This window comes from Myxocyprinus asiaticus, chromosome 7 (genome assembly GCF_019703515.2).
Source record: "Myxocyprinus asiaticus isolate MX2 ecotype Aquarium Trade chromosome 7, UBuf_Myxa_2, whole genome shotgun sequence".
NCBI lineage: Eukaryota > Metazoa > Chordata > Actinopteri > Cypriniformes > Catostomidae > Myxocyprinus > Myxocyprinus asiaticus.
In genome coordinates, this window is record NC_059350.1 from 25,412,685 (window position 1) to 25,556,863 (window position 144,179).

Genomic DNA, 144,179 nt, shown 5'->3' on the forward strand with positions numbered 1-144,179 from the left:
AAAAAAATAGAACAAAAAGAAACATCATGGTCATCTTTGTTTAGTAAATACATTAAAATGAGTTCCACTTTTCATGAATTGACATTAGATGTCATGTATAGTACAAGCAGCAGCTGTGGAAAAGCAAAATGCATTAACTACACATTTTGTCAAAATTGTGTTAAGTTGAAATAGACTTAAATCGTGTATCTCAGTCTATGATATGGCCTGTGACATTTGGGTTTGTCTCAACTATACTCACATTCATCTTATAAGTGCATTCCCATGTACAACACATTTGGCTGAGCAATGAAAAAACTGAAAAGACAGAAAATTTGCTCAGTTTATGTCTTGCCTTTGTATGGCAGATATACTTCCAGTGTATGATTACTTGTCAAGAATTAGATCCTGGCTGTGGTTTCTTCTCTGTATGACTAATACCAGCATTTCCTTTCAGTAATCTACTGGCTACATCACCACCATCTGTGAAATCGTTACTTCCTGTTTCAGTATCTTATTGCAAATCATGTGGATACAGCTGTTGGATAAGTCAAAATTCTTTCATTCAGAAATAGCAGCTATTTGCTAAAATTTGCAAGAAATTAGGTAAGAGAAACAAAGATGGGAAAAGAGTAAATATACGTTGCATACAGCTTCATGAGTAAAGTGCACTGTCACAGATTTGCTAAGTTTGGTCTTTGATAAAACTAACATGGAACATGGGTGAAGGTGTTGATCAATTCAAGAATAATGTTGTTGATCTGGGATCCATTTTCATATTTCTGACAATTTGCTCAAATAGGTGCCATGAGATCATCATCAAAGGGTAGTTTTTATTACAGACTCATTACATTACACACCCTTGTACTTCAGGCTGGTCATAAAAACTAATTTGACATATGTACTTTATTTTGAGGCATCTTTAATTGGTTTCCCATAATCTCATTACACATTATGACTCATGTCCTGTCAAAATAATACAGTCTTATCATGTTTTCATTTGGATAATGACATGATTAATATTATCATCAAGCAGTGACAAAATTCAGGAGGGTGCACTGATGCATGCAGGAGGAATTGTTTGGTCAGTGGCATTTCTGAACAGGTTATGAAGTGGATATAGGTTATATCAGTTGCATATTTACTCAATTAGGGCTGAGAAAACTTTTGTGTCAGTTACATTTTATTTTAAGGTAACACTTTACAATAAGTCTAGATTTGTAATCATGAGTTAAAGTGATAGTTCACCCAAAAATGAATATTCTCTCATCATGTACTCACCCTCATGCCATCCCAGATGTGTATGACTTTCTCTCTTCTGCAGAACACAAACAAAATTTTTTAGAAGAATATTTCAGCTCTGTAGGTCCTCACAATGCAAGTGAATGGTGACCAGACCTTTAAGCTCCAAAAATCACATAAAGGCAGCATAAAAGTAACCCATAAGACTCCAGTGGTTAAATCCACATCTTCAGAAGTGATATGATATGTGTAGGTGAGAAACAGATCAATATTTAAGTCCTTTTTTTTTTTTAACTGTAAACCTTCTTTCATTCTTAAAGTGAAAGTGGAGATTTATAGTAAAACATTATTGATATATTGACCTGTTTCTCACCCACACCTATTATACCACTTATGAAGACATATACTGTATTTAACCACTTGAGTCATATGGATTACTTTTATGCTGCTTTTATGTTTATGTTTTTGGAGCTTGAAAGTTCTTGTCACCATTCACTTGCATGGTATGGGCCTACAGAGCTGAGATATACTTTTGAAAATCTTTGTTTGTGATCAGTAGAAGAAAGAAAGTCATACACATCTGGGATGGCATAAAAGTGAGTAAATGATGAGAGAATATTCATTTTGGGGTAAACTATCCCTTACACCTCATTTATTAACATGAATTCAGAATGAACAATACTTTCACAGCAAATATTGGTTTATGTCAATTTCAGCATATACTAATACATTTTAATATTAAAAGTGAAAGTACATATCTTCTAATTTATGTTAACAAATAGAATGAATAGACCTTTTGGGGTTTAATAGAACACTTTTTAGCAAAAAAAAAAAAAAAAAAGGGAATAGCTTCCTGGTATATTAGTTTTCTGTCTCTTCCTACTCTTTTTCTCTCCAGATGACAGTACTTTATATAACTAAAACCCTTTAAATGTGCTATATGTAAGATTGACAACAAGCGTTTGAAATGGGTACTGCAGTCTAAATTCAAAATATTGGAGAGTTGTTTGCCCCGCCCCAGACTCGAAGCTCATGCGGGTTGCCAGACTGTTGACACGCAATTAGCCAACTCAGCATCCGTTTTAAAGGATTTCTGTGCTTTAAGCTGTGTCCATCTTCCAAAGGCATCTTCAGTATTTATCCTTGTTTTACTACGCCTCTTGTCATGGTGGTTTTTTTATGTCGGGTGGAATCTGTTATCGCTGATCCAGTTCGTTTGCTGGCTTCCATGGCTGCAGCACGCAGTGTTGTTTGCCTGAAAACTTTATCAAATCTGGCAACACGGCAGTGTCGAAAACCTGTTGGTGAGTGGGCAGTGGGCGGGATCACACAGGCCAAAACATTAACAGAAATTCCGGCCCGGAATGGAAACTTCAATGTAGAATATACTGACTGTAGCAATGTTATCAGAGAAGCCAGTATTTCAACTTAGCATGTTTCCTAATTCTCTAATGACATGTTATGGTCATTTTATGATTTAGTACAGTAAAAATATTACATATAGCACCTTTTAAAAAAATAAAATAAATAAATAAATAAATAAAAAAACCTCAAAGCACTCCAGGAACCTCTATCAAAACTTTGGCAATGATTGGGACAGGCTTTTCACAGAAGCTGGATGTCTTACTTCATCTCTATTAGTCATGACTATTGTGTCCTATATTTCCTGATTATCTATGAAAACCAGCAACTCCCCAAAAGCACTGACTGCATCATCACCGCCATGCTGCACAACACGTCTTAAACACCCAACAGATGGTCATTACACAAACAGGCTAATTTATCTCAAAGTCAGCGGTGGGGAACAAACAAGTATTTTTTTACTTAATGTAGCAATTTGACATTGAATTGCAGGTAAGCTTTTAATCTGGCTCAAATGAAAGACGTCTTGTTTTCATTAATTCTCCAACAGAGAAAGCTGTTGTTTGTGAAATTGAAGTCAGTTAATAGCACCGATCATTTATCAAAAGCTAAACGGCTTATTGTTGGCTTCATTTTTTTATTTTTTTATTTTTTATTTTTTCGTATAAAGAGTATAAAATGGGGAAGTTCCCAAAAACTCAAAAACTAAAAAAAAAAAGAAAGAAAATAAAAGGTTTGAATTCAAGTCCAAGTAGACAAATGTCTGTTTTCAGTAGTTTTTGCTGGTTTGAAACACTCAGTTAAAACCCTGTTAAGTATGAATATTTATATGAATTATCTCCTCCCAACTAAGATTATATATTCTACATTTTATATATATATTTTTGCTATAGCTGTTGGGTAAACAAGTGAACACAGTAAAACAACACTTGCACACATTCAGACAAGAGTCAACTATATTAGGGCAGATTTTAACTGAAAGGTTGATCTGTGTTATTTCAGTATTTTACATACATGAGAAACCCTCAGAAATATTCACAGGAGATTAAAGTGTGACTTCCTTTTTCCTCTCAAGTTATTCTGATTTACATAGGCTATGTTTATGGCCCAATCATCTTTTTTTCTGTGAAAATACTAGTGTATTTACTCTTTTCAAGTTTTCCTGTGAGAATCGACTCTTTTAACTTAAATTATTAATGTATTATTATTTACACTTCAATAATAAACAACGCACGGCTTTGTTGTAGACCGTAAGTGTAACAGACAGTTGTCTGTGCTGCCACCATGCGGCCATAATGTCACAGTGCAGCGCTGTAGAAAAGTCGCCGTGAGTTCCAACAAAATTCTGCAGTGTGGAAGTGTGGAACAAGGGCAAGTTACACTATATGGCCAGAAGTTTGTGGATATCATCTGTTAATTAACATGTTTGGCTAGTTCATTTATTCCAGTGAATAATGCTTATTCTTAATGCTACAGGCAGCATACTGTGGCATCCTAAATAATTGTGTTTCTCACTTTGTGGTAACAGTTTGGGGAGGGAACTTTTTCTGTTCCAGCATGACAATACCCCAGTGCACAAAGCGAGGTCCATAAATAAATAATGTATTGGCCAGTCTGGTCAGAGACTATTTAGCCCCGAGATGGACCACATGTATTAAAAATTAATGGGACAAATTGGAAGGCCCAATATGGCAGATGTAGAAACGGAAGTCCCACCTTACAGGTAAAAGAGCCTATCACCTTTTAGATACAGACATTTCCTTTCAGTTAGCTTGAGAATGCACATGCACATTAGTTGGAACAGCCTGAAAAATATAGCTTTTAGCGTGATCTGAGCTAAAGAAGCACAATTTATGATCCCATTGTTGTCGGATTTTACTGCTGATTTGAAATATGTTCTTTGATTGTAATCTTGACCAACCGTTTTGGAGATTTTGGTCTTTTCCGATTCAAGTAGATAGGAGCTGTACTTTCATGCCGCTTGTCTGCAAAGAAAATAGCTGCCGGGGAGAGTTTCCAAGATGGCTGCCGATTGGACTGGCTTGCCTTGAAAGGGACTTTGGTCTGGTGTGGAAGAGCTTAAATGGCATGCACAAAGTCCAGACCGGAACCCCACTGAACACTTGTGGGATGAATTGGAACACTAACTGCGAGCTAACAACAGTGTGCTGACTGATGCTTTTGTGTCTGAATGGGAGCAAATCCATACAGCTAAATTCCAACATCAAGTGGAAAGCCTTTCCAGAAGAGTGAAAGATTTCAAAGAGTGGGTCCACTAACTTTTGGCCATATAGTGTATTTATAATTTTAGAGGTAAATTATGGTGTTCAATGTTGATACTTGATTGGCAACAATGGGTTCATTTTACTGTTTTCATTGCTAACCAATAGAGCGCATCATTGCCTGCCCACTTTTCAGCAGTCCGGGTTCCGGAAGTATTTTTCCCATTGCTTTTTCCCATAGACTTTTCATAAAATCTTTCATAAAAGAGTTGTAAGCCATGACCCAAACCAACCAGTTCCGTGGTAAATCACAACAGCACAAACTTTGTTTTGAGGCAAAAAAGTCTGACAAAAAGGCCAAGGTACAAGACTGTGTACTTACCATCTTTCATGAGGGCAAGGGCTACAATCCCATGAAGCAGTGTGAATGATGTCATTGAATAAAAAACAATAGAAATATACAAAACTATTGATTTAGATTGTTGATTATAAGTGTAGAAACAATATATTTTAAGTTTACTACAAAATATTCCAATATGTACAAGTAGTTTAAGGGTGAAGAGACACCAAGATTACGTACATCATTCACAGTGAGTGGGCGGTGACTCCAAGGCACGTTTCACATGCTTGGTTGGCCGCAGTTCTCTGATTTGTGGATCTTTCTCTGCTGTACCATGGGTATTGTAGTCAAACACGATTTTTAAACAGTGAAGTTGAAATAATGCAGATGGATGTCTTCAACGGAAGCATATACCATCGATGAACAACCTCAGAGCTCAAGGTAGGTCTGTCTTTAAAGGTTTATAAGTTATCGTTGAAAATCAATTCATCTATGGAAAAAAAATAATAATAATAATAATTTACTTCCGGAACCAGACTATTCTATTAAGATGTCATCTGTGTATTTAGACCACAGATTTCACTGATTCTCAGTTTATTTTTAACATTTTATAGGCCTAGTGGGCTCAGGGATAAATTACTCTTTAAAGTTAATGGAATTTCTGTGCCACTGGCTCCACCAAACAGAAGTGCAAAAATTTGCTTTGTGTTTGAAGCAGCTTTCTGAATATGCACCCCATCTGCCGTTGTTCAAACAAAGAAATAGACCCACCCCCAACTCACGCCTTTGGATGAGTAACATTGTTGGGGCAGGTCTAAGCGGGTCACTCAAAACAAACAGAGCCTTTTTTTATAGCATAACAGAAACACAGTGCTTAGAGATTTTGAGAAAATTAAAATATGAATGGCTTACTTATAGTTGTCTCTGCATATTAAGCTGGCATATGAGAAAGTATTTTAACACAGAAAAAGTTACATACAGCTTTAAGAGAAGCATGGACACTATGAAGAAACATGAACATAAACTTAAAGTTAAATTACTTTTAGTTTCAGTTTATTGTTTTAAAAATAGATAGGAAGCATTTATTAACTGTGGTAGGCTTTAGTAAGACCAGAATCAAAATCAGAATGAGCTTTATTGCCAAGTATGCTTACACATACAAGGAATTTGTCCTGGTGACAGAAGCTTCCAGTGCACAAACAATACAACAGCAAGATAATAAAAATATATGTATGTACAAATACAATTTGTAATATACAGATAGTACAAGGCAATGTAATGTGCAGAAGAAATAGGATATGTTAAATAAATATAATAGACTACGCTGGTTATTGCACATAATTATTGCTCAGTGGGGCAGTTTCATGAGATGGATAGCCTGAGGGAAAAAAGCTGTTCTGGTGCTCAGTGCTCTGTAGCACCGGCCAGAGGGCAACAGTTCAAAAAGTAGTGGGCTAGGTGAGTGGGGTCCAGGGTGATTTTTTCCAGCCCTTTTCCTCACTCATGATGTGTACAGTTCTTGGAGGGTGGGATGGGGAGAACCAATAATCCGCTCAGTAGTCCGAACTGTCCTTTGTAGTCTTCTGATGTCCAATTTCATAGCTGAACCAAACCAGACAGTTATTGAAGTGCAGAGGACAGACTCAGTGACTGCTGAGTAGAACTGATTCAGCAGTGCATGTGGCAGGTTGAACTTCCTCAACTGGTGAAGGAAGTACAATCTCTGCTGGGCCTTTCTCATAATGGAGGCAATGTGGGTCTCTCACTTCAGGTTCTGTGAGATGGTAGAGCCCAGGAACCTGAATAACTCCACTGCTGCCACAGTACTGTTTTAAGCATGTCCTCACATCAACTAGGTCAACTGGGCCTTTCTGTGTGGAGTTTATATGTTCTCCCCGTGTTCGTGTGGGTTTCCTCCGGGTGCTCCGATTTCCCCCACTGTCCAAAAGACATGCAGGTTAAGTTAACTGGAGACCTTAAATTGCCCATAGGTGTGAGTGAGAGTGTCTGTGTGCCTGTGATGATCTGGCCACCTATCCAGAGTGTTTCCCTGTCTTTGGCCTGAGACAGCTTGGATAGGCTCCAGCACTATCTGTGACCCTACATAGAAGTGGCTATAGAAGATGGATGGATGGATTTGTGTTGGGAGAGGCAATTATAGGACAAGGAGAGAAGAAACAATAATCACCCATTTCCATATTGGGCACTCTGGTCTGACCAGTTCACTTTATATAATAGGAAAGCATGTATCAGAAACTGTATACACTGTGATCAGCTGGAAACTGTCAAGCATGTGTTTCTCTCCTGTAAAGCATATGATGAGGAATCTACAGACTTTTTTTGCAATATTCATCTGGTCAGTACATAGTATATGATGCACTGTTGAAATATATAAAAGAAACTGGTTTATAGAACATAATTTAGTCTTCCTCTCTCGATGTTCTACACTCCAGTCCAGTTGGTGGGGGTAATGCACGCCAAACGCCAAACAAAGAAAAAAAGAAGAAAGTTGCGTGCAGGAAGTTTGTCTCTTGCGAGGCACCATCCTCGGTACCCTTTCCCTAATCGCATAGCGAGTTTTTCCCTTTAACTTTGAATGTTTTTACGTTTTAAATTCAGTGCTTTTGTTTCACAATCGTCTTAGTCTTCTTAGTTCTACTCCGTGTGTAAGTGGCACGATGTTCACGTCTACCGGTTCGTGGGGATTGTGTAAGTACAGCTCAAAATCATCATGTCATGAAGACAAGATCAGACCCTGTTGCTGTTATTCATTCAGATTAAACCTCAATTATCTTGACCTTCATCTGATTATTAGCAAACATCTGCATGTTTTACATCATCTTGCTTTGGCTTATGCTTAATGATAGTAAAGTGCTGCTGCCGTTGCAAAGGTTAGGTGTGAATTAAAGCGCTATTTGGTAAATTGTGAAATTGTTGCTGTTTGATTTCACATTCATGACACGGATCGTGTGTTACACACAGTTTACTATATTTAGTATTTGAGTTATTAGAGAGCCTGGACTCTGTCTTAAATCAGATGAACGACACCAGAGAACTTCAGATTACCGCTGACTGAAATTATGTAATGCAACGTATATTAAATGTAATTTAACGTATATTAAAATTACGCATGAACCTTTGCTAAAATTACCATGGTAACCATAGTTTCCGCGAAAAACCCGAGTTACAATTTTTTTTTTTTTTTTAATAATGTAAGTTGGTATTAGCCTCTACGTACATTATTATTATTAGTAGTAGTAGTATTAGTATTATTATTAAAAGTATAGCAACACTTTGAAAGCTCCTTACAGAGATCCTGCATGAACTTACTTTGGTTTTACAGTATTAATTATACACATATTATACCCATTAACTATGGTTACACATGCTAAAGTTTTGTTTGGAAAGGGTGACATAAATTAGTGTGTCTGACTGGTGGTTAACCAAACAAACCAGCAGTTGGTGTACTCGCATTTTCACAAAGTGATGGACCAATGAGTCGTTTAGGTCCACCATTTGACATACCAGCTTTCTTTCCCTGACATGACAAACACATGAAGTCATCACTTCCTTGTTGACACAAATGTTTATTTTTTATTTTTTTACAACTTCTATGCTTTGTCCTACAGATAAAGCACCCCTGTCTAAGAGCTTACTACTGGTTCCTACTGCCCTCACTGTGCTTCTGACTGTAGTTCTGCATCAGTACCAGGACATGTTCATATACAACCTCCAAGCTGTCAAGCAGGGCAAGCAGGTGAGATATTAGACCAATTTAAAGCTGCACTACCTAGGGTGTTTTGGTTAAAAATGACCAAATTGCCATTACTGATTGAGTACATAAACAATCAGTGTTCAAAACAATGTTCTTACCATACCCTGATTCACTACGGTAAGCCTATATAAATGATTTGTGTTTTGAGCTGTCAGGGCGGATTTGGCGCAAAATCACCGGCTTATGCCATTCATCCTTGGGTCATTACATCATATCTGTAAACACAGGAAAGAAATACCGGCCGTCACGTGTTCGGCTGGAGAAATTATGTTCAGTTCTGTCAGTCACACTCACACAGTTCAGGTCAGCATTGCAGCAGTCTGGAAGGATGTACAGGTGCATCTCAATAAATTAGAATGTCGTGGAAATGTTCATTTATTTCAGTAATTCAACTCAAATTGTGAAACTCGTGTATTAAATAAATTCATTGCACACAGACTGAAGTAGTTTAAGTCTTTGGTTCTTTTAATTGTGATGATTTTAGCTCACATTTAACAAAAACCCACCAATTCACTATCTCAAAAAATTAGAATATGGTGACATACCAATCAGCTAATCAACTCAAAACACCTGCAAAGGTTTCCTGAGCCTTCAAAATGGTCTCTCAGTTTGGTTCACTGGGCTACACAATCATGGGGAAGACTGCTGATCTGACAGTTGTCCAGAAGACAATCATTGACACCCTTCACAAGGAGGGTAAGCCACAAACATTCATTGCCAAAGAAGCTGGCTGTTCACAGAGTGCTGTATCCAAGCATGTTAACAGAAAGTTGAGTGGAAGAAAAAGATGCACAACCAACCGAGAGAACCGCAGCCTTATGATTGTCAAGCAAAATCGATTCAAGAATTTGGGTGAACTTCACAAGGAATGGACTGAGGCTGGGGTCAAGGCATCAAGAGCCACCACACACAGACATGTCAAGGAATTTGGCTACAGTTGTCATATTCCTCTTGTTAAGCCACTCCTGAACCACAGACAACGTCAAAGGCGTCTTACCTGGGCTAAGGAGAAGAAGAACTGGACTGTTGCCCAGTGTACCAAAGCCCTCTTTTCAGATGAGAGCAAGTTTTGTATTTCATTTGGAAACCAAGGTCCTAGAGTCTGGAGGGAGGGTGGAGAAGCTCATAGCCCAAGTTGCTTGAAGTCCAGTGTTAAGTTTCCACAGTCTGTGATGATTTGGGGTGCAATGTCATCTGCTGGTGTAGGTCCATTGTGTTTTTTGAAAACCAAAGTCACTGCACCCGTTTACCAAGAAATTTTGGAGCACTTCATGCTTCCTTCTGCTGACCAGCTTTTTAAAGATGCTGATTTCATTTTCCAGCAGGATTTGGCACCTGCCCACACTGCCAAAAGCACCAAAAGTTGGTTAAATGACCATGGTGTTGGTGTGCTTGACTGGCCAGTAAACTCACCAGACCTGAACCCCATAGAAAATCTATGGGGTATTGTCAAGAGGAAAATGAGAAACAAGAGACCAAAAAATGCAGATGAGCTGAAGGCCACTGTCAAAGAAACCTGGGCTTCCATACCACCTCAGCAGTGCCACAAACTGATCACCTCCATGCCACGCCGAATTGAGGCAGTAATTAAAGCAAAAGGAGCCCCTACCAAGTATTGAGTACATATACAGTAAATTAACATACTTTCCAGAAGGCCAACAATTCACTAAAAATGTTTTTTTTATTGGTCTTATGATGTATTCTAATTTTTTGAGATAGTGAATTGGTGGGTTTTTGTTAAATGTGAGCCAAAATCATCACAATTAAAAGAACCAAAGACTTAAACTACTTCAGTCTGTGTGCATTGAATTTATTTAATACACGAATTTCACAATTTGAGTTGAATTACTGAAATAAATGAACTTTTCCACGACATTCTAATTTATTGAGATGCACCTGTATATCTGTTATACGTTTGGCGAATTTGTTTACCTGCTATAATGCAATATGTATTCTGATAGGGTTGTTGAAGCTTATATTGGTTGTCATCAAATCAAATAAATGTACATCAAATACAAATGTACAAATACATCAAGTACAAATGTAGCTGCATATAATACAGATGTAATAAACCCAATGTGCCTAGATTTGATTATGATATCTATATATCAAGTGTTAGATAATGGATCCTTTTCACATATGCGAGTTTGGAAGTAAACGATAGCAGGGTAAACTTATATAGCAGTGAATAGGAGACCACAGCAAACAGGATTAAGAGATTAATTTGGTATATACTTACATATAGAGCATTGTAATGGAGCCAAGTCTCTGTCATTTCAAAATAAGAGTCCCTGTGTGTTTCAGGCTTGTTTATAGTTAAAACTCTTGTAAGTTTTCTGGTTGTTATTGAAAATTTGGTTGTACAATAAACTGCTTTAGGGATTTTATTAATTTTGGGCTCTTGTAGCCTCAGTGTCTGTTCCCTTCAAAGTAAGGAAAGACTTAAAATTGTTTTGATCATTCTATAAATCGATAAAAAAACAAAAACATCAACCAATTAATAGGTTATCTGCTTTTTCCACTACCTTAGTTATCGGTATTGACAAAATCCACTATCGGTCGACCTCTAGTCATGACTGTTTGATAGCTTATGGTGCTGCTGTGCTTGAGTGAACAGTTTAATATTTTTGAATGCAGTGTGTTGGATGTGTGTTACATGTAAACCCTGAAATTTAGTTTTATAATGTTGTTCATTCTCTTCCGATTGAGTTTCAAATATGGCCATATTCGAAGGGGCTGCACAATGTTAGCCAATCATAACAGTGGCCGTTTACGTTTAAGTTTTCAGAAAAAAGGCTGGAGACAGGGTGGAAAATTATCATATATTACTAAATTAAACTTTACTAACATTATCAGTGGACCTCAGGGAAGATTACAAAGCTTTATTAAAAAAAATAGCATCTCATGACCCCTTTAAAAATTGCAAAAATTAAAAAGGTATGCTAGATTTACATTGTTAAATAAGGTGGAAATATGTCATCACAGTCTGTGACAGGGTCGATGGATAAAAAAATAAAGAATCACCACAGGGCATTTTTTATCAACATTTAAAATATCTGAGGCATTTGTGACTCTCAGTGGCATTTTATAACCATCTTTTTAATGGTTATATGTGTGTGTGTGGCTCTCTTGTAGCTCTGGAGGCTGGTGAGTGGACGGCTTATCTGCCTGGACCTAAAAGATGCTTTCTGCAGCAGTTTGCTTATCTACAATTTCCGTGTATTTGAGAGGAGGTTTGGGAGCCAAAAGTTTTCTGTAAGTCTCAGTCTAATAACCTTTACTTCTGAAATTCTGTACATTATGAATTTAACAGATAGAGATTGAAATTAACAAAAATTAGCATTTGAATAGACATAATCACATGAGAATAGATTACAAGGCCAAGGTGTGAATGGTAGTACCTCTTTCTTACTTCCTTTTTTATGTTTTATGTATTTTTATTATGTTGCAATTTTGTAGTATGAGATATTTGTTCTGGGAAGATTATTTTTGGAATGTGGTGCATGCATATTTGAACATGGCAATTTTTTTCATGAGTAAGGTGCATTGGGAAAAATCATGAAACACGAGCAGAACGAGAACACGAATTTTCGCTGTGAATTTTACAATTTTGAATATAAACAATGGATTCCTATAAAGCCAATTCACACCTGGAGCGAACATTCGCACACAACCAAAAACAAGGTTCATTTATTTTTTTACGGTGAGTGTGTCAATGAAATGCCCCGACCAATAAAATATAAGCTTTGGATCACGTGTCAGGAGCCGCTGCAGTTACTAAAACCAGGACAACTGGTGGCGCTAAAGCACAGAAAACTGTTTTTACCACAGACATTAACTAATATGTATAAGATACAATCAGTATTTTTACAATTGATAACATGTTTTAACCATTAATATAATTTTTTACACTCAATTCATTCTAATCACCCCTCAGACTGTGTATACATTATTATACTGTCAGTCAACTTTTCCAGCAGGTGAACTGAAATAGTTTGTGAAAGTGTTTTGAATGTTTCTTTCTTGTTGAGAAAATCAACAGCACACTTGTCATCACTGCTGCATCTTGTAGAGAGATGTGTTTTATTTTTTTATTTTCAGCTTGCTTGTCTTTCTTATTGTGATTCCATGGTTGTTTACTTGTCAAGTTCTTCTTCTCATGCGTCAGCTGACCAGCTGAAAGGTGCTTTGCACCACCTAGGGATGCACCGATACCACTTTTTCTCTTCCGATATCGGAAATCTCAGTATCAGCCGATACCGATCCCAATCCGATACCATTGTTGTTGTTTTTTTGCATAATCGGTTTAGAATATCTTTACATTATTGTGTGGAACTAATTGGGTATGCTCTTTAATATGTAAAGAAACACAAACCTCTAAGTACACATTATTTCAATATAAATGTATAGCTTATTAAGAAACTTTATTGTTAACTAGTATACTGGATAATGTAGCAGCAAAATTAACAGTAATTCCAGTATAAGTCATCAGTAGAAAAGGAGCCTTTTTTTATTTATTTTTTATTTCTTTATTTATTTATTTATTTTTTATTTTTTTGCAAAAAAAATTTCAACTTGTATCTGGACTTTAAAAGATTTAAATCTCTTTTTTGTTCAATTTAGTTGTAAGACATCAGTCCACTTTTCATTCACACAGTTATTTTTTGGAACCTATTCAACTTAAATTTTATAATTTGTAAACAAATGATAATAACAATATTATAATAGTAATATATAGTAATATATCTCAATCGTGCACCTTTAACTTTTAAACCCTCAAGCTTTTATTTTGACATTCTGAACTCTCCAGGAAGTCCTGTATGTGTCTGTTTGTAGGCAAGTTCACAATAGTTTTCGCTTCTTATTCAAATTCTGGTAAAAAAAAAAAAAAAAAAGCACCTCCAGTGCCATTCTAAATTCAAATTATTAGTGAACCGAACTTTTGAGCATCTACATCTGAGAAGTTGTTCGTGAGTAGCACTCAAATATTGCGCACTGCGTGAAGGCTAAAAATAGCCGCGAGTGTGTGTGTAAACAGAGCAGCGCATGCATTTTATATATTTACTTATAAAACACAGCCTTTTGTGATTCACAGAGCTATTGCACATCTTCAAGTGGCTTTGAATAAAAAACACGAGTCATATGAACTACTTTAATTGTGTTTTTATGGTTCCTTTATGTAATTTTTTGAGCTTGACAGTAACAAACATGACTAACACACAGTATTGGATTTGGATCGGGCTCGTCAGTCCGGTACCCAATCCGTCTAAAAGCTTCAGTATCGGAGCCGATACCGATCTGGGTATCCGATCGGTGCATGCCTAGCACCACCTACTGGACCGGGGTAAAGTAGCTTGTCGTTTCGCATTATTGCGTCGTCTCTGGTGTGCCAAGGCCTTTCATGTTAAATCGTATTTAAAACGATTCTTGCATAAGTAGTTGCATTCAATTGTACAGCTGATATAAGAATGGATTTATGAAGGAGTTACACAGAAATGTATTCTGCTTTTGTTTCTTGTATAAAGAGTATTGTCTACAATGCTTATGTCTTTGAAGACATGTCTTATTTACACTTTTCGGTTTACACAGTTTATGGAGTAGCACATTGCTAGCACAATATGCATCTGCGTTGTTGAACCATAGTCAGTGATGATAAAATATACATTTTAAGGTTTGTACACAGGGTACACGCGGGTCCTTAAAAAGTCTTAAATGTACTTTTTAAAATTTAAGACAATAAAAAGTCTGAAATATCTTAAATTACAAGAAGTCTTAAATTTCATTTGCTAAGGACTTACATTTTGGGGCGTGAATAGAGGAGACGCTTGAGTCAAATTAATTTCTCTCTCTCTCTCGTGCGTCCATCATTTAGCAGCTGATGCTTGAGTTTAGTGTGAGCGCACACAGGGAAGCACATTTTTACTGAACTTATGATGTTACACATGTATAAACCTTCATAAACCCATTAATCAGAAATGCAAATGCGTTATTTTGCGTCTCTGTAAGTGAGCGATGCGCTAACACTATCGCTCCTGCTTATAATCGACAAAGCTGTCAACGTTGCAATTTGCAAGCGCGTGAGGTTGGAGTGGTCTTTTAATGCTTTTCAGATCATGGTGCGAATTTTACATTACCTTGGACAATAATTGTAAAGCTAACAGAACTACTCAGCTGCAGAGTTACACCTCTTACATCTCTCATCTCCATCTCTCTAGAGCTCCATCTGACATATACAGGTATTTTCTCTGCCATCTGAATCAGTCAATTTTAAAATTGTTGTAATAATAAACAAAACAATAATAATTATATAAATATTATAATATTAATAATATACATAATATGAAAATATATTATCTATATTTAATATTTAGTATATAATCTGTTTTCAATATACATCATAACTAATTATGCAGCACAGTTCTCTTTCATAATTTAATCTGTTAACATTTTCAATACATATTGTCAACTTTAAATGGCCATTTTTAAGGTAACTGACGAGGTTTGACTTAAGATATTTCACACAAAAATGAAAACTGTCATCACTTACCTTCATGCTGTTGCAAACCTGTATGACTTTCTTATTTCAGTGGATATCAAAAGGAGATATTAGGAAGTTTCAGTCATTATTCACTTTCATTGAATGAAAAAAAGATGCAGTGACAGTGAATGGTGACTGAGACTAAACGTTTTGCTTAACAGACTCAAGGGTGAGCAGTGATGACAGAAAATTCATTTTTAAATGAACTGCCCTTTAACTACCTGTTAAAGTATTTGTTAAAGGTATCTGCCAAGAAAAAAGATCTAAATGTTATTCAGCACATGCTAGACCTTATTCACAGCAGGGCCATATTCAATTTTTGACGAGAATGACAATGAGGCTGTGAGGGATAGATGTATAGTCTCTTCAGTGGGCTGTACTGCAGTTTAAAGTGTTTTTGGATCGTTCCGCAGACAAAATGTTGGAAAAATATCTTTTCAAGGACACTCATTAGACAAAAAACTCCAGACAACATGAGTTGTGGAAAATCAGATGGGATCTTGTAGCTTTTTACAGCTTTATACCGTGCATGCCATTGAAGAGATGGTGAGTCTATCCACCACAGACTCATTTCCCTTTCCATTAAAAATCAAACATGGCACTACTGAGAATAAGTTCTATAGACCAGTCCTCTTGTTTACAAAAATATCAGCGCATGCGCAGTAAGTGGTGGCAGAAAGCCCCACTGACTGTTGTGTTAGATTTGACAGATTAGATGATTAAACAAAAGTATGACACAAAACCATCATAAATACAAACATATTCTTAGCGATACAATTACTATAATGAAATGACTTAATAGCAAACATGTAATCATGTTCGCTATACATTTTTGCTGCAAAGTTGTGAGTTGAAATGATCTCCTCAGTTCAGTCAGCTCTGTTCATGGCTTGAAGCCGCAGCAGTCAACGAGATTCCTCGGAATCATTTTTCAACAACATATTCTGATAAATATTTATTTTTTTATGCATGATTTTTGCCACCACTTCCATGTTTGACATAAGCAGTGACAATGCCAAACTAATTGCATCTATTTTGTCATATCTTGATGGAAAGCAAGTGACTAAGAGAAGGGTCACAATAAAGGCTACATACCAGGGGTTTTCCTGGCTCAAAATGAGGCAGAGGTGGTACCATCCTGATCATGTGCACACATACACTTGTACCATGCCTTCCACTGGCAGAAGCAAACACTTACAAGCAACATATTTTAGAAGTTCTAATAATTAGATGATTGAAGAACTTATAGCATATTTAATTAAAAAAAGCAAACCTGTTCAACATTAAATTCATTAAATACAACATAACAGCTAATGTGTTAATTTATAGTTTACAACAGCAAACTTGATTAACCTCTTAAACCGATAATAAGATCATCTCTGATCTCAGGTATGTGGGTATGGTGGGAAGGGACGATGTGTAGAGACCAATCGGCCACTGTTTTACAGCTTGGATTGGACTCATCGCTTAGATTGACAGGTCTTGATTTACTATGCGCACAACTGAAACAGTGCTGGATCTTATTACTTGTTACTTATTGTATGTAATTATGTTTCTGCTTTATTGTGGCATTTACAAATGTAAGTAGTTCTTCGGTTCAGTAAAACCCTCAGATCACTTGTTTGGAGAGTTTTTTGGACTTTTGATAAAAAAGGCTACCTTGGTTCCAAATGCCATAACTTGCTTTGAGATAACAGTACAACATTTTGCCCAGATACAGTTGACATGATTGTAGTCATCATGTCAAGCATGAATAATTAACAAAATGAATAAATAATCTGCATCACTTTCTCAGCAGTGCTGTAACATAAGAGCCTCCAAACATGAGATGTACATGTTTGCATTTTTGAGAAAATCAAGATTATGCATGGTTAGTAATTTTTAAGTCACTGAAATAAGGCCATGAAACACATAATAGATTTTGCAGACTCCAGTTTTCGCTCACAAAATGAACTTTGTGTTAGAAAGGCCGTATCGGATCACGCTCTTCTCCTGAGGTAAATTCATAGCGTGTCTTCTTCCAAAAACGATAATGAGCTCAAACGGGAAAGACTGTACCACTCGTTGGTTTCATATGGATTACACAATCAGATAATATTTTTATTTTATTTAAATTGGTTAATTTAAAAGTAGACAGTTCAAGCTTTCTATAGACATATTTCTCATGTCTGCGAGGCAAGTATACACTGAGTTTCGGTTCATTTTCGTGACGTGCTCCAGACAGAAGTTCACAGAGACCGAGACAGCAGAAAGCGCATGCTTTATGATTTCTTTATTTTAAAAAACCACAATCTTTTGTTGTTATTGTGAGTGTACACAAATAAAAGTAAACCCTTTATAGTTTCGAATGATGTCTTACTCTTATCTGTATGACCAAAAATGTGAGTATTTCTTTCTGCTGTTATCAGGGAAAAAGTCAGGTGATCGCTTCGGCACCTCCAGTGACCACACAGAATTGACTATGTTATGTTATCAATATAAAAAAAAATATTTTAACAACAACTCAAACAGGAGCAATTCAAATATTGAATTTTGGGGGCATTTCCAACCCTGCACGATGCTATTTTGAGCCAACACCTGATTAGCTTGCTTGTTGTTAAGTTTAATGGAGGGCTATTGCCTAAGTTATGCTGGCTCTGTGGAGATTTCTTTATAGTGGTTTAATTTCATAGCAGTGGCAAACAATGTCGAAATATAGGGCAAACATTATCCTTACCTGGCTGTCACAAATTAAGGCTGGTCAGGTAGACTTTGATGTTGCTCCTCAGGGCGCTCGTGATGAATGTCAAAGAGGGGTAGGGGGAGGGGCTCGTGTGGTCTCGCAGAATTACAACTTAAATGCAGATGTGGGGCACACATTTAATTGAGAATTGATGCCAAGGGCCAAATTTAAATAAAAACTAAAATATAAATTAAAAAATAAGAAATGAATGCCTGCCTGAGTTTCGTCGACAGTCGGAGGCGGCACGAAATTTGACGGAGGCGGCCGCCTTATAATTCTCTATGCAGGAAAAACCCTGCATACTTTAGGCTACGTGCATTCTTAATTAATTCATGTAGAGTTTTAATGTTGTATTAACTTATTTAAAAAAAGAAAACATATAAATGCACAAAAAAAAAAAACATGTCCAGAGACATCCAAGTAGCCTCAGTGGTTTTGTATTTACCAGCTAATGAATTATTTAATGTTTTTTATTTATTTTTTAATATTATTGCAAAAGTGGTCTTAAATTTTTCTTTTATTTGGCCTTAAAAAGTCTTAAGTCTTAAATGTCATTCCTTTGAACCTGCAGAAACCCTGGTACACACCACCACACTGTGTTCATACCCAAAATTCGGCAACTTATAAAAACATTCAGTCTATTGTGAAATAAGATGGGACAAATTTATCATAAACTCGTTGAACACACCTCTCAGCTCAAGAAAAGTTTCATGAAATTCAAATGCCAAGTGGAAACTTGGAGCATCTGCATCTTATCTTACAATCAGTTGACTAAGTGTAGCTTGCTGTACAAAGGTAAAAGGTGCTGCTATTTACTGTATGTTTGGTGATTTTACCATGGGAAAAGGTAAATGGGTGCTGCACAACATGAAGCGGAAACCTTAACCATGGTAAAAACACTGTAACACAAGGCCTCTCTTAGCTTATTGCTTTTTTTTTTTTTTTAATTGGCAGCAACAGCAGTATTATAAAAGACATTAATGTCCAATAAATAGTTACATTTATTGACAACAGTATTGGGAACAAACAGTTTTTCCAGGAAGTAACATAGTTCAATAGCCTAACAAGACTGTTTACAGGTGCCAAGCAACACTGTAACTTGCCGCATTAATATAGAACGTTAATTAGAACTAATATATAAATCACAGGTTTGTTTATCTGCATTTTACAACTGCTTTAAATGCAACTCGTCCAATCGTAATTTAAATTCGGTTTTATATAATGTTTGTTTCCTGGTCAAATGCCAAGTTTACCTTCTCCTTAATACATCATTACATTTGAATGAAACCAAAACCCTTTTCACATTTTATCAGAACTTTCCTTTCATGTAAACCCCTATTTCTATTTGTTAAACTCTCCATGATGCTATTGGAGAAAACGGTATGCCTATAACATTGTCATATTTTTGTTGTTGATACTTAGTCCTTCCTCTTCGGAACCTGGATTCTCTCTGCGTTTGTGGACTTCCTGCTGACAGAGGCTCTTCGCTTCCTGTTTGAACTTCAGGTGGATGTGCTTCCAGCTGGACTGTGAGTGTCATAAGTTTCTATGTCATTTTCAGCCCATTTGGCTTTTACTCACTTGTTTTCCATAGCATTGCCATTAGGGCTGCGTATTGATGCAGACTTCCTGATTCGATTACGATTCACAAGCTTTAGATTTCAAGTCGATGTAGATTCATATGGGTATATTTCAATTATATTGTCAAGATCCGATAAAGAAATTTACCGATATACTGATTGAAATAGCAGAAAAAACTGTGGCAAAAACATCAACAATGTCATGCCGTCGGAGAAACCCATGGTTCAATGAAGACTGTAAAAAGGCTATTGCTGATAGGAAGAAGTTAGAAGGAACCTTTAATAAACATCCAACAACCAAAAACCTCATCAGATTGAAAATGATTAGAGCACAAGCACGAAGAATTATTAATGAAACAAAGAGGCAGAGTTGGAAAAAATACGTATCAAGTTTAACGTCACAGACACCAACAAGGAAGGAGGACTACAAATACAACATAAAAAAATCAGGATACTTTATTAACATCAAAACAGAATATTGCTAATAAACTGGCGGAGACATTCGAGAGAAATTCATCACTAGAAAACAGCCTTCCCAGATTTAAGAAAATACAAATAAAACAGGAACAGGAAAAACTTAATTTCTCTTCGGATAACACCGAACTGTGTAATCAGCCTTTTACAATGGAAGAACTTCTGAAAGCTATTAAAAACTCCAACGACACTGCAGTTGGACCTGATACAATTCACTATCAGTTCTTGAAACATCTACCCCAAAATATACTATTGATCCTACTGAACGTACTCAATAGCATTTGAAAATCAGGAAAAATACCAGCTAACTGGAAAGAAGCAACGAGGAAAAAGTACTCTTGATCACCTTATAAGATTAGAGTCTTTTGTACGAGATGGTTTTATTAAAAAAGAACATGTAATAGCTGTATTTTATTTAGAAAAAGCTTATGATATTACATGGAGGTATGGCATTCTAAAAGATTTGTACAATATGGGTTTCAGGGGATACCCATTCATATTTCCAATTTTTTATCTAATAGAGTTTTTCGTGTTCGAGTAAGAAACGTGCTATCTGAATTGCATGTACAAGAATCAGGAGTGCCCCAAGGAAGTATACTTTCAGTAACTCTTTTCAGCATTAAAATTAACAGGATTGTAAGTGTTTTGGGGCCTAATATATTCCGTAGCCTATATGTAGATGATGTGTGCATTTGTTATAAAGGCAAAAATATGAACGTAATTGAGAGACAAATACAAATATGTATAAATAAAATGTATGACTGGTCAGTACAAAATGGATTTAAATTTTCTAAATCAAAAACTGTATGTATGCATTTTTGTATTTTGCGATGTATGCACCTCGAGCCAGAAGTCTTTTTGGAAAGGGAACCTATAAAATTCATAAAAGATACAAAATTCCTAGGACTTACTTTTGATAATAAACTATCCTTCATCCCTCATATCAAAATGCTGCGGAATAGATGCTTCAAAGCAATGGATATTATAAAAGTGCTAGCAAGGATCAAATGGGGTGCAGATTGTGAAGTATTCTTGAGACTCTATAGGACACTTGTTCGATCAAAAATGTGAGCGCAGTTTATGGATCTGCCAGGAAGTCATATATTAAAATGTTGGATACAGTACATCATACAGGATTGAGACTTGCACTAAGAGCATTTAGGACCTCTCCAATCCAAAGCTTGTATACAGAAGCAAGAGAACCATCACTATATAACAGAAGGCTGAAATTGGCCCTTAACTATGCAGTTCAGCTAAAAGCTAATGAAAGTAACCCAGCATATCCTTCAGTCTTTCATCCTCAACATTCACATCTGTATGAAGCCAGACCCAGGTACATCAGTCCTTTTGGAATTCGCACAAAAACACACTTGGAGAACATGGACATTAATCTGGATATCCTAACATCGACACATCTGTGCCCTATACTGCCCTGGAATATTAAAAAAAACAACTATCATGATGAACCTGGCTCAGTATACTAAAAAGATAAATCATCCAAACGTCTACCAGGAGAAATTCCTGGACATAAAATACAGCTTACCATCTCATGTACCAGTGTACACAGACGGATCAAAGTCAGACAATCATGTATCTGCAGCAGTAGTGATTGGCCCAAAACGTTTTGGCAAGTGTATTTCTGGACAAACTTCAATATTCACAGCAGAAGCTTGTGCATTATTACTAGCTTTAGAACAAATAGAAAAGGAACAACAACGTCACTTTCTAATTTGTACAGATTCTAAATCTTGCCTGCAAGCACTCGAAGCTCTGAAAACAGAACACCCTACAATTATTAGCATAATAGGAAAAGTGGACTCTTTAAAAAAAAAAAAACAAGATTTCAGTATTGTGTCTTGTTGGATACCAGGCCATGTGGGACTGGCTGGCAATGAACAGGCAGATAAAGCTGCTAAGGAAGCACTTCAGTTGGACATGACAGAAGGTAATATACCAGTATCTGATGTTAAACCCATATTGAATCTGTACATTCACAACAAATGACAAATGGGGAATGGAATGAATGCATATATAACAAACTACATGATGTGAACCCAGTACTAAATCAAGGAGTTTATTATTTCCTCTTTGAAAATAGATATGACTAGGTTGTATATACGAGATGTCGAATTGGTCACTCAAGACTCACTCATTCATACTTGTTGAAAGGGGAAGTGAAACCGGTTTGTGATCTATGTAAGAATTTCTTGAGTGTAAAACATATTTTGATAGAATGTCCATATTTAAATGATATTAGACAACGTTTTTGTTCAGAAAATATATTGATGTACATTTTCAAAAAGGTCTCTCCGGGACATTTTTTAGAATTCCTATCACATACTAAACTGAAAAACTCTATATAACTGTTATTACTACTACTGTTATTATTGTTATATATGTGGATTTTTGTATCTGTCAAACTATTGTAAACATTATTTAATTTGAATACTGTTGTCTTTGCCATGAATATAGCCATTGCTGCTGATATGGCATCAAAAATATAAGTAAATAAATATTTCAATGATATTGTCCCTTTTGCTTCTATATGAAATAAATTATATTCCAGCTAAAGCTGTTAATTATACAGAGGACCTTCTAACTAGATACAATATGAAAATATACATTTTACTAATGATTGTTTTTTAGTTTTTCATCATTTTGGTCATATTTGAGCTTTTTTTTTTTAAAAAAAAGGGTATTAAAAGAGATTAATTGACAAATGGGTCATGTGGATTTCGTCTTTAGACACATTACACGAAACAACTTTTAATCTCAACACAAAGTGAAAGGATCTCATAGCTGAATACTTCACCACTATACTACACAATTAATTCACTGGTGAGTGAAATATAAACATTTACCAGCCAGTTGCCAAATATATACATTTTTTGTCGCATAGCGCGGAATTTGGTTGCAAATGCAAGTGATTTCCTCTCATTGTAGTGGAGGGTTGCGCGTAGAGTAAAAGATCAATCTTGGGATTTAAGAATCATATCGAGATTGTTCAAATGAAGATCGTGATGCACTGGGAAATCAATATTTTTATCCACCCCTAATTGCCATGTGCATTCATGCTGCAAGCACAGAATGTAATCAGTTCAAAAGTCTTGAGTTCACTTGTGAAAATGCTTCTATTTAGCATTTTTCTAAAGGAATATTTTTTGATATTACAATTAAGCAATATCACACGAGCAAGAGTGCTGATGTTCAGAACAACAGCATGATTGTGAGTGTGGTATTGCTTTTATACATGTAAATAATATTGAGGAACCTATCAGACGAAAATTGGCAAGTTAGTTTGTCTAATTCTTATCCGGCAATGAAAATAGTTCCAAAAGAAGCCAAAGTAACAAGGTTTGCATGTCTCAAGCAACACACAGACTGAAAGCCAATCTGAAATATTAGCCCCTTTCACACATGCAACAAGTTAAATTACAGGAAAACCGTTGCCTTTATTTGTAAATGTACCACATGTACTATTCACACATGCAACAACTTTCCGTGTTTTTTCTATTTTGCTAGTACCATTCACACATCAGCACCAAATGCCGTTAAACTCTGTGACGTTGTTTTCCGGAAAAGACATCTACACGGCTGCGCCTTTTGCAGCCTTTTTGTTTGAAAAGATGGTGGGGTATTATTTTGTATCTGAATTCTGAACATATGTGGTTGGTAATGTTGGTGATGTTTTAAGTTTTTTGGCAAATGTTTAATGTTATGCAGTAGCAGGGGCCTGGGTAGCTCAGTGAGTAAATACGCTGACTATCACCCCTGGAGTTCGCTAATTAGCGAGTTCGAATCCCAGGGCATGCTGAGTGACTCCAGCCAGGTCTTCTAAGCAACCAAATTGGCCCGGTTGCTAGGGAGGTTAGTCACATGAGGTAACCTCCTCGTGGTCACTATAATGTGGTTCGCTCTCGGAGGGGTGCATGGATGCCGCGGTGCCTCCTCACGCGTATGTCTCCGTGGTAACGCACTCAACAAGCCACGTGATAAGATGCACAGGTTGATGGTCTCGGACGCGGAGGCAACTGAGATTTGTCCTCCGCCACCCGGATTGAGGCAAGTCACTACACCACCATGAGGACCTAGAGTGCATTGGGAATTGGGCATTCCAAATTGGGGGGAAAAAAAAATGTTTTATGCAGTAGCACGAGACATAAGGACATCATATGCGATGACTTCAAATAAGTCTGATGAACTACAGAGAATAAAATGCTGTCACTAGCATCCGAAGTCGGAGACACCATCTGCGGATGAAAAGCACAGTAATCACTATGTATATTGCTACTTAGTGGTCTGCGTGTTCCCAAAGTAGGCTGTTGATTTTATCATACGTAACGGAATCACTTACTGTTCCTTTAAGCTGTCGGAAAATGTCTTCATTCGCTCGGATGAAGAGAAGCACTCTAGTTTCACTATCTGACCAAACTGTGTCAGAGTAAATTTGTCATCTCCGTCAGAATTTTATTGCGTCAGCATGACCTGACCTCGTAGGAACTGAAACCGGTAATCTTATAGCTCTGTTCAAACATACCATCAATATGGATATTTATAGATAATGGTACTACTTCTCATTAAGGGACATTGCCAGAGCACATTTTACCAGTATTTTCAAAAGGGGTGTGTTCACACATGACCTCTGACCTGAAAATTACCTCTGGAAAAGGCTGAATGTGTGAAAGGGGCTATTGAAATGGCCTTTGTCCCTGAAAACATGCTGTTATACAAAATAGAAGAGTGCTTGGCCAATCAGATTCGAGGACCAGAATTGTTTTATGCATTTATTATCAGATTGTCTTTTTAGATGAACCTTCTTTCCTCATTTCATGGTTGTGTAAGGTTTCTCCACTGACAACTCAACTTCTCATCTATGAAAGCAATATGTGTATCTTGAAATAGCAAGGTCTTCTGAGTATTGCAGTAACAACTCTTAAAATTCAGTACACTCTTATATCAAGCTACTTCCTTTGCAATAGCTCTCAGGCTACTCCTTACAAGGAGCTGGTATAGAACTGTTTGTTCTCTTGATGAGAAGGTTTGATATGACCTCTGGCTTGATAATCTTGTACTAATAGCACTAAAAATATATCACGCATCTTGAAAGAAGATTGAGTTAGATTTTGATGAAAATTACCATGTCTATCAGCCTTTAAATGTCATCGTCTCCCGGCATGACTTTTGACATCTCTGTTGTTTCATCCACACACTCCCTTTTTCACAATCGAAACTGCTTTGATTGTGCAAATGCTGTATTTGGCTTTTAGGAAAGCTTATAATAATACAGTAGTACTTTACAATAGTAACACAATAATACATAAACAATGAACAGCCACAAAAACACAGTTCAGATAGTACAGTCATTGAGAGTGAATACATAACACATTAAGACAAATAACACTGAGAAAACAAAAGTTTTAAGTTGAGATTTAAACTCAGAGATAGAAGAGATGCTGCAAAGAGTCAGAGGGAGTGTTACTACGCTGAATGACCTGCCACCCATAGTAGAGAGGCGAGATCTAAGGACAGAAAGGATTATTTATTGTACATACATACCCTTAGCTGTTCTAACTTTACACTTACACATATGAATTAATTATTGGCAGATATTTACATCATTGTTTAAGTTTTTTGCAGCATGTACAGTACTTGTTCAACTCCACTTTGATGCCAGCTGTAGTACATTGTCCACCTGTTGCATGAAATGTGCATTCATGAAGGAATGGAGAAGTGGGTTTGTGTCAGCATTTTTACAATGGTATCTGTAACTGAGAACTTTCTGAGTGCACCTTTAAGTCTCTGTTAATGAACACAAGCGTTGGCAAAGCCCTTTTTAGCCCAATATGTGAGTTGATGATTGCTTTTCATCACCTTATGAGATTGTCACATGCAGCTTAATGTCCGGAACAGTTTCACTGACCTTCTCTAATAGTGTTCATTGTTATCCTGTTGTTGCGGCGGGTGACATGTTGATCTCCAGTGCCTGAACTTTCAGGCGAAGTCCTTCCAACACTGGAGAAGTGGGTGCCAACCTGCCACTTCATCATCCTCATCACTTTCTGCTTGTAACCTTTACAAGCAAAGAAGTAAACAAATGGATCCAGGCATGAATTTAGGTTCATAAGACATACTGTAATATGCAGGGATATCTGGAAGGACTGAAGCTCAGTGCAGTCTGGTTTATAGAGAAGTTTCCGAATCATGTATTGCAGTAGGTCTAGATGATACGGGCTGAAACACACCAAAAACACAAAAACCACTCCTGCAATCACTCCTCTTGCTTTTTTGGCCCTCCCAGAACGCTTTGTCAGCTGGTTAGACTTTGCCATTAGATGTAGCTTATAGGTCAATATAGAATAGCAAGCAATGATTGTTCCCACCGGGACACCAAAGCCTAAAACTACTGCCCCAATCAGCATGTAGGGTAGTCCTTCAATTGCACTCTCAAAATTGGGGTATTCCATGCAGGTGATGGTATTGTCAGGTTCCTTTTTGGTCATTTGGCTGCCCAGGAGAGGCAGCGTCTGGGCCAACACCAGCAGCCATATGGCCAGGCACACAAACTGCACATTCTTCACCTTTCTCATTTTCTCCATCCTGGGTAACACCAGTGCCACAAAACGATCAACTGCCAGACATGTCATAAAGTTAACCCCAGCGTAGCAGTTCAAATAGAAGAGCAGTGCTATGGCTTTACATAGCCCTTCCCCCAGGGGCCAGTGGAAGCCAAGGCCATAATAAACGGCTCGTAGAGGGAGAGACAGGCAGAAAAGGATATCAGAGACAGCTAGGTTGGCAGAATAGAGCGTGGTTGAGTTGAGCTTGGTAAGGTTGGAGAGGGTCACATGAAGAGCCAAGGCATTGCCTAAAAGACCCACTGGACATATGATGGAATAGACCAGAGGGATAAGAACCCGGGCCACTGAACGATGGTCATAGAGATTGGTGCAGGAGGCGTTGAAATTCTGGTTGAGATCTAGACTCTTCATAGTTATACACGGGGGAAGTCACTGAAGGCACTGCAAGAAGAGACAACCCAGTATGTTGTGTTTAACAAACCTGATGTTTTATGTGTAAATAATGCATTGTGTAAATCTGAATATTCATGAATGGTGTTCTTGATTAAAACAAAAATACATTGATTCATTAGTTGGAAAGTACTTCACAATCAGTATGAATCTATATACAGTATAGCAGTATGAAGTTTAAAATTAATCAAAGAAATTAATGCCTCTGTTCAAATACGAATTAGAGGTATTCAGTTAAAACCTTGGAATGTAAATTAGGGTTTTATATATTTGGTTTGAAGTAGAGGTAGACCGATATAACGGTTTTACTGATTAATCAGTGCAGAGTGTTGCTTTTTAGAACTATCGGTTATTGGCAAAAATATATGTCGATAGTTGCAGATAGTTTTTTTATTCCTCGTTTTCCTCTTATAATTAAGTTTTTTTTTAATTGAAGTGAAGGCATGCAAAGAAAAATGCGACTATATGGAAACAGTAGGTACAATAGGTCTCCAACTTCAAATATTGTGAATAATAATAATAATAATAATAATATATAGGCTATAAAGCTATTTTAATTTGGTAAATATTAAATATTGAGCATTGTAACGGAGCTAAGTCTCCGCCATTTCAAAATAAGAGTCCCCGTTGTGTTTCAGGCTTGTTTAGTGTTAAAAGTCCCACTTTATGCACCCAATCTTCTTTTTTTCTGATTTATTATTGGGACTTTGGTTAAAATAAACTAAATCTAAGATTTTATTTATTTTGAACTTTGGACCCTATGTCTGTACTGACTAAGAAAATGTTCTATGAAACGATTTTTAAAAACTATTGCCGATTAATCAGTTATTGGCCTTTTCCACCACCTTAGTTATCGGTATTGGCAAAATCCACTATCGATCGACTTCTAGTTTGAAGTGTGGGAGTGTACTTTGTTGTGTCATTCAGCAAGTTCTTTTATCCATCTTGCGTTATACTAATTATTGGTTGTTAATCTGGAGTAAAATGCCTTGCCTAAGTTCAAAGTGGTACTTTAGGGTAGTGGTTCTCAACTGGTGGGTCGCAGCCCAAAAATTAGTCGCAGGACTGTTCTTATAGGATCACTGACAGCAGGATAAAAAATGGTAAATGCAAATAATAAAATGAAACTAACAATATAATGCATGGTTAGGATAGTAAAATAAATAGCTTATCAACTTTCAAAAGGATGGAGAATATGCTTCCCATGCCTTTTGTTGGTGACAATGGCTGCACGTTTGATCGTATTTTGACTGAGAATTATCTGTCATTTGGTAATATGGTTAATACTAAAACAGCATTTGGGCCAGTGTTTGTTCCACTGGATTATGCTGGTAAATCACACCTATTGTTATTTATGCTGTAGTAAATGTTCCTGTTCAGCCAATATCATGTTAATAATTTTGCATATTGTTGGGTCTATGCAGTTAATGGTAACATTAATAAAGTTAAATGTATGATATAATGATATTTTTGTTTACTTTTTGTATGATAAACAGTTTTGGTACCGTGTTGGGTTGCCTATTGATGTCCTAAGTAAAATCTGGTTTCTGAAGCAAAACCAGTTGAGAACCACTGCTTTAGGACAGGGCTGTAACTCTTCAGTTTATGGGTTGTACCTGATTTTGAGCCACCAGTTTAAATCCTTAATCACTGAGCTACCAATACAAGAGACCCTCACACAAGAATCACAGTTTTAAATCACACATTAACAATTTGGTACCTAAGTACTGTTAGTAGCCAAATATTGTTTTTGTTCATCTATAATTAGGAGCCATTTCAATTTTATGATTTATTTGAAAAAAAATTTTTTTATATCAAGTGGGTTATTTTAATATATTTAGACTTCCATTTGTACATAAGCAATTTCCCTTTTTTATTTAGTTGTGTTTCTCTTTCATGTTCCTTTAACTCTATCTACATTACCCAATTTATTTATTTGTCTCTTTAGTTTTTAAGAGGCAAATTGAAACTGATTTTTAATGAAAATGGATTTATAAAGTTTTGATGATTATAGTTTAGGATTAAAATATACAGTTTGTCCTTTGTTTTGACAAAAATAAAAAATAAAAGAATGTTTCCCCATGTATTGATTAAAATATAAGAAGTACAATATTTAACGTTTAGGCATCTTTTTGCTGTTCATAAGCATATAGGACTTCATAGGACATGTTTTAATTTTGCCCTTTTTATTTCAGGCTATTGATCAGTACAAAAGAACATTTTATCATGAAACATATAATCGAGTATTTTTACAAAATATTTGCTGAAATTGAAATGGAATTGAAAGTTTGAAAATAAATTTCATTAACACATACATTTTGCGAAACACATTTCTCTGGACAGAAGGTTAAGATCTGTCTTGCTCGTTGTGATTGAAATTTCAATGTGAAAATTAAATTGTTATTGATTCAATTACAGATCTCCTTTACCCTTTCTAGCTATCATTAAATGAATATGTTATACTCACCAGATGGCATAGAGCAGTTTTTCAGTTAGGGACAGGCGCTACTCACCTTACTTTCCAAATGCGACCAAAAGCGCGAGTTCATCATCTCTTCCTGTGCCTCTCTCTCTCTTACTAACTGTATACCGCTAACCCTCTCCACCACCTCCACCCTCCCCTCTCTCTCTCTCTCTCTCTCTCTCTCTCTCTCTCTCTCTCTCTCTCTCTCTCTCATTCTAGAAGTGCTCGACTTTAAGGAGAAGTGAAATTGTCTTGTGACTCTCATTAAGACACATCTAGACATTCGTGTTAATGGCACAAAACTGCCATTAATCTGTCTTCAGTTCTCTTTTAGAGACATTTCAGTTTCAGTTTCTACATTTTAATCTTTTGTTCTAAAATCATCTCAAGTGCCTGTAACATTTCTAATGTTGCTTTGTAGCAAATGCACAACTATTACAGTCTTAAAACAAGTAAGCTAGTTATTGCATAAGTCCTATCATTTTTTCTATCAAGGAAACAAAACAAAGGAAGTGCAAATGATAAGTCAAATTTGCATTCTTCAGGCCTTCATGTAAGGACTGGTTTGCATCATCAGGTACCTCATTGCAGATAAAGCAGCTTGGTTGATGAAACCATTTTCTCATTTGTCATTGTTGCTTCATTGTGCATTGTACTGAGAATTTGATGCTTTTGTTTTTGGCTTATCTGCTTTCCTCCATCTTGAATTCAAGTGAACATTTCAACTTCATTATTAACATGAATTTTGATTCTATACCCATTTTGACAGAAATATTCTTGTAAATATTGTTTTGTATTGTTTTTCAAGGAAACTGGATTTCTTTTTTTTTTTTTTTAAGGAAACTCACCTTTTTGGTATATATGTTTTTGTGCTTATGAAACTCACCTTCATAGTTTTCAAAGCTTACAATGTTGTAGGAACAGTGGAAGACTGGGTGTGATTGGCTAAAGCCAGAGCATGTATTTTATTGACAGTTCTGGAGGTTTCCTTGCTCTTTGTATACTATCAGAAGATATTCAGTATTATCGAGGTTGACCCAATAAAAGAGAAACAAGTGCCATTTGTGTGTGTTCTCTATTGTATAGTGAGTATTGAGTAACAATGTTTCTGGTCTTCATTACCTATAAAAATGTAACAATCATTTAGAAGTGTCTGTGATGACACTGAAACAAGTATTACTTGTGAGCGTTCTTCTGTTGTATATGATGTCGATAGACTTCAAAATACAGTATGTGGTGGAGCTGTCATTGATGGGACTGTCCTGCTGCTATTCTGCTGCCAGGATGGGAATAGAGTATTAACTCAACTTATGCACTCAAAAAATAAAAACATTCACTGAACTTACATTAATAAAATTAAGAAATTTGTTTTTTCATCAAAAACTAATTTATTTGAATGAATCTGAACAAGTCTTGTGTGAACTTAAATTTATTTTGTCACATCTACTAGATAAAAAGTTGTCATAATTTTAATTATGTTGAGGAAACTTTACTTTTTTGTTTTTACTGTCAAACATTTGTTGTAAATGTAACAAGCTGTTAGTTTGTAGTCTCAGCAATAGAGAATGACATCTTGCCGATGAGTTTTCAATCAAGCTTTCCAACCATGCATACAGGGTCCTTAATATCCAAAACACAAACCACAATGATGGTGACACTCAGCAATGATATTTTTGGAAATAGTTGCACTCACATGACACAAAACTCAAAGGGACAACAAATACAACACCGCCACTGCAAATATTGCAATAAAAAGCAAATATTAAGACATTAATTAGCAGTATTTACTTATGCTGCGGTGCATGCTAGAAACCTGACATCACATTGGCCATCAAAAATTATTTAAGTTGTCCCAACGCAAATAAATTAAGTGAACTTCCATTTTACAAATTTAAATTGATTGCACACAATGGGCCTCATTCATGAATTTTTCATCACTACATGTGTAATTTGGGCATAAAATGGACCTTCAGAAACACTTCGTACCTCCCAGATTTATTAGTAAAACATATGTATGTTAGTGAATTCTAAATTATAATTAAAATAGGGCGTCTCCACATTCATTTACAATTATCATAATTCGAGCCCATGAAAATGCCATATAAGGAAGACATCCGAAGCGCTAGGAAATGAGAATAGTGATATGCGGAACAGTAATGAAAGGGTTTTAAAATAAAGTGCATTCGAATCACAAATTTAGATTTTGCAAACACGCTGCTGTGGTCATAAAGAAAGTGAGGAACTTCCATCACATGTTTTGGCTGCCAGAGGTTCTTTTGTGAATCAAACATTCCAAGAGGTCAATAGAAATGGTTTGACATTAAGCTTTAGTGTGTACAAGAAAATTCAGTTCATAACGGCAACATCGCCAGCATCAGCGTCAGGTAAATTATGATGGTAACAGTGATATACTTGTAACTGGAAGAATCTTCAGAGAAATTAAAAAAATATTCCAGGTTCAATACAAGTTTAGCTCAATCAACAGCATTTGTGACATAATATTGATAACCACAAAAATTCATTTAGACACATCCCTCCTTTTCTTTTAAAAAAGCAAAAATCTGTGTGACAGTGAGGCACGATGGAAGTGAATGGGGTCAATCCAAAAACATAAAAAAATACTTACTATTTCAGAAGTATAGCCTTGTGGCATAACATAAACAATATGCATGCTAACATGATTTTAGTTTGATAAAATCACTTACTAACCTTTTCTATGTACAGTTATTACCAATTTTACAACTTCGTCGCCATGATGATGAAATGTCCAATAACCCTAAAACGACTGTAAAAATTACGATTTAAACAACTTTTCAGATCAAGTAATATGCCTATGTATGAGTTTTAACAGAAGTGCTTTTCACAATTATAAGCTTCACATTTCTGCCTTTTAAACCTTCCAAAAATTGGCCCCATTCACTTCCATTGTAAGTGCCTCACTGTGACATTGATTTTTGCTTTTTTTAAGAAAATATTTTTTTGTAGTAATCAACATTATACCACAAATGCTGTTGATTGAGTTTAACTTGTATTGAACCTGGATTATTCCTTTAATAGAATGCCTGAAGAAGATCTTTGACTGAAATGCTGTAAGCTAATACAGATTTGCAAGCTAAAACAGTGTGCAGGTCTTTTTATTTTTTTTCATTGTATTGTGTATACACCTGCCCATGACATGTTCATTTATGGCTTAACAGCATTAGCATTGACCATACGCTATCAACTGAATGCGATTTATCAATGCCTGGACTGAATTATGAAGCTTAAAGTTGCAGTATTTAAGATTCAGAAACCCTTGTTATTAATGACACCTGTGACCGTTAAGCGAACTGCAGCCAGCTACCTGTTGCTCGTGCTCGCGCTCATGCACACACTTTATAGGGACATGAGCAAGTGAGTGTCAACCAAAACAATGATGTAACGTACAAAGAGACTGAACGTGATTCACCGGCATCATGCTGACAGATGTGTAATTAAAATTACACAGTTATGATTGTTTTACTACAAACTTTGAGAATGCATATTACATTTGACTCTCCAGTGCTGGAACAGGGCTAAAACAAAGTGTGGATATAGGTCTGACAATGCGAGACTGTAGTTTGAAGTAATCACTTTTCTTTGCATGAGACATTGACTGTACATTATAAATATGTTGACACAATTCAGTATTGATGTGATTCTATCACAACTGTCATTTTGATATATCGATGCGCTATTGTTTTATAATAATAGAATGTATATATTTTCTGTATAACCAAGTTACATTACACTAATGAATGGAGCTTTTTGCATTATCTTGAACATTGTCTAGCATTCATTTCATGTATTATTGTAGTTTAGCTAAATTTACACAGATCAATCCTTACGGCACTATATTTCACATGCTTTGCAGTTATGTAAGCTTACCTGTCCAATAAGAAGAACGCCAATTCAGGGTCGGTTTTGATCCCCAAAACCGAACAAAGGTCCCTCTAGGAATCAAATGCCTTGCCGATGTTCACTCTATTTTTCACTCGACCACGATCACGATCACGTTCCTGCTTAGCCAGAGGGGATTCAGTAGATAAATGTTTGTTTTTTTTTTTTTTGGCTTACTCTGAGTTTGTGTAGGAGTCGGTGTTTGCTGGATTCCATCTCTATGATAATGTTATTTAGTGTTGCAGACCGTCTGTTGACGTGGAAGAGAAGCTATTACTGAGGCAAGGCTCAGAGCGCGCATAAATGTCACATCCTTTGGATTTTCCTGGCAAAAGCGACCCGCTCCCTTCGCATGAAAATCAGTCTACAGGCTTTAATAGGCAACCTAGGAAGTCCGGGAAGGGCTCATTTTTTAAGTTGCGTTAGAAGCCGTTCACACATTGGCAAAAAAAGGGTGAATATTACATGAAAATTGTTACATATTGCACCTTTAAATTATAGAGTTAATACCAAATGAAGAAACTGTCTAACCATTTTTTTTTTTTTTTTTTTTTTGAGAAAATCAAACAAAGTTTCCACAAACGTATCGCCCCATGCCAAGCAGTTTTGCGGAAAAACGATATACAGTTTATGAAGCAGAGCTGGGAATAAACTTTAAAGAAATAAATGCAAGCATCAAAGAAATAGGCCTATATGGTTTTAAAAGAAAATGACAAACTGCTTTTTTCTGTTATTTTTAATATAATTTTACTCTAAATTTTTCATTACTTATTTAATTTCACTTCTGTCAAATTTAGTCATGGCAGTTTGTCTGAAAGTACACAAAGCCTTCAGATGTCTTGCACATGATTTACATGTGGTCTGGAGCAGATGTACATTTTGTTTGTACCATTGTACATTTTGAAAATACAAAAACTTTCATGAAAATTTACGTCAGGGTGGCTTTACGAACGATTTACACAAAAAGTTGTCATGCTCATGTTTCATAAATGCGGCCCATTGATATTAAGTTGTGACCAAAAATTCAAGAATTGTTACACTATCTCATTTTAAGTAATGAAATTCGACATTAAGCAAAAATAAATTTAAGTGTGGTTGTGAACAGGATTTATGATATAAGGCTTCTGACAGTTTATTTGGACTTTATTGTACTGCTTTTTCACATTTCAACAAGGTTGAGGATGTGTCTCTCTAACTCTTTGTTTCTCTTTTTCTCTCTCCTTGTCTCTCTCTTAGGCTTGGCCCAGTCTTTGCCTTCTTTGTGCCTTTCTATAGCTCTATCCCCCGTGTTGAGGTCACTCAGCTGCTTGGCCACATCACGATAACAAACAAGTCTCTGACATACATAGTGGGTGCACAGGTGAGCTCATAGACTGCATTTGCAAAGAATCTTCAAATCAATAGTCAGGGTTTCCTATTTTGCTAGATTAACGCTGTAACACTTTATAATAAGGTTGTAAACTTTAACATTAGTTAACGCAATAGTTAACATGAACTGTCAATGAACAATACTTGGTTAATGTTAATTAATGGTTAATGTTAATTTCTACTTACACATTTTTAACATGAAATGTTATAAATCATTTCTTAACTAATCTTTGGGAAGTAAACAATTAAAGGGATAGTTTTCCCAAAAATGAAAATTCTCTTACAATTGACTTACCTCATGCCACCCCAGATGTGTCTGACTTTCTTTCTTCTGCAGAACACGAATGAAGATTTTTAGAAGAATACCTCAGCTCTGTAGTTCTATACAATGCAAGTCATCACGGTACAAAACCTCGAAGCTCAAAAAGCACATAAAGATAGCATCCTTTTTTTTTTTTTTACTGTAAATTTTGACATCAACAGTCTCATTGGCAATCTTTCCTGTAGACTGCAATTGCAAGATTTATAGTGAAAAAGGAGTTACATTTTGGTCTGTTCTCACCATAGATTTCTTCAGAAGATATGAATAAAACCACTTAAGGATTACCTTATGTTACCTTTATGTGCTTGTTAGAGCTTTGAACCTTTGGACTTTGTTGGCTTGTGTTGTATGGACCTACAGAGCTATTATATTTCTATAATATCTTTGCTTGTGTTCAGCAGAAAAAAGAAATTCAAACACATCTGGGATTGTTGATTGTAATGTGAGTAAATAAAGAGAATTGTCATTTTTGAGTAAAATCTCTTTTTTTTTTTTTTTTTACCTTTTTGAGGTTTTAAATGGATTATTTTTACATTGAAATGTGTGGCAGAGCTCATTTCATGACCACCGGTGGGAAAAGCAATGGTAAAGAAAATGACAGAAATTTGAGGAAATTTGAAAAAATTCTTTGTAGATATTTTCTAGAGAATCATTTTCTTTTGGGATTTGGTCAAAAGTGGGTCTTCAAAGGTTCTACTTTTCAGTATTAAGAATTTCTTCATTTTTGCTTTTGTCTAAGGTAGAAGACATCCTAAGCTTTCCTCAAAGGTGTAATGTCAGGTTATGTGTGTTTGGATCATAATTAAAAGTGCCAAGAAATGTAGCATTTCCAAAAGTGTCCTACTTTGCCCAAAACTAAAACTGAAATGAATCCAAGATTTTAGTTAGTTTTAGTTTTTTTTCAAATAATTTCAATTTTTATTTTAGCTAACGAAAATGGTTTTCGTTAGTTTTATTTTAGTTTTCGTTAATTATAATAACACTGCCGTAGCTTTTTTGTCAGCTTGAACCAGTCCAGCCATTCTCCGTTGACCTCTCTCATCAACAAGGTGTTTCCGTTCGCAGAACTGCCGCTCACTGGATGTTTTTGTTTTTGGCACCATTCTGAGTAAATTCTAGAGGCTGTTGTGCGTGATCCCAGGAGATCAGCAGTTACAGAAATACTCAAACCAGCCTTTCTGGCACCAACAATCATACCACAGTCCAAATCACTGAGATCACATTTTTTTCCCCATTCTGAAGCTCCTGAGCTGTATCTGTGGTGATCAGTGAGTGTATAATTAGTGTGCATTGGTAGTTCGTGTACATAGCAAATAGAACCATATTGTAACCTGTTATGTTTATCTCAAAAGCTAAATTGAAACGGTTAAAAGCTTTTGTTGCATGTAAAATCTCAAAATGATTAAGAGACGTTTTCTGGTACATCTTCTGCATGGCAGGGAAGTCGAGACATAAAAAGTAGTGTAAGGCTGTTAAGCCACCTGCTATGTTTTCGGAAATCCCTTATATGTGTTTCAAGATCAGAAACTAGATAAAACATTTGCAGGGTAACAGTCACTCCAGAGATGAGAAACTCTCTAATACGTGAGACTTTCTGATGAGCTTAGTTTGAGATATCAGCATTAGCACTTCAGAGAAAGTTGCACATTTCCTCAGTAGAATAATAGACAACATTATTCTGAATGATGAAAGACATTTGATAATTTAAAGATTTATCACAAACTTCTTTCAGTCACCCATGTGGCTTACCCACTTAAATCTAACAGATGTAACTTAATTGAGAGCGTATCTCTTACAGGAAAAAGATCATGTTTGAATAAATTATTTTATTTCATACTTTCCTCAAAATGAAGCAAGCATGTAAACCATGTTTATGAAACCTCTAAGTGCAACAGTTTCTTCCACTGCATCCTCATAATAATTATTTTTACTGATGCAAAGTTTATAGCTGAAATCCGCTTTGCTGTTTTCAGATGCCTTAGAGATATTTTGTAGGTATGAAACTTCTCTATTCTGAATTTCTCATGTTATCTTGTCGTCAGCTTCTGACCTCAGGTGCCTACATGTGGGTTGTTGCCTGTAGTGGATTGGTAAGTAAAACGGCTCAGGTACAGCAGCATTACATTAAATTCCTGTTTTATTTTATTTATTTTTTTTTATGTTGTTTTTTTTTTTTTTCGCCTGTAATGATCTTTAGTAAGCTTATCAAAGGACATGCATATTGTCTCATAGTCAGAGAATTCCAGAAAAATTGTGAGTGTTCTGCAAGTCATCCTGGCACCATTCAAGACTGTCAACCAATCCATGCACCGCATCGTGTGATTACAATGTACCCTGTCACTTTTGGCCATCACTTAAAAACAAAAGCTATATAAAATTTTGCTTTTGTAGACCACAACAGTGACTGCCTACTCATCTCATAGAAAATTGCAAATGATATAATCCAATTACACTGTTTTTTTTATGTATATTCTTATCAGAAAACACTATCATTGTGTTTGATGCTCTAATACTACAACATTTCATATTAACTGACCTACCTAACATTACCTAGCTTACCTCCGCTAGCCTACAAACTGCTGTGGATACTGCTGTGATTCCTATTTTCATGGTAAGAGTGACTTCTCTGATTGGTTTCAGGAATGATCTCGCTTTAGGTTTATTGTCATATAGTACATTATGAATTAACAAACATTTTTTTTTTACTTTTTTAAATAAAGTTGAAATCACACTGACTTATAGCTTCTGCATAGCGTAGCCTATTTCAGTGGTTCCCAATCTTTTTAAACTACAGCACCCCTTTAAAGTGTTTTTTCCTGTGGCACCCTAAACACTGAAAAATAAAGAAATAAATATACTATTGAAAACACTTTTCTGTTTAAAAAGTTTAGAGTTCTTTACAACTTAATATCGTGTCAAGAGGGGCAAATTTACATGTGACTGTTCACATGTGCAGCTGCATTCACCACAAGACATGAGCTCTCTATAAAGCACACGCAGAAATGCAGTATACATGTGAGTGTTTGAAAGCGTCAAACAGCACGCAGGTACAGAGCGCAACAGTGCTCAAAAAGACCAAGCTACAAGACTGTGTACTTACCATCTTTCATGAGGGCACGGACTACAATCCCATGAAGCACTGCGAATGATGTCATTGAATAAAAAACAATGGGAATATCGATTGATTGAAACTATTGATTTTAGGTTGTTGATTATAAGTATAGAAACAATATATTTAACATTTATTGCAAAATATTCCGATATGTACAAATAGATAAGTAGTTTTAAGTTGAAGAGTCACCGACTCAATTACATAATTCACAGTGCATCATGGGAGTGGGCGGTCGTTCCGAGGCACGTTTCACAGGCTTGGTTGGTCACGGTTCTCTCTTTGGTGGATCTTTCTTTGCTGTACCATGGGTAATGTAGTTGTTTACCATGAGTTCTGCTATCAAACACGATTTTTAAACAATGAAGTTGAAATAATGCAGATGGATGTCTTCAACGGAAGCATAAACCATTGATAAACAACCTCGGAGCTCATGGTAGGTCTGTCTTTAAATGATTAAAAAAGGTATCATTAAAAATCAGTTCATCTATGGATAAAATTAATGGGATTTTTACTTCCGGAACCAGACTGTTGTGCTCTATTACTTTTAACATCGGTGGCTATTTAAATATTGAACTAAGATTCCGTGCCACCCCTAGCCAGTCATGGCAGCACCCAGTTTGGGAACCACTGACTTATTCCATCTCTTGAGGACCTCATTAAATGGTTTGGTGAACACATTTCCTTTTGAATAAAGAAGTTGAGGCAGGCCACATCAAAGGGCTTGTTTTTTTTTAATAGACATTTTAAATTAATTGATTTGCTACTTACCATTGTTAGTTGGTGACAGGTGGTATTGGAGATATTCTCATTCTAGAGATTTTAATGGACAAACATTTAAATGCCCCTGCATACAAGATTAGTTCTTAATATTTTTAGAACATTTTCCTGAACTGAAAGACTGTAAAATTTAAATGTGAATGCGCATGTGTGTCTATATACCTAGGCATAACATTTATTTTGTCAACTTTTAGGAGTATAGTAGAAAATAGATCTATAGAACCTCAAAGCTAATAGGCATGGACTAAAAGCTATGAAAATCTTATACTTTATCACTAAAAATAAGTTTCTCTATGGATATTTTGAAAGGGATTGGTACTTCTGGAAGTCTACCACTCTATGATATATACTTACCTTCATTGTAATCTCTTTGGTTACAACCACTTTGTTCCAGATTGCAGGCTTGTTGTATTACAATAATAAGTTGGCCCAAAGGTTCTTGCGAGTGCCAGGATGGTTGGCCAAATGTGGAACGGTGCTTCTAGAGCCTGTCTTCTCAGAATCTGAGCCCACTACAGAGGCCCCAGTGGGGATGGGAGCAACACTGGACATCCAGAGACAGCAAAGGATGGACTTGCTTGACCAGCAACTGCTCCTGTCTCAGTTTTCCCACCTCAGGAGAAACGCCCAGCAGCACCAGCAGCCTCAGGTGAGGAGAAAGATACTTTAAGTGACAGCAGGGTATTTACAATGCAATGGTTTTGTTAGGTGATGTGGAGTTTGGATAGAGACTCAATGGGCTAGTTGCACAAGAAGCCATGTTTGATTTCGTGTTTAGAGAGTGTGTGCGTAGCCAGTTCCGGTTTCGCTAGGTGCCGGTCTAGAGACCGAAAATTGCATTTTATATGAGGTGTTTACAGAAAAGGGATTTAAAATGTATTTTAGCATTGCAATGAAGACACAGGAGGCCGTTCTCATAAACAGTGTGTTTATTTAAGGCTGTTGTTGGCCACAACCACGCTGTACACTCTGTAATTGTTAGGTGAAACACACTTGAAACAGCAGTGAATCCCTTCTGCACACAGTCTCCCTCTTTACACACACATACGGTACATTAAACATTCAGGAACAGCTCTCAGTGCAAGCCAGTCTAATGCATAACACAACAAATTTGTCTTAACATTTCAACACGTTACAGTATGTATGCAGTTACATCGATGACTATGAAGGTAAGGAATGATAATAAACATAAGAAACAGCAGTAGCTCATCTAAGTTTCTGTGAACATGAATAAACAATACTAGGCTTGGCTAGAGATTTGGTAAGATATGCAATTTAAGTTGGATATACAACAGCAATTTAAATAATGTCAGAGAAGTCATCTGCAGGACAACAACCATGTTTCTGTTAATACCTTACATCTGATTACACATAGGCAACTTTAGTCACTTTTTGGTAAAACTTTACAATAAGGTTCAATTAATAATCCATGGTGAATGCATTTGGTATAATGAACTAAAAATGCATTTTGTTTTTACAGCATTAATCTAGGTTAATGTTTCATTTAAAAATACTATTGCTCATTGTTAATTGCCGTTCATAATATATTGCCTCATGTTAATGTATAGATAGAAATTAATATTAATCAAGATTAATACATGCTGTGAAAGTATTGTTAGTTGTGAGCTATTGCATGTTGACGTATAGAACCTTATTGTAAAGTGTTACTCACAATTTTAACACTGTTTACTTCATATCATTGGTCAGCTCCTCGCTGCTGGTTGAGAAACACAACACCGTAAAGAGGATTTAATCTCCTGTCGCTGATAAATCATTCTCCTATCTTTCTTTACTTGTAAACACGCTCAAGCTGGTCTCAACCAGGTCTCCTTTGGAAGTCTCCTTCCAACAAGTCTCCTTTGGAAGTCTCTTCTCAAAGCAACAAAGCCCCTCTTACACCGTGATCACTGTGTAATCTCACTCAGTTTCAATGAGCGGTCATACGACCGGACATAAACACGCACGCACTTGAGTGGCGAAAGTTCACCGGCGCCATCTTGTGCACCAGTTACAACGGGTCTAATTAAGCCATGATTGGGATGAGGAATAGATTGCTAGATTTGGAAAGGGTCAGACAGGTAGCACTGTTGACCCTGTTGTCGTATTCAAATTAGTGGTTGATCAGTGTGGGGAGTAATACATTTAGTAGGCTTGGGATCGATTCCCTTTTCATGCATCATTAATCAGAATATTTTACAGATGATTATCGATATATATATTGGGATTTTTTTCAGATATAAATAGGGCTACCAGTTGCACAATAGTCTGTCTTTTCAAACATATTTTTCAACACAACTTTGTTGTCTGACGGACGACATGGCGCATTCTATAATTAAAACAGTTATTTTCTATGAAGGTATGAACCAGAGATTCTATTATTTACTGAGATAACAACATCCACACTTTTACCATAGGAGAGAGCGTAACGGTCAACTAGCTGGTTACGACAGTAAGTCACCATTTGCGGATACCATACAGATGAATGGGGAGAGCCATAATATCGTCAGGTGACTTCTCTTATAAAACAGCAATTTTATCGTAGTAAACTCCACTTATAGTTCATTCGAAAAGGATTGTTTAGTGTTAAACATGTTGAAGATTGGCGGACAGTGTGGTCAATACTTTAAGCGATGAGCTGTTTCTGCACAAAAGCAGTTCATTCAGCACACCGAAGCCTCTCCATAGATATCCATAAAAATAAAAAAAAAGTCTCCTTGCCAGTGTACCGCCCACAGAATGCCTATGGGACTGCCGCGTTATGCTATTCTATGCTAAGCTTGTAGGCTCCCCTATGTAAAAGGGTTCTGTATGTAAGTTCTTTGCAGCGCCACGGAATGCTACTCGCAAAGTTTTCAATTAAATTTATTATCAAAGGCCAAAGTTTATTTACTCTTGTCATCAGTGGAAGATGTATTGCGCGCGTGTGTGTTTGTGTGTGTGTGTGTGTGTGTATATGTATATATATATATATATATATATATATATATATATATATATATATATATATATATATATATATATATATATATATATACAGGTGCATCTCAATAAATTAGAATGTTGTGGAAAAGTTCATTTATTTCAGTAATTCAACTCAAATTGTGAAACTCGTGTATTAAATAAATTCAATGCACACAGACTGAAGTAGTTTAAGTCTTTGGTTCTTTGAATTGCGATGATTTTGGCTCACATTTAACAAAAACCCACCAATTCACTATCTCAAAAAATTAGAATATGGTGACATGCCAATCAGCTAATCAACTCAAAACACCTGCAAAGGTTTCCTGAGCCTTCAAAATGGTCTCTCAGTTTGGTTCACTAGGCTACACAATCTGCTGATCTGACAGTTGTCCAGAAGACAATCATTGACACCCTTCACAAGGAGGGTAAGTCACAAACATTCATTGCCAAAGAAGCTGGCTGTTCACAGAGTGCTGTATCCAAGCATGTTAACAGAAAGTTGAGTGGAAGGAAAAGGTGCACAACCAACCGAGAGAACCGCAGCCTTATGATTGTCAAGCAAAATCGATTCAAGAATTTGGGTGAACTTCACAAGGAATGGACTGAGGCTGGGGTCAAGGCATCAAGAGCCACCACACACAGACGTGTCAAGGAATTTGGCTACAGTTGTCATATTCCTCTTGTTAAGGCACTCCTGAACCACAGACAACGTCAGAGGCGTCTTACCTGGGCTAAGGAGAAGAAGAACTGGACTGTTGCCCAGTGTTCCAAAGTCCTCTTTTCAGATGAGAGCAAGTTTTGTATTTCATTTGGAAACCAAGGTCCTAGAGTCTGGAGGAAGGGTGGAGAAGCTCATAGCCCAAGTTGCTTGAAGTTCAGTGTTAAGTTTCCACAGTCTGTGATGATTTGGAGTGCAATGTCATCTGCTGGTGTTGGTCCATTGTGTTTTTTGAAAACCAAAGTCACTGCACCCGTTTACCAAGACATTTTGGAGCACTTCATGCTTCCTTCTGCTGACCAGCTTTTTAAAGATGCTGATTTCATTTTCCAGCAGGATTTGGCACCTGCCCACACTGCCAAAAGCACCAAACGTTGGTTAAATGACCATGGTGTTGGTGTGCTTGACTGGCCAGCAAACTCACCAGACCTGAACCCCATAGAGAATCTATGGGGTATTGTCAAGAGGAAAATGAGAAACAAGAGACCAAAAAATGCAGATGAGCTGAAGGCCACTGTCAAAGAAACCTGGGCTTCCATACCACCTCAGCAGTGCCACAAACTGATCACCTCCATGCCACGCCGAATTGAAGCAGTAATTAAAGCAAAAGGAGCCCCTACCAAGTATTGAATACATATACAGTAAATGAACATACTTTCCAGAAGGCCAACAATTCACAAAGTGTTTTTTTTATTGGTCTTATGATGTATTCTAATTTTTTGAGATGAGTGAATTGGTGGGTTTTTGTTAAATGTGAGCCAAAATCATCACAATTAAAAGAACCAAAGACTTAAACTACTTCAGTCTGTGTGCACTGAATTTATTTAATACACGAGTTTCACAATTTGAATTGAATTACTGAAATAAATGAACTTTTCCACGACATTCTAATTTATTGAGATGCACTTGTATATATATAGATAGATAGATATAGATACTCTGTGTGTGCGCGTGTGTGTGTGTGTGTGTGTGTGTGTGTGTGTGTGTGTGTGTAGATACACTATATTCCCAAAAGTATTCGTTCACCCATCCAAATAATTGAATTCAGGTGTTCCAATCACTTGCATGGCCACAGGTGTATAAAATGAAGCATCTAGGCATGCAGACTGCTTCTACAAACATTTGTGAAAGAATGAGCCGCTTTCAGGAGCTCAGTGAATTCCAGCATGGTACTGTGATAGGATGCCACCTGTGCAACAAGTCCAGTCGTGAAATTTCCTCGCTACTAAATATTCCACAGTCAACTGTCAGTGGTATTATAACAAAGTGGAAGCGATTGGGAATGACAGCAACTCAGCCACGAAGTGGTAGGCCACGTAAAATGACAGAGCGGGGTCAGCGGATGCTGAGGCGCATAGTGCGCAGAGGTCGCCAACTTTCTGCAGAGTCAATCGCTACAGACCTCCAAAGTTCATGTGGCCTTCAGATTAGCTCAAGAACAGTGCGTAGAGAGCTTCATGGAATGGGTTTCCATGGCCGAGCAGCTGCATCCAAGCCATACATCACCAAGTGCAATGCAAAGCGTCGGACACAGTGGTGTAAAGCACGCTGCCACTGGACTCTAGAGCAGTGGAGACGCGTTCTCTGGAGTGACGAATCACGCTTCTCCATCTGGCAATCTGATGGACGAGTCTGGGTTTGGTGGTTGCCAGGAGAACGGTACTTGTCTGACTGCATTTTGCCAACTGTGAAGTTTGGTGGAGGGGGGATTATGGTGTGGGGTTGTTTTTCAGGAGCTGGGCTTGGCCCCTTAGTTCCAGTGAAAGGAACTCTGAATGCTTCAGCATACCAAGAGATTTTGGACAATTCCATACTCCCAACTTTGTGGGAACAGTTTGGGGATGGCCCCTTCCTGTTCCAACATGACTGCGCACCAGTGCACAAAGCAAGGTCCATAAAGACATGGATGAGCGAGTTTGGTGTGGAAGAACTTGACTGGCCTGCACAGAGTCCTGACCTCAACCCGATAGAGCACCTTTGGGATGAATTAGAGCGAAGACTGCGAGCCAGGCCTTCTCGTCCAACATCAGTGTCTGACCTCACAAATGTGCCTCTGGAAGAATGGTCAAAAATTCCCATAAACACACTCCTAAACCTTGTGGAAAGCCTTCCCAGAAGAGTTGAAGCTGTTGTAGCTGCAAAGGGTGGGCCGACGTCATATTAAACCCTATGGATTAAGAATGGGATGTCACTTAAGTTCATAAGCATCTAAAGGCAGATGAGCGAATACTTTTGGCAATATAGTGTGTGTGTGTGTGTGTGTGTGTGTGTGTATATATATATATATATATATATATATATATATATATATATATATATATATATATATATATATATATATACAGGTGCATCTCAATAAATTAGAATGTCGTGGAAAAGTTCATTTATTTCAGTAATTCAACTCAAATTGTGAAACTCGTGTATTAAATAAATTCAGTGCACACAGACTGAAGTAGTTTAAGTCTTTGGTTCTTTTAATTGTGATGATTTTGGCTCACATTTAACAAAAACCCACCAATTCACTATCTCAAAAAATTAGAATACATCATAAGACCAATAAAAAAAACATTTTTAGTGAATTGTTGGCCTTCTGCAAGTATGTTCATTTACTGTATATGTACTCAATACTTGGTAGGGGCTCCTTTTGCTTTAATTACTGCCTCAATTCGGTGTGGCATGGAGGTGATCAGTTTGTGGCACTGCTGAGGTGGTATGGAAGCCCAGGTTTCTTTGACAGTGGCCTTCAGCTCATCTGCATTTTTTGGTCCCTTGTTTCTCATTTTCCTCTTGACAATACCCCATAGATTCTCTATGGGGTTCAGGTCTGGTGAGTTTGCTGGCCAGTCAAGCATACCAACACCATGGTCATTTAACCAACTTTTGGTGCTTTTGGCAGTGTGGGCAGGTGCCAAATCCTGCTGGAAAATGAAATCAGCATTTTTAAAAAGCTGGTCAGCAGAAGGAAGCATGAAGTGCTCCAAAATTTCTTGGTAAACGGGTGCAGTTGGTTTTCAAAAAACACAATGGACCAACACCAGCAGATGATATTGCACCCCAAATCATCACAGACTGTGGAAACGTAACACTGGACTTCAAGCAACTTGGGTTATGAGCTTCTCCACCCTTCCTCCAGACTCTAGGACCTTGGTTTCCAAAAGAAATACAAAACTTGCTCTCATCTGAAAAGAGGACTTTGGACCACTGGGCAACAGTCCAGTTCTTCTTCTCCTTAGCCCAGGTAAGACGCCTCTGACATTGTCTGTGGTTCAGGAGTGGCTTAACAAGAGGAATATGACAACTGTAGCCAAATTCCTTGACACGTCTGTGTGTGGTGGCTCTTGATGCCTTGACCCCAGCCTCAGTCCATTCCTTGTGAAGTTCACCCAAATTCTTGAATCGATTTTGCTTGACAATCCTCATAAGGCTGCGGTTCTCTCGGTTGGTGTGCACCTTTTTCTTCCACACTTTTCCCTTCCACTCAACTTTCTATTAACATGCTTGGATACAGCACCCTGTGAACAGCCAGCTTCTTTGGCAATGAATGTTTGTGGCTTACCCTCCTTGTGAAGGGTGTCAATGATTGTCTTCTGGACAACTGTCAGATCAGCAGATTGTGTAGCCTAGTGAACCAAACTGAGAGACCATTTTGAAGGCTCAGGAAACCTTTGCAGGTGTTTTGAGTTGATTAGCTGATTGGCATGTCACCATATTCTAATTTTTTGAGATAGTGAATTGGTGGGTTTTTGTTAAATGTGAGCCAAAATCATCACAATTAAAAGAACCAAAGACTTAAACTACTTCAGTCTGTGTGCATTGAATTTATTTAATACACGAGTTTCACAATTTGAGTTGAATTACTGAAATAAATAAACTTTTCCACGACATTCTAATTTATTGAGATGCACCTGTGTATATATATATATATATATATATATATATATATATATATATATATATATAGATATATACAGATATAGATATATACAGATATAGATATATTTATATAGATATACAGGTGCATCTCAATAAATTAGAATGTCATGGAAAAGTTCATTTATTTCAGTAATTCAACTCAAATTGTGAAACTCGTGTATTAAATAAATTCAGTGCACACAGACTGAAGTAGTTTAAGTCTTTGGTTCTTTTAATTGTGATGATTTTGGCACACATTTAACAAAAACCCACCAATTCACTACCTCAAAAAATTAGAATATGGTGACATGCCAATCAGCTAATCAACTCAAAACACCTGCAAAGGTTTCCTGAGCCTTCAAAATGGTCTCTCAGTTTGGTTCACTAGGCTACACAATCATGGGGAAGACTGCTGATCTGACAGTTGTCCAGAAGACAATCATTGACACCCTTCACAAGGAGGGTAAGCCACAAACATTCATTGCCAAAGAAGCTGGCTGTTCATAGAGTGCTGTATCCAAGCATGTTAACAGAAAGATGAGTGGAAGGAAAAAGTGTTGAAGAAAAAGATGCACAACCAACCGAGAGAACCGCAGCCTTATGAGGATTGTCAAGCAAAATCGATTCAAGAATTTGGGTGAACTTCACAAGGAATGGACTGAGGCTAGGGTCAAGGCATCAAGAGCCACCACACACAGACATGTCAAGGAATTTGGCTACAGTTGTCGTATTCCTCTTGTTAAGCCGCTCCTGAACCACAGACAACGTCAGAGGCGTCTTACCTGGGCTAAGGAGAAGAAGAACTGGACTGTTGCCCAGTGTTCCCAAGTCCTCTTTTCAGATGAGAGCAAGTTTTGTATTTCATTTGGAAACCAAGGTCCTAGAGTCTGGAGGAAGGGTGGAGAAGCTCATAGCCCAAGTTGCTTGAAGTCCAGTGTTAAGTTTCCACAGTCTGTGATGATTTGGGGTGCAATGTCATCTGCTGGTGTTGGTCCATTATGTTTTTTGAAAACCAAAGTCACTGCACCCGTTTACCAAGAAATTCTGGAGCACTTCAGGCTTCCTTCTGCTGACCAGCTTTTTAAAGATGCTGATTTCATTTTCCAGCAGGATTTGGCACCTGCCCACACTGCCAAAAGCACCAAAAGTTGGTTAAATGACCATGGTGTTGGTGTGCTTGACTGGCCAGCAAACTCACCAGACCTGAACCCCATAGAGAATCTATGGGGTATTGTCAAGAGGAAAATGAGAAACAAGAGACCAAAAAATGCAGATAAGCTGAAGGCCACTGTCAAAGAAACCTGGGCTTCCATACCACCTCAGCAGTGCCACAAACTGATCACCTCCATCCCACGCCGAATTGAGGCAGTAATTAAAGCAAAAGGAGCCCCTACCAAGTATTGAGTACATATACAGTAAATGAACATACTTTCCAGAAGGCCAACAATTCACTAAAAATGTTTTTTTTTATTGGTCTTATGATGTATTCTAATTTTTTGAGATAGTGAATTGGTGGGTTTTTGTTAAATGTGAGCCAAAATCATCACAATTAAAAGAACCAAAGACTTAAACTACTTCAGTCTGTGTGCATTGAATTTATTTAATACACAAGTTTCACAATTTGAGTTGAATTACTGAAATAAATGAACTTTTCCACGACATTCTAATTTATTGAGATGCACCTGTATTTATGTCTTTCATATAGTCTACAAAATTTACAAATGTCTTTTTGTGGTTTGACAGCTTGAGGAAAAAAAAAAACTCTTCAGAGATACATACAGAGAAATTGCATAATTTTTAATCTTTCAGTTTGCGCAGTTAAACCAGATTCATACACTAACCTGAAAACTCATCAATGTCTCTTTCATTCTGGAAGTAGAAAAACCTTCGTAACTCCTGTGTGTATGTATGCATCTTGTGCATGCTCTAAATTACTCGTCCTATGTTGTGATACCTGTGCCTTGCGACATGCTTCAGTAATGTTATATCACCCCCTTGTGGTCTTCCAACGCTATTACGCCACAAATTCAATAGAAGCCCAACTGAGTGAATTGGAAAGCATGCAAATTAGGCTTCTAATTTAAAAGTTAATATAAATCGATGCCTCCAAAATATATCGATAGAATGACGTGCTGATAAATAATCAACATATCGATATTTTATGACATGCCTAATGATTGGTAATCATAGTTTCAATCATTGATTCTTAAAGTTTTACATTTGGTCCTCCCAATTTTGAATATGTGGTTATGCTACTGTATTTCACTTAATATTGCTCATGTGTTACAATATCTCAGCAGTGTGACAAGGCCTTATGTATTTTATGTAAGTGTAGTCCCTGTGGTCTTAATGAAACCAAGCTGTTGGTGAAGGAGGTCAGTGTCAGTTTCCTGTGTTATACTTGCAGATATGTTTTCCTTCTTAGAGATGTAGTAATGATTATTCTAGCGCACTCTTTCTGTAAGCCTGTCACTCAGATCAGACAGGATATTTTCATACATTATTTTTCTATTTATTTTCTCATATTGGTTTTGAACAAGAGGAAGAGAATGGTTTCCTGTGAGCAAACACAACAACACATCCTATTTGGCCTTGATGAAACTGAGAAACATCAGAAAAGCTGTTTTTAGGGGGCCTGGGTAGCTCAGCGAGTAAAGGCGCTGACTACCACCCCTGGAGTCACGAGTTCGAATCCAGGGCGTGCTGAGTGACTCCAGCTAGGTCTCCTAAGCAACCAAATTGGCCCGGTTGCTAGTGAGGGTAGAGTCACATGGGGTAACCTCCTCGTGTTCACTATAATGGGGCGTGTGGTGAGTTGTGCGTGGATGCCGCGTTGAATAGCGTGAAGCCTCCACACGCGCTATGTCTCCGCGGTAACATGCTCAACAAGCCACGTGATAAGATGCGTGGATTGACGGTCTTAGACACGGAGGCAACTGAGATTCGTCCTCCGCCACCTGGATTGAGGCGAGTCAGTACGCCACCACGAGGACTTAGAGCGCATTGGGAATTGGGCATTCCAAATTGGGGAGAAAATCAACAACAACAACAAAACAAGCAGTTTTTAAAAAAATGCTGTGTAAATGCGACAGAACTTTACAGTTTTCTCGAGTCCTTTGAGCGGCTATGAATTGAAGTTCACAAGCTGTGGTAATATACCTGTAGTACAATTATAAAAATGTTGTAGGGATCATGCTGACAGTTTATGCAAAGTCATTCTCTTATCCAAGTGTGCAAAGTGACACCCAAAGCTTTGTGTTTTTGCATTTGGAGAGAGAAGTTACCATTGTTACAAAACAAGGCTACCTTTATTACTATTAGGGATGCACCAATACAGAGTCAAGTAATGAATCACACACAATTATTATTTTTTGCTTAACTTTTAAATTGACATTTACTCTGTGCTATTAATGACTGTCTGCAGCAGACCGGTCTTCTGAACTGGAACAGATTCTTCCCCTCTCTAAGGCACAGAGGACAGAACCGCCACCATGGGGGTCCACAACAGCCCCCCTACACACATCCACTGGATAACACACCTGCGGCTGAGGAGCAGGTGAGAACGTAGGGCAATCTCCAATAATGAGTTTGGTCCCACTTTATATTAGGTGTCTTTAACTATTATGTACTAACATTAAAATACATACAATACAATGTACTTATTGTGTAGTTACATGTTGTTTTTCAAAATTTTCACAAGATTCACATTTGCTGCTACTGAGGTTGTGGTACGTTTAGGTTTAAGGTAAGGGTTGGGGTAGTGTTAGGTTTAGGATTAGGGGTAAGGTTAACAGTGTAACTACAGATGTAATTAAATGTTACATTGTAATACATTGTATTAAATGCTTAAGTACATAGTAGTTAAACACACCTAATATGAAATGGTTCCAAGATTTGTTCTTTTTTATTAAGGGACAATATTTGCCCTTCTAGATATGATTTTCAGGGGAATTTTTACTTTTATGAGGGCATATAGTTTTTTTTTTTTTTTTTTTTTTTTTTTTTTTTTAACCATATAAAAACTCAGTGCATCATCCATTTATGTCAAATACTTGAATAGAATTGAGGATCAGGAATAACTGGAACAATTACATCTGTAACAATTATAACATTATAAAATGTATCAATCTGCTCTTAATACATTTTAAATAATTAGCCAGTTCTTATGTTAGTTTCTACAGCTCTCTACTTTTGATAAAATGAATGTTTAAATTTTTTTATGGTTTTCTCATGTTCAGTGTTTACAGTTTTTTTTTTAATCAAAACAACATATTCAACAGCACTGAAAACAGATATCTGACTGCTACACGTCACTATGTATGTAAAGGCACTAAACCTATAACTATATAGGTCTAAATTAAAATATTATGAAAAATAAAAAATGTTAGTTAACAGACAAAAAAAAACCCTGATGATTTCATTTGTATTTTTTATTTTTTTTGCATTTTTTTGGTGGCATTTTTGCCCCTAGGCCCTCATCAATTTCCATCCCTGGCAGGCATAATGTCAGAGGCAGATATTAGATATTAACCACATATTCACTTTTTATTATTAAACTCATGCTATTATAACCAGGTTGCAAGATTGATGGAGATGGGTTTCTCAAGGATGGATGCCCAAGAAGCTCTAAGAGCATCCAATAATGACATTAACATGGCAACAAACGTCTTGCTTCAGCACTAAGACAAAATAAAAAGAGGACGAGGAGAATGAGACAAGACATTAACTTCTTTAAGATGTACTTCGCCAAGAACAAAACATTGGAAAAGAACTGCAAAAGAACAGAACACAGGTACCAAGACTACACCTCTGTGGAAGAACTTAAGAGCACTCGTATTGGAACTCTCAGGAGCTGATGATTTCAGTTCCTTTCTGTTTGCTCATGGACTGGCTAGTGTGGAGTTCTTGCTGCAGTTCTTGCAGTGATTCTTGGAGTTTACGTGAGTTTCAGAAATTGCAACCATCTGGTCCACAGGACAGAGCAAACACGGCAGAGGATCATGCATTCGTGTATTAGGGCTTTTGTCATCCGTCATCGTCCTTGAACCCATATGCTGGAATAATTAAGAAACATATAATATATTGATAATTTATGGAGACATCCACTGGGTGTGTGCTATAAATAAACTGAATATAAGTCTTATGGAATAATTCACCCAAAATGTTTAATTCTGTCATCAGTTCTGTGGAACACAAAAGAAGATGTCTAGCAGATGTCTACCAGTCCTGGCTGCTCTTTTCCATAAAATGAAGGTAGACAGGTACCAGTTGCTGTCAAGCTATAGAAAGGACAAAAAATTACCATTAAATAAAAAGATAATCTTCTCCTCCGCCATAGCTTTCAAGCTTTATTTGCAATATTCTTATTTAAAACTCAGCTCAAGACAAGTTGTGCCAGGTTTGACATCAATAACGTCAAACATAATTTGGATGTACATGTGTTGTAACCGGTTGCAACTGAGTGTGTATTATATGAGAGCTACAGCTGTGGGCAAGATTTTCTGTGAATAACTAATTAAGTTGTTTTTTTTTTTTGTTTTTTTTTACTCAAAATTATCATATGACTTCAGAAGACTTGGAACATAGCTCACAAATTTTGTGGACTGTTTATGGTGCTTTTGCTTGTCATTATTGGAGTCTGACAGCCCAAAGTATACTTCAGTTTGTACACCAGTACTTAGTATACAGTCTAACGCTAGCCTTTCAAAGTACACTTAATTTGACTGTGCCCGCATACACAGGCAGTTGGCGCATGCGCACCACGACTGCTATGGGATACTGGACTTTTTCTTTTCAGGAGTTTAGACCCATAAAGATGTCTTTATATTCCTTTAGACTCAAGATGCAGGTATTTCCTGATCTCCTCACACATGCTCTTGACATGCACATCCACAGTTGTTTCCACATTTGGGCCGCACTAGTTCAGTGCTTGAGCACTCTGCTAATGACGGAATTTGCTTTACACAGACGCATAGCATTTTGCATCTGACCGAAGTATACTTTGGGCTTTACAGATTACTGTCTACTTTTGTTGTGTATACAATAGCAGCCAGGACATTTAGCTCTATATATATATATATATATATATCTTTAATTGTTTTGAAAACTGTACGGGTTTGAAACAACATGAGGGTAAGTATATGACCGAATTTTAATTTTACCATAAAAGGGCTAATTGTATGGAAGTGTATTACAAGTACACCTGGACTAAGTGTCTTGAAAAGACCTCTGACAATGACAGACAATTTAGTCCAATATTTAGGATTTATCATAATTTGGGAAATTACCAAAAAATATGCATCAGAAAGCATAAGATAATGTTCTCTCAAATCCTCTGACTTTCTTAATTTAAGTGATAACACAAATTGTGTAATTATTATTTTGTGGAGTTGGTGTGAAAAGCCTGAATAGGTAACATAATATTTATACTGGCATGTTAAAAAGGAAATAAGTGGGACTTTCTGTTATTTAATTAACCCTAGATGTCCAGTTGGAAATGTTTGTTTTATGATGCTTGGAAACCTTTTCTCCACTGTGAAAATTGATAATATTCAGATCATCTGTCTATGTGTGTATCTGACAGTGTGAAAAGGCTTTTAATAGCATAACTTTTCTCTGTGGTGTAGAAAGATACAGTAAAATGATGTTTTAATATTACTTAATAAAGGGTTAACCAAATGTTGGTGCCCATAACTGGCATTAAAATAAGCTGTTTGAAAAACATAGACATTTAAACTATATTACATTATTCTAAAGAGTTTAATTCGTTTTTTATTAAGACTTTTTTCCTGTGAATGGTCTCTTTTTTTATTATGCTAAAAAGATTTTGTGTCTAACCCAGAGGTATTCAAACTCTGAAACTCAAAGGTTTAGCTATACTTTTAAGATGACGAATTAAAATGTTTTGACTGCCAGAAAGGTTCCACTTGTCCAACCAAAGGGAAAATCACTCCTGCCACACTTTTAATATTCTCTGTGGATTATGTATTGTGGTAAACACTTATTGTGGTCAAATAGAAGTACTACGATGTAATGCTTTGAGATGGTCATTTAATAATGGATCATTTTACAAATGCAATTAGTCAGTCCTGCTGGTCCAGATAAAGTCTTGGATTAAAGAGATTTTGGATTGAACAGACTAAACAGCCTTTTTAAACTCATTCTGTCTATTTATATGTCTGTAAACCATGAGACTAAACTGTCACTTAGTCAACCTGATGTTGAAGTCTATGGCCTGGTAAGCTCACCATATTATTTCATCAGACCTTAAAAAGTAGAAAACTGTCTGCAATTGTGCAATGGCTCTTTAACATGCATATTTCTGTTAAAATCTACCTCATTTAAATCTACCGTACTAAACAATCATCAAATAGCCATGTCACTAAAATGTTAATTTTGAGCAACATGATATAGCTAATTTTGCATGAAACATACTTCATGGATCAATACGTCCAAACCCAGCAGAAAATGTAATTAAACATTGATGCCATGATTAAAATCTACCACTTACAATGTATGCAAGGAAAATAGACCACTTTAAATGTGTGCACCCTCCTCAAGCGATAAATGGCAGTGTTTCTCACTTTTGCTTTACAGCTCTGAATCGCATGTAAAAAAAAAAAAAAAAAAAAAAAAAAAATTGCTGTGAAGGGGTCAGGGTTTGGCTGGTTAGTTTTGTCAGTTGTTTAGTGGATACCATAACTGCATCATTATGCAAGCAAAAAGCATGTTTCTCAACTGACGGCTATTCAATAGTAGACGTGTATTCTGATGAAATACCGATATTAATTTTTTTTTTTTTTTTTTTTTTTTTTGGCACATCACAAGTATTTCATTATATTATGTGTTTTACCTCTGCTCGATTTCTTGGATTCCTCTAAAGTGTGAAATTTCTTCTATTTTTGTGTATTTTTCATATTAAATTGTTTTAGATCTTCAAACGAGATATAACATAAAACAAAGGCAATCTGTGTAAACACAAAATACAGTTTTCAAATATATATATATATATATATATATATATATATATATATATATATATATATATATATATTGAAGCAAAAAAGTTATCTTAACACCTATATCACCCGTGTGAAAAACGAACTGCCCCCTTAAACAGTAGCTGGTTGTGCCACCTTTAGCAGCAGCAACTGCAACCAAATGCTTCTGATAACTGGTGATCAGTCTTTCACAATGCTGTGGTGGAATTGTGGCCCACTCTTCTTTGCAGAACTGCTTTAGTTCAGCCACATTGGAGGGTTTTCGAGCATGAACTGCCCGTTTAAGGTTCTGCCACAGCATCTCAATCGGGTTCAAGTCGGGATTTTGTCAGGCCACTCCAAAACTTTAATTTAGCTTCTTTTGAGCCATTCAGAGGTGGACTTACTCTTATGCTTTGGATCATTGTCTTGCTGCATAATCCAGTTGCGCTTGAGCTTCAACTCATGGACTGATGACTGGATGTTCTCCATTAGCAGTTTCTGATAGAGAGCAGAATTTATGTTTCCCTCAATTATTGCAAGTCGCCCTGGTCCTGAAGCAGCCCCACACCATCACACTACCACCGCCATGCTTGACCGTAGGTATGATGTTTTATTTGTGGAATTCTTTGTTTGATTTACGTCAGATGTAACGGGACCCCTGTCTTCCAATCAGTTCCGCTTTCGACTCATCAGTCCAAGGAATATTCTCCCAAAAGGTTTGAGGATCATCAAGGTGTATTTTGGCAAAATTCAGATGAGCCTTAATGTTCTTCTGGGTTAGGAGTGGTTTTCGCCTCACCAATCTTCCATGGATGCCATTTTTGGCCATCATTTATGGAATTTCTTTCGACCTTGGCATAGTGTGCTACTGGGTGAGACCTTTTAGCCAACTTCATGCAGCTGAAAAAGTTTTATTTAGGTGTTGATTTGAACAGGGCTGGCAGTAATCAGGCCTGAGTGTGTCTAGTCCAGCTGAACCCCATAATGAATGCGGTTTCATAGATTTGGGGATTTAGTAACTAAGGGGGGAAATACTTTTTCACACATGCCCAGTTGGTATTGGATAACGTTTTTGCTTCAATAAATAACATTATCATTTAAAAACTGTATTTTGTGTTTACTCAACTTGCCTTTGTTTTATATTAGATTTTGTTAGAACTTTTGAAACAATTTAATATGAGATACTGTATACACAAAAAACAGAAGAAATCAGATCACAGCACTGTATGTCTATATTTTTCTCTGTTTGCTGGCTTTGAGATCACAGCTCTAAATAAAAACTAATCATAAAGGGTTAGTTCATCCAAAAAATGGGAAATTATCTCATTTACTCACCTTCATGCCATCTAAGATGTTTGACTTTCTTCTACTGAACACAAACAAAGATTTTTGAATATTTCAGCTCTTTAGGTCCATACAATGCAAGTGAATGGTGACCAGACCTTTGAAGCTCCAAAAAGGAGAGAGAAAGTCAGCATAAAAGTAATCCATATGACTCCAGTGGTTTAATCAATGTCTTCTGAAGCGATCCAGTTGGTTTTGGTGAGAACAGACCAAAATATAACTACCTTTTCACTGTATATCTTGTCATTGCAGTCTATAGGTATGATCATAATTTCAAGCTTGATTACACTTGATTGCACCATCTAGTGCTCTGCACATGCATCAAGTATTAGGAAGTGTAATCGAGCTTGATATAATAATCGTGCCTATAGAGACTGCAAAGACAAGATGTACAGTGACTATCAAAACACTACTGTGTAAAAACACACAAAACTAAAAAAACTTGAAATTCTTGTTTTAGAATTTGAATTAGACTAAATTTCATATGATTTGATCTTTTGTGAACTAAGGTGTCATGTTTAATATTGGTATACAGTATGCTTCGCTATGTAAAGTGAAGGGGAAAAAATGCATTCTACTTTAGAATATTGGTATCTGCTAAATTTAATATTTGGTTGTGGTGTGAATAGGCCTTTTTGTTTTTGATTATGGGTCTGTCAGTCATGTGGCCTTCTTGACCTTCAAGAACATTCTTGGAAACAGTGGTCAGGATTTAAAGTTAGCGTTTGGGCTGAAATGTGCATGTGAGCCAAAGGTTATATACTCAACGTCCTAATTTAGTAAATGTCTAGGGATTTAATGACACAGTGAAGTAGCCATTGGCAAGTGCTCTCTCACAACAAGTTATGTGGGATCATTGGAGAATAAACTCTAGAAAAGCATCTTAAAGGAAGAGGTCAAAGTTAAAGTAATTCTTATACAGGAGAAACCTGACCCAAACTGATGTCTCAGGTTATTTGGTCAGAGTCTAGTTAGGATTATGACCAGTCAACATCTTTTTACAACCTTTAGTCCTTTTCCCTTGCCTACAGTAGATTATGAAAAGTTGCCCTCTCTGCTAACCCTCCTCAAAGCTGCCACTAGATGGCATCAGGTATTTCTAAAAAAAAATTTTTTTTTAAAAATGATATGATAATATGATAGGGGTTCCGAATCAGGGGGGTACTTCAGCAGGCTCCAAGGGCTACCTGGAAACATTTTGATATTGCTTTGTTAAACTTATAAAATAGACACTTAAAATATATGAAGTATATCTAAGGGGGAGTGAATGTGTTAAAAAATTCATTTTCTTTTTAAGGAAATTAAGTATAACATTATTTTAAAATAGCCTAACACATTTCAGGTTTTTAAACCAAAGTAAAAAAAGAAAAGAAAACTGCTTGTTTTGGACTATATATAGGGGAGATGGAGGCAATTTGTCGCTCTTATTTCTTAGGGTAGGTTTATTTTTGAATGTTAATTCATGTCTTGACTACAAAAAAAGTTTTGGCCATTTCCACTATTATTACCCAGGAAAAAAGATATGATTCATTGAACACTCTTTTAACACATGTAACAACATGTGGGGCATGTTGTAGGTCTTTTGGACAAATTTTAAAAGAAAAATAATTATGAAGCATGAAATGACTTATGATAGAGCAAAAATGGAAAAGGTAACATACTTTATATTAAAAGGAAAGACTTCAGATCATCTTAAAGTGATAGTTCACCCAAAAATAAAAAATCTCTCATTATTTACTCACCATTACGCCATCCCAGATGTATATGACTTTGTCTTCTGCAGAACAAAATCGATGTAAGATTTTTAGAAGAATATCTCAGCTCTGTAGGTCCACACAATGCAAGTGAATGGTGACCAAAATTTTGAAGCTTCAAAAGCACATAAACGCAGTATGAAAGTAATCCATAAGGCTCCATTGGTTAAATCCATGATTTCAGAAGTGATAAGATGGGTGTGGGTGTGAAACAGATAAATATTTACAGTAAATCCTTTTTTACTATCAAGTCTCCTCTGTGCCCAGTAGGTGGCAATATGCACTAAGAATGCGAATCGCCAAAAACAAAAGAAGAAGAGTGTGAAAGTGGAAAATTATAGTAAAAAAGGACTTAAATATTAATCTGTTTCTCACCCACACCTATCACATTGCCTCTGAAGATATGGAATATGGATATGGACACCACTGGTGTCGTATGAATTACTTTTATGCTGCCTTTATGTGCTTTTGGAGCTTCAAAGTTCTGGCCACCATTAATTTGCATTGTTTGGGCCAACAGAGCTGAGACGTTCTTCTAAAAATCTTTGTTTGACTTCAGCAGAAGTAAGAAAGCCATAAACATCTTGGATGGCATGAGGGTGAGTAAATGATGAGAGAATTTTCATTTTTGAGTGAATTAACCCTTTAATGAATCTCCTAAAGTGATACTATGAGACTCTAGTACAAATCAAGCAGATGTTGTTTGACAAGACAAAGGTTTCTTTGTTGGTATGCTGTTCAAAAACAATTAAAACTGAACAAAACTAAAATTAAACTTGCAACAAGTTTCTTAATTAGTTATAGTATCTTTTATACTGCATGGAGAAAGGCACCTTCTGGCACAATAAAGAAAAGACATATGTCGCAGCTTTCTATAAGGTTCGTTTCATTGCATTACTTTATGGTTTCATTTTCATCCATGGTAAAACAGGGGCCGGACTATGATGTAAACCATGGCGAGGAAGGACAAATGCTTTAGTTCTGATTGGACAGAAGCCATACCATAGGGAAGGCAACCACTTCTGTCACTATCGTGAAACGACGCAAAAATATCTTTAACCACGTGAATATATAAGCGGACAAGTTCTCTCCACGCTTTACAGTTACCCACATTAACGAGGAACTGCTTTGTTTTTGATGATGAGATGCAGTGTGGATATTTCCGCCGGCGTGGTGCAATTTCACGGATTTTCTCCATAATTATTTTTCTGTCATTTTTTGGTTGAATTTATTGGAAAGGCACCACAAGGCCAAACGGTATGTGTGTGTATTTACCAAGTTGGTGCGATATCTGGGTATGTTTCTACGAGGTGGTTTATAACAAGGCTCCGTAGGATTGTAGAAAATAGGTGATAAATGTCATGGTGAACTGCATGGATTTATTCACTGAATGTAGCCCCCGTGAGGATATATTACTTTTGCTCGCTACTGCTGTGTGTTATTGGCATATCAACAGGCTGACGATTGTAAGTCACTGAAGCTCTTGAATAAGTTACCGCCCTTTGAAATCTAGTTTAATGGAAAGACTTCCAGATGAGCCAGTTCAAGTGGAAGTGAACAGTTTTATTTAGGTTGGCACTCTTGTATTGGCGCCTTCAAAAACCATAGAGTTCACATATCACGCTAGCTCGTCAACAGAAAATGTATATAGTTTGTGTTAATTATTTGAGCTTGAGGCGCCGAGAGAGATTATTTCGACGTTGGGAAATCTAATGTTCCTGCAATTTTTCACGACTGTTAAGTTGTTTAAGCAGAATTGTACGTGAGGTAGATAATTCTGTTCTCCAAAACGTAAGGTGCATCTTTCTGATGGCATGTTTGATTTGGTAATTGCCTGATTGCCTGTCTCATTGTGTGTTTTCAGTTGTTTGAGTGATCGTGTGGGCCTAGTCGCTCTTGTTTATATCCAAAGTTGTCATTATGTAACTGGAAATGTTTTCGATCGCTGTTTTGCTCAGTTGATCCAAACTATGTAAAAGTAGGCTACTCTATTTTAATTTTTTTTTTTATTTTTGTGTGGAAAATTAATTATTGGCCACCACTAATAACTACAATTACGTAGTCGTTACATTTATAAACCGTGTTCAAATAATGAAATGACTTGGCAAAGGTCGTTTTAATGACACTGAGTCAAACTTCTTGTGTAGGTGCTTTTGTCCATTGTGTCAGCACACACAGTTGGCTGAGGGGAATCAAATCTGAAGTAAATATCACGTGTGGATTTCATATTAGGCTATGTAGTGTGTGTACACTTAGTAGGCCTAGCTATTTAAGTTTTGTGTTTACTTGTATTTACATCTTTACGTTCGTTTTGTTGAATTCACCCAAGTGGCCTGCTAGTTGTAAATGTTATTTAGCAACAATAGCAGTTGTGGATTTTATATACGTTAGTTTTAATTTACTTCATTTTTTATAACCTTTCCATTCGTGTAATCATCATTGTACTGGATTAGTTATTTGTAATAAGTGCAATATTAATCTAGGTTTATGAAGGCACCTGTTTATACATCCCTTTTGTCTCGGAAAAAGTGTAAAGATTTTATATTTTATGTGAAAATCTCAGATAATAGACTTGAGCTGCTAGGCCTGTGTGTGCCTCGTTGAATACAACAATATGTAGGCTATACATTAGCGTACAAAGGCACACCTAAAGTAAAACCATCTTTTTTCTGGTCACAAAATGTATCAAGATCAAAAAATAGATTTCTTTTTATTGAGAATTAATGGAGCAGCAACATTTGTGTGAAAATAAATAATAACAGAAAGTTGTTTTGGTTAAAATTTCAGTAAAAAAAAAAAAAAGTGGCACGTTTTTTTTTTTTTTTACCCCACACTCAAACGAGAAAATATTTTGTCTAAAAAATAAATGTGATCATTTCAGGGATTCTCATTAGCTACATACATTTGTAAGATATTAATATGTATTAAATATTAGATCAAATTGCCTCAAAGTCAACCTTTAGACATTAGATGCAATGATTCCATGTATCAGGAAATTTTTATTGTGTAGTGTCAAACAAGTGTTTAGGAAAGTGCTGTGGTAGTTTTTTTTTTTTTTTTTTTTTTTTTTCTATTTAGTGTTTTGTGAGAAAATAAAATTAAATGGCCTTTAGCCAAGTTGTACTCTAATAAAACAAAATTCAGTATAAAACTCACACTTGTATCACAGCTAATTTCAGAAAATAGCATCTCAAAATAAGTGCTTTATTTTACCGTTATGTAAATCATATAACATGTAGTTTCAAACATGCAGAAGTGCTTGAACAGCAGGGAGACATCACTGCATAGTTGGCAACCTAGAGCACAACCACGTGACTAGCTATAGCTATACATTACTCCTATGCGACCCCCCTTGCAGTCTCTTTTATTTGGTTGTGAGTGCTTTATCTACATAATTATAAAAAAGCTGTTTGGTCAGTATAAAGTACAAAAAAACAAATAAACATGCTCATCATATGTTTTTGTAATAATATTGTAATTGAAAATCATTCTTTGAGGCCCCATGACTCTTGCCAATATTTGATTAAAGATTAAAGCATTCCAGCAGTATGAGCTGGGATTATTAGCTTTTTGTTTTCAAATTAATTTTTGTTTTGTTTATGCTGGGTCACCAAGAACAACATCATTTAAGTATTAGTTTGTATACAGTTAATGGAAATTCCCCTGCCAGTGTTCCAACGCAAGCAGCAAATCATTTCTAACCTTTTTCCTTAAAGAAAGTGAAAAAAACAAACTCTTGCTCTTTTTTTCATATAGTCCCTTAGGTGTTTAAATTGTATAGGCCACATTGTTGTACATGGTATAGCTTTGTTTTAACTGCAGTTATTTGCCTGTTGTTAATCAAATTTTGAATTTGAAATTTGTTATTTTCCCAGTTCAGTATTTTCCCAAATCAGTATTTACCCCAGTTCCTTGCTTAAATTTGATTGTTAGTACCACTTTATGCTGCTGCTACACAAAAGGTGTAAAATCAATTATAACTGTAGTTTTGTAACTTAAAGTTATGATTTAAATAAAATCTCTGTTGCATGTGGCACATGTCATGTTTTGAGAGTCAAAGTCTAAGAAATAAAGAAAGAATTTGTTCACTGTGGGGCCACGAGTGCACTCAAGAAAGCGTATCTTCATTTGGGACAGTTCGTGTCATTCCTTAAAACATAATTGATTTAAAAGACTAGTAAAGCTAATAAGCTATTCTTCAGTTCTTCTCACAAATTTACAGTTTCCCAAATTTTCCAAAGACCACATGCAAGTTAATAAACAATTTTAAAATGTCACTACGTAAAGAAAATAACTTGATCTGAAATCATCACATAAATTATTTTGATTTGCTTAAAACTGAAAGTTTGCTCAAAGCTTTTAAATGTAGCTGAAGCATGGTCTCTGTGGATCAAAATGTTTTATTGCACAGCTGACCATTTCATCTAATGCTAGATCTGTTTAGTAGTTAGTAATCATTTATAACAACTAAACAAATCTGCAAAAGAGCATAAAAAATTTCTAAAAAAAAAAAAAAACCTTTGTATTTAATGTTCTAAAATGCATCTGTTGATAAGCGATGTTCTTGGTAATAATGTTGTTAATCTGAATGCTCATCTGTGGTACCGGTATTTAGTGTGTTTGTCAGTGGTGTCTTAAAACAAACTTGACCAAATTCAAAGCTTCCCAAGAATATTTTCAAGATCTATCAAGTGGCAAAAACATCATTTTATCATCAGCTATTCGCAACATTTTGAGACAAGTGTCTGTCTGTCCATTTCTTATTTTGTGTGTTTTTTTTTTGTTTTTTTTTAAAGAAATGAAGGGAACAGATAATTAAAAATGATAAAACTTTCATTCTAACTTACAATGATTTTTTATCAGTTGATAAAACAAAATAGTTGTTTTAGGGCAGTCTTTGTGTTTTTGTAAAGGTTTTTGTGATTTATGAAAATTATGCATTTAATGTTATTAGTTTGTTCTAATTCATGTTTATTAGTTGATACATTTAATGAAATTTGTGATTTCTGCCTGTGTTTTCTGTATTTTTTATATATATTTTTTGCCCCCAGACTTTTTAACAAAACAAAATGCTCACTGTATAAATCTCTATAGATTCATTAGTTCTCTTTAAATAAGGTTTAAATAATCTAATGACAATTTTAGTATCAATTATGTTTAATAGGAAGTGAAGCAGCTTCTTTCTTTTAAATATGCAATCACTTAGATTGTCATTTGGATTAAATTGGAAAAACTTTAGCCAATTTTTATATAATTTTTGCATGAAGAAGAGGAAGAAATTAAAAGATAATTAAAAGTTAAAAATGTAAATACTGTCATTCTATATTAAGGCATTAAAGCTCTTTCAAGTTCTTGAAAAACAAAGTGTTCTTGAGGAACGGAAGGGAACTTTCTCTCTGTACGTGTTTTTGTTTGTGCATATTTACAATGTTACTTTTCTTTTTTTTTTTTTGAAACAATAGGATAGATAGAGAGAAACATTAGTATAGAGACAGCACTGCTACTGTCAATGGATCCGGGCCAAGCCACCCGGCTCAGTCCATCGAAGCAATTCACTCAGGCTATGGGTTGCCAGATCTCTGCACAGTGTGTGGTACAGAGCACTAGCCAATCACTTGTTATAAGTAGTAAGTGTGAGTGTGTGAGCTGAAAATGCTGAACTTTATCTTTCAAGGGCTCTGTGAAGTGTTATACTGAAGAAGGAAGAGAGAGAATGAATATAGAGCAAATTGTGTGTGTGTGTGTGTGTGTGTGTGTGTGTGTGCTTGCATGCATGTGTGCGTGTGCGTAACCCGACCCGAGCAGATCAGATGCACTGTATGAACAGGACTTCAGTTCTGTCACCCTGTGTCATCTGATGCACAGGAATCCTGTCACAGAACACATGTTGAATGTAGCACAGTGTGCATGAAACTTGCTTGCTGATGTCCAGTGTTTTCTGTTGAAATATTCAGGGTGGTCAGTGATTTATTAGATTTGTTTTTAGTATGAGTATTATGATCATGGCAGCAGTGTTTATCATTTTGATTTTAAGATGCTTTTAAAAGCCTCACATTTTGATATGTGATTCAATGTTAGTGTGACTTCAGATGTTCGCACTTTGTTTCTTCGCTTGGTCCAAACCCAAGTTCCATTTCCAAGTTTCCACAATTATTTTAACATTCACATTTTCACATGCACTTTTTGCGTCCGAACCACAGTACTTTTTCATCATCGTGAGTACTAGCTGAAGCTGTTTACTATTGTAGATAGTTAATGACTCAGAAGGAGAAGATTTCTGCTTATGGAGGAGAGGAGACACTGGAGTCTTTTGGATTAGTTTTATGCTGCCTTTATGTGCATTTTGGAGCTTCAAAATGTAATTACTCATTCACTTGCATTGTGAGGACCTACAGAGCTGAAATATTCTTCTAAAAGTTTCCGTTTGTGTTCAGAAGAAGAAAGAAAGTCATACACATCTGGGATGACATGAGGGTGAGTAAATGACGAAGAATTTTCATTTTTGGGTGAACTATTCCTTTAATACAGTGCCTGTGTGCATAAGAGGAAAGTCTTATACAAGCCTATATTTTAATACCAATAAAGGAGTCAGTATTTTTGAATAATTTCTAACTGCAAACTGCAAAAGTTATAAAGAGTTATAAAAGTTTTAAAAACACAGATTTGTGAGATTTTAGCAGAACTGAAGAAAAAAAAAACACCTTGGTACTGGCTTACTACTTTACTATTATTTCTGCCATATATAGATAAGAGGTAGACCTATATATCGGTTTTACCGATTGATCGGTGTTGATAGTTGTTTTTAGGAACTTTCAGTTATCTGCAAAAATCTATGTCTATAGTTTATTTTTTTACTATTTTTTTATTCCTCATCAATAAACCTCATCTGGTGAAATATATACATATAAACTCCTCATCTGGTGAATATATAGGCTATAAAATGCATAATATGGTGAATGCTTACATATGGAGCATTGCAAGTTAACCAAGTCTCTGTCATTTCAAAATAAGAGTCCCTGGTGTATTTCAGACTTTAAAGTTGAAAGACCCCGTAATGCACCAAATCTTTTTGTCATTAACAATTTTTATTGATTCCAAACTCAAACTAAAACAAACAGTACATGAATACATGGAATAAACTTTTATCAGCCGTTAGAGGGCAATATGCTGTCAGAGCCAAAGCTTCGGATTTAGACCAATTCACTCTGTATCCTGAGAATTTAGAAAAGGAATTAATAATTCTGTGGAGGCAAGGCATAGATCTAGTAGGGACGGAGACGAATAATAAAATATCATCTGCGTAAAGCAAAAGCTTATGTGCCACTCCTACCACCACCACCCCTGGGAAATCATCATCCTTTCTTATCGCGGCTGCTAATGGTTCCAGGGCAAGACAGAACAATAAGGGGGAAAGAGGGCAACCCTACCGGGGTGCCCCTATCCAGAATAAAATAATCTGAGATTAATCAATTCGTTTAAACCGCCGCTACCGGGTGTCTATAAAGTAACTTAATCCACCCAATAAAAGTATTCCCGAACCCATACATTTCCAAAATCTTAAAAAGATAATCCCATTCTACCATATCAAATGCCTTTTTGGCATCAAGTGAGATGGCAGCGTCCAGAGTCTGATCATTCTCCACTGACCACATGATATTGATGAAACGCCTAATGTTATCAGAAGAGCTACGGCCCCGAATAAATACCACCTGATCTATATGTATAAGAGATGTCATAACTTTACTTAATTAGGTTAGCCAAAATGTTGGACAATATTTTAACATCTAGCTGGATCAGGGAAATTGGACGGTAACTCTTACACACTTAGATCTTTGTCCTTTTTAAGAATCAGACTGATCCGGGCTTGCGTCATGGTTGGTGGAAGCTTACCATTCTTTAAAGATTCCGTATAAACTTCTAGCAAAAGTGGAGCCAGATTTGTAGCATAAGATCTAAAAAATTCAGCAGCAAAGCCTTCTGCCTGTAGACAGGGCCTTAATTACCTCGCCAAGCTCCTCCAAGGTTATCTCAGAATCAAGAGAATTTATTTGCTCAGTCGTCAGTTTAGGAAGTTCTAATGGTTCCACAAAGTTTTTAATATCCTCATCAGTAGACGAAGACGTATATAGAGATCAAGATGGAATTCTTTAAAAGCATTATTAATATCAATGGCTGAGGTAAATATTTCACCACCAGCAGATTTCACTGAGGGAATGGTAGAAAAAGATTCTCTCTGTTTTATATATCTAGCCAGAAGTTTTCCTGCCTTGTCCCCCTACTCAAATTATGACTGTCTTTCCTTGAATAACCACAACTCCACCTTCCGCGACAAAATAGTATTATATCTGTATTTCAATCGGGTCAAACTCTGAGGCCATCAGACGACATTCGGCGCTTCAGCTCTGCCTCGGCAATTTTAATATTCCTTTCCAATTCCACAAGTTCTTGTGCTTTGGATTTTTTGGAGAATGAGGCATACTGTATGATCTGGCCCCAAAGAACCACCTTAAGTGCCTCCCAAGCCACGCCCAAAGAGGATACTGAGGACCAGTTGGTCTATAGACATTGATTTCATCCTTTAGCATTTGTTGGAGTTCAGGATTTTGCAAAAGGAGTATGATTTCCTTTTCTCCATGTGTGGTGTAGTGGACTAAAGCACTGAACTGGTAAGCAGAAGATTGTTGGTTCAATCCCCACAGCCACCACCATTGTGTCCTTGAGCAAGGCACTTAACTCCAGGTTGCTCCAGGGGGATTGTCCCTGTGATAAGGGCACTGTAAGTCACTTTGGATAAAAGCATCTGCCAAATGCATAAATGTAAATATGTGGCAACACCTCTAAACACACCAGGGTGTGATCTGAGAATAAATTGTTTCTAATTGAGCAATCAGCAACAGATGGAATGAGGGACTTAGATAACAAAAAAAAATCTATTCTAGAGTAAATCTTATGGACTTGTATAGTCCCTCCCAGATGGGTTCAAAAGTCTCCAAATATCTGTAAGACCAAAATTTTTACACATCCTGTGAAGCGCCAATGTTGCACACTTTTGCTTCACTATGATCAAGGACTGAGTCCATCAAAAGATTAAAGATTAAAGATAAATATTACACGTAAGTGTTATTTTAATGTCTCCAGAGCTCTAGGATTTTGAATTCTTTGACATTGTCTTCCTAGAACAGTTATGGAACAGAGTGTATCGAATCTCACTGGTTTATGTCTTTTAAAGTATTAAAACTAGCAAAGTGCGCAGAGCTTGCCGTTCACACGTCTGATCCCCGCATGGTGTCACGTGACTATGCACCAAATCGTAATCTTTCTAGATATAGTTGAGATTTTGGTAGCACAATAAACTGCTTTTGGGATTTTATTAATTTTGGACTCTTATTGCCTCAGTGTCTGTACCCTTTATAGTAAGGAAAGATTAAGAATTGTTTTATCATTCTATAAATTGATTTTTTTTTTTTTTAACTATTTGCTGATTTATCGGTTATCAGCCTTTTCCACCACCTTAGTTATCGGTATCAGCACAATCCACTATCGGTTGACCTCTAATATACACTGGCGGCCAAAAGTTTGGAATAATGTACAGATTTTGCTGTTTCGGAAGGTAAATTGGTACTTTAATTCACCAAAGTCTCATTCAACTGATCAAAAAGTATAGTCAGGACATTACTGATGTAAAAAAAACTGCACCATCACTATTTGAAAAAAGCCTTTTTTTTTTTTCCTTTTCTCCCCAATTTGGAATGCCCAATTCCCAGTGCACTTTAAGTCCTTGTGGTGGTGTAGTGACTCGCCTCAATCCGGGTGGCGGAGGACGAATCTCAGTTGCCTCCGCGTTTGAGACCGTCAATCCGCGCATCTTATCACGTGGCTTGTTGAGCGTATTACCGCGGAGACATAGCGCATGTGGAGGCCCACGCTATTCTCCGCGGCATCCACACACAACTCACCACGCACCCCACCTAGAGCGAGAACCACATATTATAGCGACCACGAGGATGTTACCCCATGTGACTCAACCCTCCCTAGCAACCAGCCCAATTTAGTTGCTTGGTAGACTTGGCTGGAGCCACTCAGCATGCCCTGGATTCAAACTCGTGACTCCAGGGGTGGTAGTCAGTGTCAGTACTTGCTGAGCTACCCAGGCCCCTGAAAAAGTCATTTTTTATCAAATCTAGACAGGCCCCATTTCCAGCAGTCATCACTCCAACAACTTATCCTTGAGTAATCATGCTAAATTGCTAATTTGTTACTTGAAAATCACTTGCCATTATATCAAACACTGCTGAAAGCTATTTGGTTCATTAAATAAAGCTTAACTTTCTTTGTGTTTGTTTTTGAGTTGCACAGTATGCAATAGGCTGGCATGTCTTAAGGTCGTTAATAGGTCAAAAATGGCAAAAGAAAAATGAAACATTGTTTATCATTGTTTTGAGGAATGAAGGCTATACAATGCTTGAAATTGCCAAAAACTGAAGATTTCATACAAAGGTGTACACTACAGTCTTCAAAGACAAAGGACAGCTGGCTCTAACAAGGACAGAAAGAGATTCCAGAGGTTCAACTAAACAAGAGGATAAGTACATCAGTGACTCTAGTTTGAGAAATAGATGCCTCATGTCCTCAGCTGACAGCTTCATTGAATTCTACCTGCTCAACACCAGTTTCATGTACAACAGTAAAGAGAAGACTCAGGGGTGCAGGCCTTATGGGAAGAATTGCAAAGAAAAAGCCACTTTTGAAATAGAAAAACAAAAAGAAAAGGTTAGAGTGGGCAAAGAAACACAGACATTGGACAACAGGTAATTGGAAAAGAGTGTTATGGATCTTAACCCCATTGAGATTTTGTGGGATCAGCTAGACTGTAAGGTGCGTGAAAAGTGCCCGACAAGACAGCCACATCTATGGCAAGTGCTACAGGAAGCGTGGGGTGAAATGTCACCTGAGTATCTGGACAAACTGATAGCTAGAATGCCAAGGATCTGCAAAGCTGTCATTGCTGCACATGGAGGATTTTTTGATGAGAACTCTTTGAAGTAGTTTAAGAAGTTCTGAATTTTTTTTTTCAAATTGTAATAGTAATTTTTCATGTTATTAATGTCCTGACTATACATTGTGATCAGTTGAATGCCACTTTTGTGAATAAAAGTACCAATTTCTTTCCATAAGAGCAAAATCTGTACATTATTCCAAACTTTTGGCCACCAGTTTAGATGTGGCAGTTATAGTATGAGTATGAGTCAGAGTAGTATGGGTAGTATGCCATTCCGAACTCAGCCCATGAAATGCACGTCATTGTTGTTATCGGAGAGTCTTGCCAATTACGAATAAGCTGTGTCGTTGTTTAGAGTCTCAGCCAGACATCTGCTTTTGAATCACTCTCGTGGTACTTTGATGGCATATGTCACGGTGACACACTGAAGGTGCCGACTAAAGTTGGACAAAATTTCTAACCAACATGCACTGCTTCAAGTCAGGTGTCAGTCGGTTTGCTCAGTGCTCATGGGAGAGAGAATGTACTGTGAAGATTGTAATCTATAAGAACTGTGAGAGAGGTTGTGAAACCAAATTAAAAACGTGTTGAGAAAGAGAAGAGAGCAGAACACTCCTTGTGTAGCTATGGGTGGCGGCTGATCAACAGGTTTTGTAGCATGTTTTGATTCAAATGGAAAAAGCAAGAAAAGATGAGAGAGACATAGAACAAGATAGATACAGAGAGTTAAACTAAAGCAGCATGGTGTCAGGGATAGAGATGGCAATTGTAAGGCATTTTATAATTTTTGTTCAGATTCCACTTAACAATCCATGTTCCCCAATGAGTCATTTATCAACTATTTTATTATTTCTGAGTATGGCTGGGTGATATGGCCAAACACATTATCCCTACTATGTCAATATTGATCACAATATACATTTCATACCATTAATGGGAATGGAAATGCATTCCACATGTTTGTTAGACCTTAAAAATAAATGTAAACATAATTTGTTTGTTTACAAGTAAACTCCACAGGGTAAGCTACCTTTTTAATTTGAATTTCAAGAAGTATACTCAGTTTAGGATTTAATACTACATAAGGCAGGGGTGTTCAAAGTCCTGCTTTAGAAATAGAACAGAATTAGGCCTACTATGGAGAAATTATCTGAAATTCATATTCTGGGCACTGGATGTCGCTATCATGTGCAGCTGCTATTCACAGCGCATTGTCTCCGCTAGTGCATTCTGTGTCGTCACCAGCTTCATTCACTGGCAGAGTTCAACAGGAGTTTGGAACACTCCTTATTTCCAAGGATGAAGCGCCCCGCAGAAAGAATGATGCATTTATTAAAGGACTGACATCAGATTAGATACTTTACTCATGTACTTGTTCTTGTTAAAATGTCCCAATACCTCACATCACACAACTGAGTAGAGCTGCTGTTGTGAGAGCGGCTGAACAGATTTTACCTGCTAGCCAGCTAATACTTCCTAACCGGCTGATTCCAGTTAGCCAGTTGTGTGGATACCGAGCTTTACCGAACTACTTGCGTTTCTAGCAACATGCACCTAATCGTCTAGATATACAACACAGACCTAGTATCGAAAATTACTCAAAAGTTTATCATCGAGAACATTTTATCACCCAGCCCTACTTTTGAGTACACCCTACCACACATATTTTAAAAGATTTTAACTGTAACTAATCAAAACTTCAAAAGCTGTACTATTTTTAGTAATGCAAGTTTTCGTTTTTACACATTTAATCACATGGATTGTAATCGCATGGGAAAAAAATGTGATTGGAATTTTAAGTTTACAATAATCGCAGTAATTACAAGTAATCACATTTAGATCAAATAATGGCGACAGGCCAGCTAAGTTTGACAAACCTCGAAGTACTTCTGTCATAACTAAACGCAAAGTGGACTTGTACATCTTTGTCTTCACACCACATTTATCAGTCGAACCACAAAAGAACCCACAAATGAATCGCTCTCAGATGTGGTCTGATTACGGTTCGTTTGTGGGTCTTTTAAGAGGGGTCTGAGATCTTTGGGGTGAAAACAAACTACAGTAGGTGTGAAAACACCCTCAGACTACAAGCTCAAGACTCAATTAGAACATAATTTCTTTGTCATGGCTATGTAGATTCAGAAGAGTAGATCCACCCCTGCTTAAAAGCCATGCAGAGGACATACTGTTAGAGTATTTTATTGCAATCTTGCATCCTCCTTGGTGGAAGAGTACAGTTGATTAAAGAACGGTTCAAGAATGGTTAATGGAATATCTTAACATTAATCAGGGTGTGTGGATCTTTGTGTGTGTGTGTGTGTGTGTGTGTGTGTGTGTGAATATAGTGTTAATCCTAGGTGGTGCTCTTCATGCCTGTTTTGTAAAATGAGTCAGGCTTAACAAGTGTGTTTGCATTTGTGATCCTGTATGTGTCTGTGTGTAGGCCTGTCTGAAATGCCAACACTTGAGCCACTAGCTTGTTCTGTATGCAAGTGTAAGACTGTGTTGTATGCCAATCACTTTAGAAGAGTCACACACATGTACTAGGTCAGCTCTTTAGGTGCTGAGCTATAGGATATGGACACACACACACACTGGGTCAGAGGATGAGGATCAGGTTGTGATGGAGTTGCTTCAGCCTCTTGTGAATCATGTGATATACTCAGTGATCTAATGGTCAGGTTAGATCTTCAGTATATGCAATATTATTAAAACATGACTACAGAGGATTGTCATTTCATTTCTATTTGCATCCATCTGTGCAACCTACAGTATACTGGCAAACTGACAGACAAATGACATATTCTGTTATATATTTATGGACAATAATCACAGATTCGTGGCTAAATATGGCACATATTTAACACGTGCGTGTGTATTGGAGGGTGGGTTAGATTTAACCTACATTGTGGGGACCAAATGTGTGTGTTTGACACAATGTGGAAGTGCTGGACATAGTTTATGTCTGGTGTACGTGCTGGATTGTCTCTTTATAGCCCCTTTAGAAGTAAGTAGATGGATCGGAGTCGGCTGAGTATAGGTGTGTGTGGAGGCCTTGTCTGTGTCTAATAATCCCAATCCCCTCAGATTAAAGGATGACGCTTCTGGTGAAGCGCTGCTTGGCTCAGACTCCAGCCATGTTGTGTCCTGGAGAGGGAATGGGCCATGCATGAAGTGTTTCTGTTCGTGGGTTTTGACAGATCAAGAGACTGGAACAAAGGGTGCTGACATCACAAGATTGTGGAATTCCATCAAGTTTCAGTTTGAATTTAGGTGTCTGGTTTGGTAGCACTAAATCGGTGGTTACTTTGGACTGAATCTGTGATACCTGTAGTAATGAATATCTTAGAACCCAGTTCCCCCTCTGCTGTGGTTCAGAGGCAGTGCTTACTGATTCAGAAAAGACAAAAAGTGTTCTTCATTTTTGCTTTTACAGTTGTTGGGTAAACATTTTAAGAAAGCAACACTTTATAAAACTTTCTTGTGCTGTGAGTCTTCATGATCACTGGGACCATCACCGCCAAGTTGGACAAAGGTATCCAGCAGTTGTTCTCTTTTGCCATACTGACAATGTGTTAATAATGACTATTTATGTTTTAGAATTTCTAAATGTGTTTTAGAGTTCCTCTCTTCACTTTTGTTTTCAATGAGAAGATGAGGCCAGGTAAACATATTTATAGGCAGGATTATTTGAGTATAGGTTTAAGTGTGCCTATAACTTTTTGGCATATGGTCCTTAAACCTCTTTTGTATCCAGGGTTGGGGAATAACGGAATACATGTAATGGGATTACGTATTTAAAATACAAAATATTAGTAACTGTATTCCACAACAGTTACAATTTAAATCATTGGTAATCAGAATACAGTTACATTCAAAAAGTATTTTCATTACTGAAGAGATTACTTTGCATTTTATTGTCATTTGTTTCATTTAATATTTAGTCTATTCAGTTGGAAAACATTTATCCATATAAATGATGCGATAAAAAGAGCGTTTGATGTGTGACATTCATATGAGCAGACAGAGAAGTTAGTTTGAAGTAAGTTTGGAGCAGTAGAAATAGAAATAAACCTTGTGTAAATTGTCATGTGAACATGTATCTTTATGCTAAGCTAAAATGCTCTTTTTAGCCATTTTACATGCACTTGTTACCAAGCACGGTTGCATTTTTTTTATCAAGAAATAAATGTTAGATTATATTTTTTTCTTTCTAGTAAGACCTTTCACATTAGGACAAAAATCTTATTCTTGATGAGAATCCTTAAAACTAGATTAGTTTGCTTTAACACTGCATAAGATATTTAGGTTTTTCAGAGAATGCATTTTTAACATATGTATTTTTTCTTACTATACTGGCAGAGTTTTTATAGTCAAAACAATTGAAAAGTGGGGCCTGGGTAGCTCAGCGAGTAAAGATGCTGACTACCACCCCTGGAGTCACGAGTTCGAATCCAGGGCATGCTTAGTGACTCCAGCCAGGTCTGCTAAGCAACCAAATTGGCCTGGTTGCTAGGGGTGGGGTAGAGTCACATGGGGTAACCTCCTCATGGTCACTATAATGTGGTTCTCGGTGGCACACGTGGTGAGTTGTGCGTGGATGCCACAGAGAATAGCGTGAAGCCTCCACACGTGCTATGTCTCCGCGGTAATGTGCTCAACAAGCTACGTGATAAAATGCACAGATTGACTGTCTCAGATGCGGAGGCAACTGAGATTCGTCCTCTGCCACCCAGATTGAGGCAAGTCACTACGGCACCATGAGGACTTAGAGCGCATTGGGAATTGGGTATTCCAAATTGGGAGAAAAAAAACAAAACAAGTGAAATAATCTACCAGTGCTGAAGAAGTAATCCAAAGTATTTAGATCACGTTACTGACCTTGAGTAATCTTATGGAATACGTTACAAATGACATTTTACAGCATGTATTCTGTAATCTGTAGTGGAATACATTTTAAAAGTAACCCTCCCAACCCTGTTTGTATCACATAGATCTTAAATTTGTTGGGATATAATTAACTGTGCATTATTTTGGGTTGGAGCGTAAGGTATTTAAAGGTGCTGTAAGTGTTTTTTTTTCTTTTTTCTTTTTCATAGAAAGGTATGCAAAATAATTTGCCTACTCCCTGAAAGATATTCATGAAATAAGTGTCCAAAGATATCTCACTGGTCTCTGTGACAGCTCTAGACTCTGTAAACGGCAAACAAAAATGTGTCCGCGGTCCGTGGACAATGACACTTTCTGCCTGTCAATCATTTAGCACATTTTCATAGTATTGTAGTTGCAGTGAATTATTGAGGCAAAATGCAATTTTATGCCATGTTGTTCATAACAGTTGTCAGTTGAGGGTGCTATTTTGCAGCTGTTGTTTTTAACAACCATTTCTGCTCTCAATAAAGCTAATTTTGGTATCTTTTGAGTCAGGTTTTAGAAAGAGGGGGAGTGGCTAATTCAGCGGCTCAGTCTCGTGGAAGTAGAATGGCTGAAATCACTTACAGCATCTTTAAAGTTGTAGCATAAATTCTAGCACCCACAGGGGATCTTTGACCAGTGTAAAAGGAATAGTTCACCCAAAAATGTAAATTCTCTCATCAATTACTCTCATTTATGCTGTTTCAAACTTGTATGACTTTCTTTCATCTGCGAAACACAACCAAAGATCATTTGATGGACATATGGGCACATTTTCCCAAAAAAGACATAATGGCAGACATAAAGGTAATCTATACATCTTGAGAGAAACAGACCAAAATGTAACTCCTTTTTCAATATAAATCTTGACATCTGCAGTCTCAGAGGCTCGATTGTAATGTGAAGCTCAATTACACTTCCTCAAGCTTGACGTAGCCTTTTGTGGTTTAATAATCACATGAACATATCTTGATCTTGATGTTATTTTGATTAATTGTGCAGACTTGAAGGATTGAAGTGAATTTAGTCTAATGCTCTTTAATGTGGTGGCCAAATAAAAAGTGCAAATCACAATTGTGAATATTTTATACATTGCCCAGCCCTAATGTAGGCATTATAAATATCCACGTAAGATTTATGATTCTGAATATATAGAGAGAGATATGAAGACAGATACGAATCTATACATGCTTGCACACTGCAGCACAGGCATTTGTGCACAGAAATACAGATTTGATGCTAGGGTTGGGGCTAATTCATTTTAGAGTAAGCACATTTGTAAAATAATGTGTACTCGCTTTGTCAACTATGCTAATTAATGCTGTTAACACTCAAACACTAATATCTGCTGTAGAAGGCATCTAAATGTTAATACATGCCATGCAGCTCATAAATAATTGACTGAGGTATGCGAAATGCTACTGGATTAGCCACTGTGGGCAGCGGGATGCTGCTGTGTAAGAATAGCACATGTTGAATGCAAATGTAGTAAGTAAATGACCAGGTGTACTTATGGAATGTGAAGTGAGGCAGTGAATTCTGTTTCTGGCTCATTCACATTCTATGAAGGCACAACAAGGGTCTCAGAAGGGTTTTCAGAATTAAGACCATGTTGACAACCCTCATCATACTATTTGAAACCACATACACTGAATTTGAAGCAACAATGCCATCACACCAGTCTGGAACCTGGAGAAATGCAGAAATGATTGAAATCTTAAGGGGTCATGAAACGAAAAGGATATACACTGCCTGGCCAAAAAAAAAGTTGCATACTCTAATATTTATATAAGACTTTTCTAAATTTCGTATGGGGGGTTAATGCTGGGGTGTTCTCCTGAAGTCCACAATCATCTCAAATGTTTTAAGCGTGTTCAGCTCCAGGTTGTTTTGGCTGCACCAGGTAGCCAGCTGTTCAACCTCCCTTCGATATGTAGACTCATCGGCATCTTGGATGAGGCCGAAGAAAGTAGTGTCGTCTGCAAACTTCAGGAGCTTGACAGAGGGGCCTTGGCGGTGCAGTCGTTGGTGTATAGGGAGAATAGTAGTGGGGAGAGCACACATCCCTGGGGGGCCCAGTGCTGATTGTACAGGTGCCGGAAGTGAATTTCCCCAGCTTCACTAGCTGCTGCCTGTCCGTCAGAAAGCTGGTGATCCACAGACAGATAGAGGTGGGAACAGAGAGTTGGTTTAATTTAATCTGGAGAATAGCTGGGATAATGGTGTTGAAAGCCGAACTGAAGTCCACAAAAAGGATCCTTCCATATGTCCCTGGTCTGTCCAGATGTTGCAGGATATGATGCAATCCCATGCTCAATAAGTTTTTTTTCTGACCACATTTCTAAAGCGAATCTAAAGCAAATACGACTAAAGCGTTGGTTAAAAGTGTTATGCTGACAATTTAATTCAGACTTCATTAGTATAGACCCATATAATGAACTGAGGGAAAAGGTTCACATGAATCACTCAGTGTATTAAGGGGTTAGTAGTGTCTTTGCTTTGATCCCATTGGCAATAGCTCTGACCGAGTTTGGCAGGAGGACAGAATTGACCCTGTCCACACTAACTAGAGCTGATGATGACTGAGACCTCCAGATTTGTTCCTGCTAATTAAGATGGCTAAATAGATCTGATTATGGTGAGGCATCAGTTGCTGGAGAGGCTATTTTTTCTACACTTCAAAGTATTGAGGGAGATTATGCCTACTGCTATGCTAAAGAGACCATCCAATCTCCAGGACATCTCATTTCAATTGCTAAATGAGTCCAAGACTGAGACTTACTGTATGTGTTTCAGCCACATTGCCTGAGAGCAACCATTATCCACAGAGCTGACATTCCTATGCTGTAACTCATAATACCATATTTTATTTCTTAAAGACCCATTGCGTTTCTTTGGATAATGCACTAGCTCTCTTTTTTGGACTCTGGTTCCTTGCATATCCTTAGGATGCTTATGTGCTTAAGTGATTAAGAGACGAAGTGGGAAATCTGGTTAATTCAGCTTAGAGGTGTCTCTAGCCGGTGGGAGCCACTGTGACTTCAGGGACTCAGGCTACAGCCTTAAACATATCCCAAAAATGGCTAAAACTGGCTACAGGTGAAATTGAGCTGGAAATTGAAATTGAGTTACAACAGGTTCTTTACCAGGGTTACTCATTTCAGCTACTGTAGGGCCACTTTCTTGCAGTGTTTAGTTACAGCTCTAATTAAATGCATCTAAACCAACTAATCAAGCCCGCCTCTGAATATGCATGCTTACCTAATATATGGTAAGCTAAATGCAGTATGTCGAGTTTGTTGAGTAGTATGTCTGAATACACAGTATTCATTAAACCTTAGGCAGTTTGTATTAACACTACAATTAGTGCTGCTTCGCTCAATACGCTGTCAGTCAGTTAATGCTATAGTGCCCACCTCTCATGCTCTTGGAATCACAGCTGAATGAGACGAGCTAATGGAAATGGAGAGATAATTTACAAAGAAACAATAAACAGATGGGGACAACACCACTTTTGGTCATGTCCAAATCAAAATTAACTTGAAATGACATGAAATGCCAGTAAGTTGCCATTATGACACCCACAATGTTTACCAAGGAGTAGATTACTAATGTTTAAAAAAATAAGGTGACTATAAAAAATTATAGACGAACAAATTAAATGTAGTACATGAAATATGCTTGTTGCTGTATAATTGTAGGTATTATTTTTGAAGCAATGTAAAAATAATTATAAAACGTGATGAGTCTTTGATTTGATTTAATAAATAGTCTGTTAATATGTATATACAAAAATATATAAAGTATGCTTATTAACAGTGTAAAATAAAGGGTATTTCATGTGCCTTCCCATAAGAAATCTGATGTTTAGCAATGAACATTTTTAAAAATGTAAATAACAAATTTTATGCAAAAAGTCCATCCTGAATATAAGTCGCACCTGATCAATATTGCATTGTTTACAATATTGAAATACTGCAAATTACACAGAAAATTACTTGTCTAAAAGACCTGCATAAAGTCTTATAGATACAGATTATGCCTTTTCTGTTTTCTGGATTCCAAATTAAATGTTCTAATTAAATGTTATGATCAAATTGTGTTTAATCAAATACATGCTGTACAGCTTTAATCAAATGAAAATATAGTACTTTTCAACAATATATATAAATATTATTTTTGGTTAAAAAAAAAAGATGCACAACAGAGCTTTACAGTATTAATGAAAACATTAAATGAAAACAATTTGAAAACAAATGAAATTGATTACATAAGGCAAAATGCTGCCATGGCTGAATCACAGCATGCTGATATTCAGTACACTTGCTTATGTGATATTGCTTACAGATAATAATCTAATAATATAACCATTTCATATTATATTATTGTGGGGGCCTGGGTAGCTCAACAATTAAAAGACGCTGACTACCACACCTGGATTTGCAAGTTCGAATCCAGGGCATGCTGAGTGACTCCATTCAGGCTTCCTAAGCAACTGATTGGCCCGGTTGCTAGGGTGGGTAGAGTCACGTTGGGTTAATCTCGTCGTGGTCGCCATAATGGGGTTCTCGCTCTCGGTGGTGCATGTGGTGCATTGTGTGTGGATGCCGTGGAGAATAGGGTGAGCCTCCACACGCGCTAGGTCTCCGCGGTAACGCGTCTAGGTCTGGCTCCACAAGCCACGTGATAAGATGCGCGGATTGACTGTCTCAGATGTGGAGGCAACTGAGATTCATCCTCCGCCACCTGGATTGAGGTGAGTCACTACGCCACCACAAGGACTTAGAGAGCATTTGGAATTGGGCATGCCAAATTTGGATGAAAAGGGGAGAAACCCTATGAGTATTATTGCGACTGCTTTGAATATTACACTTTTAAACAGTAGTAATATTTTTCTGTCATAATTTCATGCAGTCAGTTGAACAGAGCTCTCGTTTCAGCAGGACTTTTATTTTGAAAGATGTTTGAAGTTCTTCCTGTTTGTGAAGAGTTCGTTTTATCAAGCTTCCTGCGACTCTCGAGCTAAAATCTCAGAGCTGCAATGAGAAAGAGTTCATTATAGAGTTCACAGTCGTTTATACACTCAACACACTGATCTGTGGCTCTGCAGATGGATACTATTGGACACTGCATAAAAATCAAGCATTAGTAGTGTGTGTAGCGTTTGTGGGTGTGTTCGTGTGCGTGACTGTGTGTGTGTGTGTGTGTGTGTGTGTGTGTGTTCGTGTGCATGCCTGTGTGTGTGTGTGAAGGAGATGACAGGGCAGAGAGGTGCCTCTTATTCATACTGTGGTGCACAGCGCATGTGACTCTATATTATTTCATAAAATTACATCTTTCTGCTGTTTAATGATCACACTTGGCCATATAGAGGCTTTTTTATTATTATTTTCAAATGGTCTTTGATTTCATGAGTCTAGAGTTTGTTAGAACAATAATGTTATGAAGGGACAGAATATTTAAACTGGTTGTAGAAAGTACTTCTTAAAGGCAGAATACTCTGAATTTACTTCAAAACTATACTACCATCTCCTCTATGACTGTTGGTTTTATTTGTTTGTGTGTACGCATATGTGTTTTGGTGTTTGTGTGTTTGAGTGACCGACATCAGTTACGTAAATAAGCCATTTTGGACTCTAAATCGCAGGACCTTTCTAATGATGAAAAAAAAATGCAATTTATATTCTGGAAAATATGCTAGTTCATATATTTGAGCATATATGTAGGCTACATAGCTATTTCACATTAAACTCTGATTTAGGAAAAAATATGTTATAAATAAGCTACTTTTTAGTATTTAGAAATACGTGTATGTTGTTGCATATAGATGCAAGTATGTGACTTTTATTTTGAATATATATGTGATCATATATTTTTATATAGGCCTACTCTTTTTATATCATATGTTGTGATATATCAGATTTCATATTTGTATGGTTTAACCTTAAAGCTATGTAAATGTCTAATAGAACTAATTAACTGAATTTACACTGGACAAAAAAACTAAATGGCACTCTGCCTCCTCATTTCAAAAGTCCTTTACCTGCATAACTAAAGAACATACCTTTTTACCAGCCGAGAAATACTTTCTTTATCAAAGGCAGAACATAATCTGACAGTATGTGAATTGGATGCAGCTAAGGTCTTTGGGTTTACTTGAAATTACAGCCTTGTTGGAGCAAGGTTGAAACTATTGCTGCGTTCCATTCAAAGTCGGATGTGAGATATTCCTACTTGATATCTCCGATCTCTGCCCATAAAGGCATTCCATTGCCTGATGCTCGAAAGATGGCGTATAAGGAAACTAAACGGAAATGCTCCTCTTAGCTTAGCAGGTGTTCGATTGTTGACAGAAACATCTCCTAGCAACCAAAATGATGAACGATTCTATGCAATAACAGCATTTGTTCTACTGGTGTATAATTATTAAAAGACAGAATATGAACCAAATTTTAAGCACCTGTTTCTGCAAATGTTTTCTAAACAAGTTTTCTGATCATCAAATGTAGAAATTTTGACTTATTGATGCATTTAATTTTGATGAAAGTGTATTTTTTAACATTATCTGTGTAAATTTCCATGGGTGCCGACATGTTTGCATGAATTCACACACCTTCATCTTGTTGAAATCAGAGTTCTAGATTTCCCCACAAGTTTCCAAATTGGTAGTCAAATGGCATTCCATTGCAATTTTCCATGTAGGTAGCTGGAAATTCTGACTTTCTGAGTTGAATGGAACTCATCGTAATCTCTGCAGGAATGTTGTTCTCCAGGAGTAGAAATTACTAACCCTGCTATCTGTTATTACTGATTTGTTGAAGATAGAAGATTAGGGGCTGTTTAACTATCTGCCTGCTGTTCATTTAGAGCCTCAGGCCAAGATCACCAGAGTTAAAGCCACCAAGCAAACTGGTTTGGGGTGTTTTTTTGTTGTTGGCAATCTTAGAATGAACCCATTCGAAACTTGAGCAATTTTAGTTGGCCTTGTCTTGATGTCTTTAGATTAGCATTAAAAATCATATGTGGTGTTTCATGTGCAGCCTTACACATTCCATATAAATGTTTAAACTTATAAAAATTTCTGAAGAGTTTCAATAAAGTTGCTGTCTTGCCTCTTTTTCTCTGTTCATGGCCCTGCAATTTTCATACTGTATTTTGTTAATGGTTGGTTCTTCTGGTTAGCCTTACAAATTCACTATGACTCTTTACAATAAATACAATAGAAGTTTTTCCTGGCTTCTTACAAACAAATGGGTGGAGAACCTACTTGGCACCTGTCTGGCCCTGAAACCTCTATTACATAAATAACGTTGATCGGTGACGCCCAAACGACGTGGCTGGTGGAACAATTGTCATGGCACTTTGGTGTCCCTTTCACCCTGTCAGAGGTAGTGTCTAAGTTGTCACATTGTTTCATTCTGTGAGTGTATCTTCTCACTCTTTCTCTCTGTCTCTTGTTTTTGCTTTGTCAGTAGGTGTGTCACTGATGTATATATAAAATAGTTAAGTCTGATGATAATCTCAGCTTGTCTGCAGAACTGGAAGAGCAGGATGTTGTGTGAAGGTGATCATTGTGGCAGCACTAGCATAGCGTTCAGTTAGCAAAGTTGATGTGTGTATCCATCAGGACAAAAGTGTGTACTGAACACAATAAGGTAAATAACTTGCTCTCTTAACATTTTAAACAGCTTATCTCAGTTTAAAGGCATTCATAATAAATATTTGTAAGCTAAGAAACCGGTCATTCTTGTCAGGGAAGTAATTGGTAACGGTGTTTTTTGAGAGACGAGCTATATTTGGGCAATGATGATATTTTTTACTGTAGAAAATGGCTCGTGTTTTTATTATACTTACATTTCACTGATATTTTGCTGACACATTTGCTTATATAAATAGAATGAACAGAAATTAATTAAGCAGACTTGAATGAGGCTTTGCTTATGCGGTTCTGTAATATGTGTGTTTGGAAATATTGTGTGTATTCATTAATGTGTGTGTTTGGAAAAGGATGGTGTGTACTATGGCTTGAAGTGTGAACAGCAACGGACACTCATCTGACCTTGTAAGTGGAGGTGATGTAGCCTAGTGATCTTATGGCTGGTGAAGGCATTTGGCCTGCAAATGCTGTTATGTCACCCTGTTACAATCACTGGTGATTGATAGTGAGTCTTGTAGATGTGCACTTTTTAAATACTGTAAGAACGGCTTCTTCAGTCTTGTTTAATAAAAAAGGTGTTTACAAGTAATAATTGCTCGTATGTTCCACTCAAATACATGCATGTAAATCCAGTTTACAAGGAGCATGTACATACATGTATCCAGTAGGGTTGCACAATTAATTGAAGTAAAATCAGAATTGCGATACATGAAACTGTTCTGAGACCAGTTTCCTTAAGAGTACCCTTAGTAACTTTCTAGATGAGAACTCTTAAGAGGAATGGCACACCCGGGGATAATTTGCAGGCACAAACGTTATTCCTGTAGTGACGTCATCTAGTGTAGTGCCCGACCAATTTTTGATATATCGTATTGCCGTATATGTTTTCCGATATGCACAGATATGAAAACTTCTTTTCAGAACATATAATGAAGAAAACAATGCTTGGGGTGATTTAGAATTGGTTTTTATAAATTAGTTTGTCCAGCAGAGCGTGCTCCGACTCCGACGGTGGTTCTGCAGACAGTGTGGATTTAAGTGGTGTTTTGCGGTAAGTTGCTAACTAGTTAGTTAAATACATACTGGAAAGTGAATAAACAATGACCCCATAATTTTCCCTTTTCAATATAACTACTATAACGTTAACCCTGTCCCTGACAACCATGTCACTCATGTTTATCACATCTATTTGCTATGAGTTTGTCAGTGCAGTCAGTAATGTAGCAGATTGGAAGGCAAGCATCAGAGCATCTTTTTGCAGCTCAGGAGGTGCGGTGGTGGACTGTGTCTGTTGAGTGTTGATTTCATGCTACGTTGTTACCTAGTTGTGAGGCGCAATGCTTAAGTAAATATACAACGTCCATCTTTTACTCTCCATGACAACGAGCTTATAACTAACTAGCTAACCACGTAGCTACTTTCATACCTTGTTAACTGAGTGGAAGCTAGTGTGTAAACATGTATTCACCAAACTGTTTTGTTCAGGATTTGGTACCCCCTTCAACCAAACAATTCCAGTCATTACATTTACAAAATGTAATATTTAAAAGTCTGGTTTTCCACCGTTGAAAGTTTCCCCTGAACTTGTATAGCAGAATACAATGTAACACTGCTGCCGCTGTTTATCTCTTGACTCGGCCGGTGTAAATGCTTCTTGTTTTACAACCTGCCACTTATAATACTGGCAGTATTAAAATAGTCAGCATTTGACTGATACTAAACAGTACTACTGATGTTTATTTAGCAATTTATTTTATTTTTATTTATTCTTTATTTAAATGGTCAGCAACTGACTGATACTGAACAGTACTGTTGTTTATTTAGCAATTTATTTTATTTGTATTTATTTTTTATTTAAATGGTCAGCATTTGACTGATACTAAACAATACTGATATTTATTTAGCTATTTATTTTATTTGTATTTATTCTTTATTTAAATGGTCAGCATTTGACTGATACTAAACAATACTGATGTTTATTTAGCTATTTATTTTATTTTTATTTATTCTTTATTTAAATGGTCAGCCATTGACTGATACTAAACATACAGTACTGATTTTTATTTAGCTATAATTTTAATGTATTCTTTATTTAAATGGTCAGCAACTAACTGATACTGAACATACATTACTGATGTTTATTTAGTTATTTATTGTATTTTTATTTATTCTTTATTTTCTCAGTGTTCATTTCTAGAATTTGTTGACAATGTATAATGTAAAATATTCTTTGATAAAAATATTTCTTTAAGAAAGCAGCCTTCTGGGTGCACAATCCACATAGAAAAGGTTTGTTTTCATTCCAGCTCAAAAATTAACTATATCGGCCACCATATCGGTAATCGTTGAATTTTCTCAACTCTAAAATCGTTATCGTATCGGGCCCAAATATCCCATATTTTCCCTTACAAAAGTGTAGCTCAGATCCTGGTGTCCTCTGATCCTGGCATCCATTGTGCTTGCAAACAATGTCAATGTAGAGAAATGGTCGATACTAGATTTGAGCCCGACCATTTTTCTTCATTGACATTGTTTGAAAGCACGATGGACGCCAGGATCATAGGACACTGGGATCTGAGCTATACTTTTGTTAGGGCTGTTTACTCAAACTGTGGCGTCATCATAAAATATAGGCAGCTACCTTGCTGCCTAATCAGTTAATGATTTAACCAACAGCGTTTTTGGATGAATGGAACTCTTAAGGAAACTGGTCTCAGAACTGTTAGCACCTTATTTTCATCCTACCTCTTTAAACAGCCTCCGGACGTACACAGCCTGTGTCTTCAGGTTACACTTTATACACTGGGATTTTGAGCCATGTGTGCCGTGAAGCCAGAATGAGAATAGAGATGAGGTGGTCAGCATATCTCTCAGCGGAAAACTATAAACTATGCACTATAAACCTATTTATCAACAGAGTCTTTTTTACAATAAAGTCTTTAATGACTCAGCATAAAATACTGTACCAAATTACTCATTTATTGACTTAAAAGGTTAAGTCACCCAAAAATGAAAATTCTCTCATCATTTACATGCCATCCCAGATGTGTATGACCTTTTTTCTTCTGCTGAACACAAGTGAAGATTTTTAGAAGGATATCTCAGCTCTGCTGGTCCATACAATGCAAGTGAATGGTGATCACGCTTTTGAAGCTCCAAAAAGGAGACAAAGTCAACACAGAAATAATTCTTCCAACTCCAGTGGTTTAATCAATGTCTTCTGAAGCGATCCAGTCGGTTTTAGGTGAGAACATACCAAAATATATCTCCTTTTTCACTGTACATCTTGACAGCAGTCACCTTGGCGATCATGTTTTCAAGCTTGTTTACACTTCCTATAGCGCCATCTAGTGCTCTGCCCATGCATCAAGTGATAGGAAATGTAATCGAGCTTGAAATCGTAAGTGTGCCTAGAGACTGTAATGACAAGATGTACAGTGAAAAAGGAGTTACATTTTGATCTGTTCTCTAAAGATGCATTTAAGGGTAAATTAAACTAAATGCGGACCATCCAGAGTTTATGGGAGACAGCCTCTGTTCCCTTCCCTGCTGTTTGCTCATCCTCACCTGACTGACTGCTGCTCTTCTCTCCCTCGTCCACAATGTGAAACTAAAAGTGTTCATATATCCATCTGGATAAATAAAAATGCATTAAGCTTGTACTGGTCACTCCTAGCAAACAGAGCAACTGATGTAGTATTTAAAAAACCTAACAAGCTAAAATCTAGTGTTTTAGTGAGCAAACTATCTAGCTAGTAGCCCCCTAAATGACAAAATTACGTCAAATAGCTTTCACTGGCCTTGTAGCACCAGCAGTTTGAGGCCAGAACCTCCAGGGCAGCAGTCTCAGGGCGGAGCTATGACATGCTATTTTCACGTTAGAATTTAATCCAGTACGTTATACTAAGATTGTTTATCATCAACCCTTTTGTATATCTTGTAACACTGTTATTCAAGTGTTTTATACACCATGTATTAATATTAAAAAGCAGTCTCTGGGCAGGTCGTACCAATGAAAATAGCCTAAATTTAAGAGGTGAGACACTTGAAATGGCTGATATGAGTTTAATGCAAGACCCTTAAATATTTTTATATTATATTTTTCAGCCTCATCAGACAATGCAAGTTAACATTGGTAAAATAGCAGGCTACAATAAAATGTTTCTGTAAAAACACAAAGAATGAGGATTCAGTAACGATGGGGATGCAATATACTTTATTAAACACAAAATAATATGCAGTGATAACAAATATTGTGAGGATCCAAGTCATTTCTTCTTAAAAATTTCATTTTTTTGGCAGTAAAGACATAATGGAGAGATGGTCGACAGCTCCATAAACAATTAAATAACAGGCTAAATGAGTAAATCTGTATAATAGTGAAATACTGTGCTACAAATATAATCGGTACATACAAACAGCTTGAGATGAGCATACATTCATGGAGAACTTTGTTAATATGTCCAGTATCATTTAAACACACCATTTGAGCAAAAACGTGTATATTGCTGTTACTGGGTAATGAATGGTGGTTCTGAATATATCTAGGGCATTAAAAGAAATATGTTACAGTTTTACCAGCAAACCTCTGTACTATACACCTCGCCAATCCAAATGGTAAGCACAATATCGCCCTGGAATATTCGATTAATTAAAGCATGACAGCAAGTATAAGCATCCACAACATTAACAGAAAACAATCCAAGCAGTTAGTGAGTAAACAACTTCACCAAACAAACTAACTTTTTTGCCACGTAAACATCCATCCTCGAATGCTGCTGGCCAGCAACTTGCTGCGGTGACATAATAATTTAGCTCTGCCCCAACTTCTGCCCAGGGACTGCAGCACTAGCACTTCTGCCCTGAAACTGCAGGTGCTGCGGAGGCGCAGCAAGAAATTACATCGGGTGCTTCTCATGTCTGAAATTGTGCATTTATAACCGGTCCTGCTCGACTCACTCCGAGTGAGATTCGAACAGGTGTCAGCTGGCATGGGAGGCGGGCGCACTAACGAGGAGGCTAAAGGCTACCTTGCTTCCTTTCCTTGTATCCTAGCTCCACCCTCTTAAGAAACTAGAAAGGCAAGAAAAGGAAATGAGGACAGAGGATTCGAAGCAAGATATTTTTGTAAAATGGCATGTCCTTACTCACTCACGCGTCACTTCAGAGTGCCGTCTTTGCACAGCTGCATTACCTTGGAGTGCTTGTTGTTACATTGTTTAAACTTAATTTATTAATATATTCATAAAAAATACAATAATTCAAAACACTCATTAACACATTAGCAAGCGTTAGCTTGGTAACTATTTTCGATCCTTCCTCCCCTCATGTTTAGTTTCGCAGAGGATGATTGGATAAATTGCTGCTAAGGAAGTGTTCACTTCAACGAATGTCACAATTAGTCTTTGTGTTTTAAATTATTTAAATTATGTAAATGATCAAGTCCAATGAACAGGAAAGCATATTTCCCAGATCTGTATATGGTAATTGCTATCGTCAGACAAGGATTTATCAGGAACATTTTTACTGGGGTACAGCAGAACTTTTCTGGGGCATGAGCAACGCCCCTGCTTAAAGACAGTTTGCGTTGCGCGATAGACGCAAACTTTTAAAGTGCTGCATAATATCGATATAGACACAGCTGTATTGATACGAGCATCAGCAAGGAGAGCATTTTGAACACACCTTTAGACCACAGCCAAAGACACTGTACATGTACTGTAACCTTCATGGTAGGTAAAACTAGAGTAGCCCCTCTTACACAGATCCCACATACTCTATGGAGCTCAACAAGATGCTAAGAAAGGAATTGGACATAAAGCTTGACAACTCAACCTCCTAAAAAGTTAAAACAATCTGTGTTGAGGTAGATCTAGAACAGACATGGGCAAATGATGGCCCACTTGTCAGATCCAGCCTTCCACATGGTTTAATCTGGCCTGCGGCTTATTTATCCTAAAAGCATTTTTTCATTGGATATTTCAGTTTTCTTGCATTGGGACATCACAACATAATTTCCATAGATCCATTTATGTTATTCCATAGTTTTGATGACTTTACTATTATTCTAAAATGTGAAAAAAAATTTTTTAATAAAGAATGAGTAAGTGTTTCAAAACTTTTGACCGTTAGTGTAAATGTCAAATGTTAATATGAGTGGATTGTCTCTCTCCACGTGGAATGTGAATGGGTTGGGGCACCCCATAAAAAGAAGGAAGGTTATTTCTCTTCTTAACTATAAGAAATATGATATAGCGTTTCTCCAAGAAACTCACCTTTCTCCGCAGGAAGCTGAAGAATTTGGAAAGATATGGGGTGGGCTTTTTTTTTTTTTATAGTGCTGGCTCGAGTAAGAGCAGGGGAGTCATTACACTGATAAGTAAACATCTACAATTCAAATGTCTCAAACAGTGTAAAGATAAATTAGCAAGAGTCATTATTGTTTTAGCCGAAATTCAGGGACAAAGTCTTATTTTGGCTAATATTTATGCACCGAACGTCGATGATCAGGGCTTTTTTTTATAGATCTTGAAGGAATGTTGCAAGCCGCTGGCACCCCTCATGATATAATATTGGGAGGAGACTTTAATCTTTTGATAGACTCAGTCCTTGATCATAGTGAAGCAAAAGTGTGCAAGCCCCTAGAGCAACATTGACGCTTCACAGGATGTGTAAAAATCTTGGTCGTACAGATATTTGGAGGCTTTTGAACCCATCTGGTAGGGACTATAAATATATCTAAGTCCCTCATATCATCTGTCGTTGATTGCCCAATTGGAAACATTTTAGTCTCAGATCACATCCTGGTGTGTTTAGAAATGTTGCCACATATGAAGAAAAGGAAATCATGTAGTTGGCACCTTAATGTATCCCTCTTGCAAAATCCTGAATTCCAACAAATGCTAAAGGCTGAAATCCGTGTCTGTATGTAGACCAACTGGTCCTCAGTATCCTTTGTGGGCATGGCTTGGGAGGCACTTTAAACGGTTCTTAGGGGCTGGATTATACAGTATTCCGCTTTCACCAAAAAATCCAAAGCACAAGAACTCGTGGAATTGGAAGGGAATATTAAAAGTGCCGAGGCAGTGCTGAAGCGCCGAATGTTGTCTAATGGCCTCAGAGAATTTACCTGATTGAAATACAGATGTAATACTATTTTGTTGCGGAAGGAGGAGTTTTAGCTGTTCAGGGCAAGACAGTCATACTTTGAGTCGGGGGACAAAGCAGGAAAACTACTGGCTAAATATATAAAACAGAGAGAGTCTTTTTCTACCATTCCCCTGCTAGTTGTGAAATATTTACCTTGCCCACTGATATTAATAAGGCTTTTAAAGAATTCTATCTTCATCTTTATAGTTGCACATCTTTTTCTACTGCAGAATATATTAGAAATTTTGTGGAACGATTAGAACTTCCTAAACTGTCAGCTGAGCAAAAGAAATTCTCTTGATTCTGAGATAACCTTGGAGGAGCTTGGTGAGGTTATTAAGACCTTGCCTACAGGCAAGGCTCTGGGGCCAGACGGCTTTGCCGCTGAATTTTTTTAGATCTTATGCTACAGAACTGGCTCCACTCTTGCTAGAAGATTATACGGAATCATTAAAGAATGAAAAGCTTCTGCCAACCATGACACAAGCCCAGATCAGTCTGATTCTTAAAAAGGACAAAGATCCAAGTGAGTGTAAGAGTTTCCGTCCAATTTCCCTGATCCAGCTAGACGTTAAAATGTTGTAAAACATTTTGGCTAACCAATTAATAAAGTTATGACATCTCTTATACATATAGATCAGGTGGTGTGTATTCAGGGCCATAACTCTTCTGATAACATTAGGTGTTTCATCAGTATCATGTGGTCAGTGGCGAATGATCAGACCCCGGTCGCTCCCATCTCACTTGACACCGAAAAGGCATTTGATATGGTTGAATGGGATTTTCTTTTTAAGATTTTGGAAATGTACGGGTTCGGGAATACTTTTATTGGATGGATTAAGTTACCTTATAGACTCCCGGTAGCAGCGGTACAAACAAATTGATTCATTTCAGATTATTTTACTCTGGCAGGGTTGCCCTCTTTCCCCATTATTGTTCTGTCTTGCCCTGGAACCATTAGCAGCCACGATGAGAAAGGAGGATGATTTTCCGGGGTGATGGTGGGAGGTGTGGCGCATAAGCCTTTATGCAGATTATATTTTATTATTCATCTCCGACCCCACTAGATCTGTGCCTTGCCTCCACAGAATTATTAATTCCTTTTCTAACTTCTCAGGATACAGAGTTAATTGGTCTAATCCGAAGCTTTGGATCTGACATTGTACTGCCCAGTAATGGCTTTTCAGCCGGGCGCCTTCCAGTGGCCTAACAGGGCACTAAGTATTTGGGTATTTTATTCCCAGCAAATTTGTGTGATTTTAGTTAGAGTTAATTTTGACCCTTTAATAAAAAGGATTTCGAGCGATGTGAGCAGGTGGGCTTCATTACATTTATCTATGATTGGAAAGGTTAATGTTATTAAAATAAATTGTATTCCAAAATTCAACTACCTGCTACAGTCTCTCCCTATAGATGTCCCCCTCTCTTATTTCAAGTAATTTGATAGCATAGCGAAGTCCTTCATTTGGGAAGGTAAACGTTCCAGATTACATTTCAGTAAATTGTATAAGCCGATTGACAAAGGTGGACTAGGCCTGACCAAGATTTTGTTTTATTATTATGCATTTGGTCTCAGACATTTGGCTCATTGGTCACTTCCACCTGAGAGAGCCCCTCCCTGGTTTTGTATTGAACAGGAAGTTCTTGCCTCTATTTCACCATTGCAAAGCCTTTCTATCAAACTAACTGGAGAAGTTAATTTACACCCCGTTATATTGCATTTGCACTCGGTATGGACAAAAGTGTCCAGAGTGTTTAATTCGGACATTTATTTAAATGTAGCCTCGAGCATATGGCTGAACCCAAAATGAAGTAGTAATAAGTCCTCTTTCTGCTGGTCAGAGTGGATTGAGAGGGAGGTTAATACGCTCAGTGACCTATTTGAGAGTGGAGTGTTGAGATCCTTTGAAAATATGGTTCATCATTGTGGGATTCCCAGGTCTCAGTTCTTTAGGTATTTACAGCTGTGCCACCTGCTCTGTACTATTTTTGGGAGTAGCATACACACCCCTAAAGCGGCAGATACTCTGGGAGTGGTGATTACTGCTTTGGAAAAGGTCATGAGGCATCGGTGTATTACTCCCTGCTAATTCAGAGTCTGGGGGACGGAGCTTCAGCTTCTCTCAAGAGATTATGGGCGAAAGATCTAAACTTGGTATTGGAGGAGGAAGTGTGGGCTAGGATTCTAAAAAATGTCAAGTCTACATCTAGAGATGCAAGGGTGCAATTTATGCAATTTATGATTTTACATCGATTCTGTTGGACCCCCTCTAGATTGTATAGGCTTGGTCAGAAAGACACACCCACATGCTGGCGATGCCAATCAGAAGAGGAAACACAACCCATGTTTTTTGGTGGTGTGTTAAGATCCAATAATTTTGGTTGAGGGTTCAGAGTTTTATGTGTGACGTATTGGGTACTCAAATTTCATTTTGCCCCAGCTCTGTATTTTAGGCGATGAGGCGGTCATTAATATAGGGGATAAATATATAAAAATATTGGGTATTCAAGGAAATGTCATGTAGAATGCTAGGCAAGTTAGATTCATTTAATAAAAAAATAGGGCAGCTACCTGGCCTTCTTGGAGGGCTCTTGGGGAGGGGCAGTAGAGAGATAAGTGGAGTTTTAAATGTGTGTGATCATTTTTATTTTTTTATTATTATTATTTTGTGTGTATATTCAAGTGTGAAAACAGGGATATTTGTTGAGGGTCAGGGTGGGGTTGGGGATTGGGAGGGGGAAAAGGAATAATGGGGGTTAAATGTTGATTCTGTGAATATATGTTCTGCTTTTCTTTGTCAGTTGTGTGAATCAATAAAAACTGTTAATCACAAAAACAAAATCGTGTAGCAACTGACCTACCAATGGAAAGACTCACACCCTGTCTACAGAGGACACAAATGGTGCGTTGAAGCAAACTGCTCCCATGATAATCAATGATGCTTTCTACACAGGAAGCATTGCAGTGTGCCTTTAGTGAACAGACACCTTGTTCTACTTCTGATGTTCTGCTAACATCTGGCTGAAATGAAATGATTTTCTTGCCAAACATCAAGTGTGTGAACATTTTACCAAAAATGTATTTGTTATATAATTAAATAACATCTGTTCTGTTAATGTAAACTGGTGGTGTTACATAAATACACAGTTCTAGCAATAATAACATCATCATAATAATTATATTATATGTTGATTTTTATACAATTGATTTCCATTGAAAATAAAGTAGGATACATCATTCACTCACTGAACCGCTACTCAAGTCTAGGCTTGAGCTCAAAGCTGATTGGTCCGTGTTAGCTGCATGTAATTTTCAATGTTCACTTTGATGCTTTCAGTGTAGACAGTCTTAAGCTATTGCAGTGTGCCGCATCCCCTCATCACTTGTGTAGACAGGGTTTAAGACCAGATCTTTCACGTTTTTGTCATGTAGTTATTTGGCACCTTTTAATTTAGAAAGAGGAAGATGTAAAACTGTGAGTCCTAACTAACCAGCCCCTACTCCATCCACTCCCAGGATTGTGAACAGCACTTCACATATTTGATGTCGTATTTGTAGCATTAGCTTCTGTGATTTTGAATGAATTGACATCAGCTGATAGATAGATGCTGAGAATTGTTTGCTCTGACTGAACACTTGGCCTTCAACAATAGTATCTGTGTTCTTTGCAGCTGATAAAAGTCCTCTGTAAATGTGTGCGTGTAATGGGCGAGGCACCAGGTCTTTCCAGCTGGTGTTTAACCCTATCTTGAACTTTTTCTCATATGGCTAACACACACATACACAAACACTTTTAAACAACCCTTTAAGCCACAAATCTACTTTCTCTTACTCATCAGAAGGTCCTGCTAACTCATTTAGATATCAGTATTAGATACACATCAGTCAGTGTGGGAATTTTCTCACCACTGGATAATGTAAATAATAGGTTGGGTTAACATAATAGGATATGTTTGTATTTAAATGGAAGTAATAGTCACATGGGATCAATCAAACAAACAGTCAACAGAGTTTTAGGTGGCACTGAATTGTGGAAAGTGGTTATGACTGTTTGGAGTGCATGCCTTGGTTTAACTATCTGAGTGTGTACATGTATGTGTGTGGCAAAAGAAGTGTTTAGGTGTTTGGATGGTTTCTGGTCTCCAGGGATCTTATTTTTGGTGCTTTAATCTCAGGGATGTCTGTCCCGATGTTTGATATGTGTGTGCTATGAGTTGTCTGATTGACTATTCCCTGTCATTAGGCGACAGGCCGGCGCTCAGTAATTGTACTGGCATCTGTAGCGAGGTGGCCATCACAACAACAGACAGGGTGTGTATGTGTGTACATACATAGGTTATACAAAGGGACTTTTTGTCTGATTTAGCTCCCTTTTGGGGCATTCAGGGTCATCCTCAGTTGGAGAATGCATTTAGGTATTTAGAACGTAGTTGGAAAAAGTTTTCTTATCCCCATTCAGATATCTAATGTTAATAAATGTGTTTGTGTTTGCAAATGCAAGAAATACAAATATTTGATCATGAATATGATTGTGGAAATCAGAAAGAAAAGGTGTAAACAGATTATAGAATAAGATAAATCAGTGTTGGTGAGTACTAAATCACTTTGTTGGAGTCGTTCTTTGCAGTTAGTAGTGACACAGAAACGGCTGTGGGTAATGTTACACATGAATGAAAGCTAGAGAGTAAGAGATCAGTTTCTGTCTAACCATGCATTTATTTATCCATCCTCTCTTCCATCTATCCATCTATAGCTGCCATATTTGTAATCCATTTCTTTATGTTGTGGTACTCCTTACAGTCTCTGTTTGTAAAGTGTACATTGTATTGGTTGTTTCCATAATTGTTATCCTTTATCTCTGTGCTCTCTCTCTCCCTCTTCTTCCTGTAGGGCCATTGAGAATCTGACAGGCCACAGTTTTGAGAATCACTCCTTCAGGCTGTCGTACATACTGGACGAGGAGGCAGGAAGGGACGGGGGTGGAAGACCCCAGGTCCTGCGAGGGGCATCCAAAATGGGGATGGGAAGCCGGGAGCAGGAGTTTGGTCAACCAGGGGCCATGGGAGGGTTCCAGGGGCCCAGACAGCGTCAGCATGAGCTGCCTCTAAGAATCCTAGTACCCACACAGTTTGTGGGAGCCATCATTGGGAAAGAGGGACACACCATAAAGAACATCACAAAGCAGACACAGTCCAAGTAAGAGGAAAAAAGAGGAGCCGGTTTCATGAATTAGGCCAGGAAAGTACTTAATGAAGTATGCTGGCACAAATTCTTGGTCAATGCATTGTGAGTGTGCGGTCCTGTACAAACATTACTATGATGTTATCACACCTCAGTACTCAAGGGGACAATAGAGTTACCTTCAGATTTCTGTGCCATTAGACTGAACGTGTTATTATTCAAGTTGCTAGCTTGTCGACAGTAGGGTTGGGAACCAAGAGCCAGTCCATATCTAGAACAGGTTCTGGTTCTGGTTCTGGTCTGGTTCCCGAACGAAAGACTCCTATGAGCCGGTTCTTTTGAATCTACAGCATGAAACATACAGCGTGACCAGTGTAGCCAGATTCCTGAACAAATGACTCTTAAGAGTTGGTTCTTTTGAATCTACATCACAAATAATTTATTTGGCAATAAAGCTCATTCTGATTCTGATTCTTCTGAAAACATACAGAAGCTACCTTCTGAATGAATGACTTTTATTAGCCGGTTCTTTGTAGTGAGTAAAAAAACGTACTGGACAGCAAGTCATTTTTTTCCTCGTATCTAACTCGAAATGAAAGTTGTGAGATTTAATTAGAGTAATTACTGCATGATGTATAAATGACAATGGATAGATGAAGATACCCTTTCAAGTCAGTTACTTTAGTAGCTGATGCAATGGGAACTCCTCCCAAAAGTTAAATCACGGCAATCTTATTGGCATTTGCGTTTGGCCTCTTATGCGTGCGTCAACCAGAGCACAATGCCATTTCATCAGAATGTTCCTTTTCAGGGTTGTGATTACATCTCTTGTGCTCTGCAAGCCTAACTTATTCATTGTCTTGAACTGCACACCTGAACAGCGAGTGGATTTTTTTCTTCACCGTTATACATACGACGATCATCGTATCATTTACACTTCCGTTTATTGCAACTGTAAACATTGTGTGTGTTTCTTTCTAGCTAAAGAACCTAAAAGAAGCGGTTTCTTAATGCTTCTTTTTCAAAATGGAATTTCACAAATGTTTCCCTCCATGTGAGTGATTTATCCCTCTTTCTGACAGGCACAAGCACTGTTTTATCTGCCTGGGCTGAGCCCAAACAGAAGCAGCGCTCGTTGAGACTGACTGCGTTCAGTGCGAGCGTTTGAAACTAAAGACGCTTCACTCTTGGCTTGCTTTCTTTCACAAAGCTGATGCTGGTCCCCTCTCTGCCCAATATCCAACTTTCGCTGCTTTTTGAGGGACTGCATGAGCAGGGGCGTTGCGAGGTGGAAGATTCGGGGGCTTAAGCCCCTGATGTATTGCCCCAAGCCTATGATCTTTTTTGAAGATTCACTCATTTTACTTCAGAAATGTAATGTTTTCTTTGACTGTTTGAACTGAAAAGCAATGGGCTCTGGCTGTGGTAGATTACTGCTTGCATGTTCATTCAGTTCACTGCAGAAATGACGGTCAGCTAGGTTTTAAACCCCATGCATTTACAGCCAGCTGTTGAACACTACTTGTTCTGGCCAGTAGATGGGACTGCTGTCACTTGGCAGGTTTCAAAAAACCGTCATTGTTTCAAAGAACTAATGACTTAATATGCATCTGTAATTTGGTACTATCCACTGTTCAGTGATATTGAGATCTTATGTCTAACTTCTATGCTTAATTATTGTTCACAGTTTACAATGTGACCTGGTAAGTTCATAGTTTGAACTTTGACATTATTTTGGGGAAATTAAGCAGCCTAAAGTTATTCAGTTAAATAAGTCATAAAGTAATATATAAATGCACATACATTGTAATGGAACAATGTTTTTATACATTTTAAAGAGCTAGATATTATAAATAGTTTATCTAGGTTTAATATAGCCAGCTATGTAGCTGTCTAAGAACATCAGTTACTGTCATTACTTCGTGAGCTCAGCAAGCAAGCTAGCTAACTCATTTATGAAGCCATAGTTAAATGCAGTGGCCAGAGAAGTATCCCATGTTGTATGGTAGGAGTTGGTAGCAGTTCATCCTCTGTGAAGTCTATCGTAATAGATTGAAGTGAGGCAGACAGTGATCATTGAAGTGCCCCTCGCTGTCTGGTTTGCACAGACTGCAGTAAGTAGTCATCGCTCATCAACACAGCAGTGGGAGTCAAACATCGCACTGGACAGGAACTAGATCTGGCAGGCTCTGGTAACCTCGGGAAATGTATCCCCTGGATGAGACAGGGAAACAAATAGAAAAATATTAGCGTAGATGAGGAAGTCTCAAAAATGGTTCAAAATGGTTACTCTGAGACAAATTTTCTCTCATGTCCATCCATTCGACTGGTTTGGGTCAGTGGACCTGAAAGACACATACTTTCATTGTCAAATAGCCCATCTCCAGAGGTAGTTCTTGAGATTTGCCTTCAAGTGGATGCCATATCAGTTTTAGGTCCTGTCTAACTACCTCAATGATTTACTGCTCTTAGCGCAATCAGAGGAACTGGAGTGCAAGCACAGGGATCTGTTGCTTATGCACTTAGAGAGCTTGGGCCTCAAAGTCAGTTAGGCAAGGAGTGTGTTACCCAGTCAGCAAGCTTCCTTTCGAGTTTCATTCCTAACTGAAAATGTCAGCACGCTTGACCGGATCTTGCATTTTTCAGTGCTTGACAAGGCTCAAGCCAGGGGTAGCCTTGCTGCTGCAAGAATTCCAGCAAAGTTTTGTTGATGGTCACCCCTCTGGGTCTGTTACATATGAAGCCTCTCCTGTGCTAGGGCAACTAGGTAGTGCGTCACATGTGGCAACACATATGCTTACATCTACTGATGATGCGCCACTGTGAAGCCATGCTAGCTATTTAGACAACACTCTTGTTCTGTCAGAAGAGTGTTGCTCTCATCAAGTGGTCAGATACTAAGTTGTCACAATGGATGAGTCGAACTTGTCTGGGGTGCCTTGTGCAATGGTCATCCGGCTTTCCCATCCCTGCAAGACTTTCATGTTTTGGTCCATACAGAAAGCACTGCTGTAATGTACATAAATTACCAAGGGGTAGTGTGTTAGCACCCGATATTGGCTCTGGCACATCAAATTCTCATATGGAGGGAGTCTTATCTCTTATACGTGCAACGCACATCTCCAGTCACCTGAACTGCGGGGAAGACTTGCTCTAGCATCAGTTCAGAGGATTTGGGAGGTATTCAGTGAATCCGATGTGGACCTCCTCAGACATGACGCATTGTCGCCTTTGGTACTCCATGTCTCAAGCTCCACTGGGACTGGACGCCCTAGCTCACAAATGGACAGCGAAATGCTAGTATGCGTTCTTTCCTGATCGCTTGCTACACCAAGTGTTGTAACGTTCCAAAGTTTATAACTAAAGCAGCAGGATACAACCCTCTGGGTGGTTTGTCAGTGGGCAAACACCCCTTGGTCATTAAGTTCTTGCGAGGAACAACAGTCTTTGGCTTCACTTAAATGTGTTGTGGACCTTCAGGCCTTGCTGTACAAAGACTCTTGATTAGAGTTCAGACCAGGCTTGTCAAAGGCTGTCCTTAAGTCCACGGAAAGTTATGTGCCCAAAGTGTTGGCCACTCCTTTCAGGGCTCAGGTTGTCACCTTGCAGGCATTCTCCTCTCCTCCTTTTGACTTGAACGAGGCTAAAAGGCTGCACACGCTATGTCCAGTGAGGGGATTACCTATGTATGTTGACCGAATGAGTCAATTCAGGCTGTCAGCTGTTTGTCTGCTTTGGAGGCAGTGCAAAACGTTTGGCAGTTTCAAAGCAAAGTCATTCTCATTGGGCTGTTGATGCCTTTGCACTCGCTTACGATTCCCTAGTGCCCCATGAGTGTTAAAGTTAATTCTACCAGGATCATGGCTTCCTCCTGGGCTTGGCGAAAGGGATGTCTCAATAAAACATTTGTCTGGCAGCATGCTGGGCTTCCACTAACACCTTTGCTTAGTTGGTATAACTTGGGTGTTTCCTCTCTCTTTCCATATTTTGGCTGTGTAAGAGTGTTAAAGGTGCTGTATGTGATTTATTTTAAATGAAATGACATGCAGAAAACGTACCTATTACATGTCACATATCACTGAAATAGGTGCTATAAAATACCACACCTGTCTCTGTAAAGGCTAAAGTATAGTTCAGTTGTTGATCGCTACGCGCACAGTATGCGTTATGCAAATTTTGTCATCAGCTTGGTCTGCATGGACTGTTCATGTGCATCCCAGATTTTTTTTTTTGTCAGGCATGCACCTGCCGTTGACTGTACTTAAAGAGTATCACAAAGTAGTCAATGTGTGCATGCGTAGAACGCGTTCATATTCACTGAAAAACAAAGTATACATGGTCCTAAACAGCGCAGTAAAAAATGTCAGTTTGTCCCGGTCAGATCCTTTGTTTAGCCAATCAGAAGACTTTCTGCCTGTCAATCATTGTGCGCTTTCACAGGGCAGCCCATATAAGCTCGTATAAGTGCCGGTACAGTGTCCTGCTCCCGCAAAACACTCAGGATCGGACAGTGAAATGCTCGGGGCACCCATCGTCCTCCATCTGCTCCAACACAACAGTCTCTAGTGTGTCTGTGTGCACGTGTCTTTGGAGTGAGGGATTTTGTAAAGAGGGGGAGTGGCTAATTCAAAGGCTGGTCTGCTGGAAGTACCAGAACATCTAAAATCGCTTACAGCACCTTCAATATGCCTATGTTTCAATACCCTATTGGCTAGTGTCATTGCTGAAATGTGTTGTGGGTCTTTTGATCTTGGCGTTTCTCTCTTTTTGCATTGTGAATGTGAAGATGAGATTATTTTCAATGCTTTCACTACCCTGACTGGCTAGTTACATTATTCATAATGTTTTTTGTCAGGTTGGCAACCTGGATGTTTCTCTGTCTTTCTATTTGTCAATACGAAGGTGAGGCTATTTCAATGCTTTTCACTACCCTGTTGGCTAGTGAGCATTGCTCTAGTGCATGTGAATCAGTAGCACAGTGATAAGGTATACAATTCCCATAGCGTCAGGTACTGACGCAGCATTAAAGTGACTTTAAAGGGAACATCTTGTTTATTACTGTAACCTTGGTTCCCTGAAAGGAGGGAACAAGATGCTGCATAGCTTGCCATGCTACAAATTTTTCACTGTTAAAGGAATGAGAGATGGCTCCTCCCTTAAATCGAAAAATCCTGATGAAATGGCACTGTGCTCCTGTTAATATGCCCATGATGATGCACACATAAGGGGCAGAGCGCCAATTATCATCTTATCATTTTGTAACAGGCTGCTGTGTGGGAGCAGTATATCCAATAGAAAATGCATTTCATATTTCTTCCTCAAAGGTACTAAAAAAATTGTTGAGGAATGTGAACCAACGACAGTTTAATTAAGTTTAACTAACTAGCTCAGCAAGATTTCCTTCAAACTTTTGCTCTGCCATGAAAGTACATGACCTAAAAGAGACAGCTGGCCATAGAAAAAATGTACTCTAATGGCCGCTATAGTGCCCCTTGTGAGAACGCTGAGAATGCAGCGTGTACTTGCCTTAAATTATGAATTACGGTCTGACATTTCGAGATTAAATCAACCTTGCTTTGCTAGAAGCATTTACGCTCACGTATTTGTGTAGAGTATTTTTTTGGACTTATGCTTTTCATTTATGTCTTGACATTTTTAAATTAGCACTTAATCTGTTGTTTAAAATAAAAGATGTGATTGTTATCATCATTTAATATCACTAAGAGATTTCTTTATTCCACATTCACTGTGCTTTCTGCCATCTTTCTGGGATATTGAGTTATTCTCTTAATCTCTTTTGCTCAAGTATAATGTTGAAACTAGCTTCAGTGGGGTGAGATAATGCTATATGTTAAATGTAATTTCTCTCTCTTTGTCTCAGGGTGGATATCCATCGTAAGGAGAATGCAGGGGCGACTGAGAAGGCCATCTCTATCCACTCATCTAAAGAGGGCTGTTCACAAGCCTGCAAGATGATACTGGAAATCATGGAGAAAGAGGCCAATGACACTAAGATGTTAGTCTCTTTTCTGTATGCAGGACACTGCAAATTTTTACTTGTTACTCCACTTGACAACTCGCTTCACAAATTTTTTTTTTAAATTCATTTTAATCCATGCATGCATATATAAACACATTCAAGTAGGGTCCAGAATTAACATTCATCATGCACCAAATGCAAGTAAAAATTATGTTGGTGAGTTTCTCACCAGTGGCCAGTAACTTTGTAAGCAATGGTTTTCTGTCAATTTAACTGTAAGAATAATATTCTGACACTTGCTGTTGTGAGTGATGCGAGTATAATGTAAAATAATACCTTTTACCTCTGGAAATTTACCATCATTCAGTAATTTTATCTAGGATGCCTAAAGTTTTTTTCATCCAGATCTCCATGTGGCAACATATGTGGAAAATTCCTTGCATTATGCCACCAAAACGAACATATAAGTTACAAAATCATGATGTGTCTTAATTTTTGTATCACACAGTTTCACCGATATATGGAGACTGGTGGCTATATGATGCTGCGAGTGACACAATAACCTGGGAAAGAACATCTAAATATTTTCATTTTAATAGGAACAATGTTTTGGTAAAAAAAAAAAAAATAATGCAAAATACAATTTCATAGTCTAAATATTCATGACTGGTAAATTTTCACAATTTATTTTTCCATTGACAGGTGTGGCAAAAAGTAAATTTTGGAAAGTCATATTTATTTCAAGAAAACATTTATTTAATTACAAACTAAATCTGCACAAGTTCAGTAAAACAAATGATTTAGGAGGAAAAATAAATCTAATAAAATGTGAACACAAATTAATGTTGTGTTAGAGGAAGAATCATTATGTTCTCACAGAAACCCTCTTTTTGCAACACGGTTAATACATTAACATGATGTAATAGAGCTCATATGGTAGCATTATAAGCAGTATTTAACTCTCTCTCTCTCTCTGTTAGGGTTGAGGAGGTTCCTCTTAAGATTTTGGCACAAAACAGCCTCATTGGGAGACTCATAGGGAAGGAGGGAAGGAACCTGAAGAAGATTGAGCAAGACACTGGGACCAAAATCACCATCTCCTCGTAAGTGTACTCTACACAGAACATCTTGAACTGCTGATAATGGAAGCTACTGAGATTGCTGTTACAAATGCCTCACAGGAACTCAGTAATGTGTTGAGGTTAATTCAGAGTGTTTACCCTCTCACTGTTGTGTATTTCCTTCATTTATTGCAGATTGCAAGACCTAACTATATATAACCAGGAACGTACCATAACAGTGAGGGGTGGGGTAGAGGAGTGCTGTAATGCAGAGGTGGAGATCATGAAGAAACTTAGAGAAGCCCATGAGAATGACATGGCTGCTGTAAATGTGAGTATCCCACAGCAGGCTTAGTAAATAATAGCTGAGGTTAGAGTATCATGATGGATGGATGTTAGTTTTGGGGTCTTTATATTAGTTATTTCTAGATAGGCACAAAGTGACAACCTCTACTGTGGAAGAACCTGACTGGCCTGCACAAAGCCCAGACCTGAACCTTATAAACCCCTTTGTGATGAATTGGAACTTTGACTGCGTGACACAGATGACTGACTTCACTGATGCTTATGTGTCTAAATCAGAGAAAATTCCAGCAGCCATATTCCAGTATAGTAGAAAGCCTCCCAGAAGAGTGGAAGCTGTTAAGGAGGACCAATGTTCAACCAGCACAAATGGGTTTTTGGGTGTACACGTATTATTGACCACATAGTGTATTGTATGTTTTCTATGCTCTATTAAATATACAGAGAATTGTACAAAGATGCTTATTACTCAAATGCATGTAGGACTTTAGAACTCATTCGGTGAGAAGACCAGTACCTATGCAACTGAGGTCCGCAGATATCAACGGTTAGGGATGCTTCGATCAGGATTTTTACAGCCGATACGATCACCGGTCTTCTTGTTACCTGATAAGCCATTACCGATCCCAATAAATAAATCCTTTTATCAGTATCTCTGTCATAACTGGCAATATGTAAGCTTTCTGCACACTGTCACTACTGGCCTAATTTAATTTTCCTCTTCCCAGTAATATCACTTTGCCTAGTTTTTGCTGACAAAAACAGTTTAAAAAGTTTAAAAGGCTTGTTAAAAAAGCTTTTTTTAAAAAAAGACTTTAAATAAAGTATAGGCTAACAAAATATTCTGTTTATTAAGATACATAGATAAAACAATTGAAGCTTTTAGTGTCAAACTAAAGACAGACTGATAACCCACAGGTGCAAATAAACAATGTGGCATTTTTGGTGATTGATTCGTTGTCTTTATTTCATATAATTATTATTATTCCTTATTTTATTTCTCTTTTATTTTTGCATTATATATCTTAATATTGTATAAATAATTAGCATATTTATAAATTCCTTTCCTGCCTTTTCATTTAGTTGGATGATTGTATTAATAGTTAATTTTTCACTTTTTGCTGCTTGAACTTTAATGAGTGGAACCTGCGCTCTCTCAGGAGGGCAAGAGATGAAAGGAAAGCGGAGAAAGAGCGAAGGTATCTGGACTCCACAGGTGCTACTATTGTTAATGCCGTTTAATTGGTAAATATTTAATAAAGATGTTTGAATTACACCACATCTTGAACTACACCATAACTGCCGTTATTATTGAGACGCCTATGCCCGGCGGAGACTGAGAATCTGCCGCCATGAACGATAATAAGGACCGTTTCACAGCTTGCGCTGTTTTCCCTTTGCATTGTCACGTGTGAAACGCCACATTAACAGTATAGTACACAAAATGTTCAGATTCGCCATACCGCTTCCACTGCATCATTATTAACTGCTGAATCAAGTTTGTTGTCTTACAACACTAAGGGCATTTTGAAGGGAAAACAATCATGATAGTCATGCTGTAAGATCACTTCTAACAGAATTTCCGATAAAAATGACTTAAAAAGTGAGTTACGAATGATCATTATTTTTGAGCCCCACACATTTTAGCCCTCCAAAGCTCTCACAGTGAATGGTAAAGTCTTCAAAGGGAATAGGGCATAGGGATGATCACTTCTGAATGGATCGCACCCACTCATAGAGCTATAAAATACCGCACCCACTATGCCAGTATTCCCCACACTCTGTGATATCATGACAGTGCTGCTAAAGTCTTAAAGGAGCCACGCGTCTTTTGCGATATGAACGATTGGTTTATGCATCCGGCCAAATTACCGATCACCGATCGAGTCATAGGATGTGAATATCGGCCAAAACCAATCAGTGGCCGATCGATCGTAGCATCCCTATCAATGGTACTCCCTGCTAAAATAAAGATTCTAATTATAGTACTGCCAAAATTAGTGCGTTAACTTATTAGACTACTGCTTCAGACTGATATATTTATAATATATTGTTTTATTTCCCTTTATGAAACTGAGTGTATTACATTTTGAAAGGAAAATATTTATAAACTAATTCCAGCAGAGAGAATTCCAGAACATCTATGGGAAAACGCATGTTATTTTATATACTATGATAATTATAACTACTTTAATCTATTAACCTTATTAAACTGTAATAACACAGAGTTAAATGGTGCCTGAGATTGGCTTTAATCCTATGTTTTTATTCTTATTCTATATTCTTGTCCTTTTTATTTTTATCAGGTAGCCTTGTGGCAGGTAGTGATTAGTGTTACAGGGCAGAGTCTGAATTTGAACAAGCATTAATTTAGCAGAACTGCAGTCATTGCATTTACTGTTTGACTCAAAGTTTTATACTCACACTTTATTTGCTACACTAACTTGTGAAAATGAGCCAGATTGTTTAATTTTACATGATATATATAAAAGCGCACACATGCTCTTGGCCTCACTCTCTCCGTCTCGGGTTTCAGCAGCAGACTAACATGATGTCTGGTCTAAACCTGAGTGCACTGGGGATCTTTTCCTCTGGTTTGTCCGTGCTCCCTCCCACCTCTGGTCTGCGTGGAGCTGTGACCACCCCAGCCAACTACAGTCCCCTGCTGGTGAGCATCAGCACATGCAGCCTGGAAACAAGCTGCTTAATTAGGATACTGAGATAAACAGGGACAGCTTTGAATGACTTCACAACAGCCCTATGAAGGGTTTGTGTTGCTTGTGTGACATAATTTTATGCGTCATATCTTAGCATGGTTTACTCCTTACTCTGAGATAGTCATGTGGTTAAAATCTGTATGCTTTGAAAGTTTAGGTTACAATATTCACACCACATCCTTTGTGTATGTTTGCTACCATAGGGGCCCTCATCGTTAATGGGGGGTCTGTATGGGGTCCCCTCCACAGGAGCATTACCTCATCAGCAAACAGTGAGTCCTTCTTACTTTTTCTAGGTACCTACCTAAAGTATATCTTTCTCTTTCTCTCATTTCAGAATATATCTTTCCATAACTTTGTACTATCATAGGCCTTGTGATTGCATTGTTAGCTGAAATTAGCTGAATGTTACAAGTAAGGACTGGCCCATGTCTGTTCGTCACAATATGTACATGCTTTCTGTTGCATGTGTCTGTGTCTTTTCATTTTTAAAGTTCAATGTTGTGCTGAGTTGAGTCAAACACTATTATGTGTCATGTCCAGGCACGTGTCCCCTTATTTATTTTTTTTCTCAGAATATTTGTATGTTTGACAATTAAGTTGCACAATTATTGTAAGTAAAAGTTGTGGAATTGCATACACCAACCTGATATGAGCCATCAGCCAGATGGCTATATTTACACGGGGCAGATAGGGAGCATATAGTACAGGTCAGTAATACCACATTGAAATATATTCAGCTAGTCCCTTACCACATCCTTTTTTTTTTTCTACCCAATTTGGAATGCCCAATTCCCAATGCGCTCTAAGTCCTCGTGAACCATACATTATAGCGACCACAAGGAGGTTACCCCATGTGACTCTACCCTGCCTAGCAACCGGGCCAATTTGGTTCCAGGTACTGACCAGGCTTAGCTTCAGTAGGCAACCAGGCAAGAGCTACAGGGTGATATGTCTTTTAACTCATCTTAAACTCTTAAAAAGAACTACAACATTGTTTTTTATCTTTGCTCATGTATTATCTTGCCTGGGGCACCAAGAAAGTCACGACTGCCACTGGTGCCCCCACGAAAAAGATAGGTGCTTGTCTATCATAAAGTGAGTGTTTTTGCTGTGTGTGTTGATTCTCTTATTTTGTTATTTGGGTCTTGGAAAAAGCCTATGAGACACACCAACATCCTCCCACACTCTCACTTCAGTCTGTAGTGGTAAAAGGCCAAGTCTGGTTAGTTTTTCACCCACCTTCTCTCTCTGTCTCCAACCTTTCTCTCTCTTTCTCCACCCTATGATGCTGTGATATCCTCAATTAGTCTCATCACAATGAACAGTTGGACTCAAGTCTATGTGTGTTTCAGAATGAACAGGAAGTGGTGTACCTCTTCATCCCCACTCCAGCAGTAGGGGCTCTCATCGGCAAGAAAGGACAGCACATTAAAGAGCTGGCACACTATGCTGGAGCCTCAATAAAAGTGAGACACTTAAAACAGCATATTCTCTCTCATTGTGAACATTAACCAGTTTGGTTAGAGACAGGCTTGAATGAAAGAATGAAGTGGACCAGATTATGTCCCAAAAGCAAGAAATGTTCTGACAAAACATTTTTTTTGTCTCATACTCATTAACGTGATATTTAATTGTTCTTTAATTGTTCTTTGATGAAATTAAAAATGAGGTTACTAATTATATTTTAGCTAGTAATAGTAAATAGTAAACAGATGTAGATCATGTAGCAGCACTAGGAGAAGTTTCATTAAAATGGCATGCTTAACCCTAGAAGGCATTTAAAAAATGGGTCTGAAATAGCACAGACGTTTACTTTTTGTCTATAATTTTCACATGAAGTGGTCTTTGATATGCAGCTCCTCAGTTAAGGTGTCTTTGACCACGTGAACTGACTTTTTTAACATTTAGTTAAATTATAAGAGAATTTGCATCACTACCACTAGAATGAATATGGGGTCCTATAAAGTATTGTTTAATGACCCATATAAAGTATGTTTACTATGGTGTTCAGTGTGTTTAACACTGGTATTATTGGGGGGGCCTGTGTAGCTCAGCAAGTAAATACGCAGACTACCACACCTGGAGTCACAAGTTGGAATCCAGGGCGTGTTGAGTGACTCCAGTTAGGCTTCCTATGCAACCAATTGTCCCGGTTGCTAGGGTGGGTAGGGTCACGTTGGGTTAACCTCCTCGTGGTCACTGTAATGTGGTTCTCGCTCTCGATGGGGCGCGTGGTGAGTTGTGCGTGGATGCCGCGGAGAATAGCGTGAACCTCCACACGCGCTAAGTCTCCGTGGTAATGCGCTCAACAAGCCACGTGATAAGATGCGCGGATTGACGATCTCAGATGCGAAGGGGACCTGAGATTCGTCCTCTGCCACCCGGATTGAGGTGAGTCACTACACCACCATGAGGACTTAGAGTGAATTGGGCATTCCAAATTGGGGAGAAAAGGGGAGAAAATAAAACAAAAAACAAAACAAAACACTGGTATTGTTGTTTTTGGTTTCCATTTGTTATGAAATTAAATATATGTTAAACACCATGTTCATGTTTATATTAAAAGTAAGTGTAGTATGCAAGTATAGCGTTATCATTCAGCCAGTGCTTTTATCCAAAGTGCACGACATTATACCTAGGGTGACCAGATTCCTGCTTGTGGAAATCAGGACAGCCCCCTCCCAGCAAAAATTAAATTGACGTATCCTTACCTAGGTGCAGATCTGTAACTGTTGTCACCTTGTACTTTTCGCTGGCAGCAGTTTTTCTCAGAAAATTGGCATTAATGCAAAAATATAGTGTCACGTGACAGAATTTACCCCAATCATTAGCCTATGTTAATCATGTCGACAAGGTGTACATGCTTGAAAGCCAATTTATTATACGTGAAGCATTACTCGCACTGTTATGGATTGGTCTTAATGGCTTACCTGCACAGATCTGATGCTGCAAACACATCTGCATCATGACACTTCCAGGAGTGCCAACACAAATATCTCGTATCATGCACCTGTCATCGACAAGTGCACGGAGGCCATTGTACCACGGGACCAGACACCAGATGAGAGTGATGAGGAAAATGGCCACTCTTTTCGATTAATTTAATCGTGGTAGCCATCCATTTATTTATTAAAGTTGCTTTTCCACACCATTCAAAATAATAGACGGCAGTCATGGAATTAGCCTACAGTACAAAAAACATATAATTTCTGTGCACAAAGATGTTTTAAATTAATAATAAATACACAGTACGAGGAGAAAAGCTTCAGTGTGCTTTTTTGGAACACTAACATCCCGATTCAAATTATTGTTTAGCTTACTTTTGAAAAAATGCAGGCAAATTCCCTGTATTAAATTAAATAAACTACCAAACTAATAAAGCATTAAATTAAAAAAATAAATTACCAAACGAAAAAATAATATTCTTAGGCCTATATAATTGCCTTTTCTTTGTACAAACTTAAATTAGCCTTACCCTGTAGAAGAAAAAAGTCGGCTGAATGACATTATCAGAATGTTCTACACTTTTTTCAAGACTAGACAAAAGTATTTGTCCAATGCGGAGTTCACTTTCAGAAAACGAGCTTTTGAACATTTTAAAACTTTTAAATATTTTAAATCTAACACTCTTTACCTCGAATTGCATTTGCTGAGCTTCTTCAGAAAATGTCAATTATGATGCTAAAATTAATTTTAGATGACAATCAAGTTCAGTTGATCGTTAAAAGTTGCTGGACAAATATGCGGGACATAATGCAGTTGTGATAGCAATGCTTTAGATTAGATGATTGTTCAAAATAGCCTATAGAATATCAGGAATGTACCATATGTAAACCCTGATATTACACCGCATCAGTTTTTCTTTAATAGCTGTGCACACAGCATATACACATCGATGGATGGTCCTTATACAAAGACCGAAAGTTTCCCCCACTGCTTGGTGCAGGTTGCCAGCTTGAACAGGGCCATGACGATTCACTTTCGTGTTGGAACCGTTGGCAACCTGCGATAAGCGCAACATCAGGACCAATATTACAGTCCAAAGGGCAACTGCTCCCTTTTGATTGCAATTCCTCCTCTTCTGATTACATTTATTTGTGAAATTAAAATTACAGTAAGCTGGCTAATTTCAATGATTCAATTAAATTTTACAAAATTAGGGACATCTGGGAAGTGAAAGGTAAACAATTAGCGATATACACACATTTATGGGCGGATTTCTTTTGCCATAAACCAAAACTTATGTGACGAACACATAATGATATAAGATATATATCATGTTTTTTTAAACATGACGTCATCACACACACCATTTTTATTGATAAGAGGCCATTTGAATGGAAACAGGCAGAAGATGGCAAATTTCAAAACTTTTTTTACGCATTTTCACTTTAACAAAACAGTGCGAAAAGTGGATGGAAACTAGATCGAGTTACAATGTTTTTCGCGCAAGCCCACTTAGCAAAGAGCATGGTTTCGTCAATCAGACTGCGAGCAGGGATTCTGGAGTAGAAGTGCTTGAGGCTGCTCTTAATGTCTTTCCACTCTGGGATGTCTCTCAGTAGGGCCCACTCAAGTTTTTCTGTGTTCTCCAATGAGCGGCTCTAATTTTGGAGGTAATCCACCGATGCTGTATAAACGTTTTCTCACTGCACAAAAGAAATCATCCACTCGCAGGTCACCAGCTTCAACAAGGGCATCCAACTGCTTTTTAATGTCAGAGGGTATGAATGATTCCTCCAGCCTGGGCTGCAAGACTTTTCTCAGGTCATGAATGTGCAAAGCTATGGCCGTGCACAACAGAACGATAAGCAAAAAATCACTTGTGTGCACCTTGTCAGATTCGGAACTTTCCTTCACAAACAAATTGCTAACACTTGGTGTGGCACTCTTACTTTTAGCAGCATCCACATGCTTTTTTGTATGAACATGCTGCGCAATGTCGGTGCGGACTCCATGGGCGATGGAAAAGTGACCTCCACAAATATCACACCACACTTTACTAGGCTCTGTCTGTGACTCCTTTTTTAGAAATTTCAACTCTTTTTGAAGATCGTCATTAAATGTACATGCTCGCTTCCTTGACATTTTTCCAGCCGCAATTTCATCTGTGTGCTCTTTCAAACTGACTCTTCAATCAGTTCACTAACTGGATGTCTATTGATAGGTGATTTTTATTGGATAATTTAATCCAATCATGTACTTCAAATAACACGGTGTGATTGTATTGGTTTTACAAGCTGTATCCTTGGCTACCTTTGATTAGAATACTCACGAGACTAAGAAAGCTGAAATTTTAGGAGAGGGGAAATACAAGACATAACACGATTTTTTCAGAATAAGTCGGGACACTAGAAAAGTGCTTGAATACGGGACTACGGGACGTCTGGCCACCCTAATTATACCCATTACAGGGAAAGTCGCCATGTAGCAACCTGAGGTTAGATGAATAATGCCAATAGTTCCTGGGCCACTTCTTAATGTGTTAATGTGCAACTTTTCTTTATCAAGTGTGCCTCACCACACGGAAAAAATAAAATAAAAATATAGCTACATAGAGTAATATAGAAATATAGTGTCATACAGCAATATAGAGTAGTTTTATCCTGGTCATTTTACTTATACTTTATGTATATGTTTGGTTGGGTAGGGTTGTTTAAACATTTCATATTTTACCACCAAACATGGAAATTGCAAATATTTCTGTTAAACACTTTTTTTTACACTGTCTTCATTAATTAATGTGTGTGAAACTTTAGAATTTAATCAAATGTATATTCCAATCATTAAAAATGTCAATTATTAATCAAATTATCATTACATTTAATTTTTCTTGAAAAAATTAAGTACTTTTATAAAGAATGATCATCTAGATTTCACCTTGGTCTTTTTAGACCTACATATGCTTTTTAGGGGGGTAAGGTTGCATAGGCATTCTAGGATTAAAGTGACACTGGACGGATTTGAGGAGAGAAAATTGTCACCCCTCACACAAGTTACAGTACATTACGGTTTATAAAACAGTTTCTGGTCCTTTAATTTGATTGGACAAGCAGTATTTTGATATTTTGTATAACCTTGCTACCTGTCTTGCTAACGTTCTTAAAGTCCTTGCTACCCCAAGGTCAAACATAATTGCTTGAAAATATTTGAATTTACTTCAATTACTGGAACAAGACTAACAAATAGGAATAGGAAAAGAAATAAGAGTTATAGAACTAATGAGATCATACAGAGGAAACAGGTTAAGTGGCACTAGAAATTGAGCAAAGCTCATTGATTACACAACAATAATGTAAAGCAATTATACAACACAGTCTTAGGACTATTGGAAGTTGCATTTACAAGTGCTACAGAGATTAGCTGATACAGGTTTGCTTAATGGGCTTCTAATAATCCCTTTACAAACTCTTAGTCAGGCATGGTTTATTTGTATTGTATCAAGGCCATCACTGCCAATTCTAACAGTTTAAATCGTCTTTGATTCTCAAGATCAAATCCTTGTAAATTGATCTATTTCAAGACAAAATGGGGAAAGGAAATGCTGTTTTCTGTCATTGCAGATCGCCCAACCAGACAGTCCTGATGACCCTGACAGGATGGTCATCATCACTGGACCTCCAGAAGCTCAGTTCAAGGTAAAAGCCAGTGTTCAGTTAATTACGCTTCTGATCTGCTAAACTCATACTGATCCCAGCTTTAGGCAGGACTAACTGTATTTTGTACGTGGTGGGAGTTAAAGGGGTAGTTCACCCATAAATGAAAATATTCAGTCATTATTTACTCACCGACTTTGTTGCTCCAAATCTGTATGACATTTTCTTCCATGAAACACAAGTTTTCTTCACACAGTTTTATTGCCATATAATGAATGTGAATAGTGACTCCGGGCTATCAAGCTTCAAAAAGGACAAAAAAACCCGCCATGAAATCACAGTTTACATTTGACCAAACAAATTTTCAGATAAATCAAACCACATTGATCTTTTTATTAATTCCTCATTTCTCCTTCACTCTTTTGTGTATGGGTTTGTTTGACTGTAGGCACAGGGGAGGATATATGGAAAGTTAAAAGAAGAGAATTTTTTCACTGCTACAGAGGAGGTGAAGCTGGAGGCACATATAAAAGTACCCTCAATCGCTGCTGGGCGAGTCATTGGGAAGGGTGGCAAAACAGTACGTGAGCATTGTGTTTTTGAGCAATTAGTGTCAATTGTGTAATATATATTTACACTATATGACCAAAAGTATGTGTATATAGTTGTATGTACAGTATGTGAGTGTAACCTCTGACCTCCTGCTAACCACCCACAGGTCAATGAGCTACAGAATCTCACCAGTGCTGAGGTCATTGTACCACGGGACCAGACACCAGATGAGAGTGATGAGGTGTTGGTTAAGATAATTGGACATTTCTTTGCCAGTCAGGTATGATTTTTACTTTTTCCCAGGGCTGTTTACAGTTCTGATTTGAATGTATTTAAGTATTTGAATATTGTGGCAAGTTTAGTGTCATTCTTCTTATTACCAGGCACGTTTGACAATAAACTGAAATTTAGATCCTACATATATCATAGTTCTTCCATATTTAAGATAGTTATAATGGCAACGGAACCTAGATGCCAATCCAACAAAAAGAACTAAATACAAGAGTAATGTTTCATGCTGATGATGTGTAAACTGTCAAGTGCATTTAAGGTGCAGCAAAGTCTATATAGTGTCTTTGTAAGGCAGTGTGAGTTCATTTGGGGGATGTTCTTTAGAATAGTTAGTTTAGACCAAGATTGTATTTTAACATAAAAAAACTGCACACATCAGCTTAAAGTTGGCATAAATATGAACTATTTAAATTAAAATTATTTTATTGGCATGTAGCAATAATAATAATAATCTAATATTTGTTATTTACAAAGTGCTTCACAAAAAAATTAAATCAAAAACACACAGTAAAACACAACATATTCACATTATATAGTAATAAAAGTTACACACACCGTAAAACACAGCACATTCACATAGTAATAAAAGCAAGTCTATACAAATTAGTTTTTACACGAGACTTAAAAACAGATTCAGCAGATCTAATATCCCAGGGCAGGCTGTTCCATAATCATGGGGCCTTCACTACAAATGCTCTATCACCTTTAGTTTTGCATCTGGATCTTGGAACAGCCAAAAGTTCATGACAAAAAGATCTAAGAGGTCTAAATATTTTGTGAGGTCTTAAAAGTTCTACTAAATAAACTGCCGCCAACCCATGTAATGCATTGTATGTAATTAATAAAATCTTAAAATCAATCCTAAAATGAATTGTTAACCAATGCAAAGAAGCTAAAACTGGACTAATATGATTAAAAGTCTAGTTGCAACATTTTGCACTGATTGTAGCCAAAAGTGCATTGATTTCAAACTGAAAACAGTGCATTACAGTAATCAGGGTGATAAAAGCATGTATAAGCTTCTCTGTATCCTTGAAACTCAAGACATGTCTAACCTTTTGAAATGTTCCTTAACTGATAAAAGCAAGACTGAACTAACTTCCTGATGTGATATTCAAAATGTAAATTAATATCAAATTAGACTCCCACTCACCTCTGTCTACGATGTGTTTATTTGCAGGCAGCCCAGCGCAAGATCAGGGAGATCGTTCAGCAGGTCAGACAGCAAGAGCGGAAACACCAGCAAATGGTGCCAGCACATTCGCAACAATCAGAATGATCACTGGCCTGCACCAGCCAGCAACAGCTATGTAGCTTATGCGAGGACAAATCTATATGAAAGAAAGAATTAGACAGAAAAGTCAGAAAATCAGGCAGAATGAGCTAGACAGTGAGACAGAGTGGGAAGCAGAGAGAGACAAAGAAGCTGAAGAGGACCAGCAGTTGAAAAAAACAAAGAACTTTAAGCACAAAAACATATGGGCTTGTGGATATGAATGAACCTGAAAGATGAATAATTATATTATCAGGTGAGAGACGTCACCTAAGGCCAGCCTCTCACTAATTAATTTTTCATACAATTTCAGCCAAATCGCTGTGCACAGCACTTCTCAATACTGATTAAGCTGATATACAAACACTTAAAAAGTATTGAGGATTTGTGCACTGATTGTGATGGGAGAGTGTTGGGTGGGGTGAAGGCACATAACAGGTAGATGATATCATAGTGAATATAAAACTTGCAGGTGTAGTTATGTATTAGATGTACTAATTTATTAAAAGATAATTTCTCAAATTATTTTCTGTAGTTTTATTCAGTGGTTCGAATTTTGTTTGGAAATTCATTTCAGGCTATTTAATGTGAGAAATCAGATATTATGTATTTTTCTTTCCAGCAGCTGAACAGTACAGCACAGTAACTAAAAGCATTAAAGTGATAATGGTTAGTGATATCATTAGATAACTAGCCTGTGTGCCTTTTTTTTCACTGCTGAGTCTGAACGTTCTCTGCTTGCAGCTCTGTTCTCTCTTTTTAAAATTATTTCTTATTAATTTCCTTTCCTTAAAATGTTTCCCTGTTCCACACACAACATCAGAGCATCATCTGTGTGCCAACTGAGCATAAAACCTAAGAATATAATAACAGTACTATCACAAAACAGAAGAAATATCTACAATAACTTACTTTGGGAATCTAATGCTAATATCAGGTTCTTTTCACTCATAATATTACCTTCAGTATAGTCAACATACACACTTGAAAAACAGTGAAAACAGAGCGGCAGAAGTGTGATCTGCACGGTCTTTTGGCCCTTTAGCAGGCGCCCATGGGAGCACTTGTAGGTCTCCCTGACACTCATAAATGCATATGATGCAAATGCCTTCTGCAAACATCTGCTTGGTGTGTGGCAAGTATGCATTATACAATTTTGAGGTAATTTGCTAAGATGGAGAAGCATGATCTGCTCTTTAACAGCTCTGCAAGAATCAGCCCACAGTTTCTCCTGCAAGTACATTTTTGCACTGGTGATGTCTACATAGAGAGAGGACAGAAATATTTATAAATGATTGTGCATTTTTTCCCCCCTCTCCTATATTCAGGTGAGGACAAAAGAGCAAAGTCGAGGCAAATGTGAAGGTTTTGTTTTGTTTTTGTTTTTTTGAATGAAATGTCCCTGTTTTTTGTTTTTTTTTCGGAATATATAAAGGTGATCTGATTGGTGAAAGATGAAAATGACATCAAGCATTTTAATGTTGTACATCGGAAAGGCAAGCAATGCATGAGGCACATATTTTGCTGTGCATTGTTATTCAATTGAAACGTTAACCATGGATAAAGACAAAACAAAGTGAGTTTAAGAAAACATTGATTTAATTACTGATAAGTGCAAAGTGTGGATATTTTTTGACTGATCATATGCAAACAGCAATTATTGGAGTGCTGTACATTCAGCCAAAACACAGAGAGTGTAACTTTGATATTGAGCATCTGCTACAACCATTAGTGAGGCAAGAAACTTGTAGATTGTCTGCACAGGTCGAAAATATGACCTTTGTGTGAACCAGTACAATATAACGTTCTACCTCAAGAACAGGGTACCTCACTCCAATCTTTTCTCCCTTTTGCATATTTTGTATACCTTGTAAAGCTCTCGATTTCGAGCATTTTTTTAAATGTTTCCACATAAAAGAACTAGTACAAGCCACCAACACGAATGCTCGTTCTTGGGAGGGAGGCTTTAGACCCCTGCATCAAAAACTGATCTTTGCTTTATGGACTGTTTGGCTCAAATTAACTCTTAAATTTAGATTAATACAACTTACTCTTGGGCAACTCAGCATATGGGTAGACAATACTAATAGTAATAGTTTCTCTTGCAGTGTTTATGTTTGTACTGAAATGTCTTGGCAGTTCAGATGTATTCTAGGAATATAGCTTAATCCAACTATACAGTGTTCTTCAATCTATATAGGGTGATCTAAAAGCAGGATGATATCTTTATATTACTCTGTTACAAATGCTCGCCAGTTTTATCTGTGTTTTGGACAATGGAGGTCAAATGAGATGCCTCTAACATGTCAGTTTTACATTTTTAACACCATGTTTGTGTGAGGTTTTAGTGTAGGGATAATTTCCTGCAGTTTACTGCTGAATGTTAGCATAATAAGATTAGACACGGTTTTATGTCAGTGATCCTTTTGACTCATTTGTTGTTCTGTAGTAAAATTTTGCTGTCAAACTGGAGAGATGTCCAGCTGTCTCGAAACCATCTTTTAATATGTCATTTACAAAGACACATGTACATGAAACCTAATCTTTGTCCTATCACATCTGCAGCTGTCTCTGCATCCATTTCTCCTCAAGTTCAGTCTTTTTCAAAATGTCTTGAAATGAAACCACTTGAAATTATAGTGAATGCTGTCTGTGTTGGAAACGGTTTTCCTTTCATGCTGATTTTTTTTTTTTCATATCAACTCATAATGACAACACGTGTAAAAAAAAAAAAAAAAAAAAAACTGATTTCTGATCTGGGCAAATGGGGAACATAATCCATTGGTATGCATTTAGGACCGGATGAATTAGGTACAATTTGACTGTGAGAGAAGACTCATGAATACACTTTTATGTTTTGATGTTTTCTAAGAGGGTCACACTACCCTCAATGGATACAGTATGAGCAATAAAGAGTCTTTAAAAAAACGTTTTTCCCTCATTTTTACTTTTACTTATCAAATTTGTTTGTATCACATGGTTTATCAAAAATGGATCTGAAAGATTCTAAATCTCAAAGCAAAACTTTGGTGGAATATTAGGCAACACACTAATAATTCAATATACAGGTATACACAACACACATTCTTCAGCATCTAACAGTTAGGTATAATTTAAGTTGGGCTGTTGATTTAACACGTTAATTTATATTCAAAATAATGCGTTAAAAATTAATTTAAGCCTCCTGTTCCATAAATAAATTCATAAATAAAAGTATGTATTTTCCTACTATCGAACCAACTCAAGCTTGAAGTACATGTAACTTCGTGGTTTTATAGGGGTAGTTCACCCAAAACATACATTCTCTTGTATGCATTTTTGTAATTTTCAAATTTTTTACTCACCCTCATATCCCAGATTTCTTCTGAAATTCTTCTGGGACTTTCTTTCTTCAGCTGAACAAAAACTAAGATTTTAAGAAGAATATTTCAGCTCTGTAGGTCCTCACAATGCAAGTGAATGGGTACCACAATGTTGAAGCTCAAAAAAAAGCACATAAAGGCAGCATAAAAGTAATCCATAAGACTCCAGTTGTTAAATCTTCAGAAGCGATATGATAGGTGTGGGGGAGAAACAGATCAATATTTTAGTTGTTTTTTCCCTCCCTACCCAGTAAGTGGCGATATGCACGAAGAATGCGAATTGCCAAAAACAAAAGAAAAAGAATGTGAAAGTGGAGATTGATGGGGGAAAAAAATGATTTAAATATTGATATTGATTTTAAGAAGTTCTGAAAAAAAATATTTTTTCAAATTGAAATAGTAATTTTTCATGTTATTAATGTCCTGACTTATACATTGTGATCAGTTGAATGCCACTTTAATGAATAAAAGTACCAGTTTCTTTCCATAAGAGCAAAATCTGTACATTATTCCAAACATTTGGCCGCCAGTGTATATATATATTGTCCTATTATGTATTTCTATAAATACTTTATTTTCTATTCACTTTTAATTTTTATTCTATTGTTTATATATATATATATCTCTGTCTTGTATTGTTTGTGCACTGGAAGATACTTGGCAATAAAGCTCATTCTGATTCTGATTTCAGTAATTCCTCCATTGTAGTGTCGTGATCTTTTGTACTTGGCTTAGAGAATTGTGCCCTCAGGTCCTCACACTCTTCTCCCCTGGACATCAGCAATCACCCACTTGGAACTGCATTCTCCACCATATATGGCATCAAGAGAGGCCAGGCATCAAACATCTGGGTTTCTCAACAAAAAGCAGGTCCAGGCGGATTCAAATAAACTGGGTTCTTTTAATGCTTAACTCAAACAGTCAAAAGCTTCAACACAAAACAGTCAACTTTGAAAAGCACCTTTGCTTTATTCAGAAAAGGCCAATGAAAATTGGCGAGTGGAATTTGCATGCCACTCTCTGCCCCGGACATTCGGGTATAAAAGGAGATGGCATGCACCACTCATTCAGAGTTGTGCTGAGGAGCCAAGAGAGAGTCCCGGCCATGTCAGCGGTCGGTTCAGTGCTGCGGCAGGAGGGACACAACATATCGTTCCTTCCATCAGGGAACAGAGGTTACATCAGTAACCAAGACATTCCCTGTCTGTCACTCACTCGACATTGTGTCGCGAGGTACGGAAGAGCGGACACGGGCAGGCTGCTGCGTGCCTCGCAGCGAGCACTCGACCATGTCATCACCTTCCAGCGAGTTAGGTAAGGCATCTCCCGGGTCCCAATAATCATGGGAGGAGGACTTACCCGAGGAAGGTACAGGCAGTGTCCTTTCCTGATTTTTGTTTTAAGCAATTTCCCGCAAAGCACCTGCTAGTATAGCGCTGGGGAAGTGCTCTTCCCTCTCCAGGAGGGAGAGCACTATGGAGACCACATCCTACTGGAGGGAGGTTAACATGTGGAGAATACCTCACATGGACTTACCGACAGGGAATTTCACATATGGAATGATACCACTGGGAAGACCCTATCTACGGAGAGGGTACACAGCCACAGTGGCCGAGGCAGAGCAGAGCTCTGACGAGGGGAAACCGAACAGTAGAAACGCATCATACGGGATCAAATCAAATCAAATAAAAAATCAAATCAAATCACTTTATTGTCACACAGCCATATACACAAGTGCAATGGTGTGTGAAATTCTTGGGTGCAGTTCCGATCAACATAGCAGTCGTGACAGTGATGAGACATATACCAATTTACAATAACATCAAATTAACACAACACAATTTAAACATCTGATATACACATAATTACACTCAACAATATACAAATAATAACATACACTGTACAGTATACAATACGCACTATATAGATACACATTATTCAATAAAAATAAAAATATATAAAAAAGTATATATAGTAGTATATATAGAATGTACAGTATTGTACTGTATTGACATTCAGGCTGTCGGCTGATAGTCAGTTGTTAAGAGAGAATATAATATAATAATAATATAATTTATGACAGTCCGGTGTGAGATATAAGAGTAAGAGTAATAAAATGCAGTGCTGATGTATTGTGATCGTGGGAGATCAAGAGTTCAGAAGTCTGATTGCTTGGGGGAAGAAGCTGTCATGTAGTCGGCTTTTGCAGGTCCTGATGCTTCGATACCGCCTGTCTGATGGTAGCAGTGAGAACAGCCCATGGCTCGGGTGGCTGGAGTCTCTGATGATCCTCCGAGCTTTTTTCACACACCGCCTTTTATATATTCCGATGATGTGTCTGGCAGTTCGCACCACCCTTTGCAGTGCTTTGCGGTTGTGGGCGGTGCTAGTGCCGTACCAGGCGGAGATGCAGCCAGTCAGGATGCTCTCTACAGTGCAGGTGTAGAACCGTGTGAGGATGCGGCGGTTCATTCCAAACTTCCTCAGCCGTCTCAGGAAGAAGAGGCGCTGATGAGCCTTCTTCACAACGACTTCAGTGTGGATGGACCATGTGAGTTCCTCAGTGATGTGGACACCCAGGAACTTCAAGCTGCTGACTCTCTCCACTGGTGCTCCATTGATGGTGATGGGACTGTGTTCTCTGTCTTTTCTTCTGAAGTCCACCACAAGCTCCTTTGTCTTACTGACATTGAGGGAGAGGTTGTGCCTCTGACACCAGTGTGTCAGAGTGTGCACCTCCTCTCTGTAGGCTGTTTCATCATTGTCAGTGATCAGACCTACCACTGTCGTGTCATCAGCAAACTTAATGATGGCATTGGAGCTGTGTGTTGCCACACAGTCAAATGTGTACAAGGAATACAGTAGTGGGCAGAGAACACAGCCCTGTGGGGCTCCAGTGTTGAGGGTTAGTGATGAGGAGATGTTGCTGCCTATTCTAACCACCTGGCGTCTGCTTGACAGGAAGTCCAGGATCCAGCTGCACAGTGAGCTGTTTAAGCCCAGAGCCCAGAGTTTCTCATCTAGCTTGGAGGGCACTATGGTGTTGAATGCTGAGCTGTAGCCTACAAACAACATTCTCACATAAGTGTTCTTTATTTCCAGGTGGGAGAGAGTAGTGTGTATTGTAGATGCAATGGCATCATCAGTGGAGCGGTTGTTGCGGTAAGCAAACTGCAACGGGTCAAGAGATAGAGGCAGCACAGAGCAGATGTAATCTCTGATTAGTCTCTCAAAGCATTTGCTGATGATGGGGGTCAGAGCAACAGGACGCCAGTCATTTAAGCAAGTTATTTTTGATTGCTTTGGAACAGGCACAATGGTGGATGTTTTAAAGCATGTGGGGACTACAGACAAAGAGAGGGAAAGGTTGAAAATGTCCGTAAAAACACCAGCCAGCTGGTTCGCGCACGCTCTGATGACGCGGCCCGGAATGCCGTCTGGGCCCGCGGCTTTGCGGATATTCACCCGTCGGAAGGATCGGGTTACATCCGCTACAGAGACGGAGAGTGAACTAACCTCTGTAGCTTCAGCTGGGAGAGCTCTCTCTGCGAGGGCGGTGTTATTTTCCTCAAAACGAGCATAAAAAGTATTTAGCTCATCCGGGAGAGAGGCAGCGTTGTTCATGGTGGAGTTTTTATTCCCTTTAAAGTCCGTGATGATGTTAATTCCCTGCCACATGCTTCTAGAGTTGGTGGTGTTAAACTGTCCTTCAATCCTGCTCCTTTACTGGCATTTTGCGGTTTTCAGAGGGCATAACTGGCTTGTTTATGCTCCTCCACGTTCCCGGAATTAAAAGCGGAGGTCCGCACATTAAGTGCCGCGCGAACATCATTATTTATCCATGGTTTCTGATTTGGATAGATTCGTATTGTTCTGGTTGGAACCACGTCCTCCACGCACTTTTTGATGAAAACATTATGCTATCAGCATAAAGCTCGATGTCGTCATCAGAGGCGGACCGGAACATCTCCCAGTCCGTGTGATCAAAACAGTCTTGTAGCGTAGAATCTGATTGGTCTGACCAGCACTGGATTGTTCTGAGGGTGGGTGCTTCCTGTTTCAGTTTCTGCCTGTAAGCGGGCAGAAGCAGAATGGAAGAGTAGTCCGATTTGCCAAATGGTGGGCGGGGGAGGAATTTGTAGCCATCCCGGAAGGGAGAGTAGCAATGGTCCAAAACCCGGTCCCCTCGTGTGTTGAAACTAATGTGCTGGTGGTATTTTGGTGTGACTGATTTTAAACTGGCTTTATTAAAGTCCCCGGTCACAATGAACGTGGCCTCAGGGTCCGCAGTTTCCTGCTCACTTATAATCCCATAAAGTTCCGTGAGTGCCCGGTCTGTGTCGGCTTGTTGCGGGATGTACACAGCTGTGATAATGACTGCTGTGAATTCCCTCGGTAGCCAGAATGGTCGACACAGAAGCATGAGAAATTCCAGATCAGGAGAGCAGAAAGACTTGATAGAATGTACGTTCCTCTGATCACACCAGGATTTGTTGATCATAAAACATACTCCACCACCTCTGCTTTTACCTGAGAGGTCTTTCGCTCTGTCCGCTCAGTGCACGGAGAACCCCGTGGGTTCAATGAGTCTGAAATCTCCGCAGACATCCAAGTTTCCATAAGGCAGATAATGCAGCAGTCCCTTGTCTCTCGTTGGAAAGAGATCCGCGCTTTCAGCTCGCAGAGCTTGTTATCCAGAGACTGAACATTTGCCAGTAGAATAGTGGGTAGCGGGGGTCGATTTGCGCGGCCGGGCAGCCCAGACAAAGGGCTCCGCTTGTGTGTTTGTAAACAGCAGGTCGGCATTGAGGAATTTGAAGTCCGGTTTACGGTGTGAAATTGCTGAACCAATGTCCAAAAGTGTTTGTCTGTCGTAGACAATAAGGCAGACAACATCCAAGACAAAAAAATAAGAATTGTGAACAAAACAAACAAAACACTACTATGTTGTGTCGGAGCTCGCAATGCAGCAGCCATGCTCGGCACCATCTTGAGTCCAAAAAAAAAAAAAAAAAGGGGGGAATCACCACGTATGGAGCACTGAGCCCAGTACACAGGCTCACCTGAAAAGGGGCATACCACAAGTATTGGGCCTGGTGGCGTTACTCCTCCGCCGAGTTCACCAACGAATAGTGCTTAAGGAATTAAAGAAGTGTCCAGTGTTCACCAGTTACGGGGAACTGTTGTGGACAAGATTCACATTATCACCTCGAAAGGGGAAAGGTGCAATGCAAGCGATACACCTGACCGGCCGCCCAGCCTACTTGTTGTTACCCCGTAACACTCGGGTCAAAACCAGTTCTATGCGCATGTTGTAGAACCTTGCAAATGTATTGGGTGTAGCCCAACCCGCTGCTCTTCATATGTCTGCTAGAGAGGCGCCCCTCGCCAGTGCCTAGGAGGACGCAACACCTCTGGTGGAGTCGCCCGGACTCCCAAAGGGCACAGCAGATCTTGTGATTGGTAAGCCAGAAAAATGGCATCCACAATCCAATGGGACAGCCTCTTTTTGGAGACAGCTTTCCCCTTCTGCTGCCCTCCAAAGCAGACAAAGAGCTGCTCCGAGCATCTAAAGCTCTGCGTGCGATACAGATAGATGTGCAGGGTGTGAATTGGACACAACAACCATAAGGCCGGGTCTTCCTCCTCTGAAGTGAGTGCTTGCAGGTTCACCACCTGATCCTGGAAGGGAGTGGTGGGAACTTTGGGCACATAACCGGGCCAGGTTCTCAAGATCATGTGAGAGTGTGCCGGCCCGAACTCCAGGCATTCACTGGTGACAGAGAGCGCCTGCAGGTCCCCCACCCTCTTGATAGAAGTGAGCGCCATCAGGAGGGCCGTCTTCAGGGGACAAAGTGCTGAGCTCGGCCTGCTCCAGGGGCTCAAAGGGGGCTCTCTGTAAGGCAGGTAGGACCACAGAGAGATCCCAAGAGGGAATCAGGCACGGTCTAGGGGAATTCAATCTCCTCACGCCTTTGAGGAACCTGGGGATCGGGTCGTGCTGTCGAGAGGGTCTCCCATCCAGTGTATCATGTTATGCTGCAATAGCAGCCACATACACCTTCAGGGTAGAGGAGACAGCCGTCTCTCCAGTCCCTCCTGTAGAAAGGACAACACAGACCCGACTGCGCACCTCCGTGGATCTTCCCTGTGGGAAGAACACCAATTCACGAAGAGACGCCACTTCAGAGTGTACAACCGCCTCGTGGAGGGTGCTCTGGCCTGAGTGATCATGTCTACCACCGCTGGCGGAAGGCCTGCTAGGTCCTCCACGTCCCATCCAGGAGCCAGACATGGAGATTCCAGAGGTCTGGCCACGAGTGCCGGAGAGTGCCCTGCCCCTGAGTGAGAAGGTCCTGCCTCAGGGGAATGTACCAGGGAGGGGCTACTGCCAGGTGCATCAGGTCTGAAAACCAAGTCCGTTTGGGCCAGTATGGCGCAACCATCAGGACTTGTTGCCCGTCCTCCCTGACTTTGCACAACATCTGTGCAATGAGGCTCACTGGGGGAAATGCATACTTGCGCAGCCCCCAAGGCCAGCTGTGTGCCAAGGCATCCGTGCTGAGGGGAGCCTCGGACAGGGAGTACCAAAGGATGCAGTGAGAGGACTCTCGGGAGGTGAAGAGGTCCACCTGTGCCTCTCCGAATCTCTCCCAAATCAGCTGGACTGCACGGGGGTGGAGTCTCCACTCTCCGCGAAGCATTACTTGCCATGAGAGCATGTCCGCTGCATGGTTGAGGATGCCCAGGAGGTGAGTGGCTTGCAGAGACTTCAACATCTGCTGACTCCAAAGGAGGAGGCGGCGGGTGAGTTGCGACATGCAACATGAGCATACCCTGCCCAGGCTGTTTATGTATGCAACAGTCGCTGTGTTGTCTGAATGGATCAACACGTGCTTGCCCTGAATCAATGGCCGAAGCCTCCGCAGGGCCAGCGATACTGCCAGCAACTTTAGGCAGTTGATGTGCCATTGCAGATACTGCCTACCCATTGCACACAGCGTCCCAGCCTGAATTCAAGGCATCTGTCATGACCACGACACGCCTTGAGACCTGCTCTAAGGGAACTCCTGCCCATAGAAACAGCAGTATTAACCAAGGACTTAAAGTTTGATGGCACCGAGGCATGATAGTCATGCGCTGGGTGCCGTGGCACCATGCCCACCTCGGTACTTGAGTCTGTAGCTAGTGCTGGAGCAGTCTCATATGCATCAACCCAAGGGGGAGTACTGCCGCTGATGATATCATATGCCCCAGGAGCCTCTGAAATTGTTCCACCGGGACCGCTACCTTCTTCCTGAAGGTTTTCAGGCTGGCCAGCACCGACTGCACATGCTCGTTCGTAAGGCGTGCCATCAGGGTGACCAAGTCCAACTCCATACCAAGAAAAGAGATGCTCTGTGCCGGGGAGAGCTTGCTCTTTTCCCAATTGACCTTAAGCCCCAGTCAGTCGAAGTGCCGAAGCACAAGTCCCTGTGCGCACACAATAGATCTCGTGAAATACGTGAAAGTACGTGTCCTTCAAGTCGATGGCCGCGAACCAATCCTGATGTCGTGCAGACGTCACTTCTGTATCAACATCTTTAACGGAAGCCTGTGTAAGGCTCTGTTCAAGGCACGCAGATCCAGGATTGGGCACAGGAGGATCGTCCAAGGGAGGCGTGCTGCTTCGCGAGCCCACAACAGTGACCGTTAATTAATTAATTGAATTAATCACATATATCAGTATATGCTGAGAAAGGCCACTAAACAAAGATAATTCGATGTAAATAATATGTGACATCATGAGAGGGTGTGTCATTGAGGGGAGATATGTTCCATCAAGGTGACTGCAGCACAGGGACTACAAACTAAGATGGCAGCCCTGACCAGACCTACAATTCCCAGGTTTCCTCACAACTGAGCACACAATGTTACCATTGAAGGAAGTGGCCCTATTTAATGAGCCAGGCTCTTGGTTGGATAGAGTCGGCTATTTGAATGAACTCTGAGTTGACTGTTTTGTGTTGAAGCTTTTGGCTGTTTGAGTTAAGCATTAAAAGAACCCAGTTTGTTTGAATCCTTCTGGACCTGCTTTTTGTTGAGAAACCCACATGTTTGATGCCCGGCATCTCTTGATGTCGCATATGGTGGAGAATGCAGTTCCAAGTGGGTGATTGCTGATGTCCAGGGGAGAAGAGTGTGAGAACCTGATGGCACAATTCTCTAAGCCAAGTACAAAAGAACACGACACTACAATGGAGGAATTATTGACATCAGAATCAGAATGAGCTTTATTACCAAGTATGCTTATACATACAAGGAATTTGTCTTGGTGACAGAAGCTTCCAGTGCACAAACAATACAGCAACACGACAGAGATAATATATATATATATATATATATATATATATATATATATATATATATATATATTGTATAGCCACCATTCCTCAAAATAATGATTGACTGACGAGTTTCTACAGAGAGCTGTTTCTTTTTTGCCATTTTTGACATAATATTGACATTAAGACGTTCCAGTCAATTGCATACTGTGGCACCTCAAAAAAACAAACACAAAGACAATGTTAATCATCTAACAAAGCAAATAGCTTTCAGCAGTGTTTAATATAATGGCAAGTGATTTTCTAGTTCCAAATTAGCAATTTAGCATGATTACTCATGCTGGAGTGATGGCTGCTGGAAATGGGGCCTGTCTAGATTTGATCAAAAATGACTTTTTTCAAATAGTGATGGTGCTATTTTTTTACATCAGTAATATCCTGACTATACTTGGTGATCAGTTGAATGCCACTTTGGTGAATTAAAGTAACAATTTCCTTCCGAAACAGCAAAATCTGTACATTATTCCAAACTTTTGGCTGCCAGTGTATATACGTATGTACAATATACAAATACAAATCTGTTATATACAGAAGCAAGGGAATGTAATGGCAGAAGAGGTATGGTATGTTGGATAAATATAAATAAATTAAGCTGTGTATTGCACATAATTATTGCTCAGTGGGGCAGTTTTAACTGTTCATGAGATGGATAGCCTGAGGAAAAAAAAACTGTTCCTGTGCCTGACAGTTCCGGTACTCAGAGCTCTGTAGAGCCTGCCAGAAGGCAACAGTTCAAAAAGGTAGTGGGCTGGATGAGTGGGGTCCAGAGTGATTTTTCCAGCTCTATTCCTAACTCTGGAAGTGTACAGTTCTTGAAGGGAGGGCAGGGGGCAACCAATAATCATCTCAGCAGTTCGAACTGTCCTTTGTAGTCTTCTGATATCCGATTTCATAGCTGCACCAAATCAGACAGTTACTGAAGTGCAGAGGACAGACTCAGTGACTACTAAGTAGAACTGTATCAGCAGTGCCTGTGGCAGGTTGAACTTCCTCAACTGGCAAAGGAAGTACAACCTCTGCTGGGCCTTTTTAACAATGGTAGTGCCCAGGAACCTGAATGACTCCACTGCTGCCACATTGCTGGTTAGAATGGTGAGGGGGGTCAATGTTGGGGTGTTCCTTATAAAGTGCACAATCATCTCCACCGTTTTGAGCGTGTTCAGCTCCAGGTTGTTTTGACTACACCAGTGAGCCAGCCGTTCAACCTCACTTCTGTATACAGACTCCTCATCATTGACAATTCCATGTTGACTGCATCATCCACAGACCTGTTTGCTCAATAAGAAATTGAAGGGGATCTAGAAAGAGTACAGTGATATACTTCAAGTGGGCCAACACCAATTCCTCAAATGATTTCATGACCACAGATGCCAAAGCGTTGGGTCTGTAGTCGTTTAGTCCTATAATTTTGGGTTTCTTTGGGACAGGAATGATGATTGAGCATTTAAAGCAGCATGGGATTTCACACTGCTCCAGGGATCTATTGAAGATCAGTGTGAAGATGGGGGCCAGCTGGTTAGCACAGGATTGTAGTGGGTGAAACACCATCTGGGCCCTGTGCTTTCCTTGTCTTTTGTTTTCGGAAGACACAGCACACCTCCTCTTCATAGATATTAAGTGCAGGTTGAATAGCAGGAGGGGGGAGGAGGGGGGTTGCAGGAGGTGTTGATGTTTGTGTGAAGGTCAGAGCGGGTGTGGGGTGTGAGATTGGGCCTTTCAAATCTACAGTAGAACACATTCAGGTCATCAGTTGGTCCACTACATTGTTGGGGGTAGGAGTCTTGTAGTTAGTAAATTGTTTCAGGTCACTACACACTGATGCAGTGTCGTTAGCTGAAAATTTGTTTTTCAGCTTATCAGAATAGCTTCATTTAGCCACTTTGATTTCCTTATTCAGTGTGTCCCTGGCCTGATTGTACAAGATTTTATTCCCACCTCTGTAAGCATCCTCTTCTGCCTAATGAAGCTGCCTGAGTTCTGCTGCAAACCACGGTTTGTCATTGTTGTATGTTAAATAAGTCCTAGTAGGAATGCACATATCCTCACAGTAACTGATATATGATGTCACAATATCTGTGAGCTCATCCAGATTGGTGTCTGCAGCCTCAAATACACTCCAATCAGTGCAGTCAAAACAGGCATGTAGTTCCAGCTCTGCTTCATTGGTCCATCTCTTTATAATCTTAACTACAGGTTTAGCTGATTTTAGTTTCTGCTAAAAAGTTAGAAGAAGAACCAGACAGTGATCAGAGAGTCCCAAAGCTGCTCTAGGGACAGAGCGATATGCATCCTTTATTGTTGTGTAGCAATGATCCAGTATATTTCTGTCTCTGGTTGGGCATGTAATGTGCTGTTTGTAATGTGCAGTTCACATGTGAAGTTTGCTTTGTTAAAATCCCCAAGAATAATAATAAGTGAGTCCGGGAGTTGTTGGTCTTTGTCTGTGATGTGATCAGCCAGCTGTTGCAGTGCTACGTTCACGCACGCATGTAGCGGGATGTGCACACTCACCAGAATAAACGAGGAAAACTCCCATGGCAAGTAGAAAGGCTTACAGTTAATAAAGAGCGATTCCAAATTAGGACAGCACATCTTCTTTAACGTTGTTACATCTGTACATCAACTGTCATTGATGTAAAAGCATGTTCCACCACCTCTCGTTTTCCCCGTTAACCCCGCGATGTGATCTGAACAGCTGAAACCCCGGCAGATGTAACGCGCTGTCCGGAATGGCTTCACTCAGCCAGGTTTCTGTGAAGCACAAGGCAGCAGAGGTTGAAAAGTCCTTGTTTGTACGGGTGAGGAGATGTAGTCCATCCGTTTTGTTTGGAAGAGAGCAGAGGTTCGCTGGATGAATACTCGGCAGCGCTGTTCGAAAGCCGGCTCGATTCCCTCGCCTGCGTCTGATTTGTGTACAACTCCCTGCAAGTTCGTCATGCATATGAAAGTGTGTGAACAAACTTTTTTCAGGAAAGCAACAAGAAGACTGCAGATGTCAAGATTTATAGTGAATATGGACCTAAATTTTGGTCTATTTCTCACCAAATGTGATTGTATTGCTTCAGAACTCATGGATTAAATCACTCCAGTTATATGGACTACTTTAATTCTGCCTTTATGTTCTTTTTGGAGCTTAAACATTTTGGACCCCATTGACTTACATTGAATGGACAAAAACACTTCATGCATCCTTAAAAATATCTTAATTTAAGTTCTGCAGAAGAAAGAAAGTTATATGAGTTTGGGATGGCATGAGGGTGAGTAAATGATGAGACAATTTAAATTTTTGGGTGAAGTATTCCTTTAACGTGGGATATTATAAACCAAAAGAACACATTAAACTTAAATTAAACATACTATTACTATACTATTATAAAAACCATTATTGATATCAGTAAATTTGAATTTAAAGTTGATTTTGCTCTTGTTGATTCTGAGAGACAATGATATCCCTAGAAAGGAGAAAATGTATGTTTTAATATATAATCGGATCACCACATTGCCAGATTTAACTAGGGATCACCAATTCACCAGTTTAATTAACTCATTGTAAGAAAACAATAGATTAGAAAACTTGCTAAAAGCAGTTACCAATGATTACGCAAAGTGAGCCCTTCTTTCCTGTTTAATAAATTTGGCAGGATATCTTGACTCTTCACTCTAAAATTATGTACCTTCATCTGAATGCATAAATTACACTGTAAATTCTCATGTGATGATGTTGGAATTAGGACCAACAAAGAGCGAAAAAGGCCTTGGCAGGGACATATTATCTCTAAAAGACTACACTAACCAGGCTGACGAATCTGACATTAGAAGCCTATGCATTTTCATTGTTAAGGGATTCAGTGGAAAATCTGAAGGTCCTAGGGGGTGACTTTGTTTCTGATTCTGATTGGTTAAACTTTTCGTCACTATTCGTTAACTGACAAAGTCTGCAAACGGACAGAATCAGAGGAAAGCAATTGAAAATACATTAGCAAATAAAAATAAATGAGAATAAAAGAGACATTATTTATTTATTTATTTTGAGACCTGTTCTGCCAGAAGAGAAGGCTTTGTTGGCCCTCAGAGTTTGCCACTGACATAACCCCATATATTACACCAAGGATATGTAAGCAAGTGAGAATGTATCTCGCTATAATAGCCAATTGTTGCTGCATCATCATGACATGCATCATGAAAAATGGCATCAATAATGACAAAATAATGGCATTTTATGTTTTTGTTATCATACAGTATGGATAAATGTTTATTAAACATTTATAACATCTGAGTTAAAAATGTCTCACTATTTGAAAAGTATTGCATGCCAGTCATGCAATCCTTGTGCCTCTTTACAACTGCACAGCAATGATTTCTAATGCATCTGGATGTTTATTATTACTCATTAATAAACATATATAACCCCTTAAAAAAGTAACTTAAATGCAAAGATTATACATTATTACATTTAGGCCCTTTATCACATGAGATCTTAAAGTTTTATATTCAGACCCTTTTTTATATTTGGCCCAAATATAATAACATTTCCCCATTAATTACATTTAGGACCAAAAGTTATGATATTCAGACCCTTTTTACATTTAGGGCTTTTATTTCATTTAGCACCTTTATTACTTTTTGGACCAAATGTTTTTAAATTTATAGCCTTTTTTGCATTTAGGAAAAATTATTACATTATGGCCCTCAACAAAGATAGTTATGAAATTCTCCAAAGAAATAACAAAAACAAATGTCAAGTTTTTATGACATTGATAACTGACAATCGGTTGCCAACCCAACAGTGGGTTGCATGATCTTTACATAGGTTCAAATGTGTAAAGATCAGGCAACCCAGTCATCCTCTTGGGGAGATTTATTCTTAGTGCTATTTTACACTGTAAATACAAATACAGGTGATTCATACTGTCTCACTGATAAATACAGGTAATTGGCAATGTGTGTTTTTGTAGCTAGAGGTGAATGTGCAGATACATATTTTTACAGTATAACTTAAACTCAGAGTTTCATGTGTGTAATCCCTGAATGTGAATGTACTTAGTGCAACTTCAGAAGACTTGGACTTTCATGTAAATGATCAGTGCACACATATATATTTGATACTGCATGGTTAAGATTATAAGGCTTAAAACACTTTGAAAAACACTTCATAAGGCCTTTTAAAAGTAGTAAAAGGCACCTGCGAATGCACTATATTTGAAAGAAATACTAATAAAAAAATTAAATAATTTCATAACTAACACATAAGACAGACATCCATAAATAGCTAAATATTTTTGAAGTACAGCTCTTAAGCAGCCACAGACGATTAAATTTGTTTTTTTGGAAAAAATACAATAATACAATACTAATTACTAGTGCTTTTTTAAAATATACTGTATGTGTAAACATACCCGAAAGTGCTGGATATGCACACATCACATAAAAAATAAATAAAACACATTTATACCAGAGACTTGCTTGCAAAGACATTTAAAGACCTAACAAATAGACAAAGCCTTGCAAAAACACATGGTCACTAAAAAGCACTTGGCAACATAATTTAAAAAAAACTATTTTTACGCCAAACTATCTTTGCATCAATAAGAACTTAAGCTGTTCATAACAAAGCTATCAAATTCCTGATTGCTACAAAATGAGGCAGTGTCCGGTGGTGTACATGTAATCAATAATCTAAGTGTATACTCTTTTTTTTTTTTAAGACTTTAATTTCTCTTTGGCACTGTATCTTCATTAGTCATCTGCGAACTGCTATTTTGTATTTCTGTCCCTCAATATTTAAGATTAAGATCATTTCTTCCAGCAGACTAGATCCAAACCAAATATGGATCAGATTTCATTTCCATTCTCCTATTGGTCTATCGCCACTTCATTACAACCAAAACCTCCAGACATGGCTCCAGACCTATATCAATAGGCTGCAGTCCTGTTCTGTCTGTCTTTGGGTCATCTGGTCTTGCGATCATTTAGGACCATTTGGTGTCCATTAGATTCCAGGCCATCAAGTTTGAGGTGGGACTGACTATAGCGGCGGATTAGAGCGCCAGGGATTAGAGCGACACATGCGATCAGCAGAAGCTGCAGCAGAGTCCCCCACGAAAAGATGTCATCCAAAGAGCGAATCTCAGACAAGATGGCTCCCGTCCGGACACAGATAAAATTGTAAGGGATTAGACCTGGGGAGCAATAAAAAAAATTCAGAATCATGATGTTATTAAGAAGAAACTAATTTTTATCTTAATTATTTCAAGGTATGAATTGAGTCTGGTCCACAGAATTGTTATAATAGACAACCATTAGAAAGATTCAAATTATAGTGAACACCCACCACACAGAAAACAAATAGGGGTGAATTCACTTTTGTGCATGGTATTTCAGTGCCACCTGCAATCCAGTTTAACTAGGCACTAAATGTGCTAAAATAGTGCTGCACCATAACTATTTAAGCTCAGTCATTGTCATTCTTTTCAAGCAAATTGTGTTCAGCCCAATTTATTTTTATTTTTTTTATTATGATTTTTTTTTTTGGTACCATTTCCTGATTTGCATAATTCCTTTAGTATCGGTGAATAAACAACGTACTAGTACTATGTTCAACTATACTGTTTGCCAATACTAGTATTGGCAAATAGTATGGGCAAATAAACAATGCTATCAGTGGGTACAATACCCCACCAACCCCCCTTAATCATCATTCATAACTGTAATGTAATGAGAGCTCACCGATGAGGATGGAGAAGAAGAATATGGGGATGGGGATGTTGAGGATTGGGGAGGTGACATTCAAGAACCAGTTAGGTGTCATGGGAAAGAACCGCAGAAAAAGCAAAAAGAAGAACAAAGTTCTTCTGTTCTGTTCCACCTAAGAGAGAGAGACAGAGATTATATCATTATGTGTTCATGCATCACTTTTCAACTCCAACTCTCTGAGGCATAAGTTCTATGGACCGCTGATGTAGATATCAACTACTGTCTTACTGATCATGTAGATCATTTGGGAAAGATTTTGAGAAATGCAATTGTTTTTATGTCTTGACATGTTCATTTCCAACTAGGGATGTGCACCAAGTAATCGACTAATCGAGTACTCATTCAGCATCTGCTAATCAACTATTAAAAATACTACTCGAAAATCGCAAATTGATTTTCCTTTGCATATTTGCCTGACGTAGGCAATGCTAAATTACACTGTACTTCCCCTCTGAATGTCTCACTAAATCGCTCATTAATGCATTGAGAATTGGTCACACTTTATATTAGGTGGCCTTAACTTCTATGTACTAACATTAAAGACATACAAGACTATGTATTTACTGTGTAACTACATGTTGGTCTGCAAAATGCATTAAATGCAATTTAAATGTAATTACAATGCAACAATATGTATGTACATAATAAGTACATTGTATCAAATGATTAAGTACATAGTAGTTAAGGCCACCTAATATAAAGTGGGTCCAAGAATTGTAATGAAATTGTAATAAATAAATTATAATTTAATTAATCCATATTATTATAATTATTAGGGGTCAAGCCCTGAAAGAGCGTATTGTAATCGTTAGTGTTCTTATTCTTCTTCTTCTGCCATGGGAGTCTATGGAAGCCCATAGAACCGTTCGCAGATAAAGTTATGAAATTTTGCACACAGCTAGAGAACAGTCTGAATCGATAGCACAGCAAATTTGGAGTCTGTAACTCAAACCCTTTAGTGCCACTAACAGGTCAAATTTTCACTCATGTTTATGCTAATAACTTTTGAACTGTTATCCCTTTTTTTTTCGATGTTTGAAATCATTCCTGAGAAATAGCTTCACGAAGTTGACGGCAAGCATGCCAAAATGGACTTCATGCTGTATCTCCGCAACACTTGCCTTGAGGTCACCTGCAGCATTTCGCTACACTGCCCCCTACTGGTCAGGAGATAGCAAAACCGGCTATTTTGGCTTATTACTCTTGAACACTCTGGCCAAAAATTATAAAACTGGTCTCTTTAGATTCAGTGAAACATTCAGAGTTAAGCGATACCCAATTTTCCCATGTCGGCCATTTTGGGTGTCGGCCATTTTGAATTGTGTCGTAAAATGCTGTATTTTATGAATGCATTGGTGTAACGTTACGAAACTTTGTATGTGTCATCAGAACCATGCCCTGAAAGTGCCTGAGAAATTTGGGTCCGGCGCCAACTAGTAGTGTAAAAATGATTTTTTTATTACTTTGTGAGCTTATAACTTTTAGTGGCATTGGTCTATTTTCACAGGACTGGTCTCGTTAAGTTCGGGAGGACTTGCAGAGCACAACAATACCATATTTGCTACGGTTCGCCATATGACCTGTTGCCACTTCGAAAATAGTTCCGAAACTACTTTAGCAAATTGCTTCAAAGCCGTTCGTCCGATCGGAATGAAACCACCAAAATAAGAAGTGTCATTAGTAAATTTCTTAAGTTAAAAGAGAACATAGCAAAATTTTTTTCGTAAATGCCAAAAACAGGCCAATTAATTTTAAAATGGTCTCTGCTTTTATGTAAATTGATATAACTCTAAAGTAAAATTATATATTTTCACCAAACTTGACACACTTATATAAGGGCTCAACCTGAGAACACACAGAAAAAGTTGTGGGGTTTGGCCATTTGGTGGCGCTATAACAGGGAACAATATGAAAGTGGCTCTGAATGTAGAAACATTGGTCTGATTAATTTCAAAAATTGCATGCAGTGTCTTTGCATTCAGTGTCTTTATAGGAGTTGCCATCGTTGATCATGTTTTTAAAAAAATACCAAAGAAGAATTAAGGCTGTTGCATTTGCTTAGTAAAATGAAAATATTTTAGGACCTTGCCCTAGGTGGTCATTGTGAATTCTGGATGCCCTGTAGTAAACAATGGCTAAATGTGCTTGCTTGAAATATTTCAATCAATTAGACAAATTGTTTTCAATTAAGTTACTGTCATGGAAATAATCTGAACTTTTTTTTTTTAGTTTAAATTGGATTAAACTAAATATTGCATAGATGTCTATAAATGTATTGCATATAACTTTATGGATGTAAAAATTAACTTTTCCAATTTTTTCCAAACAATGTTGCACTTAACACCCTCTGCACAACCTTGAGTAAACACTCTTTATCAATGTACTAATAGCCAAACGAGCAAGCACTTTTGTTCTGCCGATGATAGAGATTTTAATGTGCAACTAGTACACGCAAATAGAACAGTAGTGTATCTTGAGAAACATGGCCATAGATGTTTGTTTTTTTATCTTTAACTCCTACAGCATTCATCAGAATTCTAACTTAAAATGTGTCTCGATGCTTCTTTCGCTGCTCATGCTGCCGATAATTGGCTTGACCCTGGTATTGCTACTTGCAGCTATATTTATTATTATTATTATTATTATTATTATTATTATCAAGTTTTCCAAACGTAACACAAAGTTTGCTGAAGTTAGCTCATTTAGAAACTGTTCTTGGTAACGTTTGTGAATAAAACAAAATATTAATTTCATGTATGTGTCATAGCTGATATTTTTAACTTATATTATAATTTACAAGTAATCGATAACTCTTTTTTTGTGGGTTAGAAACTCAACAATAAAAGTACTCAATAATTCCCATCCCCATTTCCAAACAGTCCAAAATCCAAACTGATTAGACAAGCCACATTCAACGCCGTTAATCCTGTAACTACACATTAGGCAGTATACTAATGCACTAATTTGCTGTGTTGCTTGGCAACCGAAAAAAGCCAACAGTTAGGATAATAAACAAAATTACTTGGTGGAAAAATAGTTTATTCAGATAATAAGTAATAATAAATACAATTCTATTAGTAAAATTAAAATATTTTTGGAACTTGTCCTGGGTGGTCATTGTGAATTCTGGATGCCCTGTAGTAAACAATGGCTAAATGTGCTTGCTTGAAATATTTCAATCAATTAGACAAATTTTTTCAGTTAAGTTACTGTCATGGAAATAATCTAAACTTTTTTTTTGTTTGTTTAAATTGGATTAAACTAAATATTGCATAGATGTCTATAAATGTATTGCATATAACTTTATGGATGTAAAAACTAACTTTTCCAATTTTTTTCCAAAAAATCCTACAAAGTGCTTGAAAATACACTAAACAATGTATAGTGTGCAATGTTGCACTTAACACCCTCTGCACAACCTTGAGTAAATGCTCTTTATCAATATACTAATAGCCAAAAGAGCAAGCACTTTTGTTCTGCCGATGATAGAGATTTTAATGTGCAACTAGTACACGCAAATAGAACAGTAGTGTATCTTGAGAAACATGGCCATAGATGTTTTTTTTTTTTATCTTTAACTCCTACAGCATTCATCAGAATTCTAACTTAAAATGTGTCACGATGCTTCTTTCGCTGCTCATGCTGCCGATAATTGGCTTGACCCTGGTATTGCTGCTTGCAGCTATATTTATTATTATTATTATTATTATCAAGTTTTCCAAAAGTAACACAAAGTTTGTTGAAGTTAGCTCATTTAGAAACTGTTCTTGGTAATGTTTGTGAATAAAACAAAATATTAATTTCATGTATGTGTCATACCTGTTATTTTTAACTTATATTATAATTTACAAGTAATCGATAACTCTTTTTTTTGGGGGTTAGAAACTCAACAGTAAAAGTACTCAATAATTCCCATCCCCATTTCCAACTGATTAGACAAGCCACGTTCAAAGCCATTAATCCTGTAACTGCACATTATGCAGTATACTAATGCACTAATTTCCTATGTTGCTTGGCAACCGAAAAAAGCCAACAGTTAGGATAATAAACAAAATTACTTGGTGGAAAAATAGTTTATTCAGATAATAAGTAATAATAAATTCAATTCTATTAAATATTAGTGTCTTTCATCAGCGCTGTTGCTGCTGTTTTAAACAAGCATTAGGCCAGTCGAATCCATGCATTACAGTGATTTTTAACAAAATAAACGTGTATATATTTGTATAAATTAACTTGCCCACAAAGATATCCAAAAGCACTGTCACACATACTCAACTTACTCGTACTCACACTAACTGTTTATTTTTAAAGCACTAAATAATGGGAAATCCCTCCATCATGTGCTAAACACACAGAGGTGACCCACCTTTCTCTGCAGCATGGCCACTTTCTCAGGGAAGAGCCTGATGATGTGGCGTTTGCCAAATGTGCGAGACAGTAGATAGCAGTTGGTGGAGCCCACTGTGGTCAAAGTGCAGGCAATGAGGAGCCCATGCCATGGCCCAAACAATGCCCCGGCCAGCATGTTCTAAACATGACAAGAAATATGGATAGTAAAAGATGTTTTATCAGATCAAGTAGATCAGGTATATATTAGTCATATACTGTATCTAAATAACATATGTATACAGTGTATAGTATATGGCATTTTCTCCAAGAAAGGATACATGATGCCGTTTAGTGATAGAAATTGGTGACAATACTTTTAAAGTTCTAAATATGAGATGACTCTTAGGTGTACATATAGAGCAAACCCTTTAACACAGTAGACCAGGGCTGTAACCACCACAGACATTGGAGTTTCTCTAATATTAAGATTAGTGGTCAATAAGTATGGGGTTTTCAATGACAGATTCCAAAACTTTTACATTTGCTACCTCCAAAATCTTGAACAGCTGGTTATGTATTTGAAGTATCCATCTGTTACTTACCAAAAAGGACGAGCCTGGGATGGCAAAGGATTGCTTGTAGAGGTAGGCACTGCAGTAGAGGATGAATATATAACCAGTGTGTTCTGTCTTATAGAACTTCAGCAAATCAGCTAGTTCCCTCAGCTCATCCAAGTCAGATGGGAACTTCAACCTAGAGAAAATAGAAGACACTGTGCAATCAGTAAAGCATTTAAATTACATTAAACACCTGCAAGATATGTTTCTTTATGAAAGTCAGCACTATGGAGAAATAGCAATGGTTAAAGTGGATACTGTAGTTACTCTTCAGGTTATGACCAGAAATATAAACATATACATGAAACTAATGATTTGAAATAGCTTAATGCCGCCCTCTGGTGGGACTCTGGTACATCACTGCAGAGGTAAGCTGTATCGATTCCACAAACATATTTCAGCAATTCCTCACAACACAAAAATTATTTATGTGACTTTTAATGTTTTAAAATAAAGTTTACTCACTAAAAAATTTGAATACATTTTTTTTTATGGGTGAAAGGGCAGCTCTCCAAGTGCAGCCTTGACATGGTGCACCATGAAAAAAAAAGATATTAAAATGACCACCAGGATGTAGTGTGACCAGAAAAAAAGCTTCTTATTGGTTTATTAAATGTCATCCCTTAATTATTAACCCTTTTATTGCCATATTGTATGGATCATGTGCTTGCAAAGTGAACAAAATGGGTTGTTACCCTGAGGCAACACGATGCGATAAAGGTTAAATAGATAGTTCACCCACAAATGAAACTTCTCTCATCATTTACTCATGCCATCCCAGATGTGTATGACTTTCTTTCTTCTGCTGAACACAAACAAATATTTTTGGAAGAAAATCTCAGCTCATCTCAATACAATGCAAGTGAATGGTGACCAAAACTTTGAAGCTCCAAAAACCACATAAAGTCAACAAAAAAGTAATCCATATGACTCCAGTGTTTTAATCCATGTCTTCTTAAGCGATCTAATCAATTTTGGGTGAGAAGAGACAAAAATATAACTCCTTTTTCACTGTACATCTTACATCAAGCAGTTTCTAGTCACAATCATGATCTCAAGCTCAATTACAGTGCTCGATTACTGATTAGTGCTTGACGCATGATCAGAACGCTAGATGGTGCTATAGGTACTGTAATTGAGCTTGAAATCATGATCGCCAAGGAGACTGCTGATGTCAAGATTTATTGTGAAAAGAAGATATAGTTTGGTCTGTTCTCACCCAAAACCAATTTGATCGCTTCGATCCAGAAGACCTGGATTAAAACACTGGAGACTATGGATTAATTTTATGCTGCCTTTATGTGATTTTTGGAGCTTCAAAGTTTTGGTCACCATTCACTTGCATTGTATGGACCTACAGAGCTGAGATATTCTTCTAAAAATCTTCATTTGTGTTCTGCAGAAGAAAGAAAGTCATTCACATCTGGAAAGGCATGAGGGTGAGTAAATGATGAGAGAATTTTCATTTTTGGGGTGAACTATCCCTTTAAGTTATTCTTCAGAAGCAATTGATTTTTGAGTTTGAGGGTTAAAAAAGACTCTCTCTCTGTGTGTGTGTGTGTGTGTGTGTGTATGTGTGTGTGTGTGTGTGTGTGTGTGTGTGTGTGTGTGTGTGTGTGTGTGTGTGTCTGGGATCACATGCCTGAAGTTCAAATGAAGTCTTAAACCATCAGAGAGTTCAGATCAGAAAAGGGTGAGACCAAATTCTAAACTGCTGATAGTTTTTAGAAATGATGGACAACTCTCCTACGGCTCTTTTACAAACGTAAAATAAAATGAATGGGTGAATAATCTGGACACAAGACTGTCTGAAAGATGAGTAAGAAAGACAGTGAAATTTGCCATCAGGATGAGTGAAGGAATGAAACATGATACACCAAGTAGACAAAAATAGTCTCATACCCTCAGCTGTGTAAATGTGTTAGTGTGTGTTTGTGTGCTCGCATTTGATTGGATGACTGGCTGTTGAAAACCCTCCTGTATCCAAACACAAGCACTCTACAACTCACATGATCATCAACAAACATGTGGATGTACCAAAGTCTAAGATTTTCATTGCATGGTCAAAGGTCTCTTACCAGCTGAGGAATCACATCTTGTCCAGCCCTGGCTAATCTTAGCTTCTTACTGCTGTCCAGGTGGTAATTTGGGCATCCAATGGGGCAGTATTCCACACCCATGTGCCAAAGCAGAGGTTTAATTTCACTTGCGTAATTCAAAGTGTGACAAACATAAACATGTGATATGCTTAATGCTGAGAGCACACTGAGTGCAGCCCCACAAGTGCAACATTATGGGAGCCTTCAGTGTAGGAGGTTGATGAGACAATTATGTATTAGTGTCAATAAAACAATAAAACAAAACTCTTAATAAGAATGTTACAAAACTGTCTAAATGGCTAGTCATGTTCAATGTGTTACCGTTATATAGTCTTAAAACAGCTGATGTTTATAGCTTTAGTGATACAACACGTTGCACACACATCACCCTCAAAGAGTGCTGAGCTATTTACACTATTGAACACAAGGTACAGCTGTCTCAGCCATCACTGCAGAACAACATGTTAAAAACTTCATCTCTTGCTCCTGGACTTTCTCCCAAGGAACAGAAGTGTGAGCTAATCTACCAATGAACCAAAGGATGCAGTTCACAAGACAGTAAGTAAAGGTCAGATCTTTAAACGAAATGTGATGATGGTGGGCATATATCAGATCGATTACTTGATATGAAACTTCAGCCTCTTTTCCACTGCTTTTGTTATTCTAAATATCTGGATGAATTCAGAAAGTGACTCAAGCATAAGAGCATTTGAGGCTTTGGAGACCTCTTTTCCTCCTCTTCTTTTCTTTTTATGTATTCACAAACTTTATTTTAACCTCTTTTCTACTGACATGCCAAACATACATGCAGCATTCCATAAAGCTTATGATGTATTCTCTTTCTCTCCCTCTCCTCTATATTGCACAGCTCAGCATATATAGGGGTTTTCAAGACACTCCAGAAGGGAGTTGTCTGATCTCATAACTGTCACTTCTTGCCCTCTGTCTGGCCCCAATCCTGGGATGTGTCTACTAATGCTGAGTTGCACTCAGATTTGGTCTCTAAATCTCACAGCAGTCAAGTTTACAGAGAGTTTAATACATTTAGAGATTCTCTAAAAATGCTTTTTAAGCACACAACACTATTGCAGAATAGATACACATCTTGTAAAGCTCACGCACGCACGCGCGCACACTGTGAAGTTAGCAAAACTCAAAATCTGAGGCACTCAGTTACATCAGTTAATAAACTTCAAAGTTTAAGTTCATAGAACTTTCAGATTTTGATTTTGTACTACACATACTAACTCATACATTTTGATGGCACATAACTTTAAATATAACTCTTTGGCTGAACTTAAATTACCATGTAACAACTTAAATACTTCAAGTAGAGGGAATCTACCTTGTTAGCTAGTACAAGCTAGCACACTGAATGCTAACATGCTGAATACATGATAACTGAAAACACGCTGTCTCTCAATGTCACTTCTTTTTGCGTTTTTACGTTCTTGTGGACTTGTTTGATGTCATCACCCACTTCCAAAAAAAGAAAACAGTTAAGAGGTTATTGAATCTACTTATCACAGCACATCTCAAAACTCACATAGATGCAATTTACATACCCAAGTCTTCTGAGTTTGCTCTTTCAAGGTAGTTAGTCAAGACTGATTTTCACAAGAACGCAAAAACGAGAACGCGTTCTTAGCATTGAGAAACACCGACTATGCTATGATTTGCATAGCAATTGCTCAATGAGTAATCTACTGTAGAACAATCTTAAAATGTACCTGTTCTCAACCTAAGCTCAATATTCACTATAATGGTAACCCCCCATAACTTTAACATAACAGAAACTCTTCTAAATAACACAACAAAACATTTAACATTAACAAGTCTTCCCTTTACATTAATCTTGCGCAAATTATAAAATGATCTAATGCATAATTTTAACATTGAATCTCCCCAAGTGCCATGAAAAGCATGCTGGGAAATAGAAATCCCCTGCCCAGTTTTAGTTAAATTTAAGCTCCTGCTGTAAATTTAAAGAGACAAGTTAATTAAACTCAAAACAATAAAACAATTCAGGTTACTTAAAAGGTGTCAGTTTTGTGAACGCAAAAGAAAGAGAATGTTCTAAATACTCATCACGGTTAATTTATTTGAACTAATTTGTATGATTACATTTTTCCCTACTCAAAACAATTAATTATTTTGAGCATAAGGCTTTACACACACATCTGAGAACCAGTTCCAAAATAAGAACTGTCCACCAGGGATCCGCTCCTTTAGAATTGATTTCTAGATGATGTGAGAGGACAGATAAAATTGTCTAGGAGGGGGGATTTTGATTTGGGTTGCATGCGAGCATCATGAAGAGTATAATATGATCTGGGCACTTCCCACACTGGACCCAGGGCTAGTCACAGTATAAAGTAACGCTGATGAAGAGAAAACGCAGGGCAGACAAGAGCGGAATGTTTTCTGGAATTTCTACACTGATATTTGCCACCTTCTGAGAATAATTGCCAAAGTTCCTTGCTCTGAACAAATCTCTTTCTCTGTGTTTCTTTCTCTCCCTCGCTATCACTCTCTTAGAATTTGAGATGAGGGTGTCTATATAATAATAAATAGACCAATATTGAGTCAAACAGACATGCAAGCAAATATAGAATAGTGTGAAAATACTGAAGATAGAGAAAATTTATAAAATAGAAAGAGGGAAAGGGTTGCTCCACACAGTTAAAAGAAAGCACTGTGTCACAAATTGGCTAAAAACCGAATGATACACTGTATAATCCTAATCTCCTTCCAGTTTACTACTGTTATGTGCTACAGTCATGTCATTAAAACAAACATGTTGATACATACTGTACATGGGACTCAAATTAAAAGGGTTTAAATTGAGCAAATCAAGTTTGTTCAGTATTGTTGTTTATACAAAGAAACACTTAGGTGAAGAATTTAAACAAACTAATAACTTAGTTAAAAGTCAAATAAATAATTTTTTGCCCACCAATTAAAAGGTAATAAATGTACAACTGTACATTTATCTTACAACTGTCTGTATGTCCACTGTAGGATATGACTTGAATTGGAGGGATTGTTCTCTGTACTCATCATCTCTCTTACTTGTTTGGTAGATGACCTGCTGATGTGTTTGTTGATCGAAGGTTGTTGTCACACATCTGTAAAATTTTAGTGTAATTTTAACTAATAATTACTTAAATAAAGATTTATTGCATTTAATTAACTGAAACTCTTAGATTGTTTATATAATTCATTATATCAAGTATTACACACATCCACTGTCAAATGTTTATACCTGGGTCATTGACAAATAAGGTTGTCCGAGGTAATAAAAATGAGAAATCTTAAAACACGTTTCAAGTTTGTAGAAATGTAATCTTGGCGTAATCTATGTTGATTTCATAATAATAATAATAATAATAAAAATTAAATAAAAAAATAAAAAAATAAAATGACTGCATGAAAATGTAAATAAATAAATACGTAAACAAATTTTCAGCTTTTAATGAGACATTTTTAATGTGTCTTGAATAACTTGCTAGATCCACATATAAAAATGCATCACGTCACTTACCCACAAGCTAAGTGTTTTATTGGAACAGTTTAATGGACAGTTATATGTGTTTCGTTTGGCTGAAAACTATAGAGTTGAAGTAGTAACTGCTTACAAAATAAACGTCCAAATATAAGATGTACTAGTGAAATATTACCTGTGTTCTTCCTCCTTCTGCTCATCGACTGTGTCTTCACTTGTGTGTTCAGGTTCAGTGTCGTCACTGCGCACAGCGCGCGGACCCGGCGGCAGGAACGCAGTCAACAGATACAAGTATAAAGTTGCCGCGGCCACCACGGCAATTAAACCCAAGATTGAGCGCATAGTCCCGGGCTAGATCTATCTGAAAAAATGTCTGCACTTGCTGCTACACCTGTTAAATAGCAAATCCTCTCAGTGGGCAGTTTATACATGTTACGTCTCCAGCCCTTATACATACGTGGACCTACTGTAATGCCACCATGTGAGTCAGTGAATCCCCTCATGACTGGGTGGACCTATCTGTCATATGAGACCCCCAAAATATGAACCCATAGCCAGTGGACACTGGGAACAGTTTTGTGAAGCTTTGAAAAACACCAACTTTATATATTATTAAACCCTATTTAAAATATATTATATTATTTTATATAATATAATATAATATAATATAATATAATATTTTTGTGATGGTTAGGAAAGGTGTCTGATTATTAGTGGTTATATGATCTTTTTGTTAGTAATATTTTACATACAAATATACAGGTGCATCTCAATAAATTAGAATGTTGTGGAAAAGTTCATTTATTTCAGTAATTCAACTCAAATTGTGAAACTCGTTTATTAAATAAATTCAGTGCACACAGACTGAAGTAGTTTAAGTCTTTGGTTCTTTTAATTGTGATGATTTTGGCTCACATTTAACAAAAACCCACCAATTCACTATCTCAGAAAATTAGAATACATCATAAGACCAATAAAAAAAACATTTTTAGTGAATTGTTGGCCTTCTGGAAAGTATGTTCATTTACTGTATATGTACTCAATACTTGGTAGGGGCTCCTTTTGCTTTAATTACTGCCTCAGTTCGGCGTGGCATGGAGGTGATCAGTTTGTGGCACTGCTGAGGTGGTATGGAAGCCCAGGTTTCTTTGACAGTGGCCTTCAGCTCATCTGCATTTTTTGGTCTCTTGTTTCTCATTTTCCTCTTGACAATACCCCATAGATTCTCTATGGGGTTCAGGTCTGGTGAGTTTGCTGGCCTGTCAAGCACACCAACACCATGGTCATTTAACCAACTTTTGGTGCTTTTGGCAGTGTGGGCAGGTGCCAAATCCTGCTGGAAAATGAAATCAGCATCTTTCAGCAGAAGGAAGCATGAAGTGCTCCAAAATTTCTTGGTAAACGGGTGCAGTGACTTTGGTTTTCAAAAAACACAATGGACCAACACCAGCAGATGACATTGCACCCCAAATCATCACAGACTGTGGAAACTTAACACTGGACTTCAAGCAAATTGGGCTATGAGCTTCTCCACCCTTCCTCCAGACTCTAGGACCTTGGTTTCCAAATGAAATACAAAACTTGCTCTCATCTGAAAAGAGGACTTTGGACCACTGGGCAACAGTCCAGTTCTTCTTCTCCTTAGCCCAGGTAAGATGCCTCTGACCTTGTCTGTGGTTCAGGAGTGGCTTAACAAGAGGAATACGACAACTGTAGCCAAATTCCTTGACATGTCTGTGTGTGGTGGCTCTTGATGCCTTGACCCCAGCCTCAGTCCATTCCTTGTGAAGTTCACCCAAATTCTTGAATCGATTTTGCTTGACAATCATAAGGCTGCGGTTCTCTCGGTTGGTTGTGCATCTTTTTCTTCCACACTTTTTCCTTCCACTCAACTTTCTGTTAACATGCTTGGATACAGCACTCTGTGAACAGCCAGCTTGAATGTTTGTGGCTTACCCTCCTTGTGAAGGGTGTCAGTGATTGTCTTCTGGACAACTGTCAGATCAGCGGTCTTCCCCATGATTGTGTAGCCTAGTGAACCAAACTGAGAGACCATTTTGAAGGCTCAGGAAACCTTTGCAGGTGTTTTGAGTTGATTATCTGATTGGCATGTCACCATATTCTAATTTTTTGAGATAGTGAATTGGTGGGTTTATGTTAAATGTGAGCCAAAATCATCACAATTAAAAGAACCAAAGACTTAAACTACTTCAGTCTGTGTGCATTGAATTTATTTAATACACGAGTTTCACAATTTGAGTTGAATTACTGAAATAAATGAACTTTTCCACGACATTCTAATTTATTGAGATGCACCTGTAAATTATATTAACATGAAAAAAGTTTTTGAAATTGATGACTTGGACCAAATAATAAAGAAAAGCAGCCAATAAGTGCCCAACATAGATTGGAACTCCTTCAATACTGTTTAAAAAGCATCCCAGGGTGATACCTCAAGAAGTTGGTTGAGAAAATGTCAAGGGTACATGTCTACAAATTCTAGGCAAATGGTGACTACTTTGAAGATGCTAAAATATAACACAATTTAGATTTATTTTG

The 144,179-nt window shown here is 37.8% G+C and overlaps 4 protein-coding genes across 14 annotated transcripts; 2 read left to right on the forward strand and 2 right to left on the reverse strand.

The window, feature by feature from the left end:
• Nucleotides 1-7,654: 7,654 nt before the first annotated feature.
• On the forward strand, nt 7,655-52,401 carry ubac2 (UBA domain containing 2). 3 transcript variants are annotated; one of them, XM_051702557.1, is made up of 9 exons: nt 7,655-7,854; nt 8,775-8,902; nt 12,056-12,175; nt 19,603-19,709; nt 34,881-35,004; nt 37,377-37,424; nt 39,618-39,872; nt 50,239-50,370; nt 51,390-52,401. In XM_051702557.1, the coding sequence occupies exons 1-9, from the start codon at nt 7,824-7,826 to the stop codon at nt 51,495-51,497; spliced, it is 1,053 nt and encodes a 350-aa protein (XP_051558517.1). In that variant the 5' UTR covers nt 7,655-7,823; the 3' UTR covers nt 51,498-52,401. The 3 variants fall into 3 exon arrangements, with proteins under 3 accessions (XP_051558517.1, XP_051558518.1, XP_051558519.1); XM_051702558.1 differs by having other exon boundaries at nt 50,242-50,370; XM_051702559.1 differs by lacking the exon at nt 37,377-37,424.
• Nucleotides 19,723-35,705, reverse strand: gpr183b (G protein-coupled receptor 183b). 4 transcript variants are annotated; one of them, XM_051702555.1, is made up of 3 exons: nt 35,308-35,705; nt 33,633-33,763; nt 19,723-27,253 (listed from the first exon to the last, which is right to left on the reverse strand). In XM_051702555.1, the coding sequence occupies exon 3, from the start codon at nt 27,221-27,223 to the stop codon at nt 26,147-26,149; it is 1,077 nt and encodes a 358-aa protein (XP_051558515.1). In that variant the 5' UTR covers nt 27,224-27,253; nt 33,633-33,763; nt 35,308-35,705; the 3' UTR covers nt 19,723-26,146. The 4 variants fall into 4 exon arrangements, with proteins under 4 accessions (XP_051558515.1, XP_051558516.1, XP_051558514.1 ...); XM_051702556.1 differs by lacking the exon at nt 33,633-33,763; XM_051702554.1 differs by lacking the exons at nt 33,633-33,763; nt 35,308-35,705 and adding an exon at nt 29,776-29,885.
• A 6,494-nt stretch (nt 52,402-58,895) lies between the features above and the next one.
• On the forward strand, nt 58,896-116,610 carry igf2bp2b (insulin-like growth factor 2 mRNA binding protein 2b). 6 transcript variants are annotated; one of them, XM_051702512.1, is made up of 12 exons: nt 58,896-59,151; nt 93,505-93,810; nt 99,677-99,811; nt 100,756-100,878; nt 101,032-101,167; nt 103,676-103,807; nt 104,060-104,128; nt 105,212-105,325; nt 110,423-110,497; nt 110,904-111,035; nt 111,174-111,287; nt 112,479-116,609. In XM_051702512.1, exons 2-12 carry the CDS (start codon nt 93,629-93,631, stop codon nt 112,575-112,577), a joined length of 1,311 nt encoding a protein of 436 aa, XP_051558472.1. In that variant the 5' UTR covers nt 58,896-59,151; nt 93,505-93,628; the 3' UTR covers nt 112,578-116,609. The 6 variants fall into 6 exon arrangements, with proteins under 6 accessions (XP_051558472.1, XP_051558475.1, XP_051558476.1 ...); XM_051702515.1 differs by lacking the exon at nt 58,896-59,151 and adding an exon at nt 64,349-64,368; XM_051702516.1 differs by lacking the exon at nt 58,896-59,151 and adding an exon at nt 72,331-72,428.
• Nucleotides 116,611-128,348: 11,738 nt separating this feature from the next.
• On the reverse strand, nt 128,349-142,092 carry tmem41ab (transmembrane protein 41ab). Its single transcript, XM_051702567.1, has 5 exons — nt 141,796-142,092; nt 136,002-136,152; nt 135,437-135,598; nt 131,044-131,182; nt 128,349-130,496 (listed from the first exon to the last, which is right to left on the reverse strand). The coding sequence occupies exons 1-5, from the start codon at nt 141,960-141,962 to the stop codon at nt 130,267-130,269; spliced, it is 849 nt and encodes a 282-aa protein (XP_051558527.1). The 5' UTR covers nt 141,963-142,092; the 3' UTR covers nt 128,349-130,266.
• Between the last annotated feature and the right edge of the window lie 2,087 nt (nt 142,093-144,179).

Coding starts and splice junctions, on each gene's coding strand:
- tmem41ab (XM_051702567.1), bottom strand. CDS start 141,962: ATGCGCTCAATCTTGGGTTTAATTGCCGTGGTGGCCGCGGCAACTTTA. Junction 135,599..136,001: donor TCCCAGGCTCGTCCTTTTTG/GTAAGTAACAGA, acceptor TGTCATGTTTAG/AACATGCTGGCCGGGGCATT. Junction 130,497..131,043: donor CTTCTTCTCCATCCTCATCG/GTGAGCTCTCAT, acceptor ATTGCTCCCCAG/GTCTAATCCCTTACAATTTT.
- igf2bp2b (XM_051702510.1), top strand. CDS start 78,499: ATGCGCGGATTGACTGTCTCAGATGTGGAGGCAACTGAGATTCATCCT. Junction 78,564..93,504: donor CCTCCGCCACCTGGATTGAG/GTGAGTCACTAC, acceptor TTCTTCCTGTAG/GGCCATTGAGAATCTGACAG. Junction 110,498..110,903: donor CTCCAGAAGCTCAGTTCAAG/GTAAAAGCCAGT, acceptor GTTTGACTGTAG/GCACAGGGGAGGATATATGG.
- ubac2 (XM_051702557.1), top strand. CDS start 7,824: ATGTTCACGTCTACCGGTTCGTGGGGATTGT. Junction 8,903..12,055: donor CTGTCAAGCAGGGCAAGCAG/GTGAGATATTAG, acceptor GCTCTCTTGTAG/CTCTGGAGGCTGGTGAGTGG. Junction 39,873..50,238: donor AGCAGCACCAGCAGCCTCAG/GTGAGGAGAAAG, acceptor GACTGTCTGCAG/CAGACCGGTCTTCTGAACTG.
- gpr183b (XM_051702556.1), bottom strand. CDS start 27,223: ATGAAGAGTCTAGATCTCAACCAGAATTTCAACGCCTCCTGCACCAAT.